The sequence below is a fragment of the Mytilus galloprovincialis genome, chromosome 10, assembly GCF_965363235.1.
Source record: "Mytilus galloprovincialis chromosome 10, xbMytGall1.hap1.1, whole genome shotgun sequence".
NCBI classification, from domain to species: Eukaryota; Metazoa; Mollusca; class Bivalvia; order Mytilida; family Mytilidae; genus Mytilus; species Mytilus galloprovincialis.
Window position 1 is genome coordinate 9,873,582 of NC_134847.1, and position 121,896 is coordinate 9,995,477.

At 31.8% G+C, this 121,896-nt stretch overlaps 3 protein-coding genes and 1 long non-coding RNA gene across 7 annotated transcripts; 1 reads left to right on the forward strand and 3 right to left on the reverse strand.

The window, feature by feature from the left end:
* Positions 1-19,084: 19,084 nt before the first annotated feature.
* Positions 19,085-34,804, reverse strand: LOC143049799 (WD and tetratricopeptide repeats protein 1-like). 2 transcript variants are annotated; one of them, XM_076223536.1, is made up of 11 exons: positions 34,693-34,804; positions 33,136-33,322; positions 32,326-32,550; positions 31,214-31,302; positions 30,717-30,917; positions 29,153-29,288; positions 27,529-27,711; positions 25,897-26,126; positions 24,987-25,158; positions 23,962-24,154; positions 19,085-22,299 (listed from the first exon to the last, which is right to left on the reverse strand). In XM_076223536.1, exons 2-11 carry the CDS (start codon positions 33,168-33,170, stop codon positions 22,111-22,113), a joined length of 1,653 nt encoding a protein of 550 aa, XP_076079651.1. In that variant the 5' UTR covers positions 33,171-33,322; positions 34,693-34,804; the 3' UTR covers positions 19,085-22,110. The 2 variants fall into 2 exon arrangements, with proteins under 2 accessions (XP_076079651.1, XP_076079652.1); XM_076223537.1 differs by lacking the exons at positions 33,136-33,322; positions 34,693-34,804 and adding an exon at positions 33,014-33,096.
* A 25,959-nt stretch (positions 34,805-60,763) lies between these two features.
* LOC143049793 (uncharacterized) lies at positions 60,764-77,481 on the reverse strand. Its single transcript, XR_012970316.1, has 4 exons — positions 77,341-77,481; positions 74,003-74,842; positions 68,495-68,562; positions 60,764-64,450 (listed from the first exon to the last, which is right to left on the reverse strand). It is a non-coding gene; the product is annotated as an uncharacterized LOC143049793 (long non-coding RNA).
* A 153-nt stretch (positions 77,482-77,634) lies between these two features.
* On the forward strand, positions 77,635-92,560 carry LOC143049794 (uncharacterized). Of its 3 annotated transcripts, none has more exons than XM_076223527.1 (8): positions 77,635-77,687; positions 79,567-79,615; positions 80,795-80,930; positions 86,667-86,737; positions 88,102-88,184; positions 90,133-90,353; positions 90,662-90,760; positions 91,182-92,560. In XM_076223527.1, exons 3-8 carry the CDS (start codon positions 80,826-80,828, stop codon positions 91,398-91,400), a joined length of 798 nt encoding a protein of 265 aa, XP_076079642.1. In that variant the 5' UTR covers positions 77,635-77,687; positions 79,567-79,615; positions 80,795-80,825; the 3' UTR covers positions 91,401-92,560. The 3 variants fall into 3 exon arrangements, with proteins under 3 accessions (XP_076079642.1, XP_076079643.1, XP_076079644.1); XM_076223528.1 differs by having other exon boundaries at positions 88,108-88,184; XM_076223529.1 differs by lacking the exon at positions 90,662-90,760.
* An 11,646-nt stretch (positions 92,561-104,206) lies between these two features.
* On the reverse strand, positions 104,207-121,666 carry LOC143049795 (WD and tetratricopeptide repeats protein 1-like). The gene is made up of 14 exons (XM_076223530.1): positions 121,408-121,666; positions 119,518-119,601; positions 119,192-119,238; positions 118,036-118,147; positions 115,974-116,161; positions 115,168-115,392; positions 113,379-113,467; positions 112,876-113,076; positions 111,444-111,579; positions 110,749-110,931; positions 109,881-110,110; positions 109,134-109,305; positions 108,420-108,612; positions 104,207-107,373 (listed from the first exon to the last, which is right to left on the reverse strand). Exons 1-14 carry the CDS (start codon positions 121,462-121,464, stop codon positions 107,185-107,187), a joined length of 2,106 nt encoding a protein of 701 aa, XP_076079645.1. The 5' UTR covers positions 121,465-121,666; the 3' UTR covers positions 104,207-107,184.
* Positions 121,667-121,896: the final 230 nt, after the last annotated feature.

Here is a 121,896-nt window from a genome sequence, read left to right on the forward strand (position 1 = left end):
AGTTTTTAACACCCTGGAGTTTTTCACCACATACTGGTGTTTGGCTGTGACTTTGACGTCAATATATTTGTAAGTATAGTTTTTAACACCCTGGAGTTGTTCACCACATACTGGTGTTTGACTGTGACTTTGACGTCAATATATTTGTAAGTATAGTTTTTAACACCCTGGCGTTTTTCACCACATACTGGTGTTTGGCTGTGACTTTGACGTCAATATATTTGTAAGTATAGTTTTTAACACCCTGGAGTTGTTCACCACATACTGGTGTTTGACTGTGACTTTGACGTCAATATATTTGTAAGTATAGTTTTTAACACCCTGGCGTTTTTCACCACATACTGGTGTTTGGCTGTGACTTTGACGTCAATATATTTGTAAGTATAGTTTTTAACACCCTGGAGTTGTTCACCACATACTCATGTTTGGCTGTGACTTTGACGTCAATATATTTGTAAGTATAGTTTTTAACACCCTGGAGTTCTTCACCACATACTGGTGTTTGGCTGTGACTTTGGTGTCAATATACATTTGTAAGTATAGTTTTTAACACCCTGGAGTTGTTTACCACAAACTGGTGTTTGGCTGTGATTTTGACGTCAATATATTTGTAGGATTAGTTTTTAACACTCTGGAGTTGTTCACCACATACTGGTGTTTGGCTGTGACTTTGACGTCAATATATTTGTAAGTATAGTTTAAACACTCTGTAGTTGTTCACCACATACTTGTGTTTGGCTGTGACTTTGACGTCAATTTATTTGTAAGTATAGTTGTTAACACCCTTGAGTTGTTCACCACATACTGGTGTTTGGCTGTGACTTTGACGTCAATATATTTGTAAGTATAGTTTTAAACACTCTAAAGTTGTTCACCACATACTGGTGTTTGACTGTGACTTTGACGTCAATATATGTGTAAGTTTAGTTTTTAACACCCTGGAGTTGTTCACCACATACTGGTGTTTGGCTGTGATTTTGACGTCAATATATTTGTAAGTATAGTTTTTAACACCCTGGAGTTGTTTACCACACACTGGTGTTTGGCTATGACTTTGACGTCCATTTATTTGTAAGTATAGTTTTTAACACCCTGGAGTTGTTCACCACATACTGGTGTTTGACTGTGACTTTGACGTCAATATATTTGTAAGTATAGTTTTTTACACCCTGGAGTTTTTCACCACATACTGGTGTTTGGCTGTGACTTTGACGTCAATATATTTGTAGGCTTAGTTTTTAACACCCTGGAGTTGTTCACCACATACTGGTATTTGGCTGTGATTTTGACGTCAATATATTTGTAAGTATAGTTTTAACACCCTGGAGTTGTTCACCACATACTAGTGTTTGTCTATGACTTTGACGTCAATTTATTTGTAAGTATAGTTTTTAACACCCTGGGGTTGTTCACCACATACTGGTAAAATTGAGAATGGAAATGGTGAATATGTCAAAGCGACAACCACCCGACCATAGAGCAAACAACAGCCGAAGGCAACCAATGGGTCTTCAATGTAGCGAGAATTCCCGCACCCGTAGGTGTCCTTCAGCTGGCCCCTAAAATATGCATAATAGTACAGTGATAATGGACGTCATACTTAACTCCGAATTATACACAAGAAACTAAAATGTTGGTGTTTGGCTGTGACTTAGACGTCAATATATTTGTAAGTATAGTTTTAACACCCTGGAGTTGTTCACCACATACTAGTGTTTGTCTATGACTTTGACGTCAATTTATTTGTAAGTATAGTTTTTAACACCCTGGGGTTGTTCACCACATACTGGTGTTTGGCTGTGACTTAGACGTCAATATATTTGTAAGTATAGTTTTAACACCCTGGAGTTTTTCACCACATACTCGTGTTTGGCTGTGACTTTGACGTCAATATATTTGTAAATATAGGTTTTAACACTCTGGAGTTGTTCGACACATACTGGTGTTTGGCTGTGACTTTGGTGTCAATATATATTTGTAAGTATAGTTTTTAACACCCTGGAGTTGTTCACCACATACTGGTGTTTGGCTTTGACTTTGACGTCAATATATTTGTAAGTATAGTTTTTAACACTCTGGAGTTGTTCACCACATACTGGTGTTTGGCTGTGACTTTTCTCCGAAGAAGTATTTACCGTTTCCTAAGTCCTAGACACCCAGCCTCCCACCTATCGTTTCAAGGATTTCAACGAAGAAGAGATTCAGGGATCCTTCTACGAGCCTGAACTTCAGCACACAGATCAAAAACTCTACCGCATTGGGAGGTCTTGCGACGGCGAACTCGAAATGGTGTGGAAGAGATGTATGTCAAATAGAAAGGATACCCCAAAACCTTTAACTCATGGATTAAGCAATTCGATACACAAGAAACAAGCAACAATTTTTCCGGTCTTGTTTTTTCAGGACCAGAAAAATTGTGATAGTTTACCCCAAACGGTTTTCAAGTGTTGTCTTAATTAAGTCCAACGTCTTATCCTCCTTCGCTATTGCATCAAGCTCACGCCGAGACCTTCCTCCCTTGATCTCCTTTTCAAGATCATTTACCCTGTCGGTGAGATTTTTGACCAAGTCTTGCCAGTTTTTTGCATACCATCCTTTGCTCACATGTTCGTTAGCCGTCGTTGACAATGGGAGATTAGTGATCGAATGCCCCTGCATGTCTATACCACCAACCATCTTACCTCCAGTCATCGGTAGACTCTTCGCCACAACTTTCTCGATAACATTCATCTGTTTCTTCAATGCTTGAATTTCATTCGAAGTTGCAGTGAGAGCTTCTTCTAGTTCATCGATGTCCTTGATACTATCTTTCAGTTGTTGGGTGACCCAGCGTTTGGTCACAGCGTCTGAACTATCCCGAGGCTCGTGGTACGATGATCATTCATATCGAGATCTTGAAGCATTCGCCAGAGTGGCATGTGCTTTCTTGAATGAGATCCAAACTTATCCATTTATTTATAGAGTGAAACGATTGTATCTTCCAGCGATTTTCCAGTCGCCAACACTTTCAACACGAATAGGCAAAAGTGGCCACACACCACCGAGCCTCGCTGCTGTAATTCATCGGTGCTATATCGAATTTCAGGCTTTAGGTAGTTCACCATCTCGTCAGGCGGTGGCAATCCATAGGAGTCAAAGTAATAATTTACCGGCCCACGTTTATACCAGCAGGTCCAATGCGTTCCAGGACCTTCCCAGTTATCGTGATTCAAGATTCCATATTCGATGCGGCGCGGGCTAAGTGGTAGGGTATCTTGCATGAACACCCATCTGAAACATGGGATTCCTAGATCCTTGGTGGCTTTCACGAGGTCTACATTCGAAAGAGGTTTATTGGGGAGGGTTATGTTGTGCACACGTATGCTGCTCACTTATTTGATTCTAGTTTGCTGAGGTGTTGTAAAATCCTGTGATAATTTTCGGTGAATTCCATCATCGCTAAGATCTTTTCAGCTTCTCGTTCTTTAATCTCTTCAGCCTTTTCTCTTCTCTAAACGGTCTCTGAGTTTATTTTGTTTTTCATAAAGTTCAATCTTCTGACGATCTCCATTAATACATTTTTGACCCGAACCAGCATACCTGGTGAATTTTGTATAATTGTTACGTTTACTTTTACCATTACTTTATTTATATGAATCAAAAGTGGCTTTTATATATCCTTTTCGATTTTGTAATGTCCATGGGCAAGAGTACTGATCCCATCCTCCAGAATATGTCGCTTGTCATCCTTGGCACCGAGTGCTATTTTGTTGATTTGCTCGGTGTAGATCTGGTGAAGGCGGCTGCGGATGATGTTCATCGGCTTAGATATTTCCAGCTTAGTGTCTAAGCATTGTTTGTACTCACCAAAGGTGATGTTTTGTTTGATGACAGACTCTGTTACTCCTTTTGCTCTCTTAGTAGTAGTGTGGTCGTTCATCTTGTAGGAGTATAACTTTGCCCGAAAACCTACCAACTCTGTCATCACTTTACTACCACACTCGTCCTTAAACATTCCAACCACCTTTTTGTTTACACCGGTGGGAATGGCTGAATGATGTTCGGTAGGGTAGCTGGAGGTATCGAATTGTTCATGGACGTGTGGTGTAATGTCCTTGTAAAAGTCCTTGGTCTTAATCTCATTGGCCAAGCTGTCAGTGTCGATAAAGAGCAGCTGGGCGTTGTCACCGTACATCTTTCTGATAAAACCTTAGTGAAAACATACATCAGGGTCTTTGTCCAGAATGCAGGCTTATCAAACTTAAGCTTGGTCTTTTTCATGTGGACGGCTGCTAAGTTGTTAGTAAAGACGACCCGACGATCGAAGTTGGGTTTGGCCACAAGCTTAAGTGCCTGCTTCTCACTATTGACCAGTTTGACGTCCATCCTCTTGCGTATGTTCTCCATGGTCTTCCCAAAAACTGAGACATTCATAAGTTTGAAAAAGTCTTTCTCAGAATCGGTCTTAGCTTTGGTGCGGAGAGCGGTGTTAAGATTGATGTAGTGAGCCATTGAGATTGTCTAAACCTGATAATTCGACATGTTTTGGTTATTTTCATGCCCATCGTCAGGTACATTTTGAGATTTCCGTAGTGGAGAGTATTATTTTCGCGCTTACCTAGGTGAGGCACTAGCTTTCGCACCTTATTTATCTTCACATTCTCTGGAGTTAGTAGATAGTCATTGTGAGCATCATGAAGCTTTTCAGGGTACTCCAGATCACACTCCACCATCGCACCATATTCATGGTCATCGGGATACTCTAGGATCTCCTCAATCTCCTCTGGCTCTACCCACTCAAAGTCTCCCGTGGGCAAAGATTGTACCATCGCCCATCCGTAGAGGTTGTTGGCGTCAAACCAAAACCATTAATCTATCATCTATAAATGCATATGTACTTCGGCTAAAGAACTCCAAAATCGTACCACTGGGTCTATTCCACAGGTCGCTAACGAGCAATGACTTGGCTGTGGTTGTTGAAATTTTATCTATGAGTCATCTCCCTTTAATACCCGTACAGTATTTGTAGTATTCCTCTCCCATGCATGAAAGAATATTCGTTAGATCCTGCTACTACATACTGACTATTGCTGCAAAATTTAACATGCCATTCTGTTAATTCAATAAGTTTTGTTTCTATTTGTATTTTTGCTTTTATCGTTGCAATTCTTGAACAATTGACAAAAATGTTCCTTAAATGTAATATTCATTTTCTCTACCAAAATTTTACATTTGCGAGTTTCATTTTTTTGCAAGTCCTTTCATGATACGAATCTTTGCAGTAATAAAACTTTGCGTAATGTCTGAATTAACATTCAATGTGCTTGATTTGAATCTACGAGTATAACAAATTTCCACCAAAAAGTTGTTTTTTGTACTATAAAGCTTAGGGTGGTTCTGATTTGTTGTAAGCTATAAATTCTTCAGCTCTTGACTGAAAGTCACAATTCTTACTACCAATATAGTTGGCCTTTTTAACATCTTTTGTTGTATTGCAATGCCCACATATCATGTTTTTCGCCATGACGTCACCTGTTCAGATATAGGGAAGAACTTGTTGTCCATAGCAGTTTTATGTAAGTCTTTCTCGTCAATGAATAAAAAAAAAGCAACATTTAGAATATAATATTTGTTTTTCTTTTCATCTAGTTCAAAATATCTTGAGCAGAATAACATTGAGATTTCTCTGATAAGCATTGAAGAAATTTTTTTTTTGAAGAGACATTTTGGCCGTCTTTACATTTATTCCTGTTATTAATTCGAAACTCTGAAAAGCGATAAACGCACTTTGGGTTTTGGTTATTAGTTACTTTAATCATTTCATTTAAATTGGCTTTTTTTTTTGCCTTTTACGTCTTTTTGTTCTTTTTTTTCTCGTTAGTGTGAACTTTCAATGTTTTAGATTGAAGAGAAAAGGAAATCTGATGAAGCAAAGAAATCTGAGGAATCCAAGGAATCTGGTGAAACGAGGAAATCTAAGGCAAAACAGAAAGCCGAGGAAATTGAGAAATCTGGGAAATTTGAGAAATTTGAAGAAATGGAGGAATCTGAGAAAATTGAGAAATCTGAGGAAATGACGAAATCTATGGCAATACAGCAGGCGATCAATTACACTAAATGACACTGAAAGAAAAGGAAGAAGCCGACCAACAATCAGAAGGAATGAGAAATGTAAATAGTTCTATAGAGAATACGGTTTGACCCGATATTTTTCTTTATGGTTTAGTGGTGTGAATGTATTCTTAGTTTTTATTTCAAAGTACAAGAGAACTCTCTTCTCTGTAATACGCACAACGCATTTCCATAAGTTTATTGGTCTTATAAACCAAAGATGATAATGTTTAGTCCATAGGCGGATTTAGGGGGGGCCAGGGGGCCCGGGCCCCCCCTTTTTGGGAAAAAAAATGGTTGCTTATATAGGGAATCACTGAAGCGTGACTGGAGTGGGCCCCCTCTTAGGTCAGTCAGTGGGCCCCCACTTATGAAAATTTCTGGATCCGCCACTGTAGTCTACAACCATATACACACATGTAACATATGTTATGCTATTTTCTTTACAAAGAATTTGTAGTTCTAATAAGCTACCTTGTCAGAGATGGTGGTACTGTATATTTTGTTTCAGGGTAAATTTGAAAAGAAATAGTCATGCACACAGTCTATGATCTTTAAAATTATGTTAAATTATATAATTAAAAACATTTATTTGCAAGGCAAAACCATATGATTAAAAGAATTTGACCAAATTTGAAAGTGAGAAAACATCTTGTGATTTAACACAGGAGTCGAAAATTAGAAATAAGTTTTCAAATGTATACAAAAGCATTAAAAGTTTAAAGTAGACCATGTTTAAGTTGCAAATTTAAAGTTCTTATACAATTTTTGAAATAACAAAAAATGGCCAAAAAATACGTGTATGTCAATGCTTTTTATAAGAAAATAGCACTCGGTAGATATCAGCCCAATTAAACAATTATTAATCTTGGAATTCATTAACTATGGAAAATACATTATCTTGTATCGTTTCTTTGTATATTCAAAATTACTTTTTTGTAAAGGATTGAATTGTTTATATCCTCTACACTTTTATAACCTTATCAATGATATTGTAACGAAAACCATGCGGTCGGGTCTTAGTATTAAACTCTAAATGTGTATCCCTTAGTGAGTTACTATAAGAATATGTTTTGATAGAATGTTCGAGTATATAGGAATTAAAAGGTACAACTTGTCACCCTTCTTTGGTAGCGTTGTTCTCTGGTTTTCGTGGTAATCTTGTTATCTGTCTACACCCTTGTAAGGTTGGTTACTCTGGTAAGGTCGATGACTCTGGTAAACTAAAGACTCGGATATAAATGGTAGATTGGAGTATAGGTTTTTGTATGGTAACTCACGATGTCTGTAAGAATGACAGACTGGTTAAATAAAAATCAATTTGTATTTACTTTAAGGCGCATTAAACATGTTAAATATCAACAAGTGAAACTGCGAGCTACTGCTCACTGATGATACCCCCGCCGCAAGTGGATAATATTAATAGTGTAAAAATATGCAAGTGTTCGGTAAACAGGAAGTTGTCGAGTGATGGTTCTGAAAACGCATCACACGCTATAGCTGACTTATTAAAATCCTGAAACTAAATTTCAGAAATCCTTGTATTGTAGTTCCTGAGAAAAATGTGACGAAAATTTTTAACTTGGTTATCATGTGTAAAATCATACAAGTGTTCGGTAAACAGGAAGTTGTCGAGTGATGAATCTGAAAACGCATCACACGGTATAGCTGACTTATATAAATCCTGAAACCAAATTTCAGAAATCCTTGTATTGTAGTTCCTGAGAAAAATGTGACGAAAATTTTCAACTTGGCTATCATGTGTAAAATCATACAAGTGTTCGGTAAACAGGAAGTTGTCGAGTGATGAATCTGAAAACGCATCACACGGTATAGCTGACTTATAAAAATCCTGAAACCAAATTTCAGAAATCCTTGTATTGTAGTTCCTGAGAAAAATGTGACGAAAATTTTCAACTTGGCTATCATGTGTAAATAAAGGCAACAGTAGTATACCGCTGTTCAAAACTCATAAATCCATGGACAAAAAACAAAATCGGGATAACAAACTAAAACCGAGGGAAACGCATTAAATACAAGAGGAGAACAACGACATAACACTAAAATGTAACACATATAGACAAAATCCCACGAGAATAACAAATATAACATATATATATAACATCAAAACCAAATACATGAATTTGGGATAGACAAGTACCGTGACACGTCTTATCGCAATGTGAATTTACACTCAAAAATAAGAGAAAACAAACGACACAACGTTATAATGTAATACACACAGAAACGAACTATAATATAACAATGACCATATTCCTGACTTGGTACAGGGCATTTTTAAAGGAAAAAATGGTGGGTTGAACCTGGTTTTGTGGCATGCCAAACCTCGCACTTTTATGGCCATGTGAAATATAACATCAAAATGACAACACAGGACTACAATATAAATAAATTGGAGAACACAATTGACAAAGAATCACACGAACAACAGCCAACAAAAGGCAACAAGTTCAAAATTTTAATACGCCAGAAGTGTATTTTGTCCACACAAGACCTATGTGTGACGCACAGATACAAAGGTTTGAAAGCCGAAACGAGTACAAAGTTGAACAGCATCGAGGACCAAAAGATCAAAAAGGTTATGCCAAAAACGGCAAGGGTTTTCCGTTAAGTTACCAGAAAATCCCTATAATTTAGAGTAATTTATACTTTTGCAAACAGTAAATTTAATAAAATGAATATTCAAAAGATGTACATGATAAAGCTGAAGTATTAACTAATTACAGGAAACAACTGAAATACATTTACATAACCAGACATTTAAAACACAAAAGTAGACACATCCGAATACGTTTAAACCTCTACGCCAAGTGACGTCCTATTTGAAACTGAAAAATGACGAAAAAATGACGTCATTAGAATTAGTAAAACAGAGCATCAAAAAATGAAAAATGACGAAAAAATGACGTCATTAGAATTAGGATTAATTTAAGATTATATATTTGAACTAAATACTGATATTGCATTTAATAACAAAGCACATTTTAATTCTTATTAATATAAAACTGAGGTAGCAATTAACTATATTATAAAACTATGTCAGGTTTGTTATGAATCTAACTTCAAACGTAAAATATCGTACTGATTACTTTGAACGAAATCAAATCTGATAAATGAAGGCGGTGATTAATTTTCTTTACCATAACACAGAAATATAATAGAAAAGACGTCAACACATTTGACAAAATCCGATGAGAATTACAAATATAACATTAAACATTTAAACTAAATACATGAATTTGGGATGTATAAGTACCGTACCACGTCTTATAGTAATGCGAGTTCACACTCGGCAAAACAGTCACAATCGGGAATAAGTCACGTTTGGTAATTAAAAGATTAGACGACATTATGACAAAACACAATCTACCATGTGGTAAAAATGTCCTTAGCTAGTTTGGTCAACGAAACATCGTATGGATCCACCAAATCGTGATGGTGTCCATAAAATTTACGGAGTGTCAATTTTAATCTGTCCTCCTCATAACTTTGTTGGAGCAGTTTCTGCGTAAGGAGCACACTCCTGTATATGAAGTCCGTATAGTGTGAACAAGCACGTGAATAACGTATCAATTGTGATATGTAAACACCATACGAAGGGGCAGAGGGTATGTTACTGCTGAGAAATGGGAAATTGATAATTGGGAAGTTGAAATCGTCCCGTTTATCATAGATTTTCGTGTGAAGTCGTCCATCTACGTCAATATTGAGGAAAAGATCAAGGTATGATCTTTTAGGGGAAACAAGTTCCATTTCAAACGACCCACATTTCGTAACAATATCTTTCAAACAGGTATAGCTGGATTTATGGTAGGCTCATGTTTAATTTCAAAATTAGACAAGTGTTCGGTAAACAGGAAGTTGTCAAGTGATGAATCTGAAAACGCATCACACGGTATGGCTGACATATATAAATGTTGATACCAAATTACAGAAAGGGTGGATTTGTAGTTCCTGAGAAAAATGTGACGAAAGTTTCATGGGACGGACTGACTGACAGACGGACTGATGGACAGACAGAGGTAAAACAGTATACCCCCCTTTTTTTAAAGCGGGGGTATAACAATACATACAAATATTATATATCTTAACAGTATTCTAGTCTAACAAATAACTACTTTAATTACCTTAGAATATGGAGAATTATAGAAAATGGATAGCGAAAAAATCTACCCAGAAAGTTTACTAACTGTAGTTTGGTAATCGGCAAATGGTAATTCAAATGCAATGCCAAAAGATAAAGTTTCCCTTCAGAAGTTATTCTTTAAATGCAACTTGTTAAGGAACTACCAAACCCACATTTTACGGAAGTAGTCTCAGACTTTACAATAGTTTTGGCTGTCTGGTTACTACTTAGTCTCTTACATGGTATCTGTACGTGTATATCAAAATCGCTTGGAATTTGAATGTGCTACTTGCCCAGGGTAAAGTCGTACTGAAGTCTTATCCGTATTCTCCGCCGTATTTATACTTAGGTAAACCAAATTACCAATGTGTTCCGATTGTAAACACATACACACGAATAATAAAAAGTGTAGGAGTTAACAATGTTTAAACATAGTTGAACAAGAAATACATAATTAGAACAGTCAATTATAATATTTTCCCGCGTTTCGATCAGTATAGCGGGAAAATGTTGTATTCTCGATATGGGAATCGTCAATTTTCGGTAGGCCGAAGAAAATCTATCCAATCAGAGGACTGAGTTGTGGTCATATATAAGGTGTTTTTTCTCTGTTAGCTTCACTTCTAGCCGTCGTATTTACCGTGTAAACTACATTTTTCTAAATGATGATATTTATCTGTTGTACATTATAACAACAATCTTGATTTTCGAAACTTGTTTTTTTTTTTAAATGACAAAGGTCCGACGTCATTATCCTGAGATAGGCTCGAGCATTGATTCGGGCACAGGTTTCCATAATACGGTTTTTCCTGGTCGGCCTTGGCTATCAATGAGGGGTAATTTTATTAAACGCTCAGTATAGAATATTTTGCTGTGGTTGCACATAATGAAATGATTGGTAAATGAAAATGCAATTTGATTACTGATTTATATGTCACGATTATATATGTATTATACAATTATATCCGGCGTCCATCACGTACGACGGGCTGTCGGCAAATTTGAATTTGTGTTTGAGTTTTTTTTTTTTTACTGCCATGTGTACAAAGAAGGTGTTGTTGGTGTGCTGTCAATGGCAGAAAAGGGTGTCATTTGTGTGTCTATCGTCTGTAGTATAGAGAATACTCGGTAAGATTTAAACATGTCATCGCACACTTTTAGGGGAAACAAGTTCCATTTCAAACGACCCACATTTCGTAACAATATCTTTCAAACAGATATAGCTGGATTTATGGTAGGCTCATGTTTAATTTCAAAATTATTAGAAACACCTATCATTATATGAAATATATACATTAAAATCTTTATTTTGGTGACCTTAATCATTTTTGATTATAAACCCTGGTCTGTTAAGGGGTCGTATGTATTAAACCAGATCTGTTAATTGGTCTATTGAGAGTTATGTCTGGCTATCAAAATATGATTTAATTGCTATATGGGTTGTTATCGAAACAAATGGTTCAAGACGAGTAGACAAAATATACAAAAACAACCCATGAACATTGAAAGATAAATTTATAGACAATGGAAACTGAAAACTTATAAAAATTGTTTCAAAAAGTGTAATATTAAAGTAACATTATTTTCATCAAAGAATGGTCGCAAATATCATACTATCAACTTGATACAGACATTTTCTCAGGCAGAAAAAGACAATTATTACCAGGTTAAAAATAAATTGCGTCTCGGAAAACTCATGGAATTTAACCAACTGCATTGGCTTTGCAACACATGACAGATTCATAGATGTTGCAGAAGTTGAACAGACAAAGAAAATAAGGCTGATTGAAAACGTAAATAATAAATGCACGTATATTCCAGCAACCAATCCATATATATTACGCTATATTGAAGTGACACGCCATTCAATATAAAGCAAAGAAAGTCAAAATAAAAATGCCCTTACTAGAAAGATATTGTTGCACCGCATTGTCATTTTTTTCTTATCAAGTACATCTCAATCTTAACTGTTTCATTGTCAAAATATAAAGGTAGCAAAACTACTGTGGTGGGTAAATAACTCTTAACTAACATAATTCAAATTGATTAACCCGTTAACAGACTTTATTCCCCGAATATTCACTAAAATGTCGTATTACTCACGTTTTATTACAATTATGAAATATTTACTAATGTCAATTGATTTTTTAGAACCACAGTACTATTGTGTGTCCTTTAAAAAAATTGAAAACAACACGTTAAATAATTGTATGCGTCCGAAGCGCTTTTCTGCATTTACCTTCATCAGGAACGCTCTAAGACAAACATTTGAAATCCGAGGGATGTATAAGTAGCGACACAGTTAAAGAGCTATATGACAAAAACACCTAAAATAAATAGAAAAATTCATCTAAGGTCAACTTTGCATGAGGTAGTTGAAACCTTAGTTTCTTTATAATTTCAAAATTTTTTAGAAAGGTTTGTTATAAATAATGTCAGTACCGAAGTATTGACTACTCAGCAGATGATACCATCGGGAACTGATAGTCAACCAGCAGAGGTATCGACCGAGTGATGCAAAAAATTGAAAACAACACGTTAGATAATTTCATGCGCACGAAGCGCTTTTCTGGATTTACCTTTAAAAGATATCTAAAATGTTTGTTTCGCCTTTTATCCAAATAACTGCTATGAGTTTAAGCATAAAGAGCAAATACTTGCGCGACGTCTTTAAGTTTTACTAAAAACTGCGCAGACTATGAAATGTTTTAAAAGTGAAAATGTTCTATGATAGACATCATGTTATAGACACTTTTTTTTTTATTTGGTTTTTATAATATGCCAAATATCTGTATATATAAAAGATTTTAACATTAAATTGTGTGTTTTTCTCTTAACAGACGTATAACCGACCCGATTAACAGAATAACCGCCCATATAACCTACTAAGGTAGATTAACTGACCAATCTTTCGGTTAACCGAGTGTCGACCGTGATTTAGGACATCAGTTTTTAAAAATGTTCCTCGAATATGTCCAATCAGGCGGAAACCCAGTTAAAATTAAATAAAACAAATGAACTTTATGTTTAAGAAGGTAAAAAAGGCACAGTAACTTAAGTTGAATTGCTAACATATCTTTCAATGGGCTAAATAGAATGTCCCCAAGGATTTTCTGCATGATGTATGTGTTTTTACCTAAATTAATCAATTGAGCTTCGAGATATTTGTTAAATTTTAAATTATAGACAAATTTTTTACACACAGTTTTGGTTAATATGTTTGAATTGTATTCGGATGCAATCACGATAATAGAGAGAAATGCATTAAATATACCAAGTTTATATGGTTTTCATGATTTATCGTGACGTATGTTACGATATCATGTAGTTGTTTACTATTGTTGAACGCATGATGAAATGTACATCACGCACGGGAGTATTCGAGTGCACCGACAACTTTTAATACTATACTCATACAGATATGAATGCATACTTTAGATACACGTAGATGCGTCTCTAATCTCTGTCCTTTTTATTTTTCACTCTATTCGGTCCTGCCTTTTTATATAAGTTTGTCCTAACTTTTTTTTACATAAATTGTCATCCGCCTTTTTTTACTCAACACTCTTATCCTGCAATGCAATCGGCTGTAATTCTGTTAAATTATCACAAAATAACAATTAATACAAAAAATAATCAAAATGGTCCCTTGAAATTGCAAGCCTGATTGTGATTTCCTGACATATTCTCCTTTCACCATTAGGCAAAAACCTGGACCGCTGTTACAAAATAAAATCAGCAAAACATTATTTCTAAATAAAATTCAGAATGGAAATGGGGAATATGTCAAAAAGAAAACAACCCGAACAAAGAGCAGATAACAGCCGAAGGCCACCAAAGGTCTTCAACTCAGCGAGAAATCCCGCATTCGGAGGTGGGCCTCAACTTGCGCCTCAATAAAATTATGCACAATTCGGTAAAAATGGACGTTATACTAAGACTGCCAACACATATAAATGAACTAAAATTAAAAAATACATACACGACTAACAAAAGCCAGAGAGTTGGGACAGGCGCAAACATTCGGCTTGGTTAAACATGTTTTGTGTTGATCTCTACCCCATCTTTACCTACTTCTTGTCAATGTAGTTGTGTTGAAATAGTCCTCGCGTTGAAGGAAATTTCGTTTAAGAATTTTAGTTATGATTCTGGACACCAATGGCAGAACTAAGGGAAATACAATAAACGATTAAAAATCGGAAAGTGCGTGTATGTGTATGTCATTCGTAAATTGTAAATCCCTACCTCCATGCAAATGAAGTTTTGTGTATATAGGGTAGGAATCGCCCCGCCCCGTATGTTTGTCGGTTTGTGTATCTATTTGTCCCTTCCAACTGCCTGTGTATTTTGTCAAAACTTTATGCAGCTCCTGACAATGATGTGAAACTTATATGTAGGATGCATTGGTTCAATGAGATCTCTTAGAGTCCCTTTGGAATTAAAAGAATTGACTGTATATATTATGCACCTTATCACAGATACTCCAAAGTTCCAAAGACCAGTAACTTTGGGAAAATATTTTATGAGTGTTAGTGCACTTTGGAATTTAACACTTTCCAATATAAACCTTACCATCACAACTCCTTCAAATTGATTTCAGATACACGTGAAAGTTGGTGGGTCGGTATATCCTCGTTTACACTTACATGAAGGAATTCTATTGAAGTCCATCAATTTTCCCAAAGTAACTGGTCTTCGCTTTGAAGTTTTGGCGAGAAAACAATGTATTTCGGTTCTTTCTAAAAATAAGCCTTTTAAGTCAATATGTCATTATTTTTTACTTTTGAAATGTGGAAGGATTTCGTTAAGTAATATACCCATTGATTTAGTGTAGAAAAATAGGTACAAAATAACTTAATTTCCGGTAATTACATGTTAACTATAATAAAAAAAAAATGAGCTTTGTCCTAAATTGTCGATTTTCACATGAAGCCATAGCAGTTGGACAAATGTCACAAAATGCAATTGTCTCAAAAATGTCTAAACCAACATTTCAAAATGATATTTTATCTATATTGTCTGATTTTTATGATTTTTTTATGCCATAATGTGATACTAAGCCAATTGAAAAATTCTTTAGGTCCATCTGTGTGCGTGGGTTGGATGATCTGGTCCAATTTTTCAAGGGTTATCCTTAGTACTCAAAGATTGCTCCTCCTATGATGTGGTATATTTGATAATAGCAGTCTGTAAACTCCTTTATATTCATATAAATTTGCAATTATAATGAATAAATTAATTAAATGAGCGGAAAATGTAATAACCATAAGAGATGCACCTGCAATTTGATTATAAAAAGTATCAATACACTAGTAATAAACTTCAATATCTATTTTTGTAGCATCCCCTTTTAACAACATGCAAAATATTAAAAAAAAAAATTAGGAACTTATTTCTTTAATTTGAGGGTTCCTTGTAATTTAGCCCTATCTGGCTTGTCTGGGGGTAAACTTTGATATCTATATATGCTTTCACACTTTTATACCCCCCCGCAAAAAAAAAATAATTTTGGGACCTCAAATTTAGCAAACATTACATTATTAATGCTTGAAGTAAGCTTATAATTAAACAGGTAATATTTCTTTAATATAACATTAACGGTACCAATTTTTCTGCACCAGATGCGCATTTCGACAAATAATGTCTCTTCAGTGATGCTCGTGGCCAAAATATGTAAAATCCAAAGCTTATATAAAAGATGTAGAGCTATAATTCAAAAGTTCCAAAAAGTATAGCCAAATCTGTGACTACATGCAGAACAATGAAATTTCTTTCACTTCGACGATTTTTATGTTGAATTAATTCATTAATATGTATAAACTGCCGCTCCTGCTTCTTACGATTCGTGAAGTTACACTTTCGTACGTTCATTCGTCAATATCCTGGTCATCTCTGTTTAGGCTGACTATTCTGTATTGAAAATGTATAAAAGAAAAATATTTCTTGATACATTATCTCGTTTTAGATTCTTTAATTTGTATATATTTAGGATGTAGGTTGATACAAAAACATTAAAAATTTAAAGTACTAAAAGATAAAATATATGGGTGAAGTAAAATACCATTCTAATCAGGGTTGGCAAAAACCCGGGTTTTATGAGTATTGCCCAGCCCAGTGGGAAATACTGGGAAAACCCGGGTTTTACTGAGTTTAAGCGGGTAATACTGGGCAATACTTGGTAATATAAAATATTGGTCTGAATTTTATAAAGGAGTCAGTGATCAAATGTAATGCATTTAAGATATTTATAACCTTTTTTGTTTGTCTAGATTGGTCAAACTATAAATATAGTATATAGTGTATAATAATTTTTTTCAAATAAGTATAAAACTCCTATTAAGAATTAACAATTGCATGAAAGAAAAATTACATTTGAATAATGTATATGTATTGTCACTAATTAATAAGTAATCATTCAGATTAGAACACAGATTTGTTTATGTAACAATAATCAACAGTTTCAATTCTATAAGTGGTAATGAAATGACCCCCTTTAGGGAGTTTATTTGGCAAATTTATTAATGTATTACAATTAAAATTAACAATTCACTTAAACACTCCAATAAAATGCATTTGTTTCAAAGTTTGGATTATTGAAACAATTCTTGGTAATTAACAAGGTATATCCTTAAATGTGCAAATCTTGTATTCTGCCTACATATACAGAATTAACGGAGAAAAGAATGAAATTGAATTTTTCATTCGTCTAGTAAAGACTGAAAATGTTTATCTGTAGAAAAAGTATATTAAAGTAAATTAAATACTATGAAACTACACCATTTTTACTAATTTGTGTTAAAATCATTTTGCCCAGTAATGCCCGTTTCAGGGAGTATTGGCCAGTCCAGGAAAACCCGGTGGGAATTCCCGGGCGGGAAATACTTTGCCAACTCTGATTCTAATGAGTTATAACATCAGAGTACACGTGTTGATATTACATATTTTTTTAATGTAAGATTTCCTCTTATACATATTATAGTAGAAGTGTTTTCTTGATTTTGGTTTGTGATCGGGATTTGTTTTCGCTTACTCGATTTATGACTATTGAACAGCGGTTTGTTACTTTTGTCTTTATTTATCAGTATGAATTCGCAACTTTCTACATAAAATGAGTACAATATATACCATGGTTTGTTTTCGAGTAAACCTATTCAAATTACTGTTGCCTTTATCTAATAACATGTCAATAACAATTGATATACAACTGTCTTAAATATATAAGGCAACTAAACTGGGTCTGCAATTGACCCCTTGGTCACCCCTGTGTTCTTCTTCTTCATCTTCATCAAGAACACCAGTAATCCGGTATTTCTATGTTCATTAGCATGACATCTAAGGGTACAGCATTCATTCGCTTTTGATTGCATTGGTTAATGCTGAGTTATCAATTTCTCTTTCATTCTTTGAACTATCATGAAAGATAAGTTCATCATTCTGAATTTATAAGTTTTGCAGACTTCCTTTCCAAGTAATTAAAATAAAGATTTTAAACTAATTTATAAAGAAATGTGCAAAACCCTTAATAACAAAGTCCATAGGTAGCTGCAAAACTTCTTCATAGGCTCGAGTAAATTTCCAACTTATTGCTAATTCTAGTAAGTTTTCTCATCCTCTAAATTCAAAAATTTCATAGGTATCTAAATAAAAATCTGTAAATAAGGCAGACGATTGTGTCTTAAAGGGCCACTAGCTACAAATTACTTTAAAAAAAAAGTGTGTGTCTGTTGAAAATTTACCTTTAATACCCGTACAGTATTTGTAGTATTCCTCTTCCATGTATGAAAGAACAGTCGTCAGATCCTGCTACTACATACTATTAGAAATCGTTGTAGTGAGTGGTCAATAGTTGATTCAAAACATTAATTTACTGAATTGTTCGAAAAACTACCGAACTGTAATGGATAAAATGCAACCCAAATCTCAAACACTACTGAATTCAAAACTATAAAAATACCTGAACAAAATAGACATAGAAGATAACACATACAAACAGATAATAATTCCTTTAGATGAACATAGCACTTCATAAATATATTGCGTCCCAAAATATGGATTTGATGCTAGCAGTACACTTCAAACCAACAACTTTAAAGTTAAATGGAATGATTAAATGGTTTCATATGTACGTAAGCAGCTAAATGAAATGGGAATAGCCAAATCTACTAAAGGGCAATTTGCAGATAAAAATAGGAACCTTATTTTTCTTTAAAATTTCTAAATTAATTTTTTTTTTCTATCTTGTCAGTATACAGATGTTATTACAACAGAGAAAATCGTCTGGCGAATGCAGTAATTAAAGAAAATAATACTGCATATGTTATAAACACATCTTGCTGATACAAACACAATATTTGCAACTGATCATTAAACACAAATCCATTACAAATCTTCATCTTCAAAAAAATTACATATTCAAACTGTAAGGTTGATTGATTTGTTTGGATGTTTTGTGTTTTAAAGCAATTTTCAAGCATCATTATGGGGCTATTTTGTGGCGGCCGTGTTTATTGGTATAAAATTGGAGTCGGGTGCACCAACAGGAGCAGGGTTTGAATTCATAACCTCAGAGTTGACTGGCTAGTGATTACAGAAGTACCAACTTAGACCAGTCAGCAAACCTAGGACCACTCAAACTGTAAGACATAAAGTTTTTAAATTTAAGCATTGGCATCTTGTTTGCATTCATTTACAATCTGAAAACTATGACTTAATGATGTCAGCTTTGTATATTGTGGGAGGATGTATAGTTAATAACCTGTAGTTTTAATATCCATAGGTTTATTTTTTGTCTCTGGTTAAAAGCCGAAGCTTTGGAAATAGTATATTAAATTGGAAATCAAAACAGCAGAACATGATAATTTTTTAATTTGTAGCTTTTCATTAAAGCTTTTTGTTACAAATAATCTGCAAGCATGGCAATTAAAACAATATGTTGAAATAAGTACCTTCCTGGTACAAAATAAAATAACTGAATAAAACATGATCACATGCATAATACTATTTATAATTTATCTATGACATTGTAATTGCCATAGATGTCTATCACTCAATCAAACACATTATATAGAGGTTTATAGAAGTATACAATAGGGAGTATTTGCTTTTAACAAGCTTAATCTTGCTTTAGTGTTTTGCCAAGTCAATCATTTTTAATACATTAATAATCATTATATATTGAAACATTACTGGTATATGCTTTAACAAACCCTTGCTATATAAATACAGAATATACAAAAGGAAGTTAAGGGTATTAGCATAAGTCATATTTTGTGTTGTCCTTTTGTGACTATTGTCTCAAATAATCAGAGTCAAAATTGCAATTTTCATTCAAAACAATTCATTAGAGGCAACAATTGTTTTGATAAAATTTCAGTTTAATTGGTTAACCAGAACAGAAGTAATTGCAAAGTTACAAATAAGAAAAGTGTAATGAATACAATGCATTAACTGAGAAAAATGTGATTACAGACTTTCCGAATTGATTTTCCTCTGAGTTCAGTTTTTTTGTGATTTTACTTTTTATGTAATACAATAATGACTTAATGGTCTAATTAGAATAAGCTAAAAGGTGAAAAAGTGAAAAAAAAGTTAAATGATTTCTTCCATTCTTTTTTGATTTTTTGTATAATAAAAAATCTGTTTATTTTTCCAAACTTCAAGATATGTGGTATAATTACTAAAACACTTCACATAAATTTATTTATTTACAAGTTATGGTTAATAATGCATTCTCCTTGTTTTTATACCCTTTTTCTTAAAAACTAGAAGCTCAAACAAATTGAAAAAAATAATGACTTCATTATGAAATAAAATAACTAATGCACAATCCTCAATAATATTTGATACCATTTTCGGATTTAAAAAAATATAACAGAAATTTTAGTACATTATTTCAACTTCACATTTTAAAATTTTATGAAGCATTAACTGAGAAAAATTTGATTTGCCTCCAGTAATTATTGTAATAATGAATATAAGCAATATGGTCTGAATTTACAATCACTGTACTTTATACACAATTTATAAACACACTTCTTGTCATGCTTAGAAGCAATGATTTTTTTTATTAATAAAATGGATGAAGAACCGCCATTGCATATGCTCAAAACGTGCATCAGGTTTTTGATGACATCTAAATAGCCAAAACAAGAGAATTGTAAGACAATTTGATATCATAATTGAAAACTGACAAATGACAAAATCGAGAAAAATTTATCAAATTATTAGTTATCAAATATATATTAATCAACTGGTTGTGTAAAGGATATGAAATAAGTAATGATATTATATGTTATTCAGGTCTTAAGACAGGGTATATACTGTGACATTCCCGGCTTAGAGTTTATATCCCCTGAGCCGAAGGCGAAGGGGATATAAGCCCTAAGCCGGGAATGTCACAGTATATACCCTTTCTGAGACCTGAATTACACATATATTACGGATTACCCCTGACTTAATGTTATTTTCCAGTGCAGGTATTTGTTGACAACACATATATATTGAAAAACCCAACCTGATATGTTCGGCATACGTGAAGGATTTTCTGATTTGCTGTGAACATAATTTTATCGTGTATGTAATAATTTATAATAACACTTTTGACATTAAATTTAAGTATTAAAAGTGTAAATTGCATGATTTTGTATCAAAAATGAATTATTGACTGAAGCACGTCATTATTTTCCCTCTGTGAACCTCTGACAGTCTGATAGCTTTTGACTACGTCACATAGTAACCGGTGTTATGATGACGTTTTTGAGGTTCCAATTGGGGATTAAAACGTCGTATTTACCCCGGCAGTTTCCTGAATATATACTGACATCTCTGGGTTGTTATCCAATCACAAACCTCGACATATTTGTAATCCGTAATATATATATATATCTTTAAACATATAAATTGATATTCGAATTGATTTTTTCATTTCTTAACATTGAGCATCTTTTAATACAGGATACCTTAAAAAAATGCTTCAAGCAAATACATCAAACTTGAGCATACTGTTAAAATTAATTAGAGGTTACAATAGGAATTTTGGGATAAAAGGAGAAAATCCGAAATTGAAAATCTATGAAATTTATGAAATATTTTACATTGATATAAGGGATAAATTTTTTAGGAAAGGGTTTCAGATCATTAGCGTTAACTGTTAAAAAAATTCATGATTATAAACAGTTATATTTTCTTTTGAGCTTTTGTCTAGATCATTTAATGTTTTTTTTTATGTAAGCTTGAAAGCAGAAACAAATGATTTTATTACTTCCCTCCGACAAAAATATCTTATATCTAACACATATCATTCCAAGCGAGTATATCATTTTACAAAGATACACAAAACAGAGAGATTTTGAGCAAATTTTAGTAAGAATTATTTAAATTGATATATAGAAGAATATTTTAAGAATACAAATATTACATGAAAATACAAATTGTTTACATTTTCACAAATTTGTTTTCAAAAAGAATTAAAATAACAGTGTTTATTTCCTTCACATATTTTTGAATTCATTATGATTTATAATCAAAAATACAAAATCCATTAAGAATTAAAACAATACCTAACTATGTATACATTTTGATTTTCTTTCTTCTATTCAAATCAAAAGAAAGCATGGATCAATGACCTCTTCAATTTTTACTTCAAAACATATGTATGATCCAGACTTGTCATACATTAAAATAAGCAAAGGGAGATAACAAAAATCTATCAAGCAATGAGGCCCTTACACAGGGGACAAATACTGTTATACAGCCATTTAAATAATTATGTATCATAATCTGGTTTAACAACATCACAATAACAATTCATATACAAAAACAAGTTTTAAACTTAATAAACTGTCTTAAATTATTAATCTATAAATCAAGGCAACTCAACTGGGTCGACAATTAACCCCTTGGTCACCCCTCTGCTCTTCTTCTTCATCTACATCAAACACTCCAGTGATCCGGTATCCCATGTTCATTAGCATGACCTCTAAGGGGTCAGCATTCATTCTCTTTTGATTGGCTAATGCTGCGTCATCTGAGTTATCTATTTCTCTTTCATTCTTTGAACCATCCTGAAAGATAAGAATTTCATCAGTTTTCAATTTAGAATTTTCACAGAGTAGTCGTTTCAATTATTATAGAATTATTTAAATAAAAAAAGTTATTCACTATTCCTTCTATTTTGATACCCCTTTATCATGGTCATTCTCTATTCTCTATCTTTTTTGTCTATTTTTTTCTGTTCTTAAATTTTATCCCATTCTATCATTTATATTTTGCAATTTATTCTCTATTCTGTAAACCCAATCCTGGCCCATCAAATAGAAAAATAGAGAAGGAGATCTAAATTAGCATAATTTAAAAAAACAAAATTATTCTTTTATTTTTTGCATCAAAACTGAACCAAGTGCAGTCTGAAGTAGAATCCAGAAATATTTCTTATTTTCTTATCCTGAAAATTCAGAAGTTTTATCGAAGCTAGTATATTAAAAAAAATCTGGATAAATTTGAGGGAAGATAATTATATTTATCATATATTTAGTACAAAATACAGCTATTTTGTATATCTAATAAAGGTTGTTTTTCCAGTCTGTATCACCTACCCTGTATCGCATACCCCGTATCGCATAGCTAAACCCGTATCGCATACCCCGTATCGCATGGTAAAACCCGTATCGCATACCTTTTTTTTTTTTTTTTTTTTTTTTACATAAAGTTTTTTGTATTTTTTTTTGCTTAAGAAAAAATTTCCTCAAAATAGGTCATTTTTTTTTAATGACGTCATTGTTTGGTATGTAACGTCACGAACGTCAAATTTTGATATTGTATGTGACGTCACGAACATCAAGTTTGCATATTTTTTGGCACACTAAATGCAACTATAAAAAATACAAAACACTCAAATAAATACAATAATAAACAAAATATTTTTAAAACAGCAGCAGGCAAATGGTAAGGTAACCCAGGTGCTTTGTATAAGCAGTTATTTTAAGGCTTTGAACCAAGACAAAAGCAGAACTGAAGGTAACCCAGTGCTAATCTATCGGGATCAGAAAACAGTTCATATAATATAATACTCTTCTGTTGAAATATATGATAAAGCGTATAATACATGGCAAAATCCGTATCACATGCCGTATCACCCTCGACCAATATCATCCCTCGGGCCTAAAGGCCCTTGGGCTGATATTGATGTCTCGGGATGATACGACATATGATACGGATTTTGCCATGTATTATTCTCTATATATAATGCCTTAATATAACATCGAAAAAGCTAACTTTACAGAAACAAATACAATCAAAGTCTACTATGAATTTGTTATCATTCTGAGATATCAATTTGGATTTTGTGGGTAAAGCTAAAAGTGAACTACGTAATTCAATAATAAAATAAATGAAATACTGATTTTCTATATGTAGATTTTGGCAAATACCATGAATCAAATATTGAAGAAAATATAACTTTTCCCTCAATCCACATAAAATGATACCCACAAAAAATAAAGGAATCAATAGTAAAACCCATGGTCCTGACAGTCAGACTTTTTTACATGGACAATTTAATCACGATCCTTTCAGAAGCAAGCAAGATCTATGGAAATGTATCTAACAAGTCATCTTTCTTTTAATATAAAAAAGAAGATGTGGTAAGATTGCCAATGAGACAACTCTCAACAAGACATTGAACACTAGCCAATCAATCTGTCAATCATCCCCAAATGAATACATACCTCTGCTAAAGGACTCCACAATCGTACCACTGGATCTATTCCACTGGTGGCTAACAAACAATGACTTGGATGTGGCTGTAGACAATTTACTATAGAGTCGTCTCCCTTTAATACCCGTACAATATTTGTAGTATTCTTCTCCCATATAAAGAAAGAACCATCATCAGATCCTGCCACTATATACTGACCATTGCTACAAAAATTAACATAATATACATGTATTGTAAATTTAGAAAATTTCAATTTCTTTTTTTATTTTTTCATTTATTATTTCAACTGTGGAACAAGTGACAAACATATGAGATTATCTATTACAACTTTGGGAGATACTGAATTAAATTTTGCTACCTTTGCCAATTTTGATTTTGCAAAACCTTTCATGACGTAATTCTTCGCAATAATAAAATGTGCAAGTTTCTGCATTTACAGTAACTGTGTTTAATTTGTATTTAACAGGCAAAAAGTTAGTTATATAAAATACATATGTGACAATATTTGAAATATATTTCTACAATATAAAGAGCGATCTAGAGGAGCTTTTGCTTTTGGCTGAAGGACACAAGATTAAGATCACCAACAAAGCCATGAGATTATCATTTTCTATATTTATATACCGTGTTCAATATATTTTACCATAATATCAAAAGTACACTCGTCCATATATTTCTTAGTTATCATCTTTACCTCAATTCCTTTAACAATTGAACAGTTGGCTCATTATGATTTTAATCATGATCCAATAAATAGTTAGCAAATGTTAAGTTTAAATTCAAAGACTTACAGGACATCTTCCTTCATGATAAACTTAGCAGTCCACAAGTCGAAACTCAATTTCTTTTAAATTTTAGTTGGTTTCTATTGGCTTGTAGAGAAGAGTTTTACAAGCCTGAAAGCCTTTTTACAAGCCAATGACTTGTGGTTTAAGTGTGAAGACTGGGACATGTGAAATTACCAGACTTGACAGTATCTACTCTATTGACTGCAAGCATGTCGCTCTTACTAAAGTAAATTCAACTAAATATTACCTTCCAAAATAGTTGGCTTCTTTTATATCTGTAGTTGTATTGCAATGCCCACAGAACCTGGACTCATGGTCAAAGGCTGCTTCCCGCCATAACTTCTCCTGGTCAGATATTGGGAAGGACTTCTTTCTCATAGCAGCTTGTGGATCTACAGCATTATCTGGGTCTTTCTCATCTTTTGTTACAAAAAAAATTCTTTTTATAATAGGAATATGCCAAGAACATCATGAAGGAACAATACTTCAAATATTTAATTTAATGTATTATTTTATAATGTTAATTGCATTTACATGATCATCTTAACAAACAAAAAAGTTTAACATTTTAATACAGGAAAACAAATAAAAAATATGGAGATGTGCTATAAATGGTTCACATTGCAGAAATTAATTATCCACCCAGAGTCAAAGAATGTGTAGGATGTATGTAAGCAACTATCGGTTACTATACACTCTTCAACCATCGTTTAGGAAAGCCCATGACATGACAAAATGTGAAACAATTTAATAAATAATTTTAGTTGTTGGCGCAGTGTTTTGTCCAATGTTGTTCCTCTTTTTCTTTTTGCCATCCTGCCTTTCTTCTTCTTTTTTTTATTTTTTAATTTTTATTAAGGTATCTTGTCAAATTTTTTACAATATGAAAATGTTTCTGCCTCTATCATTTTTTCTTTGCAAGACAAAAAGGCATTTCTCTAAAAAGTCTATAGTTAGAGAACTAAAATAATTGAATTATAAAGTTTTCATTCCTTTATTGTTTAATTTCAAAGCCATTTTTCTCTATTATCTATTTTGTTTTATCCATTATTCTTTATTCTTTATATTTAACCATCTCATTATTAACTTTTCTTCTTTTTTCCCCATTTTTCTCCATTTGAATCCCATCCAAACCCACTTGGAACTCTATTACTTACCTGCATTGGAGCTAATGGCTGCTTTAATGTCTTTGTCTAAAGCTTCACAAGCATTACTTTTTGCATAATCTGGAAACTTATTTTTAAATTGCTGTAAACAATCATAAGCTTCCTGTGGCCATGACAACTCATACAAACATCTAGACAATCGAAAATGAGCTTTTAAACGGTTTGGATCTAATTGTAAAGCACTATGACAATCTTTTAATGCTGCATATAAATCACCATCCCTGAAATATTAAAGGTTAAACGGTTAAAATTTCAACTATTCAGAAGTGAGTTTTATGAGAGTATTAATCTGCAAATGAGGCTATTTACCACTCTTCAACAAAAAATACCAATGAAACTGAAGGTTTTGAGAATTCCCTATACCAGTTGACATTCTAGACCTCATACATGTAATAAAGATGTGAAAAGGAAAACTGGAATTTTAAACTGTGTGGTCTTTCAAATATATTAAGTATTTATTAAGGTGTCAGACACTATTTACTCCTTCCAATTTAGAATGTATGTAATAGTAGAACTACTCCGACATATAATGGTGCTTTTGATGTCCTTGTTTACTTAAACTAAACAATAAATTTGCAGAAATGAAACTTTTGGTGAAAGAGAAATATATTTAGACCATTTTGAGCCCAAATTAACTAGTCTATTTCACTTTTGCACTTGTTTATCAGTCAGGGGACTTACTTAAATAAGTGATTTTTAAATCACTTATTTAAGTAGCATATTCAAAGTTTTGTCACAATTTGTGATTTTGTAGTTTTACCAAAATTTTAAACACATAGGTTTAAATAATATCTTTTCATTAGAAAAATTGAAAAAAAATTACCTTTTGCTTCTTTTAAGTAGCAAGGTTTATGCCTTTAATGCTATTATTTAGCTGCAAATTCTATTTTAGTTGAAAAAATGCTATAATAATGGCTTTACATAATGAACTGATACTTTTTTAACAGATTTTTCCCAGCAGTAGGAGTATTTTTCCTGTGAAGATCAAGGTTTCATCCTTCAGATTATGTAATAAAATTCTACTGTTCGCGATATAAATTTCAATGTTGGGGGGTGTTGAAATTAGTGGGGGTTATTAAAATAATGATACTTAAAGAAGTGATTTTTGGGAAGGAAATTGAGGTATGATACGTTAACAAGTGATTTTTATGTCATTATCCTATATTCAGTACAAGGTCATCACCTGAAATGACCTGGTCATCCTATCAACACAGATGTTGGTTCTGATAATTTTAGAAACATAATTAGTCCCTGGATCATTAGTATTCTATATGTATAGCTACAATAAAATTAAATCACTTCTTCTTGTGATTAATTTGTACTACTTAGATAGGTGATTATTAAAGAAAGACAACTCTAACTTCCAACCTTTGTGGAAATAATGTTACTTGAATAAGTGATTTAGAAAATCACTCTTTTTAAAAGTCGTCCCCTGACTGTTTATAACTAAACATGTACAACTTTTAATCTTGAAATAATGAAGCTTAATAATGGAGACCATAAACAGCTCCTACTGAATATATACTGCTTTTGCTAACTTCAAATATATAAAACATTAGCCCCAAATGGCCCTTCACTTTCAAAATGTTCCATTGAAGTCAAGTCATTACAAAAGCAACCTACCATTTTCTTTTCATGTAAGCTGCTGCCCTATTCCCAAACAACACAGATGAATTAGAAGATCTAGCTATGGCTTGGTTATATAAATAAATAGCCTTAGAATAATGTTCTTTTTCAAAATAACTGTTTGCCTTCTTCTTTAGTAACTCCACACCCTGTGGTAAGCCTTTATTATCCAGTTTGTGCCTAAAATCAATAAAACATTTCTTCAAATCTATAACACTGATTAAAAAAAATATTAAAAAAAATATTATAAGCAACCAACCATGATTCTTACACTTTAAAATCTACAATTTTTTATACCACACAGCGCCAACCCCATGGCCATCTCTACACCGAGCAAGAAGGAAGAATTCAAAGCCAACAAACAACTGATACCATCAATTACTGCCAAGAAACCACCAAACAAAAGGAAAATTATATGAAGAACAAACAGAGGATTGCATTCCTACAACAGGACGGCCAATATATCAAAATTTATATGTACCATCATTCCGTGCCATCAGAAAACTAAATGTAAAATTATTTAAGTGTGAAACCTTAAAAAGGATCTTTCAAAAGTAAATAAAGATGACACAAAACAGCCAAGATAGACTTCCAGTACTATTTAGAACCTGCAGGAAATTAAAGTTAAAAGAAGTAAGATACAAAGAACATAAATCCTTCCCACCACCATTTCCAGTTCAACCAACATTGCCAAGACATTTTGCGACAGTAAACCACTTTATGGCATTCCTGACGCGATCGAAAGTTAATAAATTACCTGCGGCCAAAGGGAACCCAGTCAAAGTAGTAGGGGTGTGCCCTAAAAGTGTTGTCCAAATTAGGAAGAAACTTTATAAAACTGTACACTAACATTGAAATTACACTCATGTTACACAAATTTCTATTTCTATTTAAAAAAACATTTTATTTATACACTTACCATTATAATAGTTTACAACCATTTTAAAGTTAAAGACAATTCGAACAATTATAGATTAACTCTAAATTTAGTCACTTTTGCAATGTACTATGTTTGATTCATTTTCTGTTCAACATTACATAATGATATAGAGTATCCCATAGCAACGTCAACAATGGATAATTATGACGTCACATACATGATGCCACTTTTTTGTACTTCAGGGGTTCTAATTTTGTATACTTTGTCCTGATGAAGCCCATCTAATCGGCGAAACATGTCGACAATAAAAGATTGTCAATGTAGCGGTATTTGAATTTTTTATACTGTAAACAAACTTATTTCCCAGGATACTTTATTTTTCTTTTAGCTCTTTCAAGCTCACTTCCCGGTCATCAAAGTTCCCTGATTTCCACATTTTCATGATGTATTTGAATAAGGAAAAGTTTTACATATTTGTAACGATTTTTATTAGAGTTATTTTCAAACTTGCAAAACTCATGAAAATAAATCACTTGTGAAAATTAATTGGTTTACAGTAATCATAATAATTACACAGTTATAAAACTCATATAAAAGTTTTTTTATTTTTTTTTATTTTTTTAAAAGAAAAATCAACGTTTAACTGCAAAATAATTTAAGCTGACATTTCAATATCAAAAAGACTTTTGTAAAAACTTAATCTATATTTTTTTAATGTTTTCCTGGAAATTGAATTGTTACCTTTTAACAGATCTATATTTTGCATCCACTTCTAATTCTGCCTTCATCACAGCCGCGGCAGCAGCCTGTACCCCATTGGCAACCCCATTCGTTGTACCATTTTTATGTAGACTAAATCCATTCATACAAGCTGCTTCTGTTGACAGATACATAAAAAATGTGAAAAATCAAAATAAGACAAAAAGTTACCATGTGACATATCTCACAGAATATAACATGTAGTTGATCATTGATTGGTCTTTTCAGAATCTAATGCATTCTCAGTAATATTTTCAAAATCGTACACCAAAACCTTGTGATTGGTTTAAAATGTTCTAAACAATGGAAATTAAACCAATGAAATGACGTTATTTTAATTTTGGTGTACAAACAATAAGATTACACATAGTCCTTTTGATTCTGAAAGGCAAACAAGTGAAACTGCGAGCTACTGCTCACTGATGATACCCCCGCCGCAAGTGGATAATATTAATAGTGTAAAAATATGCAAGTGTTCGGTAAACAGGAAGTTGTCGAGTGATGAATCTGGAAACGCATCACACGGTATAGCTGACTTATATAAATCCTGAAACCAAATTTCAGAAATCCTTGTATTGTAGTTCCTGAGAAAAATGTGACGAAAATTTTCAACTTGGCTATCATGTGTAAAATCAGACAAGTGTTCGGTAAACAGGAAGTTGTCAAGTGATGAATCTGAAAACGCATCACACGGTATGGCTGACATATATAAATGTTGATACCAAATTACAGAAAGGGTGGATGTGTAGTTCCTGAGAAAAATGTGACGAAAGTTTCATGGGACGGCCTGACTGACGGACGGACTGATGGACGGACGGACTGATGGACGGACTGACGGACGGACTGACAGACAGAGGTAAAACAGTATACCCGCCCTTTTTTAAAGCGGGGGTAGGATGGACTGACAGACAGAGGTAAAACAGTATACCCCCCTTTTTTAAAGCGGGGGTAGGACGGACTGACAGACAGAGGTAAAACAGTATACCCCTATTTTTTAAAGCGGGGGTATAATTAGTGACTAAAGCAAAACTAAAGCAAAGTCCTTTATGTATCTGATGTATGTCAGGATGAGCAAATAACTGGCAAATATTTATAAAGAGTTAAACTACTATCCATGATAGATATACAGTGAAATATTCATTCCTATATATCTTTTAAAATCAAATGCAACCAGTGCAAAACAGACATTATTGAAATATTACACATGTACTAGTTTTGGAGGTTTTCTATTATAGAGGTATATAATCAGTAAAGTACAGGTACAATTAAATCTGCCTGGTGATTATTGTTTGTATTTCACAGCCTGTAAAACATTTGTGTAGGTAAATTCTGTAGTATTTGTCAACATTGATCATGGCGAGAAATGAGGCACATATGAAGTTTGCCTGAAATATGGTAAAATTATAAGAAAATTAAACAAACAATCATAATAAATGTTTATCATTTCATCTTTTTAACAAACCGATAAATCTTTTTTTTTCAAAGTGTTAATATTTCTTTTATAATAATGATTCTGGCATCCAAATATCTATTAAAAAATACAAACCTTTAGCAACTCCATTTTGAGCTTGAATCATTGATATGTCAAACTTCTCAGCTTTTCTCTGTGAGTTGACATCAAATAAATAGATCTGTTCTCCGCCCAGATTGACCAATAACTCCGTTCCATCAGGACTAAATGTCAGATAGGTGGACGCTAAGGTTCTGTATCGTTTCTTATAGTCTTTCTGTTTTTGCGGAAGGTGGCCTTGTAAAACAAAAAATGTAATTGTTACATTTTGGACAGGTATTTATATCCATGTGTTACTGTAAATTCAGAAATGTTTGCTTGCATTTATTATTGCGATTTTGGAAAAATTGGCAAAATCATAAGCTTAATTATTGTGATTTAATGAAATGCTACATAAAATTTTTTCTATCAAAAATTCTGATTCTAATAAAAAAAAATTATACATTTGTTTAATGTCATTACTGTAGTGCTCAGGGGAGACTACAAAGCTAGAGATAAATAACACATTCTCCACCATATACTATAACACTTACCTGCTATAAAATAATGGACAGAATCTTGCTGCATTGCAAAATCATCTGGATGATACTGTATCGAATTTGATGAACTGTCCCATAAAGTTCTGGAATATAAAAATACAATCATTAATTACCATTGGTAAATATACTCTAATTACCTTTGGCAAAGGTTTATTTCTTGTTTGTATAAAAGAGCATGTCTCAATCTGTAGAGTAATTTCAAAGTTATCAACAATTCATATACAGTACTTCACACAAGGTAATTCAATTAAAAACTTCTCATGCTGGTATTGGGTAATTCACTGTGAAACCGGGTGGATGTTGGCCATGGTGTTTGGTGGTACATTGTAACAACTCCAAATCAAAACCTGATCACAAATTTTTCATTTAAGAATTGAATGCTCTTTTTTGTAAATTTATTGGGGTGTAAAAGCGTTGACCGAAGTACATTTTGTATGAAGTGCGGAAGCGCTTCATACTAAAAATGTGCGCACGGTCAACGCTTTTACCACCCTATAAAGTTACAAAAAAAGCATTCAATACTTATAATTACATGTTTACCTATAAGATCATGCAAACACGCCTTTTATCAAGTTTTTATTTCATTTACCTGTGCACTTTATTGTGGGACCTCGTGTCATCATGAATGAAAAGTTTTATTGTGTGATACAACTGCTTAAGGAATAACATGTGATGTGCAATTAGCCAATCTGAATAAAGTATTAGGATGAAACATGCATCTAATGTAATTATTTGGACTATAAAAAGAGATAGTTTAAAGTGCATTTTACACAATCATCAGTATTCACTGTGAACATTCTGATCCAAGGATCAACTGTGCTGATCTAGTGCAATATTTTGGAAATTCTAATAACAAGTCTTGTTGTAGAATTGTTTTTTTTACATGTAAGTATGTTCTGATCCAATCCAACATTTGTCCAAACCCACATTGTAAAACAGGCAATTTTATCCTGTCGTCATCTAGGAGGCCTCAAGACTACACAATCCTTTCTGTATCAATCTCATATCAATTTCTATTTAGGGCATGTTCTTAGACACTGCATTTAGAAAACAGATTTTAATTTAGAAATTCTTACAGAAAAATAAGAATAAAATAACTCACATACCTTCCATTAGTTTCTTCTGGCATTTTCATGGCTTTACAAGTTAATTTTCTACGATCGTACAGCCTTACATATGGATCGTTAGCTCCTACAGCTATCTGTTCAGGTCTGACAGGGTTTATAGCTATACATTTGGCTTCAGCATTACCACCCATGTGGGCGTTCAGATTAATCAGGACATTTTTAGGGTTAGTTTTACTGGTTTCTGGTGTTCGTAAGTCATGTTGCCTACAAAAGATAAATGTACTTTGACATATTAAATCATATAGAATGTATTCATTTGTACAAAACATATTTACATTAGGCATCAATATGTAGTACTTTTTCAATTCTAAACAACTAATTATGACTTTTATTCTGTCTTAATTACAACTAATATCATGAGATGTATCCCCTGTTTAACTTAAAGGTTAGCATAAATGTCAAAATCTCAAAGATCATTAAGAGTCTTGGCAATACACTTAAGCTTTTCTGAATGGAATGAAAACCAAATCATGTCTTATCATACATATTATAATGGCATAATGGAATACAACTACAGTCATATATAAAATGATTTAATTGTTATCAAAATCATGAGTTGTCTCCCTTTAATAGATTACATGAAAACACCATCTTCAGCTACAGATAGACAATTGAATCATCCCCTTTGACAACCAATGTAATAAATTATCTCCCCTTAATAACTTACATAATAGCGCCATCTTCAGCAGCCCTTCAAAACATAAATGGCACATTAGGAGCTACAGCCAGATGTTTTACTCTGTTGCTATGACAACCAATGTAATGAATTATCTCCCCTTAATAACTTACATGATAGCACCATCTTCAGCAGCACTCCAGAACATAAATGGCACATTAGGAGCTACAGCCAGACGTTTTACTCTGCCGCTATGACAACCAAAGTCGTGAGTCGTCTCCTCTTGATTGAGATCATGTACGTGGATTTTACAATCAGCTGCACGGATACAAGTATGGAATCATTAGAATTTGGCAGAAACTGAAAAAATAGATTTACATTCAAGATTCTGATTTTAAGATGTTTTCTTAAATTGTGACCTACAGCTGTTAACTTTTTGTGTCATTTTGGTCTCTTGTGGAGAGTTGTCTCATTGGCAATCATACCACATCTTCTTTTTTTTTTATTTCAAAACTGAAAATATCAAATGCAACAAAAAATTAATAGGGTTAAACAGTTATAATCTTAACAAATCATTTGAAATTTAAAATTTTTCTCCAAAATTCCTAGCTCTGATTCCTTGCAATTGTCTCCATTTGGCTATACTTTTTGTCTTTTTCAATTATACTAGAACACACCCGTGATATCACGGGTCCGTGACTGAATTAAACATGTTAAAGTATATAACTATGCGCAAGCCTTATTTTAGTATTAGTATTGTCATCTGATAAAGTCATACCGATTATAAGATACACAGTTTTCTCTGCTTTCAAATCTTTCTGTTTATACCCGTCCAACTGGAACTTATTAATTATTGGTAATATTAATTATTTGGAAAACAAAAGGTCCTGGGATGGAGTATTTTTTAATCAACAGCATTGTCCTATATTAGTTATAAATAAAGTTGAATTATTTGATTCGCTGTTTTACGTCGTGGCTGCTAACAAATTGAAAACTGTACCTATACGCCTTATTTTTAGTCCAGATTTTTAGTATTCGTATTGTAATCTTAGAAAGTCTTACTGATTAAAATACTACAATCGGTAACAATTTGACAATTTAGCAGTGTCAACCCTGTGATTATGACCCGTGTATATAGCATATTAATTAATCCTGAATACACCGTTTGGTGGTGCGCCTGTCAGATGCGGAACGTACAGATAAGGTAGAGAGTCTTACTGATTAAAATACCACAATAGTTACCAATTTGACTATTTAGTATTGTCAACCCAGTGATTATGACCCGTGTATATAGCATATTAATTAATCCTGAATACAACGTTTGGTGGTGCGCCTGTCAGATGCGGAACGTACAGATAAGCTAAAGGAAAGGTAACAGGTGAATATACTATTGGTATCGGTATCGGACTCGACCCGGAACTTCTTAATTTTTGGCAATATTAATTACGTGGAAAACAAAAGGGCCTGAAGTGGTGTAATTTTTAATCTACACCTTTGTACTATATTAGTTATATATAAAGTTGAATTCTGTGATTCGTCGTTTTTACGTGATGACGGCTGACAAATTGGACCTCGTCATTTTAGTATTATAGATATCAGCTCTTTACATTTCTAAAAGATTTTAAATTTCTCAATACTTTTTTTTAAGAATCACAGAAGAGACTTTATTTGTCAAAATGTGCATCTGGTCTAGAATTTGTCCCGTTTAATGTTATCAAAAAAAGGTTTACCTTAACAGAGAAGATATTTCCTTCATGTCTAGTTCGTAATGTTGTCAAAGTTTTATGATAAAATGGATCCCATATAATAATTTGGACATCATCTGAACTACTGGCTAATAACCTGAAGTACAAAAATACTATTTCAATAATGGCAGATTCCTCTTATAATAACTTAGTGGCAATACATGTACATCATATAAGTCCCCTACCGGTTAAAACTTTTTTAAATTGGAAAAATTCTCACTTCATCTATAACTTGTCATGGTGTCAAATTAAATATATAACAAATATCAAGTCAATATCTTCAATCATTGATCTTTAGTGGATAGTTGTCTAATAGTCCATTTGCCAATTACAGATTTGATTCTATTATAACACACTTTTTAAACAAATTACTTCCCTTTGTCAACGTAGACTGGTTCCGTACTGGACAAAATTGGGTTTTACAAAATGCAAAGCATGATGATTTGAAATTGATTTATCATCGGTTTAACTAATTTTTCATGAAAAATATTTTCTGATGTCAAAAATATTTAGTTTAACAACAAATTAATGTAATTAAAAGATTTGAAAACCTAACCGATTATTCACATTACGCACAGGTAAATTTGTTCTTTCTGCTATCTCTCAATTGTAAATAAAAATCAATGTCCCTCAAAAAATGAGACAACTAAAAAAGTGATCTCTAAATACAAGGTCAATTACGGGAATTGGCGGATAGCCTATTGGCAAACATACCAGTACATCTGTGTATTTTCATATGTGTTCCAGCACCATGCAATATATGTTAAAGCCAGTACAAAACTTAGCTAACCAGATTATAAAATACTGATCTACTGTAAATATTGAAGGTATTACTAAAGATTTGGAGTATAACTCTATAAGACAATTTCTTTTTTAATTCTTAACATATAATTTGGGGTATAAGACAGGGACATTGTTACACGTATGGATTGTTGTCTGATTGATCAAATAAAGTTGAAAGTTGTTACAACTTTCGCTTCTTGACATATAAATATACTGCAAGGTATTACCGCATTATAATAATACTTACCCAATACATATGTAAATATATTTTTAATTTTAAAATCAAAGTTAATTTTTCATGAAACAATGCAATTTGTTACATGACGAAGCATATTTATAAAAAGATAATGCACTTACGTTCATTTCTCGTTCCATTGCAAACAATTAACACAACCATGGTGGCCCTGGAAATATAAATAAATGAATAAGAACATATCTGAGATCATTGTCTTTTTAAAGATCCTTCAGAAATCTGAGATCTTTTTAATATATTTAGCAACGTAACAAAACCCTAACTAATCATTTACAAATGTACTGTGTATATATGCATTTCAGGTATCAGTCATCCTTATTATCAAAGATATAAACCTAGGAAGATGTTGACTCTCATTTATGACTGATATTCAACTAACAGCTTACCCACAATGATTTACGATGTCAGTTCTACAGTGCCCTATAGACGGCTGTAATTGGAAATCTCAGGACCTGGATGAAGCATTTGCCGCTGCTGTAACCACTGCTCTACAGATTCATGACAGAACTGTCCACCCACCTCTGGCTAAACCGTCAACACACACAAGTTAAAATTAGACCCAACTTCTATAGCCACAGGATGTGATCCAGATCAATGGTCTGCATTCACCAGACAGTGGAAGATGTACAAAACAGGGATGGCGATCACAAACAATGTCTTGCCTACAGCTCTTTTCTACTGCTGTGAGACTAATCTTCGTACAGATATTATGCGTGACCTTCAAGGTGATGTTGCCAGTATGCTACAGACAGACCTTTTAAAGGCAATCAAAAGGCTGGCCGTCAAAGAAGAAAGCACACTGGTCCAACGCATAAAATTGAACAGAATGACTCAATCACTTAGTTCAAATATCAGAACTTTTATGGCCAGCCTCAGAGGCCAAGCGTCACTGTGTCAGTATAAAGCAACGTGTATAGAATTAGGTTTCAACCATAATTTGACTATAGTGATGAGATAATCAAGGACAATTTAGTAAGAGGTATTGCAGACCCAGAAATTATGTCTGACCTGCTAGGTAACTCCAAGACAGATAGAACACTAGAAGAGACTGTATCATTTATTGCTCAGAAAGAACAGGGTAAAGTCACAAGGAGTGCAGTAGGAGATTCAGCTAGTGCCATGAGTGCCACATGTAATACTCAGAAAAAGCCACAAGCAGCTGGAGCCAAATGTTGGGCTTGTGGTGGTCCTGCTCACGGACAGAGGAATGATCACAAGGCCAGGTCTAGGTACATGTACTGTGAAGCTTGGACATTCACATGTGCTAAATGTACAGTCAAAGGTCATTACACCAAATCATCAAGCAAGTGCATTACCTGTTGATCATGGGGCCACCGTGATGCATCTTCTAGAATCTGCGCTCAAGGTAAGGGCCACAGGAACCCAAGATCCAGAACAAGAAAAAGTTGGTTATATCTATGAGCAGCTGTGCACTACATCTGAACAGACAAACCAAGTATCACGTCTTGAACATCACATATTTGATGGACACTGGGTGGCTAGACCTTCAAAACCACACCCAACGTTCCTGGTGAACATGACACCCCTATCTAAGGACCATGCATTGTTTGGACATCCCATTCAAGACACCTCTCAGATTAAGACAATCACTATGTCCATGGTGGCTGATACAGGATGCCAGAGTTCAATCATACTTTTACAATCTGCAAACAATCTTGGAACAACAGAAAAGGATCTCCTTCCAGTCAAACGTGTAATGCGTGGACCTATGAAGGAAGACCTTGGTGTAATTGGAGCAGTCGCAGTAAGCGTCACAACAAAAGACACTACTAGCAGTGCCATGTCAACATGTTTATTGTATTATGTCTCTGATACCATGGAAAAAGCTTTCATTTGCAGAGAAGCACTCATATCTCTGGGAATTATTCACACTAACTTGCCTACTGTCCACATCTCCAAACATTGCTGCATCTATGGAAAACTCTGAAGATTTACTAATGTACTGTGTATATATACATTTCAGGTATCAGTCATCCTTATTATCAAAGATATAAACCTAGGAAGATGTTGACTCTCATTTAAAAACCATGTAAATGTACTTACCTATATTAAATATAAAGGATAAAATCTTTCAAACCTTCTGGAACACAATCTTGAGTTTGTCCATAGATTTTCTGTATCATTTAAAGTAAAATACAGAAAAAAAGTCTTACCCATAAGAACATATGGTCATATTTACCTCAAGTTCTTTCTCTAACCCCAGTCTATCTATTAACTCTGGAGTTACTTGTAAACTTCTCTCAAATGTTTGTCTACTGACATTCTGAAATTAAAAAGAATACCAACTACACATTAACACAACCTATGTACATGGTATAGGTCAGTATATACATTATGTACATGTAGTCTTCCACGGTTATAAAAGGGCCTATACAAAGGGCTTTCAATATACATGTTCTCGTTGACTTTCTGATCCAACTTGTTTTTATCAAATGCAAATTAAATAATTTAAGTTTCATTGAACTAAACTCTGGTTTTGAAATAAAATTAAGAAGTCTTCTAGATCTTAATTTTACATTTTTAACAGTCAGGGGACTTACTTAAATGAGTTAATCACTGATTCAAGTAACATTTTTTCCATAAAGGTTGGAAGTAAGAGTTGTCTTTCTTTGATAATCACCTATTTAAGCAGTACAAATTAATCACTAGAAGAAGTGATTTAATTTTATTGTAGCTTTAAATATAGAATACTAATGATCCAGGGACTAATTATGTTTCTAAAATTATCAGAACCAACATCTGCGTTGATAGGATGACCAGGTTATTTCAGGTGATGACCTTGTACTGAATCTAGGATAATGAAATAAAAACTACTTGCTTAAGTATCATACCCATACCTGTCAACCTGTGACATTGAAAATTCAGGTCATGACTTGCATTGAAGAATCAAATCTCAGGTCATAACGCGTACAAACGTTTTTGAGCTGAATTTCAGTATTTAGGGTACACTTTTCTTATAATTTAAATTAAAGTTGCCAAAACATCAATGCATGTTCACTTGGTTAAGTAATTTTAAATCTTATTAATTATTATTTCATTGCACTTTTAAAAGATTTTAATAAAATTTGTGAAACACAGTCTTATGTTCTTTACCTATTGTGATGATGTAGTTCAACCTCAAACATCAAATACTAGGATATATTTTTCAAAAGTAATTTTAAAATGTTTGAGACCGGCTATTCAGAATATAAAGTACTAAATGGTGGCCCCATTGCCGGCAATGCTATTTTTAGCAATTATCTCCTTAAAGGGCGCTTTTAATAAACTAATTATTGAAAAACTGCTGTTGTCTAATTGAAGCTCGATATCTTTTTGTGATTTTACCGCACTCAAATATATATAGTCCTATGGCTTTTCTTGGTGAATTTTGAGGGTTTCACCATACCTTACGATTTCGCAGAAAATTTTCTCTAATGTTGAACAACATAAAACAAATATTTCCGGCCCTTCATTATATACATTTAAGCACAAATTCGTGCTTGCATGAAGCTACATTCATAATGCTTTCCAGAAGAAAATTATCTAAATGATATAACAACCAATCACAGAGAGCCATCTATTTTTATCTCTATGTCATGTTCCCTTCATTAAATGGCTGCGCCCATGTTACTTTATTTAGTACATTGTAACCTATAGCCTTAAAACACATCATCATAATCTTTGATTGAAATTAGACTATAATAAAATATAGTAAATAAAGGCAACAGTAGTATACCGCTGTTCAAAACTCATAAATCCATGGACAAAAAAGAAATCGGGGTAACAAACTAAAACTGAGGGAAACGCATTAAATATAAGAGGAGAACAACGAAACAACATTAAAATGTAACACACACAGAAACGGACTAAGCATTAGACAAAATCCTATGAGAAGAACAAATATAACATCAAAACCAAATACATGAATTTGGGATAGATAAGTACCATGACACGTCTTATAGTAATGTGAATTCACACTCAAAAATAAGTTAAAACAAACGACACAACGGAAACACAACGTTAACATGTAACACACACAGAAACGAACTATATATATATATATATGGAAGTGTTTAATGACCTTGACGCACGGTCGGCTCGGTGCCCGCAGGTGATTGGTGAGCATTTAAATAATTTTGTGCCATCGGTCAGGAATAAGTGGTGGTCGCCATCTTGGTTTTGTGAGCTGTTTTGATTTGGTTTGTTTACTAATTTGATGTTATATTATTCACAGCGGCTGCTTTCAGGGCCAGTTTGGTCAGCTTTGCAGGCTGCTAACCTCGATGAAGGAGTACTGGTAGATGAGTCTCGGACGTAGTATTATAGGTGACAGGAAGCGTTATCAGGATCAAAGCCGCAAGGCAGTGAAATGAAGGTCAATCACCCAACACCTAGGATACAGCCCTCGGACGTTAATCGGCATAACCCTCCCCCTTGATACAATATTTTTATTACATGCACATTTGTAGTGGCAAAATTTAAACTTCATATTTATCATAAACACCAATATTATGAATATACGCTATACATGCTTTATGAATTCCAACTACATGTATAAGCATACAATTTATCTTGTTACTATGACTTCCAAACTACCTGTATAAATAAAAATTTTACAAAAAATTCACAACAAAAAATTAAACAAACATTGTTTATACTTTTTATACTGTTCCACCACTGTCCAAGTTAGGGGACGTTGGCGCACCGCACCTTCAAATTTGTTTAATTCCAACACATTCTGTATATGCCTATCCCGATGATTATCCGTATGTTGGGTTCATTAATCAGGCCGTAAGTTTTTCTTGTTTAAATTGTGTTACAAATGTACAATTATCATTTTGGGGCTTTTTATAGCTGACTATGAAGTATGGGTTTCACTCATTGTTAAAGACCTTACAGTGAGATATAGTTGTTAATATCTGTATCATTTGATCTCTTATGTAGAGTTGTCTCATTCATGTCATGGCAATTTATAAACTACAATTTAACGATCGATTTATATATAAAATATAACAAATAACTTGCATTTCGATTGAAATCTTCTTTGCATTTGTATCGTAGTTTCTAAATTTTATAGTCGACAGGATATGTAGGTACAGTCAGTGGACAAAAGTGGGTCTCACTCAAAGAATGTCCTATCATCACTAAAATCAATATTTTTCAAAAAAATATCTTCAAATAACTGCACGACTGATTTATATGAAATAAATACCATGATGTATGTAAAAATGTTTAAAGTTTATTTGTTTAGATGGCCTTGATATTATAAGGCTCATTTTCAATTTCTGACGAGGTGCACACAGAGAAAAATATTTCCGGAAAAGTTTGCTTAGTATTCTAACGTGATGGTACCAAGATTAAAATTGTAACAATTTGAATTTGTGTTTAACCCATCAAATAATGAAAACATCCCTCACAAAAGTCATGACCAAATAAACAATAAAACTTCCAAGACATTCCTTCATATTATGGTATCTATACAAAATCACTCAAAAAGTCACTTTGTAATATTTGGTTTGAAAACTATCAATTTTAGTTGAAATATATGACATTTTTTGACAAAAAATGACTGTACATCTTCTGATATATATACTCGCATAGATGTAACACCCATAGATATGAGTATAACGTCTATGAAACACGTAACAATCGTTTCCAACAATGGCAGCTAATGTTTGAATATCATCTTCTTTTTAGATGAAACAGATGTTGTTAAAAACCCGGCCGATCTGTATGTGCATGTCCCAAGTTAGGAGCATGCAATACAGTAGTTTTCGTATGGACGGTGTTGTGATTGTTTTACATTTGTTATTTCGATGTCTTTTATAGCTGACTATGTGGTATGGGCTTTACTCATTGTTAAAAGCCATACGGTGACCTATAGTTGTTAATTTCTGTTTCCTTACATTGGGTCTTTTGCTGATAGTTGGTTCATTTGTGCTCATACCACAGCTTCTTTTTTATATATACAATCAAATTTATCAAGGTGAATTTCCTCTTAATAACGTTGAAGGTACTCGTTCTCTTTTCTGTAACCTCAGACCCCTTTTGAACAGAATATATGACCCTGTAGTAGTTATCAAAAGTACCAGGCTTCTATAATTTGATACACCAGACGCGTGTTTCGTCTACATAATGCCGGCGTCACACATTGGCGTATAGACCGACGTGCACTAAATGTACAGAGAAAATTGATGAGACATTAGGTGCACGCTAAGTTGGTCCCCTCCGTAGAATATCCAGTATGCTTTCGGAATATACAAACATTAATATCCTCTTGCGGCACCTAGTCTGTTTCCCGGTCATTATTGAAATTCTAGACAAGAGGAACGCTAAGCAATCGTTAGACGCGCGTTGCATAACTTTTAAGTACGCCGAAATGCAGAGGTGAACGCTAGTTATAAAATCAAGATATATGCAACTTAAAATTTGTCATCTAGCTCTGCCGTTAGTCAAGCGAATAATTGTTCGCTACACGCACGTACTACATACGTTTCAAGTGCGATGCAAAATGCTACAGATACGTTTGAGACACGTTTATGACACGTTGTATACTTTTACTTGGACTTTTAATAGGAGGTAGGCGGGGCGTGTTTGCTCCGTGAACGTATGAAACGCATCAGTGTCGTATAAAAAATGAAGTCTGACTTTCCACGAAACTTACTTTTACATTTATAGTGGCATATGTTTGTGATCATACAAGACCAAGCGTATCAAGAAGTGTTCACTCGCCCAAGAACTACACGTCCAAGCATGAAAGCACAGATAATCGTCCCATGTACACTCAGGACGAATCTGAAATACGTTCAATGGACGCCATACGCCAACTTCAACGCCCGTAAAACGCTTATATGTACGCTTCTTGTACGCCCGAAACACGTGTTAAGTTCGTTGTACACACGATAAAGATATATGATTTACAAGTTGACTGCGTTTAAAATAACTAGCGTATTGACAGCGTACATGGTGTTTGACCACGCCCAACAAACGTCTGTGATTAACGCTGATGGTGGACGTCGGTATTAGACTCACCAGTGACGCTCAGGTAAAATAAATAGAAAGCCAAACAAGTATAAAGTTGAAGAGCATTGAAGACCCAACATACGGATAAGGTTATCTAAATGTCAGGGATAAGAAAATCCTTAGTATTTCGAAATTCATACTTTTCCAAATACAAAATGAAATAGTAAATTTATAAAAATGAACAAATGATTGATATTCTTGTCAACAAAAAAGTGCTGACTACTGGGATGGTGATACATAGGGACGAAACCTCCACCAGTAGTAACATCGACCCAGACTGGTTATTTTCGTGCAGCGTGTTTTGCCATTTTTATATTTTTATTTCACGAGCAGCCGTGAAAATGGTTAGTTATTCACTGTGTTTTGTGAAATCGGTAAAAAGATCAACGTGTAAATTTTTTTAAATTGTTCGTTCATCGTGAAATGGCAATAAATTTTTCGCGTTCTCCGTGCAGTTACCCCCTTTCTCTTTACGCCCCTCTATAAAGCATCATTATATGTAAGATTTAATACCATCAAATGATTTAAAAACGAGCTGTGGTCTCAGTTTATTCATACTTGACGCGCGTCTGGTTTTATCTAAAGCACCATCGATGAAGAGTTCGACTTAACACTTCAAGTCTTTGCATATCAACTTAAAATTAGGGATATCAGTATATTCAACTATCAAAAGTCTCAACTTATTGAGTAATAAATAGTTCAGCGGCAACTATTTCACGAATATACAACAATATATCGTTTCTACTGATAATGCATACCCTGAAATAAGTTTGCTTTAACATTACAATCGTGTGACTTATCCTTCATTTTGATATGCCGATTTGGTTTTGAGGAAAGTCACTTTTCTGACTAGACCAGTACATGTAGTAGTAAACATTTAGCATCTGTTTTGCCTTTTTTTATATAGCCTTAACTGATTTTTTTGGGTATTCCAGTCAATTAATATTTTACATGTCAACGGCATGCCAATTTGCATAATTTACTAAATATTTATCTTTTTATGCAACACTTGATGTCCAAATTCAATGTATGTCTGTGGTTCAAACTAACGACCTTTTTATGGAGTAGGCCGATTGTTTACAGATACTATTTCTAAAAAGTGTTGTGAACTTAAGTTCAGTAAAGGTTACAATTATGTACAGGTTTAAGAAATACTTTGCTGTGCTAAATACATTTCCAACTTAACCTAAGTTTTGTCATGTTTCTTGGTGCGATCGTTGATAACGAAAATTTGATATATATCCCTTTTTCAATGGTGTGATTTCGGCAGAAAATGAGGAGAAACTTTCTCATCGTATACACATTCTTTTGGCAAGAGTTTAATAAGGTATTTCGTTAAAATCGATAAAGCCCAAAATGTTTGAACTATTTTCTTTCATTGATTCGTACATTATGATGTAGTGTCTATTTTGTTCAAACTAGTACATGTACACGGTTAGTTTGAAGTTTGATATAAAAGAGGTTGAAATGTTGGTACCAATAGTTTACTCCAATCATAAAATTAATTCGGACAACGTACTTTTCTTTTGAATGTGGTTGATTATTCAAGTTTTGAATTTGATTTGATACATGCACAAATATAATCACAAACTGGTCGACTTATATCAAAAACCCTTCTCTCAATTTTAAAAAGAGATCCAAGCTCGGTTGAAAATTAGACTATAACTCCTGCCACAAACAAATAAACAAAGATATATACAGGTCAACTAACAGTCGGACATATGCATTATACAATATTTCAAACACTAAAAGCAAAAGTATAAATTGGCTGTGAATAAATTATTGGAGACTACCAATAATCGCTATACCATACATTTCCTAAATCAAAATTTAGCAGTCTGATATCAACGAACACAACCACTTTGACCATTAACCCCCCCCCCCCCCCTAAAATACTATCGAAAAGAACGGCTGGGACAATAAAACAACTCCCACAAGCTTTTTATAAACTATTGTAATTAAATATATAAACCATTTTTAGAGTGTAAACAATTATTTGGGTGTTTTAAATGATTACGTGCTTTTGGTGGTCCATTTGATTCTGTTGACAGTTTTGATTTTTCTACCCTTCACACTACACTTCCACACTATCTTATTCAACAAAAGTTTTCCTATTTAATTAAATGGTCGCTTGGTAAAGCTGAAGGCAAATATATTTGCTGCAACTTTTTTAAAGCCTTCTTCTCTTAAAAGGAAGGTAAATATGCCAGATATACTTACTGGAGGTGTGATGTGATGATTAAGGCTGTTAATTTTCTCCTTAATAATATTTATGTACGTTTCGGCAACAAAGTTTATCGACAGGTTGTCGGTATCCCCATGGGCACTAATTTGCCCCTTTTATAAACTTTAAATTGTTTTTGTACTGTTACGAATCACAGTTAATGACTAAACTCAGTAAAGACCCGTCGAAATTGCATTTAATTGATAAATTGAACAACACTTACCGTTATCTTGATGATATTTTTTCGTTAAATAATCAAGACTTTTCTCAATAAACTGCTGAAATTTACCCCAAGGAACTTACTTTAGATAAATAAAATTTAAAAGGTAATAACTGTCCTTTCCTGGATTTAGATATTTCGGTTTTAAACGGGAAACTCCACACTAAAATTTACGACAAGAGGGACGATTTTACGTTCCCTATTGTTAATTATCAATTTGTGGATTCTTCGTTCCCTATTGTGAATTTTCCATTTTTAGATGGTGATGTTCCTTTGGCACCATCTTACGGTGTTTATATTTCACAGCTCATTCACTATGCCCGTGTCTGTTGTGACGTTTTTTATTTTAACGAACGCAATCTATGTATTACTGGTAAATTATTAAACCAGGGATATCTTTACCATAAATTAAAATTTAGTCCTGGTATTTATGATGAGTTTATTTACTACCACTGGGTCGATGCCACTGCTGGTTGAGATTTATTTCCCCGAGGGTATCACCAGCCCAGTAGTCAGCAAGATTTGGTTTTGAAGTTTGGTTGTACCTGTAGAAAACTTATTTCAATATAGCACATCCTCATTTTTACAGAAATGTTGTTTACCGTGCCCGGAAATTTAGAAATGATCCATGTAAACTTATCACTCCTTTAAATAAACTTATTTAAAAAGGTTACCAATTCAACACTGTCAGGTCATTGAATATTGTTTTTATTGGTATGAATATTGATTTTGTTATCAGTAAATTAAAAGCAAGTGGACACTTGTCTTTTGATCAGTTTTAATGTTTTGCCATGTCATTGTTAGTTTGTTTTCGACTTGTGAGTTTAACTATCTCTTTCGGTATCTTTTACCTCTCTTTTTGTATGCACGATTGGTCACTATGCAATTCAATGTGAAACATTTAAAACGAGATAATCACGACATGTTTAAGCTTTACGCATTGTAGAATCGAAAAAAAACCATGAAAAACAAAGGGTATGTTATACGACAGCCACTTTACTAAAGGCTTTGAAATAACTCAGTAAATTTTTATAGACGTTAATTCATTTCTCTAATCTAGACATTAGAACAAATAGCGAAAAACTTTTAAAAGAGCTTGACTTGTCAAAATTGAACCAAGCACATAAAAAAAAAGGCAGCAGTCCTTTTGCGCCAATTACTGTTTTTAGGGGTATATAAACAAAGGCAACAGTAGTATACCGCTGTTCGAAACTCATAAAGCGATAGAAAAAAACAAATCCGGGTTACAAACATCATCGGGTAATCATTTGCGCCAAATTTTGTTTTCAAAATGCATCAATTGCACAAATTGTCGAAACTCATTTGCGCCAATTTACCCGTACACATATCTATCATAAATATTAATGATGAATATGTATATTCATTCTTAATTTTGGCTCAAAAAGTGTCATATATTCGGAGATATTTCATCATGAAGTTAAAATGCATAAGACAGTCAATGTACAGAGAGAGAATAAAATTGAATGGTTTGCTGAATATTGAATACAATTAAACTCATCATAGATACCAGGAATACAATTTAATATTTACGCCAGATGCGCGTTTCGTCTACAAAAGACCCATCAGTGACGCTCGAATCAAAAATATTATAAAAGGCCAAATAAAGTACGAAGTTGAAGAGCATTGAGGACCAAAAATTCCTAAAAGTTTTGCCAAATACAGCAAAGGTAATCTATTCCTGAGGTAGAAAAGCCTTAGTTTTGGAAAAATTCCAAGTTTTGGTTAATGGTTTATTTATAATTATGAACATATCAATGATAACTCAAGTCAACACAAAAGTGCTGACTACTGGGCTGGTGATACCCTCGGGGATATAAATCTCCGTCAGCAGTGGCATCGACCCAGTGTTTGCAAATAAACAAATCATAGATACCAGGAATAAAATTTAATATTTACGCCGGACGCGCGTTTCGTCTACAAAAGACTCATCAGTGACGCTCAAATCAAAAATGTTATAAAAGGCCAAATAAAGTACGAAGTTGAAGAGCGTTGAGGACCAAAAATTCCTAAAAGTTTTGCCAAATACAGCAAAGGTAATCAATTCCTGAGGTAGAAAAGCCTTAGTTTTAAAAAAAAATCAAAGTTTTATTAACATTAATTTATAATTATGAACATATCAATGATAACTCAAGTCAACACAGAAGTGCTGACTACTGGGCTGGTGATACCCTCGGGGAAAGAAATCTCCACCAGCAGTGGCATCGACCCAGTGGTTGCAAATTAACTCATCATAGATACCAGGAATAAAATTTAATATTTACGCCAGATGCGCGTTTCGTCTACAAAAGACTCATCAGTGACGCTCGAATCAAAAATATTATAAAAAGCCAAATAAAGTACGAAGTTGAAGAGCATTGAGGACCAAAAATTCCTAAAAGTTTTGTCAAAATACAGCAAAGGTAATCTATTCCTGAGGTAGAAAAGCCTTAGTTTTGGAAAAATTCAAAGTTTTGTTTAATAGTTTATTTATAATTATGAACATATCAATGATAACTCAAGTCAACACAGAAGTGCTGACTACTGGGCTGGTGATATCTTCCGCAAAATAAATCTCAACCAGCAGTGGCATCGACCCTGTGGTTGCAAATAAACAAGATATGCCAAAAGAGTAAAAAATAAAAGCTTTAGCTGATTATGGTTTAGCAATATATGTTGATGACACAGTGCTTTGTTCCCACCATGCGCATGACTATGTATTCTGACATTAAATTGACAACAAAGTGAGACGCATGAACAAAATAGGCAGAGTATGCAGATTGTACGCCATAAATAAGTATCAGAATGATAAATACAAAATTCTGGGTTTGATGTGGTTTTCGTAGAAATTGTTTTAGAAGAGCGGCATTGTCAAAATTATACATTATAATTTATAACTTTAATATTTGTTGTGTTAATACTAGTGAAGTCAACCCATGTTAAAGCCAACCCCAAATGGGTAAATTTCTCAAGAAAAATGTTCGGTAAAATAGTGTATTCAAAAAGAGATAACCTTCTAAATTTGAACAAACAATTTTATTGAATATATATTTACAAACAGCAAACTGTGTTACCAATTATCGAATGATTTTCGATCGGTAACACTTCACATTGTAAAAATCAGTTAAAACACAATGGTTTTACTGCAAAACGTTTCAAGTAAATTCAAGTACCTGCAACTTTTATACGCATAAACGTCACACACAGCACCAGTTTTGATGACGTCATTTAGAGAAACGTTACAATTTAAAAATAAAATAACAACTGCATACTTTTTTACAGTCAACCATGTGAACTAATTTCATTTATTTAATTTAAGAAATAAAGGCATACAAAGTTTATCATTGGAGTATAGATTGTGTTAAAATTTGCACATTATCTCAGAAAAAGAATATAGTTTTCAACATTCAATATATTTGACACTTTTATATTTATTCTTGAATAATTTAAATTTGGATGTAACGCGTCTTCTGATTGGCTGACGTCGTTTTGTTTATCATATTAAAGACACAATTTTGTCATGCGACCATGACGTCATCAACGTTTTTTCCATGATTTACGCCGGTTTAAAATGTAATTTAGATTTCAATTATACGAAATAACTGTAACATCTTGTCAGTCTATTCGAAATAACATACAAAAATATTACAGTCATTCCTTAAATAAATCTTTTATGTTTTGCATATTAGCGAAAACGTTGATATGATTCGTCGAGAGGTCTTCCGGTAGTTGATCTTGACATTAGTTATTTTTCGATAGACGACGTTGATCGAACTTCTTTTCGTTACCAATCATGGTAAACAAGATGGCGGCGATAACAACAACGACGTTAACAAAATGTGTTTTCACTGCACATTAATCGTTTAATTAAATAACACACAAAAAAAAATTGTTAAAATGATTAAAAGAGTTTTTGCAGTTCATTTTTTATCAGATTGCAAGTTTTATTGAGTTCATATTTTTGCGTTAACCAAGAAATATATTCATGCGCCAGGCCTATTCAATGACATATATATATACAAATACGTGTGATAGAGGTAACGAGTGTGGAAAAATAATCCCTTATCTCCAATTATATGTATATATATAGATTCTTACATTGATACCAGTGGATTATCGGATTTATCCAATCGAGATAGTTAAATTATCAATTTTAAAGTCCAAGTCGCCTCGGCGAGGACTTTAAAATTTATAATTTAACTATCGAGATTGGATAAATCCGAGAATCCACGAGTAACTATGTAAGAATCTATTTCTGTAATGATTAAAAAATACATTTTCTTTTTCTGTTAACCGAAAATCCCCTTGTAGTGCCTTTCACATTGCACGAAGTTGTCAATTTCATTTACACCTGTTAGCATATTTTGATTCATCCAGTTGGCTAAAAAGGTCACGACCCTGAAAATCATCCAATGATTTTTTGAGATCACCAGCAACCACACGTTGATGAAATTTTGTTATACAATGGGTTCGGAAAGGGATAAATTTCCATAGAATTAGAGAAATATAATTATAAGCGCATCCTTTCATAATTTTCTTTTCATTAATTTCATTCAAAAAAGCACCCCTAGCTTTCATATCTTTTAATCTGGTAAAACACGCACAAAAGTTTCAAAACGGAGGAATTATATTTATCACAAAAACGGCGACGTTATAGTACACTACGTAGTTCATAACATCACTTCAATCGGCCAATGAATCGGCCCTTTGGTACTGAAAAAAGAATGACTCTGGGCCGATAATCGACCCTGTCACGGGCACAGAACTCGTTAAAGAATTATAAGGATTGAACGCCTTTTTAAAGGAATTTATTGGTGTATTAACAGGACCATGTCACTCACAAACATTATAAAAATCCTATAATATCAGAACAAAGTCAATTCTTTTTCTTTAAACCTAAAATGGTTTCGGCTGTCAAACGATTTTTTTACTTCAAATATTTATTGCCATATAAACTTTAAACATTAAGTTTGCTACCTACAAAATAAGTAAACAATATTATTGCTTAGTGGGTTCTACTTATATAAAAACGACAAAAATGTCGTTTTGGTGAGCTAGCTATAAATGACAAAAATGTCGTTTTGGCGCCGAAAGAGTTATTTACCATTAATAAACCTTTGTGCAACAGAAATTACGGTTACTTAATTTTAATTAAGGTTTAACGTATATTTAACTTACGTTTGTGCAACCCAGTCCAACTGCATGTATAACCAATAATTAAGAATAAATTGCAATTTTTAACCCTCTTGCTGCCAGAGGGAACATGGACTCCGTTTACACTGATAAAAAATATCGACCTTTACTGAGATCGATCTTTTGTCCAGTGTAAATAGGTAAGATCGATCTGCAATCGGACTTAAAATGTTTAGCTCTAGAGGTGGGTTTAAAAAGCTAGATGATCGATATTATTTCAGCTGTATTTTATATTTAGATATAAAGATAAATCTGCGCATGTTCGGCGGCAAAAACACACGTGTTTCAAAACGATGGATGGAATAAGAAAGTTAACATAGATCCCGCTGTTTTGGGATTATCTTCTAAATCGATAAGTTCTATATTTCCTTGCTGCAAATCCTCATCTTCAAACGCATTGACCGTTCTACTTTTACCGATAGTCTACACACATATCTTTGTTTATATACCTATATGGAGTTATTTTCTTTCAGAACGACAGGTCATTCTTTTTCAGAATCAACCCGGACGATACCATGTTTCATTGAAATATGCGCAAAGGCATTAAATAATGACCTGTGTGAGGTCATTATTTTCCTTGATAAACATGCAATCTATGATTTACTTCAAAACTTAATTCGTCTAACAGTTTTTTGTTGCCGATTTGGAAATTATTTTTCAAAGTTCAATCGATGATAGGTGTAAAAGAAATCGTCATTGTAGTCCCGCATTTTAATTTTAGAAACAAATAACGTGAAGTACGTGAAGTTTTGTTAATTTATCGCTACAATAAAGAAACGTTATCATATATGTCAGATAAATTCTAATGTAGACTTTCAAAAAAAAATCCAGATTTAACATATTCGTGTGTAAGATTTTGAAAATCTTATTAAGTCAAACTGAATAGGTTGATTGATTTTTGGTTGCTTGCTTAACGTCCAGTAACAAATATTTCATGCATGTTCAGAACGATACACACTGAATAGGAAATCATACTGTGACCTACATGTATTTATATTCGTCTTCGTGTCAGTTCTTAACTTTTGAAAATTTATGTATACCTTTTACTCTATCAAATGATCAAGTAATAAGATAATCTTATATTCTATTGAATAACATTAACGTAACTCACGAAAGGGTCGGGTGCGGACTGGAGGGTATATAATTATATCCTGATTATCTTTTAATAAAATTGTATTGCTATTCAAAATACAATCTTTCTGAATTTTTCATTCGATTCAAGTAAAATTGTTAAAAAAAATAACCACTTTTCCGAGAGAGAAAAAACATAACAAATAGAAACAAAACATACCCATCTCCCTTTTCTATAAGCTAAGTGGTACAATAAATTACTTACAATGTGTCTTGTATTTGTCATACACCGTTATCGGATGGTAACAATACATTTGTGTCTTACTTCATGCAGTTACAGTAATATTTTTATTGTGTATTGATAATAATTTTTAAAAGGTTTATATCTAAATTATTTAGTGAGTTTTATTTCACATTCTAAATGAGCCGCAGGGCGTATTAAAACCTGAACGCATTAGAAAGGAATATCCCACTTAAGTGTTGTCGGTAAAATAGGATACTAAATTTTACAAATCTTAATAAAATTAATATTTTTTTGACGGTATATAAGTCAGATAATGCATATTTTAAGGTTTTTATTGTCTCCGGTCGGTCTTTCATTTGATCAATCCTGACACCCCTCGGTGTGTTCTACGACAAGAAAAACCTTAAAATATGCATTATCTATAACTTAATGACTTGTGATGTATGAACCAAAATAATGATTAATAAATTGTAACGTTTTTCATTTATTACATGCATAAGTTGGTTTAGTGATCATGATATAATTAGATTACTTATTCGCATTAATAACTGTTATACGGTAATTCTTTACAATCTGTGTTTATCGCCTTCAATCAGGTTGTACTTGTAAAAATGTAAAATCACTCATGTTAATCAGCTGGTGCCTCGTTGCTACGTTTATGCAAGTGTCTCGGTTGACCTTAGCTCCGGGCTCTGGGCTCCTGTAATATAGCTCCTGTAGAATATTTCTTTTTCAGAGTTATTTAACCATAGTGTAATCAGCTAGGTTACTAGAGTAGCATAAAATAGAAATAGACAGTGAGAGGAGATACGATATACGAAAGACGATTTTGTAAACGAGAGGTGCGTACGTAGGAGATTAACGATTATACCACCGTATTGTTGATCCCGCAGTTTAGATGTTGTGAACTTATATTACTGTTACATGTACTTTGGATTTTGAATAATACAGTATCGAGGACTTTGTATACTTGACATTTGTCGTCCGTGTACGAGTGAAACTTATACACCCATGCAACAACACAGCATAAACACAAGAATACACACTCGAGTTCAAGTTGCATCACGGCAAACTAACGAACTCAACTTTTTCGTCACAAAATCTATACGAAATCCCAATGAGCAAACTATTTTCTACATCATTTTGCAGTGTGTGCGAGATGCAAAATTTCCTTTAATATTCTATTTTTGGGATTATTTGTTTAATAGAAGATTGTAAGGTCAGACCGGTTCTTATTATTTTGCAGTTGATAACATGTATAACGCACTTGCTAGTGCAATGAAAACGCGAGCTAGTCTTTTTAAGATCGATTCAAATAAAGATCGATTCAATTTCGTTGCCAGTGTAAACGGGGTCATATGTCCAAAACGTCAGTGCCGGAGGGACATATATGTCCATGGCTGAATTTATTCAAGCTTCTCATCAATGATGTATATCTTTCAATTAAAAGACCGAAGATTAAATAAACGTAAAAAATAAAAAAAATATGTTTTTCTCCAATCAATGTAGGTGATGATGCCATTTACCGTCTGTCATCAATCGGTCATTTTCGGCTACATTTATCGTCAAATTTGTTAAAAATTTACCGTGATTCGTCAAAATATCCTTATCGTGATTCGTCAGATGTTCAAATAATTATTGTTACCGTTATTTTTGGAGAAAAAAAGCGTAATTCGTCAACTGCAGGTAATTTTTTTTATCGTATAAAAGAAAGTGTATCATCATGCACTTAAAATTACCGTTAACGTCATTTAGCAAGAATTTTTACCGTTATACGTCATGAAGGTATCCCCGTTACTACCCTCATCAATAGGTCCCAAATTTAACGGTCATTATGTCGTGACGTCATATATCGAATGACGTTGTTGTTTGACATGTTACACCACAGACGTTGAGCTGTTGTATTTTCTGGCATATGAAATGCAACCTTAAAAAACGGTCGTCAGCAAGAGGGTTAAATGCATTTTTTCCCTTTTAATGATTGAAGAAGGGTTTTTGAATTATAAATGAAGGGGTAATGAACAAGATTTCTGCTCATGATTCAGTCCAAATTAAGGAGCTGATTATTTTTAATTGAAAAATTTAACATAAAATTTCTTTACATGTAAATGCACTTTGCAGACTATTCTGTATGCCAGATATAATCTAGTTACTTGAATTTATTTCATTAGGATTCTTTTAAAGGGATTCAAGATTAAGATTATTAATATATCTTTTTCAAATTATTTTTTACTAGTTAAACTTTCCGAAAAAAATATATTCTGGATATTGTAAGAACAGTATGGACAAAAAATATATTTCTGTGGTTTCAATTTTAGTTAAAATAAATGATTATTAAAACAAAGTTTCTTTCATTGACAATATTCTAAACCATTATTTAACCTGCGATAATTATGTGGTTTAACATGTCTCTGAGTAATTCAATTTTGAGAATCACGACGAAGAATTTTTCTTGAGAAAAAAAGGATGACATTTTTATGGGAAGAATAACAGAAATAAAAACCATGATTCCATGAAATATTTTAATTCCATTCTTACAAATATCAGGAGTGTATCACCAAAAATCTGATGGAATTGTTAAATACAAACAGTCAGCTTCTAGAGACCACCATTTACTTAAATTAAATACGTTAATGTGTAACAATTAAGGGACATCACAGATTATATCCTGATGGGACTAACCTCCTTCCAATTACAATTAACACTGACAGGCAGACACGATATTCAACAAATATTCGCTTTTCAAAGAAATTTTTGGATAAAAGGGAAGTGGTCATTGTTAGTATTAGCTTTATTTAAAGTTAGTTCAACAGGATAAGTTTCTTTAGTATACATACTGAAGTCGTCATTATTTAGAGCCAATATACATGTATAATCCAAATATCTAAAAGTATCGTTAAATTTTTGTATCAAATGTTGTTACGATGGGTCTTTCCTGATTTTAGTCATATATTGTAACAATTCAATAACAGGTCCGCAATTAGTGGTGCACAATTAGTCCCCATTGGAATACCGATAACTTGACGATAAACGGAATCTCCAAAGCAAACAAAAATGTTATCTATTAAAAATTCAAGAGTAGATATAGTATCAAAGCATTTCTAATTGACATAGTTCTTGAAACTAACATTTTTATTAAACTTTCTATTTTGTGAGGGAACACAATTGTTTAATCAGTCATTTACGGTCACCGTCATGTTGTTGTTGTTTTGGAATCGAGACATTCCCCTTTAAACGTCCTATTTTTCGACATGTTGAATCGTCACTGAGCCGGATTACCTGTCGAATTTTTCTATCAATGGGCTTTTCTTCAACAAAATATCAATAGTTATCATCTCATCTATAGGCATAGACGTTACTATTTCGTGTGTCATTTCAATTTACATTTATTTATTTTCAGGCCCGTATTTTCATCTTTTACCATAAAATTGCAATGAAATATTGTATTTTCAGCCTTTTAATAATACCGTAGTGAAAGTTTGGAACCTATCACATCAAAGGGTATATATATACTTGGTTTAGAATGGGAAACATTTTTAGTGTCTTTACACAGTCGTCTTCGTGACGTCAATGCTGTTTCTAAAAAATGCCATTTATTTAACAGAAAAGCACGTGAGCTTTGTCGCATTTTCGACGCCATTATGATAATTGTGTTACGGCTGCTATACTTGTGTTGTTTAAAAATATACCAGGGTCAAAATTTACAATTATTGATAACGTGGACTCGAGAAATCTATATTTACGTTTACGTCATCAAATACAAATAGATTGTTGAAATCTTACTATTAATCAAGATAAAAAACCGAAATCTATTTTGAAATATGGATATTCCCCTCAGAAAAAAACCAGTTGCTTTTTTTAGACAACAGTAGGCCTTTTAACAGTGGAGCACTTTATTATCTATTTCTGTCAAACTGCTGATTAGCTTAATCTTGTTCATGTGATTTGTGAGGATTCGGTCATATTCATTATCATTGCAATCTTTATTGATCATTTAAAATTTAACCTATTAATGGCACAATTGTTGAAAGGGTCTTTATTGCTTCTAAACTGGATTCAATTTCTTCAGGTTTAATCAACAATTTACTTCTTTTTGTCAAACCTTTTCCGAACTAGTAAGAAACCGAAACTAGGTGTCATATGTTTTAAAATAAATCTCGATTTAAACATTATCAAACCTCCTCGTGTGGTTTTCACATTTCGAAAAACCAACTTCAGAACTATTGAATTTTTCATTACTTGTAAACCTATAAAACTCAACCATGAACCATTCAAAACCATACACCAAAATGAATTCATTTGAATGCAGTTAAATAACGGCGGGATGTATAAAAGTACAGAGCCTCGTCATATGCATCAAAGAAACTAAAACAGTCACACGGACAAAGCACACGTCTAGCAAAAATAATAGATAATACAAACAACACATTAACGGGATATATAAGTACCAAGCCACGTCAAATAGATATCATCAAAAAGTGACCAAACAGCAAAAGTAATATTACTAAGACAAATAAAAGAACAAGATAATACGTTATTTAGATGACAAACAATGTCAGTACTCAGAATCTATAAACCAAAACCACCATGTATTACTTGTAAAGTAAAACAATATTATTGAGATTAATGGCATGTGTTGTAATACTAGAAACATATTTCTATTCTCATATTTTGTACAAGTTTAAACCATTTTAATGCAATTGTTGTAGATGTTATAAAATTTACGATGAACCTATGTACATGTTATAACCTGTACAAAATCGCAACTTTTACACGGCGTATATATATATATATATATATAATATCATTATTTCTGTGACTGCATCTTCAATAATTTGTAGGATCCTTTACAATAGATAATTCAGCTCATGTACTGTGTTACGACGCTTGATAAAAAATGACGAAGAAAGGTAATACCCGGCCACTGAAAGCTATATATTGTGTGAAGACTAGGTGATTGAATGGTCTAACACGTCAGGCATAGTGCAAGGCGATTAAGTGTCACGATATCTCAGTAGCATGAGTTCGAATCCCGGCGAGGGAATAACAAAACATTTCAGAAATTTAAAGCAAATTTACAGATCTAACATTGTTATGTCGATGGATAGACGAATTATATATACAGATTTATTTTCAGCCTTGTATCATTGCTGGTTATCCGATGGATAAATAAAGGCAACAGTAGTATACCGATGTTCAAAAATCTGTTGTAGAGTCATCACTGTTTCAGACGTACTTATATCATAAATATTTCGCTAACTATCGAATCTTATCGAAGCTTATCTATCCTAAATTGAGGTAAATTAAATGACCTTCCAAAAACATTTAAATCCCTCACATCACTGACGATACATTAATTGTCAAAATCCGGATATGGTATAAAAAAATAGCACCTCATGTTGTGCTTTACCATCTTTGCCGCAAGTTTATTATTTTCTACTTGGTATTACGTTAATAATAAGATCCATTTTGTTACACCTTGTGATCAATTTATTTGGCAATCGCCAATGCCTGCAGCAGGGTTTAAGAACATCAATTGTTCGACCTGCTAGTCTAATGCGTTTTGATAAATTTAGTTTTTTCACTCTTTTTGGTCTTTTGGAAAATGTTGTTTGTGCTGTATTTAGACCCTTCTACAACGAAATTTGTAACATGAACATTCATAAATATTGCGGTTTTTATCCAACGCAATCATAGGTTTGAACATTGTTTTCAATTTAGACTTGTTTATAATTATTTCGTTTAGGCTTGTATTAGTACTATATATTCCCTCCGGTTTATATAATTCGTTCATCCTATTTTAACTCTTTAAAATACATGAGTTTCTTCTAAATTGAAGTAAATTAAATGGCCTTCCAAATACATTTCGATCCCTCACATCACTGACGATACATTAATTGTCGTAATCCAGATATAGTGTAAAAAAAAATAGCACCTCATGTTGTGCTTTACCATCTTTGCCGCAAGTTTATTATTTCCTACTTGGTATAAAGGTTATATTAAGATCCATTTTGTTCCACCTTGTGATCAATTTATTTGGCAATCGTCAATGGCAGTCAGCAGGGTTTAATATAATAACTCACAACAACACGCACAGTCAACTCAAGAGCCCGATGTCTAAATAGATTTAAAAAAGACGCTTAGCAAAATGACAATGATACATAGAATCATATTCAAAACAGTGTAGCTGTGGCCATTGATTGACAACCTTAAATTATCCCATTGACTGGGGCAGATTAGGTGAACGTGTGTCTGTAACGACAACTGCTCACTACTTACTTCTTATAGAATTTAAACTGTGGGGTCACCAAAGGTTCTTAACGCCTTTAATATTAAAATAGTTCGAAAAATTAATCAGGAATAACTTTATGTTTTGATTTATATTATTGATATAAATCAAAACATCGTGTTATTCCTGATTAGTTTTTCTAATTTCTTTATTTAGGTGTTGATAACCTTTTGTGACCCCACAGTTTAAGTGCCTTTAACAAGTACATAGTGAGCAGCGGTTGTTACAGCGAACGTTCACATAATCTGCCCCAGTCAATGGGATAATTTAAGGTTGTCAATCAATGGCCGCAGCTACACTGTTTTGCATATGATTCTAAATCAACAACGAACTACTAGCAGTTCTTGGCATGCCCACTCCCGGCCTTCATGAATCTGATTGAAAGGTATATAAAATGTCTTCATCATATGAAAATCATGCACAATCCCTCCGATTAAGCGTTAAAAATATATCTTTATAAAATATATAAGGAGAACATAACGCGTTTCATGCCAACATCTTGTTTAGAATAAATTTGTTTATTTCCAATGCACAGATTTTATGAGAGAATACATGTTTATACCAAAAGATGCCATATTTAATGATCTGACAACAGTATCATATCTCTATCCGTGCTAAATAAGTCTTTTTAAATATTTTCTTAACTTTTGAGGTGATTTCCGAAATTTATGCTTTGTATAGAATTTCACCGTATAAGATGTGAAATACCTGACTTAAAAGATGTTTGCGTGCTGATTTATATTTACGGATGATATTCTAGTACCATGTCTATTGATGATAAAATTAAGTAAATGTTATCAAAAGTTTGTGGCACAGAAAACCCTTTGTGTTATAACTTTCCCGTAATACAGAGATTGCGTCTGTTAAAATGAAATACACGGGCAAGTGTTAACATTTTTTTAGATTAAGCTACCCGACTGTCTTCCTTGTTCCCATCTCGAGATCATCGTGCTATAAAACAAACTGTGAAAAATAAAATATCATTCTCATAGTTCACTTGGATTTCAAATTTTGGATTTGAATTTGGAAGTTACTCGAATCAGTAAACTTTGAGTGATATCAAAAAGTGGATGTGTAGAAATACATATTTGCATTTAAAGTGGTATTTTACACTACAAGGAGATAACGCTGTAAAAATCAGCTCAACGTTAAAATCACGTTGTATTGTTTAAGAAATACTAAGCTTCTCAATGATCAAAATAAGAGTTTTTTCAAACTACTGTATAATCAGTGTCATTTTTTGATAAAGTGATTGGTTCAATTTTTTTTTTTTTTTGTCAAATAGTCAAAGTAAACATTTTGTCCAAAATTTATGAAAATTAAGGTGTTGGGTACCACCTTTCCTAAAAAAATTGAAACAAACTTGTTTTTGTAATACATATTTATTAACAGGTTTACTTCGAACTATCCAACTGCCTGTCGATACTGTTTATTTGACCTGTTGATACAATTTGTATTGTATTTTTGGTATTTATTGTTTACTTATTTAGTGTTTTATCTAGTCCCACTATTTTAATATGTACCATCTTTGATAAGTGTTTAGTATGACGATAATTTTTTACCTTTCTTATCGTACTAGAACAACAAAAATTTTTATTTGGTGGCATTCTGTGCAAGGTTATGAATGTCTTTTTTTTTTTTTTTATCTAACTCCCTTGTTTTATTATTTTTGTATTTACAGTAATCCACTTCAATTGATATTATATAGAAGGTCTTTCTATGTGGTGTTGTTAAACTGTTGTTTGAGGTAGGATGCAGTTTGGTGCCTATTTTACATGTGTGAACCCGCTGCATTTGTTTGCGCCTGTCCTAAGTCAGGAACCTGATGATCAGTGGTTGTCGTTTGTTAATGTGATTCATAGGTGTTTCTCGTTTCTCGTTTTTTATAAAGATGATACTGTTGAATTTCCTGTTTATAATTGGCTGATCGGTGTGAGCCGAGGCTCTGTGTTCAGGACCGTACTTTGACTTTAATGGTTTACTTTTAATTTGTGATTTGGGTAGAGTGTTGTCTCATTAGCACTCATGTCACATCTTCTGATATCTATTGGTAACGTTAAAACTTTCGTTTCGCTGTTTGTAGCACCCTAGAAATTGAGTCGAAAAAAAATTGCCATAGTTTTAACTATACTTTGAAATTCCTTGAATACCGCCAGAATCTATGAATTCTGTAACGTTTATAATTTCACATTTATGTGTACAGAAAGTCCCATGCAGCAAAACTACATCATCTTCATGTTGTATCTATATTTTATAGAAATTTTGCAGATTCGATTCATTATTAAACATGGTGCTACCAGGAAGACAAATACCCATACTATTTGCATATGAAACTTGTGGTGGTGGACGATCCTACCGCTATGAACAAATGGTAGATAGATGTTACTGCACATGAAAAGTATGACAGTGAAAATCCAGCGACGTTGATTCCTTGTAAATTTATCGTTCAATCACAAGCGCGTAGTTAAAACACGTACCCCAGCAAATTATCTTGGCAGAGGAAAGCAATTACGCCTTAAAGTGTTTCTGCTTCAACATGATCTCATTGCTTTTGCTTATAGCAATTAATGAAACACCGGTTCATATTTAAAACATTCTGAACGGAATTCACGAGAACTCGTTCTCAACAACCGCCCTTCACTGATCGATTATTGAAAAAAAATAGAATTTTGTGTTTGAGTTGCTGGCTCCTATAAATTATCAATATCTAATACTATTGGTATATATGTAGTTACCAAGGGATATCAATTACAACAGACTCATTAGTTAACATTTATTGATACAACAAAATACAATTATATTTTGAACCATTCATGAATTAATAAAACAAAAAAGCCAGCATATACAGAAATTAAAACAAAACACAATAACTAAAAGTGATAATATTAAACGCCCAAACGAAATGAAAATAAATTTTTTCGAATCGATATATTGTGAAAATTTGCGTGTCTTTGGTGTATTACTCGATTTATTTCACTTGACTGGATTGAGTTTAACCGATTCGCTCACAACAAACCAGCCCATCTATAGATGGTGTTTTAGGATCAACTCATCAATGAAGTGTCCAGTCATTGTTTTTGTAAATTCCTTTGATGACACTGATAGGTGAATAGAAATCAGTAATAATTAAACGGCAATCATCCTTATCACACACATCTTCAAATAGACTGTCCTTATGCAAATTAAAACGAAAGCTCCGCCCGATCAGTTGAAATAACATTGGTAATACACATGATTGTTCTTTCGTGTATAAATCACCGCTAGGTTCAAAACTTTTTGGACAACATTCTCATTCTGATTAACAATGCCGTCCATGTTATATTATTACATCAACTGGTTATTAAAGCAATTGATCCTAAAGTAATTAGTTGTTGCAAAGTGTTGAAGAATAGATACATGTGAAAGTCAAAAGATGCAATTCCCGATGTCCTAATTCAATCGTCTAATCAAACGAATGTTGAAGAACTATTTTGGCATCTTGTAAATAAGATGTACTGTATGGTTATTTCATTTCGATTCTTTTATGGTATGTCTCAAAGCTATTTTTAAACCAAAATCCATATTATAAATTATTGTACAAGTTATAAGTGAATTTTCGTCAAATAACAATAAATTATAAAATGATAGTCAGTACCTCACAGAAACTAATATAGAAAATTGACAACAGACTCGATCCGGAATATATAGCCAATCAATGCAGCAGTCCCTTTAACAGCAGCACATGTTTATTATTTATTGAACAAATTTAAAAGTCATTTTTTACTACGAATCTTGTTTTCAGGGTCCATTCTATATTTCACATAATGAATTTAGTAGTTAAAAATCGTTTTTGATTTTGTTCTTGTCTTCTTTTTCTCAAGACTAGGTGGTACATAATCAATGGAGGAAAATGATATGAAATAATATAAGTTCAAATGCGTGTGTTAATATTTCATTTATGGAAGTTTTGTCCAGACAGCCCAACTCACTAAAAAATGCTGCTGAAGGTAAAGGCTGCAAGCTAAATCAGCAGATGAAAGTGGCTGCCTGTTTGATTCATATAACAGATAACGGTGTTATTTCATTATAGATTAAAAACTCACTGGATTTTCCTAAATTTGTCTATCTAATAAAGTCGTCATACAGATAGATATAGGAATATGTGGTATGAGTGCCAATGAGACAACTCTCCATCCATGTAACAATTTATAAAAGTAAACCATTATAGGTCAAGGTACGGCCTTCAACACGGAGCTTTGGCTTACACCGAACAGCAGGCGATAACGGCCTCCAAAATGATTTGTGTAAAATCATAAAAACGGGAAAACAAACGGTCTATTCTATATAAAAACGAGAGCTTGCATTTTTTGGTATTAACAAAGATTTAATTCGTTAATAAGCTTACATTGTTTATGAAATATACATATTATAGGTCAAGGTAAGACCTTTTACAGGGAGCCTTGGCTCACACCGAACAGCACGCGATAAAGGGCCCTGACAATTACTAGTGTCAAACCATTCAAACGGGAAAACCAACTGTCTAATCTATATAAAAAAAAGGAGTATGTATTTATAATTATTTACAAAGATTTAATTCGTTGATAGGCTTACTTTGTTTAAAAAAAAAACATAGTATAGGTCACAGTACGGCCTTCAACAGGTATCCTTGGCTCACACCGAACAGTAAGCGATAATGGGCCCAAAAAAGACTAGTATAAAACCATTCTAACGGGAAAACCAACGGTCTATTCCATATAAAAACAAGAGTCTGCATTTATACATTATTAAGAAAGATTTGATTCCTTAATAAGCTTACATTCTTACAAAAAATATATATACACATATATACTCGAACAACAAGTGCTTTAGAGCCCCAAATATTACTAGTGTAAAACCATTCAAACGGGAAAAACAACGTTCTAATATATATAAAAACGAGAGTATGCATTTATATATTATAAACAAAGATTTAATTCGTTAATAAGCTTACATTGTTAAACAAATATTCCTCGACAAAAGGTCTAAGCGATTTAGTAGAATATATATTACATAAAACTATTTAGGCGACTATATGACAGTGCTTTCTATGCTTAAAAAGTTAAAACGTTTAATTAAGTTCCTAATTTCAAGATTTTAGTATACAAATATTATTAAGACAGTTGAATGGTACTTTTCTTTACATTGGTAGGGTTAAAGCAATTTACATATAACATGTGCTTCAGTCAGAGCTTTTTCATCCCAATTAGAAAGGGAGAATTTAGATAACATTCAATTGATAATTCAACGAGATACTTCATATACTTTGATAATATATCAATAACCGACTCGGCTATCCACTGTGATAACGTTTCTACGTAATACATTTAATAGTATTGCATTTTAGTTTTAAGTATAGGACATTCTCAAAGGCACAGCCAAGACTTCAAAAGTCTTTTGCTGTTCTATTTACTATTTTAGAGTTTTATAGATCTCAAATGTTTTATAACGTTTGTTACCTACTATTTATAGTATCGAACAGAAAAAGACGAAAGTTCATCATATGCATGGGTGATAAAAATAACATGAGTAAAAAATACAGCCACAATAGGAATCATATGACTATCTCCTTTTGAAGATTGAAAATGTAAAATGTACAATACCCATAATAAGTTCACAGTAAGAATAGGTATATTTCTAAGCTCCGAGTTTCTGAAATTATGATAAATTAAGATATGGGATATAAGTCACTGGTAGCTATAAAAAAAAATTCTGCCTAGGTCTACAAAACAAGTAAAAACATAAAGAAAACAAGTATGTGTCCGTAGTACACGGATGCCCCACTCGCTCTATCATTTTCCATGTTCAGTGGACCGTGACATTGGGATCAAAACTTTAATTTGGCATTTAAATTAGAAAGATTAGATCATGGGGAACAGGTGTACAAAGTTAAAACTTGATTGGACTTCAACTTCATCAAACACTACCTTGACCAAAAACTTTCACATGAAGCGGGACGAACAGACGAACTGACGAACGAACGAACGAACGTACGGACAGACCACAAAACATAATGCCCCTCTACTATTGTAGTAGGGGCATAATATGCCATGGATTTGACAGATAGATTTAGTGACGCAATTGTCAATTTAAAGGATACAAAATATTAACAAATGTCTACAAGCTAGCTTTGACCCACCCTTTAACTAGAAAAATTACATGAACCGAGTCAGGATAACGAATTTTTTTTTCCATTCGTAATGTAACTATTGTTAAGAATGATTACAGTTCAGCTAATTTTCTAATTTTAGATGTTACTAAGATATTCTACAATGTGTTAGATAAAATTTTAACTCTGTATACTGTTTTTAAAACTTCTTAATCTACAGTGGATGTAAGTCTTCAAAGCTATTTGGATTGATCTGGTTTTGTACTGGTAAAACACTACCATCTGCTGGGTTTTCATCTTGGTTGTCATCAACGTTCTCATTCTAGAAAGGAGGAAAACAAATGTGTTTGAATAGTTTATATTGTAACGAATAAGTGTTTTGTGAAATAGTAATTCACATCTTTTATGTTTGATAATCTTAAAGGTAAAACAATATTAAAAATGATGAACTAAACTAAAAATATTAATTCTAAAGGATGATAAATGTTTCAATCTGTACACGGGTCTTCGTTTTTGACACAACCTCATCTGAATTATTACCGAATTACTCGAAAGAGTTTTGGATAAATACCGCTGTAGATGGGCTGGTTATCCTCTTGATATTATTAGTTTGGTAGTCAGTACTAAAACAAGATTTATAACATATCTTTTTTAAATTCTCCGTTGATAAATTAAAAAAAAAATGAGAACAAATTTACAAACAAACTCGATTTGTAGAACATCTGCCATGGACCAAGGACCTGAAGTTGAAGGCCCTAGGTCTCTTTCACCAGTGGTTTCGCCAGTTACGTATACATTTCACTTATATAAAATACAAAAGTGGAATAACTCTCTTATTGAATCTCTTTACGGATTTGTTCGATATAAAACAAAACGTCCTGAGGATACAATGAGCAATTTGGAAAAATAAATTTGTCGATTTCTAATACAGTTGCGAATATTAGAAATAACAAACAAAAAGTGTTCGTGGAGATAACTCTTACATGGGAAAGTATTTGGTTAAGCAATGTCAGTTTCTAAAGCGTATAAACTGTTCAATATCATATTCCAAATATCTAACCGATATTTTTGGAATCACCTAAACAGTGAAGGAAAAAAATTAGGCGGAAGGAAAATGAAAATAAATATAATAATCAGAAGAAGAAAAACAATAGGTATTTCAACAGACAAATTTGTCTCTTCCGATATTAATTGAAAGTTTATTTGACACTGCTCTCAAAAATATATATGGTTTTATATACTTTTACATGAAATAAGTACAAAAACAGCTACTTCCAGTTTACACAAGGTAATCTCAGGTTTGTTTATTTCGAGGTCATATGGGTTGCAAACGTATGCATAAAATCCTTTACCTTTATAATGTGTATTTATGAATTTAAACCAAAGGTCAAAATCTAGAAAGTCTAATTTACCAATGACCTTGATCTTTACTTCAATGTCACAGAGTAAGGACCTCTAATCAAAACCCATTAGGTCTCTATCACTTATGGTTTAAAACGTCAAAATACATATCACTTATTCTAAATTAAAACATGAGAGGGAATAACTCTCATATGCAGATTTGGTCAAAATTAAACGTAAAAATTGAAAAATAAAATCAATAAATACTGAACTTCAAGGAAAATTCAAAAAGTCCCCAATCATAACATATTACGAGCAATTAAAAAAAAATGATACGGTTGCGAAGTATAAGATATAACAAGAAAAAACAGTGTGCGAATATATAACTCTTACAGAAAAAAGTTTTTGGTTACGCTGTGTCAGTTTTAAAACCCCTTAAATTACTAGTAATCAATATCATATACCAAATAGCTAAGCAACATCATACGAATTAACCAAACAGATCAGGAAAAAATAAGGCGGAAGGGGAAAAAAATAATAATCAGAACAAAATAGGAACGGTTGAAAGACTAAATAATTAAATTAATTCCACCCGGAAGGATATCTTTTCCCCGTGTGAAATTATAATTGTTTTGAATATACATTGAACGACAAAATGTGACTTTTACATTTTATGACGCGAAACAGTGAATGTGTTTTTTAGTGTGATAAATGATTTTTGTGCTTTGTAAATGTTCGTTTATTTTGAGATTGTAACACAGTGATGACTGCTGTAGCTATATTTTGACTATTTTACCGATAATGTCTGTTTTTTTCACGCATTGTTGTAAAAATAACGAAATTTGATGCATCTGTCATACATATGAATGGTTTAGCGTATAAAACCAGGTTCAATCCATCATTTTCTACATTTGAAAATGCCTGTACCAAGTAAGGAATATGACAGTTGTTGTCCATTCGTTTGAAGTGTTTTGTCATTTGATTTTACCATTAAATTAGGGACTTTCCGTTTTGAATTTTCCTCGGAGTTCAGTTTTATTGTAATTTACTTTTTGATACGAAAATATCAAAATTTAGTTTAATAGTCGTTTTAGTTATTAAAGGTACCAGGATTATAATTTAGTACGCCAGACGCGCGTTTCGTCTACATAAGACTCATCAGTGACGCTCATATCAAAATAGTTATAAAGCCAAACAGGTACAAAGCTGAAGAGCATTGAGTATCCAAAATTCCAAAAAGTTGTGCCAAATACGGCTAAGGTAATCTATTCTTGGGATAAGAAAATCCTTAGTTTTACAATAAATTCAAAGTTTTGTATACAGGAAATTTATAAAAATGACCACATAATTGATATTCATGTCAACACCGAAGTGCTGACTACTGGGCTGGTGATACCCTCGGGGACGAAACGTCCACCAGCAGTGGCATCGACCCAGTGGTGTAAATAGTTATCAAAGGTACCAGGATTATAATTTAGTACGCCAGACGCGCGTTTCGTCTACATAAGGCTCATCAGTGACGCTCATATCAAAATAGTTATAAAGCCAAACAGGTACAAAGTTGAAGAGCATTGAGGATCCAAAATTCCAAAAAGTTGTGCCAAATACGGCTAAGGTAATCTATTCCTGGGATAAGAAAATCCTTAGTTTTACGATAAATTCAAAGTTTTGTATACAGGAAATTTATAAAAATGACCACATAATTGATATTTATGTCAACACCGAAGTGCTGACTACTGGGATGGTGATACCTTCCGGGACGAAACGTTCACCAGCAGTGGCATCGACCATAACAATTGCCACATAGTACCTTTTTGAAAAAAAAAGTGATAACAAGCCAAACTCCAAATGTTTATTATGACTTTGACCTTTCACTTTGGCCTTATTTTCATTTTTTATGGACCAAGGACCTCAAATCAAACGACTCTAGGACTTTATCACTAATGGTATCCCAGTTACAAATCATTTCATTTATATCAAATACAGAAGAGAGAGAATAACTCTAATATGAAGGTTTTTTTCATATACGGTTGCAATGTTTTAGAAATAACACGAACAAAAACGGTGTTTGGGGAGATAACTCTTACACGGAAAAATATTCGGTAAAGCGGTGTCAGTTTCAAAAGCATATAAACTGTTTGATATCATATTCCAAATATCAAAGCGACATCTTGCGAAGTAACAACACAACGAAAGTAAACAAAATAATACTCAGAATAAAAGCAATAGGTCTTTCCACAGAAACTGGAAAGACATAATTAAGGGCTAAATCTTACTTTGTAAAATCAACTTTGGTTCACTAAAATTTATCAAAATGCAATATTTATGATACATGTCATGTATGTAACGCTTGGACGAAGTGTTTTCAGCAAACAATAGGATAGCCTTTAAAACATTTTGTTCGCATTCTCGTCTTTCCTCGCAAACAAAATCCATGTGACATCAGAGAAGGAGACTCATCACCGACTGTGTACTCATATTAGTACAACGACGACTGGCACATGTGGATCAAAATATACAAAGATCATTCCCGAGCACATGTGTTATGATTGTAAAGTTTGTTCGTGTTAGCCATGTCATTATCAGAATAACTAAATAGTTCGGTAGTATTTTATTAACAAATGATTTCCCCGGGGTTTTTTTTCTCTAGGGATTAATTGAATATACTATCACCGAATTATGTTATACTAGTATTTGATTGTTCCTAACCAACCGACATTATTTTATTTTTTTGTTATGGTGAAAAAAAACACGTAAGGAAGCGAACATTCATCGAGTAATGAAGCATTATAATCATTGTATGTCGCGTCTTGTGTGTTTGCGGAAAGATCAATGTGCCCGTATTTTGTTTCTTTATTTCTTCTTATGGCCATTGTATTTCCATTTAGTCTATGTGCATACCCTCTACGAAATTCTAAGACTTTACAAATAAGAACAGATGCCAATGATGGATAAGGATCACATTAAGCAAAGTGTTTAGGATGAATGTTTTGTTATGGTTTGAACGATTTCAAATAACGCTTACATGTTGACTACTTTGTGAAAGGTCTCTTGTAGGACGACGATGAATCATTGACTGTTGTTCATTCAAAGCTGAAATATAACAGACATTTTAGAGAAGTAACACAGAAACATACAGTTTCTTTCAAATTGGTTTAAACATTTTATTTTTAAAATAGGTAGTTCAATGGAACCAGCACTAACGTCTCAAAATTTTGAGTTATATGAAATAGTCTTATTAAGTAATGCACTTAACCAAATCAAAGATTTAAATATATATACGTTTGAACGACTCAAACATATCCAAAAAAATAATGTGTTTAAGAAAAATATGTTTACTTAAGCTAAAGTTCCAAATAGATAGATCAAATAGATAATTGTAGAGTTATATTTAACATGATGACACGTATTTTACATTGCTTGATTATTCTATGTTTAAGTCGTCGAATACATACAAATCACTTTCCATTTTGCATTTTGGGTGACAAGAACACCATCGCTTTGGTTGTGTTTTATAAATACATGAACTGTTTGTTTTGTATTTTTATCAAATGATATATGCAGCAGCTTTTGTGTTGGTTATTTTTTAGTAATTGAATTCTTCAATTCTAAAAAGCTACTTTTTATCAATGAAAAATACATAAACTGGGCAAGATACTTTATTAAACATCATCGATCATTAAATTTCGCACTTCTTATTAGACGTGTTGAGAAAAGGTATAACGTAACGGTACCTAAATTGCACTGAGTACTCAAATTGAACCTATTTAGCAAAAATAGCAGCGAAAATCTGACAAGATTTCCTAGAGACTAAACAATTTGTATTTTTTTGATTTGATACTATGCACGTCTTTCAACATAGGTAAAAGTATTTACATATACACAAAACGTTCACAGTATTTATCAACAGATGAAGTGTTTACGGAAAAAAGCAAAGTGTATGTAAACGTCGCCAAATTGGGTACCCTAACGTTATACTCGAAGCTGAGGCTGACAAATAAGATTATAAATGTGAGGACTATGTTAAAACCTTGCTATCGATTAATACAGGTAAAATTCAATGTTAACAAGGTATAATACCACTTCTTGATTCATTTAAAATTAAATCAATTTAGTATATTAATTTACTGATATCATTGCTTGTGAATGTAGGAGGGGAGAGGTGATCACGTGTGCAGGGGAAAGGGTTGATGGTTTTTGAAGTATGCAATTCTGTATTTGAAGGAAATCACATAATAAGCCAGTTAGATTTTGTTAATTAATTACTGTTTTTCGAACAGATCAATCTGACAGTGTCTTGCAAATGCATGAACTATTTGTCACTGGACACAAAAACAAACAACCAGTTAATCTCTACAAAGCACGCACGAAAACTCTACAGTTTGATTTTTTCCGGATAATTACATAATCCTCCACTGATTTAGAAAGTTTTTAATTGCATGATAATGGAATCCAAATTTAACCCTTTGAGTGCCAAGCTTTTTATCTGGTGAGTGCCAGATGATAGTCAGAAGATTTGTTTATCAGAGTGGTATAGTGACGTCATACGTAACAACCATTGTTCGACGTAAGAGTAATGAAGGACTCTTGATGCGCAGTGCCTGCAACGTCGACATTTATGGTTTTCATATATATCATTCGAATATTTTTCAAATCCAAAACATTCATGCATTATTTCAATGTTGTTGTTTTTTAATATATGTTTTTAAGTGTCCTCGCTCATTTAAATAAAAAAGAAAAACGGGAAAAGATTGCATAAAAGAATGCATCGTAAGTTTCAAAAAACGTGTCATTGCACTCTTGAGAAATATAGCAGGAAGTTGTATTTGCGTATTTTATTAGACAAATCGAATTTCTATATTTAATTATCGGTTAAGTCTTTGTCAGGTCCAGTTATTCAAGTTCAAAACACCACCTTGAAAAAAGAACTCTGCTTTTTATAGTTTACATGTCATAAAAACCCACACAAAAAAGTTTTATTTTTTTAATTTTTTTTTTTTTGGGGTATGGTGGTTTTCCATTCAAGTTGTGTCATCCATGTAAAGATTTAATATCTTTAATATCTTTATATAATATAGTGACCAGTCTCTCGATACAAGGTATACGGAAGCAGGAGTTCATGTATCAATGCTTAAAATAAAATTAAATATCTTGAAAATGTATTTACAAGTAGGCTTATATTATAAGTATTTATAATTTTTTTTTGCCAGTACGATGTCTTCTATTTTCTTCTCACACTTTATTGTTTTTAGCTGTTAATGTTCAAATAATTTGTATTGCAAAAACAAAGCACTGTTAATTTAAAAATAAATGTATATAGATATAACTTTATTTCCTCTATTATAGCTGACTCCTTCAATTCCTGTTACTGAAAACTTCCGACTTTTTCATTTAAAAATGTGTTTGAATGTAGTGAATTTCGAGTTGACCTCAGTGTCTATACACATAGTCCGTGTCTTATATTTCAGCACTCTGCAAAACGACTCTATATCTGAGCTTTATCAACCAGTGTATGGCCTTTTACGGTGGTGATACACTTTGTTCCTGGGCGTTAAACGGGAAAAGTCCATAAATAAATTGACACCTTGCGTTTTCAATTTGACTATACATTATTTACTCCATCGAGGTGAAGCCTATTATTATTTGCATGATACTTTTAAGATTTATAATAAATGCGACCCCATCGATAACCGTAACAATCAGACGATGTATATCATTAAGAAGAACAGAATATAAGATTCGAAAAGATTACACAGGTCGTGCTTGAGATTTCGAAATTAATAATTTATGGATAGAGCGAGGAGACATCCGTGTACTTTGTACACATTCTTGCTTTTAATTAAATAAACAAGAATAAATTGTCACGCACGTGAAGAAATACGAAAACTTTTCAAAGAAAGTTAGAAACTTTAGTATCATACCTGTTTATTTCTATAATTTTAAAAAGATTTTTATGAAATATAAAAGATCAAAGTATTTAACAATAAATATTTTATTTCATAATGGCACAATTTTCACTAATTCAACATCGGCGTATTTATTACGATATGTCGTTGGACTTTTTCTATAATGAAAAACGCCGATCAACGGAGCGTGGCCGGCCTTCTTGATTACGCTGTCAGAACATTGTGACGTCATCGCCTTTGCCTCGGTTGAAAACAAAACTTTACGACAAAAGAGATGATTTCAGCTTTCCAATTGTGAACTTTCCATTTCTAAGTAGCAACATTCCAGCAGTACCTGCATACGGGGTATATATATCCCAATTGATACGATATTCCCGTGCTTGCATTTCCTATCATGATTTTCTTGATAGAGGGTTACTGCTCACAAGGAAGCTATTAAACCAAGAGTTCCAAATGGTGAAGTTGAAATCATCCCTTCGTAAATTTTACGGACGCCATCACGAGTTGGTTGACCGTTATGGAATAACCGTATCACAAATGATATCGGATATGTTCCTTACGTCGTAACTACAATCCCCTTCCCTTTCATGAATGTGACCTACCGAATTAGACAATTTACCGGATTTGTAATCACATAAGCAACACGACGGGTGCCACATGTGGAGCAGGATCTGCTTACCCTTCCGGAGCACCTGATATCACCCCTAGTTTTTGGTGGGGTTCGTGTTGTTTATTCTTTAGTTTTCTATGTTGTGTCATGTGTACTATTGTTTTTCTGTTTGTCTTTTTCATTTATAGCCATGGCGTTGTCAGTTTGTTTTAGATTTATGAGTTTGACTGTCCCTTTGGTATCTTTCGTCCCTCTTTTGTGGTGCCGTTAACGATATTGAGAAAAAACAAAGCCGTTATATCGGCTCTCGGCACTTACGGAGGAAACTCTAAAAGCCGATATATCGGCTTCTGGCATAGTAAGGGTTAACCATCACCCGAACGATCAGTTCAAATTTTATTTTGTATTGTTTCTGCTCTTGGTCTGTACGTAGCTCTTACGTAAGAAGGCCCGTAGAAGAAAACGAGCGAAGAAAAGCATGCGGTATATTTCTTTACTTTAAATGCCAAAGTTTGGGGGAATAAAATTCCGTATCTGGCCAATTGAAGGCATAAATTTAACTATTGATCATCGTGGTGTTGTCATAGAAAACTTCTGTGTGTGAATATTGTATGATTCCGATTGTCAACAAATTTCTATATAGGTATGCAATGCCGGTATCTGGGGTAAAATACGTGTGTAATTTGTAAATGACAGTCCTTTAAATTGCCGCCTTGTGGACATGTCATACCTGCTGCCATGTACTTATCGCCTTTAAAACAAATATCGGATAAGAAGTATTTAGTGCATTGATTTCACAAAGAATGTGTATCTACGCGTGTATTTGTGTTCTCTGCAGCATAAAAAGAAACCTCAACGAGAAATATGCAGAAATATGTATCTAGGGTGTCAAACCGGTGGAGAACGAGACACTACATGCAATGAGGGGTGTATACTAGGAGGTACTTTTCGGTCTGTTTAAAACGCGAGTCAAACAGGGAAGAGATTTTCAACCACAGAAATTACAATGTGATTATTTTTAAACTTTGCACGAATATGTACGGGATTTTGTTTTCAAATGATCACCCTTCGTTGGGTCGTACCAGTGAAATTTTACATGAAAATAATATAAGGAATAAAGATTTTCCTGATTTGGTATTAACATGTTAGTTATTATATATACAATCGTTCCCAAGGTCTTACGATGTATAGAGATAACACATAGGTGTTATATTGGTCATTTGTACACTTGCCAAAAAAACACGAAATTTCAACCTCCGGAGAAAAAAAAGGCAAAATATATAAAAAATGAATCATAAAAAAGAGTTTCACAAGACGCATATGTGAGAAGTTTATAACTCAAAACGGGTACCCTCTGTCCGCTCCCCCATCCACTTACCAGCTGGATTTCATCATGGTATGTAATAAGTCATTTTTGCATTCCTCGTGTAAACATCAATTTAAGTTAAACAGTCCGTCGCTATTAATTTTGAAAACGCATAGATTTAAAATCGCAAGTACCCATTGCTTACATTTTTAAAGGTTAGTAGGGGGTTGCGATTCTCTTATCCATTACTCTTTTTTCTCGGCTTTGTGGCTTAGAATAAAAGTGTTTATTTCCAATGCAAAGACCCTATAAGTGAATCAATACTTATACTTGTACAACATGAAATATTTAAAAAAAAAAACGAATCTGCCAGTAATAAAGACATCAAATGGACGTCTTTAATAGGACACAAAATTTACTAAAGTATTATGCAGTTTAAACAGATGATTCAATTGATACACAGGTAATTTAAATCTTTATATCTTTAAAATACTTTAGTGTTTTGATACTATACCCACATTTAAAGTCCAATTTGTCAACTGCATCATCGAGTATATACCACTTCGTATATACCACTTAGTTACACGCCTATTATACAACAGATAAAATCAACAATACGCATATTCGTCTGTTATCTAAGTTATGTTCCTAGTGAAAGTGATAATGAGTACTGAATTAAATGTGATGCCATATGCTTTACTATAGTCTTACCTCTTCTTTCGGACATGAATTCCACGCGCATATCTCTCTGCATGGCTACAATTTTGGCATGGACATCGCTGCACTTAATGAAAACCTGATTTGGGGATACACATTCGTTGTCTAATAGTCTTTGTATATCTGGTGATAAGGGTACTTCAGTGAAATGTTCGTAATCTGGAATAAGTCCAATGGCAACATCGATCCATGTTAACATTGTTGTCAACTCTGAATGCTCTGGTAAATACTGATGGGTAATAAGTATTTCCTCTATTAGTCGTTTTGTGTCGTACATCGCGTCTTGTAATGAGAAAAAGTCTTCTATAACGTCCACGTTAAAGTCTTCATTTTCAATACATTCATCGCACAATAAAATACCAAAGTGTGAGCAATAATGATTGAGTGGCTTATTACCGTGACGTTGGCATATCTTTCTCGGAGTAAAAACAGACATTTGTAAATCAGGACCGCCCGGTCTTAAATCGACGGTTGAGTGCAGTCGATATGGGCCGATCTTTTGATGAAAGACTTCGCATTGCAGATCAATAAGTTTACCACAATCTTTACAAAATCTTATTGCTGGACCTTTATCAATGCACCATTGACATCTAATGTTTTGGAATGTTTTTACGTCTACCCATATTTTAAGGGCATTCTTAATGATTATTCCTGGTTTTTGATGTTTCAAAAAATCCAGTACATGATAAAGAAATACAATTCTTATCATATCGCCAAATCGGAATGAATAAACTTTTTCAGGATCAGCGTTGAACTGCTCAATATCTTAATGCAGAAAAATTTTTCTTTCTTTTATTTTGTTTTTGTGCTGTCCATAATTCATCTAGTTAATTTCTAAAAAAAAAAGTTTTATAAACATCACATATTTGTAGGCTTATTGTCTCTAGCTACCGTTAGTTCATATGTTTTGCAGAGAAATAATTTCTTTATATTTTAATACTTTTTCTTTTTTATATATAGTCAATAGATATTTTCACAAATTCTTTATGTCTATTTATACCGTTAAAGGTTTATATATGTTATTGTTTAGGCTTTAACGAATAAAGTTTTATGATTCTCTTTTATCTAATATTTGTGTTATTTTTACATTTCTTGAGCGATGTGAGAAAAATATTTATCATCACCAATGAAGTTTCTGTTCTCACTTAGTGATTGTTCGAAATTTAATTATGAAGTTAAATTTTCTTTACTTTTTTTAAAATTTCATATTGGGACATGACAAAAAAAGGCGACCATGCCTGATGACGTCACATACAAAGAACACAACTTTCTGCAAATGTTTAAAAAAAAAAGGATAAAAATCTTTAGATAAACTTATTCCACCACTATATGTCTTCGCTCTCAACAGTTACCTTTTTAAAAATCTAAAAAGCCTCGCGCTTTGGAAATTAAAATTAAACTTTCTCGAGCGGAGAAATATCTCACTCCAATATAACACTCCGATTTTTCATATAACATTTTATTGACACATCTTATTCTATATCGAAGCATACAAACATTAGGGTCGGACTAATGACGTCATACTCTCCTTACTCAATTTCAAAAAAGAAAAAAATAAATTCGCAAAAGGTTCTTTTATAACTTTATTGTAATTAAACATATATGAGAAGAACATAACTCGTATCCTGCCAACAACTGGTTTTAGAATAAATATGTTTATTTCTAATGTAAAGACCCTATAAGTTAATCAATATTGAAGCCAAAATATGCCATCTTTAATTACCTGACAACAGTATCGTAACTATATCCTTTTTTAATTAGTCTGTTTTAAGGTTTTGTTAGCTTTTGAAGTGAATGCCGTAATTTTTGTGCTTTGTAAATAATATTACAATAAAAGATTGAATGTGAAATACTTTAACTTATAAGAAGTCTGCATGTTGATTTGTATTTACGATTGATGTCATTGTACCAAAGATAAAATTAAGTAAATGTTTTAACTAGTTTGTGATATCAAAAACCCTGGCGTAATATTTTTTCATTACAACATAGATTTCTTTCGCTAAAATTTAATGCGTTGTCATATACACGAGCGAATAGTGCAAGTTGATATATATAAATCAACTCATCATAGATACCGGAATTGACATTTTACGAAGTTGAGGAGCATTGAGGACCAAAAATGTCTAAATATTTTGCCATATACAGCTCATGTTATTTATTTCTGATGTAGAAAAGTCTTAGTATTTCATAAGATAGTACCAAGGGAACGTCACCATCTAAACATAGATTATTTACAATAGAAAATGAAAAATAATATCTTTTATCATAAAGTTTGGTATTAAGCTTCCCGTTAATGATATAGATATCAAGATCCAAGAAAAGCAATGATCATTGTTAGTATTAGCTTTATTTAAAGTCAGATCACCTGGATACATCTCATTCGTGTACACACTGAAGTCGTCATTATTGAGAGCCACTATATTATCCAAATATCTTAAAATATTATCAAATTTTTGTATCAGATGTTGTTTTGATGGGTTGCAAATCAAATCGAATATATTTTATTGTCAATTAAAGACGCCCATTACAGGCAGAATAATCACAAGTTAAATTTGGTACCAATGATAACAAAATTATTACAATTAATTGAATACAATTAAATCAATGATTAAAACGAAGAGAAAAGAAGACACACTCAGTGGCGGATCCAGAACTTTTCCTAAAGAGGGAGGGGGCTCTGACTGACCTAAGGGGGGGCCGCTCATGTCATGCTGTAGTGATTCCCTATATAATCAACCAATTTTTTCTCACAAAGGGGGGCCAGGTCCCCAAGGGCCCCCTGTATCAGCCTATGACACGTATGTTTATTTATAAAACAATGTACCATGTTTCAACTTTGACAAATAGAGTGATCCTAAAAAATATAGGAAACTGAATTTAAATATACTGGTTTTTCCCCTAGTGCTTTTATGATTCTACAATAAGAAGCTTTACAAATATCTAAATTATGCCTCTGTCTTTTTACAGTAAAAAATATAAATTCACTAAGTTTCTAATAATTGTTTTCGAACAACATTTAAATTATTAATTAAATTGCTCATTTGATTAAAAATGTGACTATCTTCATTGGACATTAGCCAAATAAATTGTGATTGATAATCTAAATTGTGAAAGTTTTTGTAACTTTTAACTATGTTCATATGTTTAACGATGGCGAAACTTTTTGGTGTATTTCGACGACATGTTTTGTTTAACAGAGGACAACACGATGGATATTGTTGAGTTCAAAACTATCTTTCAACAATAAAAACTGAATTAAATGAATAGTATGTCTACTTAATTTACACATTCGAGAAGAATTGTTATAAACAAATGTGTATACATGAACATACCTGTGATATATTCGAAAACCTAGTTGTATACCATTATATCCGAAATAATTATACAAAGCTTGTAAATATCATTTTAGCATTATAAGTTGAAGCCTCATTTAATACCAGCCAAAGGTACATACCCAAACCTCGTTTATTGGTTCTAATATTAGGGTAGCTTTACTGTCTTATTACAGAGGATTTAAAGATAGAGAAGGTATTCTTTGAAATAATCAATACTTTAATTTTAACACATCGGATTTAAAGGATACTATATTTAGCTAGATATTTCTCTATGTCTATTTTTAAAGTAAAATAAGTTCAGTGCAAGATTCAAGACTTGATGAATTATCTTAATAACGTATCAAGTAAGTTAGTAAGTTTGTTAAAACTGTTTAATAATGATATTGTTCATTTCAGATTCTCTGTATTTCATTTATAAGTACAAATATTGAATATAAAAAAGTGTACTTCAAACATTGTTTTATTGTTTTAATGTTTGAATTTTTGTGTTTTATTTGTATTGTTTGATTTTGTGTCTGTGTTGTTTATAATACCATAATATAAAGTTAAACATGTTTTTCTTTAATTCTTTCAAGAACATTTTCTATTCGATGTAAAGACAGAAAGAAGAGGGTTGTGAATGTCAAAAAAAATTTTAAAAAAACTTATCTCCGCTTTCTTATTCATTTTATGTTTGTAGTAGTTGTTTAATATCAACTTAGGTTATTTTGAGTGCTAGACACATGTTTCTGAAATCTGTATATTATGAAAGGATTTATATTGAGATTTACTCCATTTTAGGTTACAGGTATTCGTTTTATTTGTTGTTGTCATATTAATATATGCCCAACACCTTGTATAACCTTTTTTAAAACTATTTTTAGAAAGATTTTTTGTATCACTTACATTTTTAAACTGTAAGATGAATTGATAGATCAAAATGTTGTCTTCTTCATTTTGTGACTCAAAATGAATATTGAATTCATTGGGTTGTGAATAAACAAAGATTTCAAGCGCTATCTAATTTTCACTATACTAGTTTATGAAACCTACTACATAAAAGATGGTTACACTTTTTCGAGTACTATTTTCTTAAAATAAAACATATCCGGATTTGTATATTGATATTACCTTTCTTCAATATGTATAATGTCTGCCAATGAACAGTGAAATATTCTTTAAAGACTGCGAAAGTTCGCGGTATATCACGACTATGATTTGGTTAATAGGAATAGATATGTTGATTTCAAATGGATTTTCGACAGTGTGAAGTTAATCAGATGAACTTTTTATCTTCTGAACTGACAAATTGTTGGAAAATGATTTTAAAACAGATTTGTTAACATACCTGGAGATATTTGGAAATCAAGAAAAACAGCTTTTGAATAGCATAACATATATTCTAGTATTAAACTGCACTTCTTGTATTTGAGCAGTCAAAATGCGTTGACTATATTTCTATGTCATATACAGTCACTGACCTGATATCACTTTTCCTCATGAACATGATGAAAATCTAAATAGTAGAGCCACAACTATATTTAGATATTCATGACTAAATTTTAACCTGTCCATGTTTACAATGCATACAACGACGCGTGGAACGACTCAAACTTATTTCTTTTACAATTGTTGAAAAAACATACTTCACTTGTTAATATATTTTGTTTAAAACCTATATAAATCATTATGTTTTATGCTTATTGATAATATTTTAATTAGTTCATACACAAACGCATTCGTTCACCATGGCATCGATTGGTTTTAACAGGTAATGTACATTTCATCATGTTCATTGTGATGTATATTTCTCCGCCATATATTAGGCCTTTTTAAAAAAATCCAAATAAAATAAATAACAATTACACAATAAACAAGAATGATTTTTTTTTCTAGATTGCAGTATAAAGACAATAATAATGCATTGATTTGACATATCAACGATATAAGGATTCGGCCCGAAACGGGTTACTAGCTCGACAGAGCCTCGCATTTTCCCGTTTTTAAGCCTAATCCTTACATCGCCAATGCACTATTATTGTCTATTTATCAGTTTACAACTCATTTAATACCAGCGAAATGTGCATACCGAAACCTCGTTAATCGTTCTTTATATACAGTACTTTTGCAAGTATGTTTCACAGTTCAAAAATACAGCTAATATCGTTTAATGTTAGAATAATTCCCACCCTAAATTTTATGTTTTGGATATATTATTAACTCTTTTTGTTATATATTTTTCAGAAACGACAGAAAAGCCAAGACTTAAAGCATTATCTTAATAACGTTTTAAGTAAGTTTGTTATAATATCTGATCATAATGTTGTATGATGCAATTACTTATATTTGATTCCTTATTACAAATATTAACTATGTACAATTTAATACATTTTGCTTCAATTACTTCAAGTGCCTTCACTATTCCATATCTAGATAAAAAGTTTTGGTTGTGATTTCAAAAAAAAATAATGAAAGTTTATCTACGCTTACTAATAAATGTGTCTGTAATGTTATGTTGTCATTTTAATGTTAAATTTACATTGCCATTAAAGCGGGAGGATTTGGCATGCCACAAAACCAGATTCAACCCACCATTTTTTTACTTTTAAGAAAATGTCCTGTACCAAGTCAGAAAAATAGCCTATGTTATATTATAGTTCGTTTCTGTGTGTGTGTTACATTTTAACGTTGTGTTTCTGTTGTGTCGTTTGGTTCCTCTTATATTTGAGTGTAAATTCGCATTTCTATAAGACGTGTCACGGTACTTATCTATCCCAAATTCATTTATTTAGTTTTGATGATATATTTGTTATTCTCATCAGATTTTGTCTAATGCTTAGTTCGTTTCTGTGTGTATTACATTTAAATGTTGTGTTTCTGTTGTGTCGTTGTTGTCCTCTTATATTTGATGCGTTTCCCCCAGTTTTAGTTCGTAATCATGATTTTTTTTATCGATTTATGAGTTTCGAACAGCGGTATACTACTGTTGCCTTTCTTTATCAAGTCAGTAAATCCAGCAGTGACGGTTTAATATTAAATAAGATCATCTTTTTTTTTCTTTTTTTTTTTTTGGACTACTAGAAAAATAGTTTTACAACTTTTGTATTATTTAATAATGTATGTTGGCATTTAGTATTTTTTGTGTTATGGTTATTTTTGTCATCGATAGTTGTTTTTTAAAAGCATGAGCAACATCTCCAATCAAACCTTTTTGAAATTGTTTCGATTTTATGCTATATGAATAATGACAGCAGTAGTACAGTGCTGTTCAAAGAGATAAATCGATAGAGTGAAAACAAATCCGAGTACAAACTAAAGCCGCGAGAAACACATCAACAATAAAAGGAAAATAACGGAACAGAAACCCTGAACTATTATTGTAATTGGCTTTCGAATTTTAAGTTTGAATATAACTCGGATATTATATGTACTTTGTCGTGTTTTCACGAGTATTATGTATTTTTAATTAAAGATCAAAAACCGAGCCGAAATAAAATAGGAAGATGACAGACTACATGATAATTACTGAATTAGATTTCTTCAACATGAAGGTGAAATTATTCAATGAATGCATTCCCCTTTCACCATTAGAATGTGATAAACAATCGGTAAGTTTCAAACAGATAATACAAATATTTGATAAATTGGAGCTTAGTAACATTTAGAATAACATTGAATTCCATAGACACATATAACAATATAGCATTTTATTTTCGAGAAGGTGTTTTATATGAGCTTATTTCAGTGGATGAATAGAAATAGCGGAAAATAGCTTTTTCGTGCACATGGTTAGTTGTATAGCTATCTACTAGTTTCGGTATGTTCCTTTGGCTCCATCATACGGTGTTAATATATCCCAACTTCGTTATGCCCGAGTGTGTACTGATGACATAGATTGTAACGAACGCAACCAATACATCACTGGTAATTTATTAAGTCAGAGATTTCGATACATTTAATTACTTCAAACGTGAACTCAATTTAATGATTTGATAAGTAAATTTTAGCTGTACCAGTGTAAAATGCTTAATAAAAACGATATTTTACATCAAGACTTTTACGGCAATATTGCATTAAAAGCGCGGAAATCACTATGTGACCGTGAAGACTCATCAAACATTGAAACATACTAGATAAGTAAAGGTTATACTACCAATGTTTCAATTAAATCTCTCAATTTAGTTTACATTGACACAAATATCGATTTTTGTTATCAGCAATTTAAAACATAACTAAATTTATATTCTTTTCAAGCGGGATTTATGGATACACATAGATATATACATTTATGTTCATTTTTTTCTACAAAGAAAAAAACCCTTGTCTTTCCTATTGCCTGACGATTTATTGTTGACATTGCACGAGTCATAGATATAGGAAGATGTGGGAACCAAAACTGCTAGTGTAAAACCATTCAAACGGGAAAACCAACGTTTCCTTGGCGTTAAAATATTTAATTCCTGGGATGTGTTTTAGTTGATTCTAGTTTCTGTTACATGATTTTTTTATTAGATCTTTCCACTTTTTCGCGAAAAGACCTATTGCTTGTGTTCTGTCTTCTGATGATTTTTTTTCTTCCGTCTTATCTCTTTCCTTTGGTGTATTGATGTTTCTCAAGATGTCGCTTATATATTTGAAATATGATATCGTACAGTTTATACGCTTTTGTAAATAAAAAAAGAGTCATCCCCCGAACACTGTTTTTCTTGTTATTTTCTTGTTATTTCTAAAACTTCGCAGCCGTATAAGAAACCGACAAATTTATTCTTCTGAATTGCTTATTATATTATAAGGATGTTTCGTTTAATTTTGACCAAAGCCGTGTACAGATTCCATATGTGAGTTATTTCCGCTTTTGTATCAGGTATAAATTAAATGTATTTGTTACTGGAAACCCATAAGTGATAGAGACCAAGGGTCTTTTGATTTGAGGTCCTAGGTCCAAAAAAATTAAAATAAGGTCAAGGTTGAAAGTCAAGGTCATTCTCATTTCCCTAATATATATTCAAAATTACACGTATGGTGATATAACTCATTTATCATATATAATTGAGACCTACGGTATTTTGATTTGAACTCCTTGTTTCATGACCTTGAACAGTTGGTCAAGGTCAAAGGCCGAGGTTTGGTTTTCATGTAAATTTTCACTTAATCGCACTTTTAACAACACAATTATTCATATTGTAAAAATATTTCAATTCTCCATTTAAACTGTATATATTACTACAACATTATTTTCATTTACCTGTGTATATGACGGCTTTTCGTTCAAGGTTATTGTTGTTTCTTAAAATGTTAAAAATCTCGCAGCGCTATAGGGCTGTTGCCTTTATTTATTCACCCCTTATTTTATTGATTTTGTATTCTTTTGTATCATGTATCAAATTTATTCGTTCAGTGTATGTTCATTAGTTTTGATCTGTATTCTGATTGAGTTTAATGTTGAGTCTAGCCATTTCAATTAATATTTTCTATTGTGTCTTTCTATGTTGTGAATTTACACTATTGTTTTAGATAATGGTGGATGTTGGTACATTTTAAACTTTTAAACCCGCTGCATTTGTTTGCACCTGTCCTAGGTAAGGATCTGATGATCAGTAGTTTGTTGATGTGGTTTATAAGTGTTTCTTGTTTCTCGTTTTTCATATAAATTAAACCGTTGGTTATCACGATGAAATGGTTTCAAACTAGTCATTTTTGGGGCACTTTATACCTTGCTGTTCGGTGTGAGCAAGCAAAGACTTTGTGTTGAAGACCGTACTTTGACCCGTAATGGTTTACTTTTACTATTGTGACTTGTATTGAATTTTCTCATTGTCACTCATACCACATCTTCTTATATCTAATTACCGAACCTATTCCTTTGCTAAGCCTTCAGGTGTCGACAGCCTTGCAGTTTCGGCAAAAAGGTACGGATTTTGTTTTTGTTGACATTTGCTGTCAATAAAACTACGGGTCCAGGATAATTTTTAATTACCAAAAATAAAACCAAATTTATATTTCTGATTTGTAAGAATAATTTGCCATGACCTCAGTACTTTTTTTTACGAATCCGGTCTTCAACTTCAAATCACGATAATGATTTCAAATAATTCAGCCGTAAGCATTACTGAAAAGACATGAATTGTCGAAATAAACAGCAAGTCAGTAAAATAGAAACCTGTATGACGTACACGAAACAAATGATAAATAGAAGTAGGATTTTTCGAAACGAAATATCTTAGGCGTGATCGGCTTCATGTTTTGATATTTCCTGTATTAATAGTACAGTTGGACCTTGTTAAACTAGGATATAGGACACACATCAGGATTTCAATTTCCCAATTGTCAACTTTAAATTTTCACCAACAACATTTCAATGGTGTGTCCTTATGTAATAATATATTAAAATACGTGGCGTATTAGATCCGCACGTATATACCATTATACCTACTGCATTTAACAGGAATGTCCTTCTGACACATGTGACCCAAAAACTGGATTCAACGCTACATTCGTTTTGTGACCTTTTTCAGATTTTTAAATTGTGACCTAGTGTTCCTTTTTTTTGCATTATCCATGAATATTGCATACAATGTTATACGTGCCCTGAAAAAACAGTTTATATGTTGTTTTATGTTGGCAAAATATTAGATTGCTGACTTACTTCTTCTTAAAGTCAGTTAAATGTTGCTTGCATCTATTATTGACACTTCAAGAACTTAGTTACACAAAAAGGAGCCACACGTTTATTATAAATATACACCCGTTTTGCGTGTTTATCGGTCTAAAGAAGCTACCATGTTGTTAAGATTGAAACATTTTCTAAGCAATTTGACGGCCTATTTGAAAACTGGTGACTGAGAACAAATACTTATTGTATGCATGAAAGAAATAATATTGGCGAAGCTATTGTGTATTTGCCGAGTGGCATACTAGTAGTCAGAATCTAGCAAATTTACCTGACGATATCGGATATAGGTATTTAGTCGAATCTTAACACGTACTTGTCATTTGTTTAAAACAGGTTTTGATAAAACATGTAAAAAAAAAAATAAACGAAGAAATGTCGAAATGTTCAGAACTTAACTAAATCTGTATTTAGGTAAAATGGTGCAAGCATACGATTTTTATTGCGTCTTACACTTTGCGAAGCGAATAATCTTTAGCTACTTTATTTAAATATTGTGTAAAAACGTTAATTATGAGCTATGAAAGTCAAGTGGCTCGAGCATTTTTCTGAGGAAGTTTTAAAAAATTGCAAGGAAATATTTTAACAGTTGGTTAGCTTTCATTAGTCTTCACTATCTATAGATTAACAACTTTTGGTTATATTTATAATCTAGAATCATCATTGAAGGTGGAGCACGATTGCACAGTTAATTAATTATATTGATGTGACATTTGTATGCAAGAGTGACATTCCGTTGTATTATGTGCCAATTCGAAAAAGTTATGCGAGTATTGTCTCCCTTTAACAGGCTCATTATTTTATAATTAAGTTAAGGTTTCTGATATAATTTTGAATAATTACAAAATGTATCAATTCAATATATTTCAGTTTTTGTTATTGGTGTATCAAAAACATTGATGAACGAATATAGTTTCATAAATTTGAAACGTTTAAAATAATAACATAGCAATATAAAGAACCGTTCATCATTTTTGAAAAAGACTATAAATGAAAATCGAATTATTTATCTTCCCTTCATGATAGATTGATTGGGAAATGAACCAGAGCTATCTAATGGTAATCAAAGAGAGGGATTAGCAAGCAAATTTTAATTGTAGCTTATTTAACATTAAAACAATTTTCAACTATAATCAAATGTTACTTTATACAAATATAAGGACTTTGTTAGCTCAATCTACAAATATTATTTTTATAACAATAGATTAATATGATACATAATCATGATATTAAGACTAAAGACTACTACAGTAGTTCATTTATTAGTGTAAATATCAATTTTCATGCTTTAGATGTATATAGTGCATAGTAATAACGGAATTTTCATACCGAAGGAAACATTATATAAAAAGAAGATTTGGTATGATTGCCAATGAAACAACTGTCCACAAGAGACCAAAATAATATTTTGCACTTTTTCTATACAGATGATTTAATAACCACGAAACGTTTGTGGGGATATTAAATATTCTTAGACATTTTGATAAACATTTTCTCCAGAAATGATATCCATGCTTCATATTATAGAGACTCAACTTAGAAATATAACCGTAGGAATAATATTGGACACCATAGAAATTAATTTCCGAGAAAGATAGTAAAGGGTAGTACAGAATTGTTGTACAGATTTAAACTCGTAGAAGTTAAACGCATATGAATATTAAAAAAATTGTCATATGTCAAAAAATAAACAAAATAATAAAATCTTTTGTCATATTTCAAACTTATTTATTCAGTGTATGTATATTTGTTTTTGTTTAAATATCTTTTTGATGGAGTTAAGCCATTTCGATTTATCTATTATACACAGCTACTTTTGCATAGGTACTATTTCTGTACTAAAAAAATGTAGTACTGGAAAGCTACTTTAAATATTCAGTACTATTTTGTTACTCTAAAATTATTGTAATATTTAGATATTTTACAGTACTTTATTTGTACTTGAAATTTAGGTACTACATATTTTTGGTTACTACCGTTACATTTTCAGCATTTTGAAAGTTTTTCTATTTCAAATCTCTTAAAGTTGTGATTTTCAAACATGGAATATTGTATTATATCTGTACCAAAATATTTAGTACAGATCAAGTACTGTAAAATACAAGTACCTAATTATTACAACAGTTTTAAAGTAAAGAAATAGTACTAAATATTAAAAGTAAATTTCCAGTACTGCATTTTTTAGTACAGAAATAGTACCTATGCAAAAGTAGCTGTGATAGTGTGTCTTTTCATGTTGTATTGTCACACTACTGTTTTAGGCTGGAGGGAATGTTGGCGCCTGTAAAACGTTTTAACCTGCTGCATGTTTTTACACCTGTCCTCATGTCTGTCATAAGTCTAATTTCAAGTGGTTGTCGTTTGTTGATTTATATCTTATTTCACGTTTTGCTTTTAAAGATTAGACTATTAGTTTTCCTGATTGGAATTATTTTACACTAACCAATATGGGACCCTTTATAGCCTATAGTTCGATGTTAGCCAAGACACTGTGTTGAAAGCCGTACTTTGGCCTATAATAATTATCTTTTGATACATTGTGACTTGGATGACGATCTGTTTTATGTGCACCCATACTTTATTCTTTTCACAAACTTTTTATCATTATCGATTTCAAAAGAGAATTTGAACAGCAAATTATGCAATTACTTATATTTTTTTAATATTACAATAGGAAAATATACAAGGTCGGTTCAGTAAAGAGCACATTGAATGGAGAATACAGTATATACTTCCTGCACACAGGTATATTATTAAAAAATTTCAACATCAAATGTTTTTTAAATAATTTAATTATTGTGTAAAAGAGTTGACCACATCATATTTTGTATTCCACTCTTCATCTTAAATAGGAACGCACGATAGTCGCTTATTCTGGTACCTTTGATAACTATATAAAACCATTCAGAAATATTTTTAAAAAATCAATCTGGTGATTACATATATATGCTACAATCCTTAAAAAGGTAATATAAATATTTGTCTTTCAAAAAAATTATGTGAACTAATGAAACATTCACATTTTCAAGGATTTCCCAGGAATAGACTATCCACCTATACACACATATAACAAACCGTGCAGTATGATTCATGATACAAAAACTCATTAATACCAAAAGCAATACAAAATTAGTTTTTTTGGCGATTCTTTATATAACGAAATAATCGATTAAATTTTCAAATCTGTTTCGTTATATATATATATATATATATATATATATATATATAAAGCATACAAACAATGATATACAATAGGTAAGTGGTGGTTGAATTGTTTCTATTTGTCGAACCTTTCACTTTTGTCGAAAAAGCGAGACATAGCGATCCTACATTCCGTCGATGGCGTCGTTGTCGTTTGCGGCGTCAACAATTATTCATTCTGTGGTTAAAATTTTTGAAATTCTAAAAACTTTCTCAAACTATCCTGGATTTCTACCAAACTTAGACAGAAGCTTGTTTATGATCATAAGATAGTATCAAGAAGGAAATTTTTAGGTTTTTTGCCAGGAAACACAACAGTCACTCTGTGGTAAAAGTTTTGAAAATTTCAAAAACTTTCTTAAACTATCCTGGATTTGTACCAAACTGGGAAAAAAGCTTGCGTATCTAGTATCTAGAAGGAAAATTTGTTATAATTTTGTACCTGTTTATCCGAATTTTACTTATAAATGGACTTAGATTCTAATTCAGTTAACATTACAAACAGTCTGCAAGTTTAAAATCATTTGTTAGATTCATAAACTATCCTGGATTTTTACCAAACTGGGACAGAAGCTTCTTATAATCAAAATATAGTATCCGAGGAATATTTTGTTCATTTTTTTCTCATTTTTATTGAGCCTGCGATTAACAGCAAAAGTAGGCGAGACACTTGGTTCCGAAGAACCCTTACATATTTTTTTACAGTTCAGATTTATCCATTGTGTCCCATATTTAAACGTTTGTTGTGAACCCACAATAATGGAAAAGGCTGGCAATACGGCAAATGTTAAACCCAACATAACAGATTATGTTTTTGCCTTTCATTTGTTTAGTTTTTTTAAATTTCATTTTAAATGTATTTTCGACGCCTTCACTTTACCATTGAATGATTCATGAAAATATTTAAGTTACAGATATGAGGATAACGTGAGAAAACCCAAATCTATCTGTCTTCCTCATGCAATAAAGACATCTTGTATAGAGAAAGAATGTAAGTTGACCTAATTAAAATATTAAAACAAAATCAATATCATTTATATACACCAATGAAGATTCATGGTCTTGCATTCTGTCCATACCTATCTTTTCACATCACTACGTTTTTGTCTGACGTTATATGACTTCTTTACCCTAAATCCATTGGAAAATTAATCTGTAATGCTTTATATCTTAGTCTTAGATATTTGGTTTTGTGTTTCAGTTCTTAATGCACTAGCTTGCAATAACTACGAGAACTCGCAGATCTGAATTTTATATCTTTAATTTTTTTTGCTGCTAATTACGGGGCGCCGAATGGGACTCTTGTGGTTTTATACAAAATTCAATTATGTCAAAACAAAATCATTTTTGTCTTACAAAACTATGTGATACAAACTTTTTTTATGAGAACTTCAATTTTGTGATGACAAAATTCATTTTTGTGAAGGCAAAATTCATTTTTGTGAAGGCAAAATTCATTTTTGTGATGACAAAATTCATTTTTGTAGACAAAATTCATTTTTATGGAAATTAAAACACAAAAGTCAATTGTGTGAGACAAGATTCAATTTTGTGAGACAAAATTGCTTTTTGTGAGACTATTTTGTAAGAAAAAAATCAATTAGGTCAATTTTGTCTCACAAAATTGAATTTTGTCTCACAAAAGTTAATTTTGTCATAAAAGTCAATTTTGTCTCACAAAAGTCAATTTTGTCTCACAAAAGTCAATTTTGTCTCACAAAGTCGTTTTTGTATGCAAATTAGTTTACAGAATCTAAACTAAACTAATTTGCATACAAATTTTATTTTTGGTTTTATACAAAATTCAATTCTGTCATAACAAAATCATTTTTGTCTTACAAAACTATGTAATACAGACTTTTTTTATGAGAACTTCAATTTTGTGATGACAAAATTCATTTTTGTCAAGACAAAATTCATTTTTGTCATGACAAAAGTCAATTTTGTCAAAAAGGTATGCAAATATATACTTATTTGCATACAAAATTGTCTTTTCTTACCTGATATGGAAATTAAAACACAAAAGTCAATTGTGTGTCACAAAAGTCGATTTTGTATGCAAATTAGTTCACAGAATCTAAACTAAACTAATTTGCATACAAAATTGACTTTGTCGCCCAATTTTCAAATTAGGTAACAAAAGTCAAGTCTGTGATACAAAAATGAATTTTGTCATGACAAAAGTAACTTTTGTCCACTGAAAGACAATTTTGTATTACAAAATTTAAATTTGTAGTATACTACAAATTTTGTTAAACTAAACTCATTTTTGTTGAACAAAACTCACTTTTGTCCGTACAAAATTGAATTTCGAGTACAAAACCACAAGAGTCCCGTTCGGCGCCCCGTACTAATTGTTTATATCAAGTTTATATTGTTATATTGAAGTACGTCCATTTAAAAACATTTTTAAATAGTTTGACATGAGGTTGTGCTGTTGCACCACTGTCCAAAGTACCATTTCACATTCTTTATGTGTATTTTCCAAGTCAGGAGACGTTAATTTAGTGATTGTCGTTTGTTGCTGTATATCATATTTGTTTTTACGTTTATAGTTTGGTATATCGTTTAGGCCATTCGATTTTTTAATTTTCTTACATTTATCTCTTAATTGCAATTTTTAGCTTGCTTTACGAATTGTTGTAGGCCAAATAGGGATCTATAGTTGGAAACCACTACGTCTTCTAGTCTTCGGTGAAAAGGTGTTCCGAATTAACCATGCACATTTTTTTTGTGTTTGTATTTGTGAACCAAAATCTTACTTTCCTAAAAATAAATAATGGTTCTAACCGAAATGAAATGTTATTAAACATTTCAATTTTACAAAAAGAAATAAATTATTAGTAGCGGCTAGCAAATGGAAATAACCATACTTTGACATTTTATGCAACACACTTTTCCCTTTCAATTGATATTCTAATGAATCATACATTTTACAGATATGTTGATGAACAGAATATCAACAACAGAAGGGGATGGAGTAAATGAAATGAAATTTAAGAAAATGGACAGAAAAATGAAAAACAATTCTTACAGAACTGGAACGTCAAAACCTCACACGAATGCAACTATGATGTATTACCTGTTGAACATACTTATGAGTTACCAAAACTCCAGAATACCAAACAAAGAAAGTTTTGTATTTCAAAGATCGGCACAGGTTAATTCTAGTTGTTATATTTTTGCTTATTATAAATAATTGATCTGCTTTCTTACTATCATTTTTTTCATTTGTTAGTATATGCAGTAGTGAACCGAGAAAGAAATCTGCATATAAAGCAACGAACAACAACAACAAATAATTAATTAATTTATCTCCCTCATGCATAGCCCTGATTTCATGTCCGATTTGGGGCTTTTTGATTAATCTTTTTTCTTTTTTGTCGGCTTCTCAACGACTGTTTCAAGTTGGTTGCATTGATCATTACTAAAGGGAAATTCATTGGGTTTTTTTTCTTCATATTTTAGGAGTTGACACATCATATCTATCAACGTAAAAATATCAACGTTGTGTCTGAGAATGATGACGAAGATGAAATATCAGTTGAAATGAATCGTCAAGATACGGTGAGACAAACATTTGTATATCTTGCCTTTTTTGTGAACAACATTGAAAAAACGTGCACGAATTACATATCAATCGAAATCACAAAAACGTATTAGTATATCATAATTTCATTCATTCCTTCATATAATATTGATTGAATGTTTTGCTAATCATTATCCCTAATTTTCATGTTTAAGAAACTCCTTGTCAAATACGATATTCGAAAGCTTTTTACTAGATGTTTTAACCACTTCAAAGACTTTCAAGCGACCTTGATTAATACATATTTTGAACAATGACTAAATTGATCTTTAACATATCAAAATTAAAACAATTTGATGTGGTATAAACCATGAAACATATTCAAAATGACATTTATACTTTTGTCGATTATTTTTGTGCGTTCAGGTGGTATATTGATATATATTTTATGCTTTTTAGTCCAGAACAGATGTAATGAAAGTACAAAGTGGATTCATGCACAAGAAATATCACAATCTCACCAATTCAATGAAATGTCAGCTGTGTGTTGACAAAAATAAAGCAGTGAATTGGTGTAATACCTGTGAAAAGAATATTTGTAGCTTTTGCAAGTTGTTCCACCAAAAGGTTTGGGATGTTATGGAACATGACATCCTTCCATTGCGTACAGTTTTCTGATTTCTGCAAACTCAGATGATCATCCATGCATGTGTGGATAATTTGGAGAAAAAAACATGTTTTATATTTGGCTCATTATGTAAATATATATTTTTGTCCATGATATATCAACTTTTTTTATAATCTCATTTCAAGCTATATTCATGTTAATAGCAGAGTCAACTTTCCGGTGTCAGAAGCATTAAACTTAACTCTCATTAGAATATGAAACCAGACGAAATATAGACTGCATTGCAGTTGATATTTAAAAAAAAATGTAGTGTCGAATGGTTTAAATAGATACATGTAACAAATTAAATTTTCAAGATTAATAACTTAACAATGTTACATTTATCTAAAATTCGGTTGCCACTTTGTCTAATGAACTATTTGAAGATATATTTGAAGGTTTATGAAAATCTAAATTATTAACATAATATCTTATATATATTATATAATTTGTTGAATGATTCAGGTAAATATTTGATGACTATGTGTTTTAAGAAAAATTTCCTTTACAACAATCAACATAAACATGTGAAATGAAAAAAAGTTAGTTTACATTCAATAAACAAAAAAGTGATTTTATACCACTAAAATTCAAATATTTTAATTGATATCACCAGCCCTGTAGGTATTGACTTGAATATCAATTATATAGTTAATTTTAATTTTATAAATTAACTGTTTGCAAAAGTTTGAATTATTCGAAATGCTAAAAAAAAATTATTCCAGGCAAAAATTACCTAAGCCATATATGGCAAAACTTTTTGAAAAATTGGGTCTTCAATGCTCTTCAACTTTATTCTCGTTTGGTTTTCAAACTATTTTGATCCGAGCGTCACCAATGAGTCTGTTGAAGACAAATCGTACGTCTAGCGTATCAAATTATAAGCCTGGTACATTTGACAACTAATTATTCTGTTTTTAAACATTTTAATTGATTATAGCTCTTTGAATTTATCTTAGCTCTTATATGTTATAATGCGGTTTTTATCGAACGCAATCATAGGTTTGTACGTAGTTTTCAATTTAGACTTGTTCATATTTTTTTCGTTTGGGCTTGTATCATATTTTCCCTCCGGTTTATATGATCTGTTCATCCTATATTGACTCTTTAAATTCAATAGTCTATCGTAAAATTGAGGTTCATTATTTGGCCTTCCAAATACCGTTTCGATCCCTAACATCACTGAAGAGACATTTATTGTCGAAATCCGGATCTGGTGTACAAAAATATATTGACACCTCATGTTTGTGGTTTAACATCTTGTCCACAAGTTTATTGTTTTCTGTTTAGTACTAAATTTATATTAAGATCCATTTTGTTACATCTTGTGATCAATGTATTTAGCAACTGCCAATGGCAGTCAGTAGGGTTCAAGAAGATCAGTTGTTCGACCTTTTAGTCAAATGCGTTTTGTTAAAATATGTTTTTTCACTTTTTTGGTCTTTTGGAAAATATTGTTTGTGCTGTATTTTAACCCTTCTTCAACGAAATTTGTTTTACACGCACACATATAAAAATTGCGGTTTTTATCCAACACAATCATAGGTTTGAACGTAGTTTTTTATTTAGACTTGTTTATATATATATATATATATATATGAAGGCATCTTTTCAATATTATATACTATTTGTTCTTTATTGTATATGTTGTAATAATTTGTCAGCTTTTTTTACTCTTGTAAAATTTAATAATGATGGTTATTTTGCAGCACCAACTAGATACAGAAACTGGTATCAGAGATTTAATTACAATATGTATCATAAAGGGAAAACTGATTACTTTTACCTTCATAATACATTTCATTCCTCTTGTTTAAGTTTCGTCAATTCATCAATTGATTATTTAAATCAAGAAGATTAATTTCATTGTCGAATAATTATATTAATTCTCACATACACACAAACATCACACATAAGCACAAACACAGACTTGTTTTTAATTGTCCAATTCAACTTCTTTTTTGTGTTTTTTTTTGCACTAATAATATATATATAAATGGTAACATATCATGAATTGGTATACTTCTTATGTCTGAATTTATTCAATAAACTAGGTTAGTTATACTATATAGTACTTTCTTCCGACCTCAGTCAACACAACCGAGACAACGTTCATAAACCATTTCAGTGGTTGTTATCTGAAAAAAAGATGAACATGAAGTAGGATGATGACACAGTGGTTGCTATTTTGAACTTTCCAAATTGGAGCAATGAGCGTTACAAAAGAAAAATATTTTACGAATGAAATGAGATACTGCTTATTCATTAGTGGGACAGCAGAAAATCAAAAGAACTGTATCATTCGATAAATAAGAGGAAAACATTTTTTTATAGATTACACCGTTTCTTTTCCTGTTTGAATAGTTTTACACTAGCTATTGTTTGGCCCTTTATAGCTTGCTGTTCGATGTGAGCCAAGCCTCCGTTTTAAAGGTCACTCTTTGACCTATCATCGTTCACTTTTACTAGGGATGTCAAAAGATCTGAAATTTAATACTTGGAAACTCGGTCATGATACTCGAGTACTCGCGAGTACTCGGATGAATCTTAAACGTCTATTGAAAAGTTAAGATTTTAGGTGGAATGCAGTGTTTTTGTTATTACCTTTCATAAACATAAGACAAATTTATTACAAACATAGCTTGCTCTTATGTTTTTTATATGTCAGTTAAACAATGAATTATCGACCGCCGGTTCTACAAATAACCTATCATAATAATAATTATTGTTTGTTTACGTGTTCATGAACCCAGACACATATAATACAATTATATGAATGAACAAAATTCCAATAAAATTTAAAATATTTGCATACACAGACGGACAAAGAAGACTTCATTTGTATCATCTGATGAGTCGGTTTTTCTTTTATATTACGACTTGTCCATTAATTTGTCAACAACATTATTGGACTTCAAATTATTTGTGCTTTTTCGTGTCGCTCAGTCTTACTTTTTTTTGTGTTATGTTTTTTTGCACTATCGTTTGTCTTATTTTCCTTTTTTTAGCCATGACATTGTCAGTTTATTTTTGACTTTTGGGTTTGAAAGTTGATTTCGTACTTTCGCCTATCTTTAGTTCAGTTTCAAACACAGAGTAATTAAATTAATTTAGATATACATCTCATACCAATCACGTTTATATAGAATTCTAAGTTTTACACTTGTGATGAGTTAATTATTAATCCATGAAAGTGTTGATCCGTGTATAAACACCGTTCAAATGTCTCTAATCAGTTGCGTAGGGTTCACCGCAGGTCACTTTGTTCTTATTAAGAAATATGTAGTTTCAGACGAAAGACTGTTTGACTTTTTATTTTTTGTTTCAAGTAGTGCACATGAAAACATTCCCTCGGAAGAAAAGAACGTTGATGGTACTAATTTTACAAATAGTAACCTAAGGAAAACATATGTATGCTGTTAATGATGTACTTAAAGGTGAGGTTTTGGAATAAGTATCAAATGTTCGGACTCCTCGGTGTATTTCATACGATACAAGGTAAAATATTTTGCCCTATAACACATATTTATCTTTTAACATAAGACTTTATAATTCATAAAAGGTCATTTAACAAAATTTAAGCAGATTCTTGATTTTCTTTCTTTTTATTTGAGACCCAAATAATACCAATGCAAAATTAAAGTAAAAGTCAGAATCAGCCTTTTCCCACCATATTATCAAATATTTCGAAAAAGGAGCATGCCCTATAAATATGTTTAGCTTAGTTTGATCCTTTTCTAATACTCTTCCAGGTCAAAGTATCAATTTTGAATTCTTGATTTATTTAATTTAACCGTAGATCATTAAAGTACATCCTTAATTAATTGTTTTTTTTTTAGTATAACGAAGGGGATATTTCGTTGGAACTAAAGTGAGTGGAAATGTGAAGAGAATAATCTCGAGATGTATAACAGCAAACGAGTAAGACAGTACTCGAGTACGCGGCCTTTCGAGCGAGTACCCGAGTACTTGAGTATTCGTTGCCATCCCTACTTTTTACACATTGTGACTTGGATGGAGAGTTGTCTCTTTGGTAGTCACATCTTCTTAGTTTTTAGCAATAAATGACAACTGAGGAAATCGCCTGAACTCTTCACGGATATACTACAGTTGTTGAAAGAAAAAGCGTTCAGCTCCTGCTAACAATGCATCCCTTCAATAAATAATTGTTAAGAAGAACATAAAAAATCAAACATGTTAAAAAAATCTGATACCTTGATAAAATATTTCAAAACAGTAAAATTACAAAAATAACAAACTCCGAGGAACATGCAAACGTCAAGTTCGTAATCAAATGGCAATTGAAAGCCTCAAACACATTAAACGAACGAATAACAACTGTCATATTCTTTGACTTGGTACAGGCATTTTCTTTTGACGATGCGCACAATGTTGGTGACGTTTTCTGATTTCATGACTAACAATCGGCTTTAAATAAGAGAAATACCAGAAAGAGCAACAGTTGTAATGTATTAAAATGTTCAAAGCACATAAAACATTATTTTTACGAAGATTTTTTTTTATGTTCGCTAATTATTTTTTAATTACTTGTGTCAATCAGCTTTCCAAAAACTAACGAGAAAAAAAAATCACATGTTGTGCAATCATGTAGACTTGTAACATATAAATTTTGTTTTTTAGGGTTCCTCCTATTTTCAGATACCCACAAGTAAATTAATGTAAAAATTGTATACCAATAAAGACACCGTGTAGCTTTATCAATATTCAATGTATATTTCTTAACATTTGAAATTCCTGCTCCCAAATAATTTTCGCATGGATTTTTTCCTATTCATAAAACAACTAACAAGAACAATTAACTTGTACATGCGCAAATAGTTGTGAATGTCAACACCAACTTTCAATTTCGATACAGTTGTTGAGACATTTACATGTTTTATCATGTTTATCTGAAAGAAACCTAATACAGGGCAAAAGTAATAGTTAAAAATCACAAACCCAGCTGTGATTACTCATTCCTTGACACTTTTTGGGTAATAAACGAGTATGAAAATAAAGTGTTTGTGTACGGTGTATAACAACTTAACTATGCACCGTACATAAGGATTGTATATGTGGTCAGCTAAACACCGTACACAACGCTTCTTTGGGGATAAAATTTCAAAAAAATAATATATGTATGAAAGATTTCAATGCCAATTATTGAAACAGCTATACATATTACACACACACATTGACCTTTTATTAGAGTTGCAATGAATATAGAATTATATCGGATGAGACGAGGGCCATCTTCTTTGACAAGTATTTGCACATGCTTTTACAATGTTTTAGTAATCCATCTTGTTTTGGGAAAATAATAAGACATCTCTAATCATTGGTCGTAAATCATTTCTTAAAACAGCAATTATGTTTAGATTGAAGTACACATTGATATTATGTGAACAAAACTAAGATTTTGGTTACCGTGTAAGATCAAAATCGCTCACGCCCGCTTCGTTGGTACCTATATCCGCTGTACGATGATACACGGTGAAAGAGGAACGTGTGGGCTTTGTGACGTCATACTTGTATGACGTAATCGACGTCATTTTCTGATCGAGTATCTTTTTCAACTTTTAGACAATGAAATGAAAAATATAAGCCCTTTTCGGCATAACAGGTGAGAATCTATCGATAGCGAGATTATTTGTCATCAAAGTCTTAATATCAAATATAATTATGTATCCTATCAGTGAAGATGATCAAACAAAAACACTATCGAAATCTTTTTCAACAATCCGAAAAAGGAGACAACGGGAAATGGAAAGAAATAAACAAAACAGAAGATATAGATAAAAGAGTAGCAACAACAAAAAGAAAACACAAAAGTATAACTTAATGAAAAAATGAAATATCAGAAAAAGAAATATTTGAACAGACCTTAAGGAATCGAAAGACAAACAGTGGAATAACATGGAGGGAAAAACAAAATAAAAACCGGCCGCAATCGCCAATACCATTACATTTTAGGACAGAAAACAGAAACGACCTATTTAAAAAACAAAATGAGCCGACGTCGCGCGGTAAGAAAATTGAAAAGAGCCTTACCTGTAACGCCAAACAAAGAGTAGCTACTGTAAAAGCATATAAATCACCAGCAGCAATTGCACTGCAATTCTACACCAGAGTGATGTTAACCTAGCCATTCAGACACAGGCCTTCAAATCTTTCAATCCTTTATGGGTTGATTAAGACTACAAAAACAAGTAAGCTATGAACGTGGTTGTTTAATTTGATATATGCTTTTTTGTGCTTCTTTCTTAAATATTCTTTTTCTGATTGAGATTGTGATACATTGATGACTGTTGTACCCCTATTTTAATAATTTTAACTATTATGTCTGTTTTGTTCACGCATCGTTGTAAATTTAATGGATTTTGGTGCGACTGTCATACAAGTGAGAGGTTTAGCGCTATAAAACCAGGTTCAATCCACCATTTTCTACATTTGAAAATGCCTGTACCAAAGTCAGGAATATGACAGTTGTTGTCCATTCGTTTGATGTGTTTTTTTCATTTGAATTTTCCATTTGATCAGGGGCTTTCCGTTTTGATTTTCCTCGGAGTTCAGTATTTTTGTGATTTAACTTCATCTGAAGAAATAGAAGAATCAAAACTTAACACTTCAGTGGTTGAAGATATTAAAACTTTCTTAAGTAATGAAAAATTAAAACGCAACGACCAATCTCGTTCATCTGTAGGTATATAACATAAGGCCACACCAATTTAATTACATGTTCTACGGAATTTTGGACATCAAAATTTGGGGCGAGCGAGCGATTTGAAAATTTTAATAAAAAAATATTTAATTTGCAAATTTTTGAGGCGAAGCTTCAACAGTAAAGGCGAGCGATTATAATTTTTTTTTGTAAACATAAAATAGTAGGTTTTGACAATATTAAAACTTGATTTATCACTTGTACTTTGACATTTCTTTAATTTCTGAAGTATTTTTTCCCTGTTCACCAAGGAATAATTAAATCTGGCCTGACAATGAGACAATTCTCCATCCAAGTCATAATCAGTTTGGGGGTAACCCCTCAATGTTATAAATATCCCTTTTACATGTTTTATGAGGGATCAATATAAGTTATAATATATTTGTTTGTACAAAATGGCTCCTATTTTCTCAAAGAACTATATATATCTATCTGGTATTAATTGGTCAAAACATGTCCAAGAATTTTGTAATATTCCTGGACTTTAACCATGTTAAATTAACACATTTACTTTAACAGTTTGATGTTATTCAAAATAAGTCATGTAAGTGGACCCCTCTTTTAGAAAAAGTTGTTTAAAATATGATGTAACTCTCCTCTTTTTGAGAACAAAATTCTACGTTTTCAAAGGTTTTGTATAAGAAAGAACTATACAAATCCTTGGTATTTCTATTTTTTTCTACATTGATCAGTAAAATGACCCCTTGTCTGAGGGAGGGTTGTTCTCAACCTGATAATAACAAACACGGGTCAAAGTACGGCCTTTTACACAGGGCTTTGAAACAAACAAAACAGCAAGCTATAAAGGACCACAAAATTATTAGCGTACACAATTCGAACAGGAAAACCAACGATCTAATTTATATATACAAACGGGAAAATACCAATGAACAACATCAACAAACGATAACTGCTGAACGAGAGGCCCCTGAATCAATCAGGACAGGTGCATCAACATGCATCGGCTATGGATAGTTTTGTTTCGCCAGCATACAATATAATTGCAGTTGAAGGCAAATCCTTCAGAAGTTCTTTGTACTTTATTCTAACAACGAACATTTTTTGATAGGGAATATAAGTAAGGGGGAAAGAAACCAATTTTTTGTTCTTTACAGGTATTTCCGCTGTTAAAAATTTATATTGGAGCACTCCCGCTTTGGATAAATAGGTTTCATGCTGAAACAAATATTCTCAAAGATATTTACACAGTGTGGTGGGGTGCTATTATGTTTAAAATCGTTATATACAGGTTAGACTGTGATTTTAAATAAAAATGTTGATATCTTTTGTTAATATTTACAAAAAAAACGGTGCGGGAAATGAACATGATTACATTTCCGGATGCGGGAAGCGGGAATATAAAAAATAATAAAAAAAATCTGTTTTGAAAAAAATAGGTGCGGGCGGGTCCGTCGAACAAGGAATCAAATTGGTGTGGCCTTATAGTCATTCTATCTAACTTTGATACAATTGATATGAAGACTTAAAATATATATAACAAAGAACTGGTCATGATTGAGGTTTAAGTTTTTCCGTACTAAAATATGAATTGACAACAAAAAAATTCTTGCATGAGCATTCGCATTGCAAATGTTTTAAATCTGTCTTTCAAGCACAACAAAATCTACGCCTTTTTCGAAAAATTTATGTATATATTTAGGAACTCTGACAGATACTTCAAACAATTGTTTAACAATTTCATTACAAAAAAAGTGAAAAGATTGCACAACCTTATCAAAAAATGAAAGAAGATGAAGGTAAGCTCATGGGCAATCATTCCACATCTGGTCTCATTATGTTTTTAAAACACTCTGAGAAAAGAAGACATATTAATTATATATAGATGTTAATAGAAGAAAATTCCTTTTATTCATGTAATGCCATGCTCTTGTCGTACATGACCTCTAAACCCAGCAATTGACTTGTACGTCTTGTAACATTCTGGACACTGATAACAGGGTGTGTTGAGTTGGCAAGACTGATATGGTGTTGTTGCTGCAGTCTTAGACTTTTTGGCAGGCGAAGACTCCAAATCTTTATCTGAAAACTCGGCAGTTTCAGACTCTGTAGCATTCGAGTAGAGCATCAAGGTCGATATCATCAGACCAAGATAAGAAGTTCTTTGTGTCGTACATGGTTAGCAAATGAATGATTTGGATTTACAAAGTTCATTCTCGATGTTCTGGGCTTGTGTGTATTTTGTCACGAATGTTGAGGAATCATGATCAAAGCGGCCGGTGGTTTTTCATAATATGTTCATCATTTTTAATTAGGATAAATAATTGTTTTAATTGGGTTAATCAAATATTTTGATCCGCAATCAATTTCGAAGTTACATTTTAATCAGCTAAAAAAGCAGTTTAATGAAAACAATTATTTATATTGGAACCTAAAATTTAATGAGGACTTGTATAAACAAGATACGTTTTTTTATTCAAACACTAGAATTATGCTTTCCTCAAGCTTTATTTGTAATTATTCACAATGCTTCTTTATTTAAAAGAATTATCCATGGCTTTTTAATTTAATAATAGCATAGGATCAGATTCCCCTATGTTATACGTCATCTAATGAGATGCAGACTTTATAGATATTCTTATCTCTGAAAACGCGGATGTTGCGGACAAACACTCAGCATGATTGTATTACTTTAACTTATAACATGTACAGCAGTAATGCATATCATTGTGTAAAACTGGAAAGTAAACATTCACACAGTGTTAAGATATATTATTATATAATAATAAATAAATTAACAAAAAATCTAAGAAAATGTTAAGTTAAATAGATTTTCAGTGGTTTTTTTATTAATATTAAGCGTACTTATATTATCAATCTTTACAATGTTTTCCTTATTCTAATTTTCCCCTTTAGAGAACAGATTTTACTTTATTTTTTGTTGTTGTATTTTTACCTGCTGGAAATGTAAACAATCATACAGTCAATGACCATACTACATGTATAATGAATAAGTTTCACAATAATCCTGATAAAAAGGATTCCCTGATCAATAATCACTGGCAGATTCAATTTTGAAGTAAATTATCTGACTCAATAGAAAATACTTTTGGCATTGTATTTTTGTGTAGATTTTGGCATGGAAAGACAAATTTAACTAAAAATGAAATAATCTTAATCTGAAACACAATAGAAGAATTAATATTCCAAATAAATGATTTTTTGTTCTTGGTTAAGACTGTCTTTGAAATATATATATTTTGATTGAATAAATCTCCTGCAATTGATTGACTTGCAGGTCAAACATTAAAGTTGTCAAAGCCCACTTGAATTCTAATATTATAGAGTCTATATTATATACTTGAAACATTTGTCAACAATTTTTGTATTTTGGTATGTTGAAAATGTTATGTAGCGCCAATAGGTGCTGTTGAAGCCATTTTGATATGATATTGCGAATTTTACATGTTTTTGTACAATATTTCATCAATAGATATCTCAATCCAAAATCTAAATTAATTTTTATCTGGAAAAAAAATTAGAAACTTTTTTAAAACTTCCAACACATTGTTGTTTCGGTTAAAAAGGTCCTTCTTATACATTTTTGGCATGAATTTTTCAAAATTGCGATTTTCTATTGTCCTTAGTCTTTTATTCATTTTTATTGAAAATGTCATTTTATTGTTATTATCTTAAAGTACATAAATGTAAAACTGTGAATTTGAGTATAAAGAATAAAAAAACCATTTGAGGAGGACTTTTGTGTGAATAAGATTCAGAGTAAATTAATTCTGCGTTAATACAGTGCAAGATGCATATTTTCTTAATGAGTCTTATTGATATAATTGTATACATATATGTCATTTTCTATAAGATGCTGTCCTTTTTTGGCTCTAAAACTATAAATATTCATCTATAATATTCTTCAATGGTAAGTTAAAACAGACGTCTTATAGAAAATTTTAAAAAGAGAGTTTGTAGAAGATTTTTGTACCTTTATTCTTTTTTTTTATAGGGAGTTTGGTAAGAGGACTCTGTATGGGTTTCTTTTCAAAGAATAATTTTCATTACTATTTTAAACTAATATTAACTAAAAAAGAATATTCTTCTATACTTTTCTCTTTTCTTTAGACAACAATTCTGCAAGGGATGGCCTTTAACTGTATATTCATTTTATAAACATTCTAATCATAAAAGACTGTTGCATCAGTCTTTACTAAATCCAAGGATTTGTATAAATCCTTGCTAAATCATATATAAATGAAGTTATAAAAGACCAAAAGTTACTATTTCATAATTCCTAGTAATTGTTTGTTTAATACACTACTGTATGGGAACAAGTTTGTCCGCAAGTGAGACTGATTAATCAGTGAGTAGATAAGGTTAACTATAAATAGAACAATCAGATAATCTGAACCTATGCTATTGGAAACTAAAATAAATCATTTAAGAACAAGAAAGTTATTTTTCAAGATAAAACGATTTCCTAGAAGAGGTTTGTTTTTATTTTATAAAAAAAAAAACGTGTCAAAAAACTTTATTTATTTAATTGTTGAAAAGTTTTTAATTTGAATAGGGTTTATAACAATAATTTGCCAAAGTTTTTCATATAAATTCTTCAATGTTTTACTCTTACCTGTAGTATTTACATCAAAGCAACAATCATGATTTTCAAACACACAACAATACCAAGTCTGGCCTGATTAGAGTTTTCATGACAGCTTTGTTCTAAATGCTTTAGTTTCAGGGATGAAATCCAAAAACTACCTTTTACCACTAATATCCCTTTTAAGTCATGTTGGCCATCTTGGTTGGCATGCTATGTACTTGGACACATTTTTTAAAACTAGATATCTTCATGATGATTGTGGCCGAGTTTGGTAATATTTGTCTCAGTAGTTTCAGAGGAGAATATTTTGTAAAAGTTAACAACCACGGATGACAATGACAACAGATAACTGACGACAGACAACAAGTGATGAAAAGGCTAAAAATTTATAACTTTAATGATGTAGTGCCACCCAATTTTGACCTTGATTTCTGTTTTGTGGTAATAAGTATTGTGTATATTTAGTTTTAGAACATTTGGTTGAGGAAAACTAAAATAAGTGAAGGAAACGAAAATTTCAGCAATTTTCATGTTTATAAAGGGGCATTACTCATGAACTGTAGAAGTGACGTCACCCAATTTCGATCTGGATCTGTGTTTCATGATAATTGGCACAGATTATCATTATGTATAAGTTTATAACATTTGGTAGAGGATAACTAAAGTTAGACAAAGGAAACCAATTGTGGGACGTGCTTGATGGATGCACCAGGGTAACACTTAATGAAAATGATTAAAAATTATATGAAATTCTAATATGATGTTCTTCTTTCCCTTTGTAAACAACAACATGATAAAATGCTTGATATATCTATATGAAGCGCAGACTCAGAGATATACATAATAATGGATGTTACAAAATACCTCCCACGTAAATCCACATGTATCGTAACCTATTTGCAAACCCTATGCTGATTTATTGTATAAAAAATTTCAATTGAAAAAATGAATACAAAAAGAATAAATGTACAAGAGTTCTGAGAAATCTACAAAATAAAAATAAATAAAAATTCCGCGAAGGTTCATTAATGCTTTTGGCACATATCAGTCAATTCAAAACATGACGTCATACAAATGAAAACACTAAAGCTGAAGTTTTATCCATTACGTCAGCCATAGAAGTTAGTATAATATTGCACTAAAATGGATTTTTTGAGGTAGGGTTAGTTTTACTTTCTATTCTATTGCATTATTTGCATATTTACTGATTTCAGAAAGTCAACATGGCCGCTCCTTAGTTACTAAACGTCACCTTAGGATTTACGGTAGCTTATGAGAAAAACATGTAAATTACAAATGGCAAATGTTGGTTTTGAGAGATAAAAAGAATTAAACATATTTTTCAAGCTGTTATTTGCGACAAATTTGCTGCAAGCTACATATTTTTTAGAATGTTTGAGGTTTATCTAACAGGCGGTAAAAAAGAATAGCCACACACACAGCATACCCACCCACTCTTCATTTTTTTCAATGACTGTATTTGTCCTTTTAGAATATTGTAAATTTACACATGGTCTGGGCAGTGTGTAAATATCAAACAAATCTATGGCTTCCATAAATTATTTCTTAAGCAACTACACATAATCATTTTTAATTTGTAGCTTTTAATCAAAGCTTTTTGTTACAAATAATATGCAAGCATGGCAATTAAAACAATATGTTGAAATTATACCTTCCTGGTACAAAATAAAACAACTGAATAAAACATGATCACATACCTAATACTATTCATAATTAATCCATGACATTGTAATTGCCAGAGATGTCTATCACTCAATCAAACACATTTCATAGAGGTTTATAGAAGTATACAATAGGGAGTATTTACTTCATACAAGTTTAATCTTGCTTTATAATTTTGCCAAGTCAATCATCATAAGTTCCCTTATATATTGAAAACATTATATAGTTATCAAACCCTTGATATATAACACACAGGATATACAGAAGGAAGTTAAGGGTATTAGCACAAGATATATTTTGTTTTGTCCCTTTGTGACTATAATTGTTTCTAAAAGTCCAAACCAAAATTGCAATTTTTCTTTCATAACATTTCATAAGAGGCAAAGATATTTTGATAAAGTTTCAGTTAAATTTCAAAGTAACAAATAAGAAATGTGTACTGAATACAATGCAATACAATAATGACTTAATGGTCCAATTAGAATTAGCCAAAAGGTGAAAAAGTTAATATTTTTTTAAAATGATTTCTTCCATTCTTTTCTTTATTTGTATACCGGTAATAAAAAAAAACAGACTGTCTACGACTTCAAGAGAAGTAGTATAATTACTAAAACTTCACATAAATTTATTTATTTACAAGTTATGGTTAATAATGCATTCTCCTTGTTTTTATACCCTTTTTCTTAAAAACTAGAAGCTCAAACAAATTGAAAAAAATAATATGACTTCATTATGAAATAAAATAACTAATGCACAATCCTCAATAATATTTGATACCATTTTCGGATTTAAAAAAATATAACAGAAATATTAGTACATTATTTCAATTTCACATTTTCAAATTTTATGAAGCATTAACTGAGAAAAATTTGATTTGCCTCCAGTTTTGTCCATTGGTAAGTAATTATTGTAATAATGAATATAATCAATATGTTCTGAATTTACAATCACTGTACTTTATAAACAATTTATAAACACACTTCCTGTCATGCTTAAAAGCAATGATTTTTTTTATTAATAAAATGGATGAAGAACTGCCATTGCATATGCTCAAAACGTGCATCAGGTTTTTGATGACATCTAAATAGCCAAAACAAGAGAATTGTAAGACAATTTGATATCATAATTGAAAACTGACAAATGACAAAATCGAGAAAAATTTATCAAATTATTAGTTATCAAATATATATTAATCAACTGGTTGTGTAAAGGATATGAAATAAGTAATGATATTATATGTTATTCAGGTCTTAAGACAGGGTATATACTGTGACATTCCCGGCTTAGAGTTTATATCCCCTGAGCCGAAGGCGAAGGGGATATAAGCCCTAAGCCGGGAATGTCACAGTATATACCCTTTCTGAGACCTGAATTACACATATATTACGGATTACCCCTGACTTAATGTTATTTTCCAGTGCAGGTATTTGTTGACAACACATATATATTGAAAAACCCAACCTGATATGTTCGGCATACGTGAAGGATTTTCTAATTTGATGTGAACATAATTTTATCGTGTATGTAATAATTTATAATAACACTTTTGACATTAAATTTAAGTATTAAAAGTGTAAATTGCATGATTTTGTATCAAAAATGAATTATTGACTGAAGCACGTCATTATTTTCCCTCTGTGAGCCTCTGACAGTCTGATAGCTTTTGACTATGTCACATAGTAACCGGTGTTATGATGATGTTTTTGAGGTTCCAATTGGGGATTAAAACGTCGTATTTACCCCGGCAGTTTCCTGAATATATACTGACATCTCTGGGTTGTTATCCAATCACAAACCTCGACATATTTGTAATCCGTAATATATATATATATCTTTAAACATATAAATTGATATTCGAATTGATTTTTTCATTTCTTAACATTGAGCATCTTTTAATACAGGATACCTTAAAAAAAATGCTTCAAGCAAATACATCAAACTTGAGCATACTGTTAAAATTAATTAGAGGTTACAATAGGAATTTTGGGATAAAAGGAGAAAATCCGAAATTGAAAATCTATGAAATTTATGAAATATTTTACATTGATATAAGGGATAAATTTTTTAGGAAAGGGTTTCAGGTCATTAGCGTTAACTGTTAAAAAAATTCATGATTATAAACAGTTATATTTTCTTTTGAGCTTTTGTCTAGATCATTTAATTTTTTTTTTTATGTAAGCTTGAAAGCAGAAACAAATGATTTTATTACTTCCCTCCGACAAAAATATCTTATATCTAACACATATCATTCCAAGCGAGTATATCATTTTACAAAGATACACAAAACAGAGAGATTTTGAGCAAATTTTAGTAAGAATTATTTAAATTGATATATAGAAGAATATTTTAAGAATACAAATATTACATGAAAATACAAATTGTTTACATTTTCACAAATTTGTTTTCAAAAAGAATTAAAATAACAGTGTTTATTTCCTTCACATATTTTTGAATTCATTATGATTTATAATCAAAAATACAAAATCCATTAAGAATTAAAACAATACCTAACTATGTATACATTTTGATTTTCTTTCTTCTATTCAAATCAAAAGAAAGCATGGATCAATGACCTCTTCAATTTTTACTTCAAAACATATGTATGATCCAGACTTGTCATACATTAAAATAAGCAAAGGGAGATAACAAAAATCTATCAAGCAATGAGGCCCTTACACAGGGGAACAAAATACTGTTATACAGCCATTCAAATAATTATGTATCATAATCTGGTTTAACAACATCACAATAACAATTCATATACAAAAACAAGTTTTAAACTTAATAAACTGTCTTAAATTATTAATCTATAAATCAAGGCAACTCAACTGGGTCGACAATTAACCCCTTGGTCACCCCTCTGTTCTTCTTCTTCATCTACATCAAACACTCCAGTGATCCGGTATCCCATGTTCATAAGCATGACCTCTAAGGGGTCAGCATTCATTCTCTTTTGATTGGCTAATGCTGCATCATCTGAGTTATCTATTTCTCTTTCATTCTTTGAACCATCCTGAAAGATAAAAATTTCATCAGTTTTCAATTTAGAATTTTCACAGAGTAGTCTTTTCAAGTATTATAGAATTAAAATTAAATAAAAAAAAGTTATTCACTATTCCTTCTATTTTGATACCCCTTTATCATGGTCATTCTCTATTCTCTATCTTTTTTGTCTATTTTTTTCTGTTCTTTAATTTTATCCCATTCTATCATTTATATTTTGCCATTTATTCTCTATTCTGTAAACCCAATCCTGGCCCATCAAATAGAAAAATAGAGAAGGAGATCTAAATTAGCATAATAAAAAAAAATTATCCTTTTATTTTTTGCATCAAAACTGAACCAAGTGCAGTCTAAAGTAGAATCCAGAAATATTACTTATTTTCTTATCCTGAAAATTCAGAAGTTTTATGGATACTAGTATATTAAAAAAATCTGGATAAATTTGAAGGAAGATAATTATATATATAATGCCTTAATATAACATTGAAAAAGCTAACTTTACAGAAACAAATACAATCAAAGTCTACTATGAATTTGTTATCATTCTGAGATATCAATTTGGATTTTGTGGGTAAAGCTAAAAGTGAACTACGTAATTCAATAATAAAATAAATGAAATACTGATTTTCTGTATGTAGATTTTGGCAAATACCATGAATCAAATATTGAAGAAAATATAACTTTACCCTCAATCCACATAAAATGATACCCACAAAAAATAAAGGAATCAATAGTAAAACTCATGGTCCTGACAGTCAGACTTTTTTACATGGACAATTTAATCACGATCCTTTCAGAAGCAAGCAAGATCTATGGAAATGTATCTAACAAGTCATTTTTCTATATAATATAAAAAAGAAGATGTGGTAAGATTGCCAATGAGACAACTTTCAACAAGAGTCCAAAATGACACAGAAATTAACAACTATAGGTACGGCCTTCAAAAATGAGCAAAGCCAATACTGCATTATCAGCTGTATAATGCATGAAATATATGCAACAAGACATTGAACACTAGCCAATCAATCTGTCAATCATCCCCAAATGAATACATACCTCTGCTAAAGGACTCCACAATCGTACCACTGGGTCTATTCCACTGGTGGCTAACAAACAATGACTTGGATGTGGCTGTAGACAATTTACTATAGAGTCGTCTCCCTTTAATACCCTTACAATATTTGTAGTATTCTTCTCCCATATAAAGAAAGAACCATCGTCAGATCCTGCTACTATATACTGACCATTGCTGCAAAAAAAAAAAATAACACAATGTGCTGTAAATTTTGAAAATTATCATTCTATTTGTGTTTGGTTTTTTTTTTTTTTTAATTGCAATTTTATAACAACTGACAAAAAAGTGACATCTTTTATTACAATTTCAAAAAATGCTGAGGCAAAAACTTTCATTACCAAAAATTTCACAATAATAAGAAATTTCTAAATCTAAATTTGCAGTAACTGTGTTTAATTTGTATCTAACAGGTATACAGAACTTCCATAAAATATATACATGTATATATTTATAACAACGTTTGAATGTTTTCTTCTGCAGTATAAAGAGATAACTAAGAGTGGTTTTGTTTTCTCTAGAAGTTATAAGTTCTTTGCTCAATTCCTTTAATAATAACAATGCTGGCTAATAATTCCAATCTTGATCTAATAAGTCCTTCATTTTACAACAAAATGTTAAGACTTACTAGACTTGACAGTATCTACTTAAATTACTGCAAGCATGTCGCTCTTAAAGTAAATTTAACAAAACTTTACCTTCCAAAATAGTTGGCCTCTTTTATATCTGTAGTTGTATTGCAATGCCCACAGAACCTGGACTCATGGTCAAAGGCTGCTTCCCGCCATAACTTCTCCTGGTCAGATATTGGGAAGGACTTCTTTCTCATAGCAGCTTGTGGATCTACAGCATTATCTGGGTCTTTCTCATCTATTGTTACAAATAAAAAATATGCAGAATGATGTGCTATAAATGATTTGGCATAAATTAATTATCCACCCAGAGTCAAAGAATGTGTAAGATGTATGTATTAAGCAACTATCGGTTACTGTAAACTCTTTAACCATATGGAATTCAATAAATAATTTTAGTTGTCTGTGCAGTATTTTGTCGAATGTTGTTCCTCTTTTTCTTTTTGCAATGGAGTTTTCTGCCTTTCTTCTACTTATAGTTTTTTTTATAATTTTTATTAAGGTATCTTCTTAACCTTTTTTATAACAAAAAAATGTTTCTGCTTCTTTCCTTTTTTTCTCTTACAAGACAAAAAAGCATTTCTCTAAGTCTATATTCAGAGAACAAAAATAATTGAGTTATATAAAGTTTTCATTCCTTAATTGTTTAATTTCTACCGTAAGCCATTTTTCTCTATTATTCAAATTGTTTTTATCCATTATTCTTTATTCTTTATATTTAACCATCTCATTATCCACTTTTCTTATTTTTTTGTCCATTTTTGTCCATTTTATAAACCCTATCCAAACCTTCCAAAAATCTTTATTACTGACCTGCGTTAGAGCTAATGGCTGCTTTGATATCTTTGTCTAATGCTTCACAAGCGTTACTTTTTGCATAGTCTGGAAACTTATTTTTAAATTGTTGTAAACAATCATAAGCTTCCTGTGGCCATGACAACTCATACAAACATCTAGCCAATCGAAAATGAGCTTTTAAATGGTTTGGGTCTAATTGTAAAGCACTATGGCAATCTCTTAATGCTGCATATAAATCACCATCCCTGAAATATTAAAGGTTAAAAGGGTTAAAAGGTTAAAATTTCAACTAGTCAGAAGTGAGTTTTATGAGAGTATTAATCTGCAAATGAGGCTATTTACCACTCTTAAACAAAAAATACCAATGAAATTGAAAGATTTGAGAATTCCCTATACCAGTTGACATTCTAAACCTCATACATGTAATAAAGATGTGACAAAGAAAACTGGAATTTTAAACTGTGTGGTCCTTCAAATATATTAAGTATTTATTAAGGTGTCATACACTATTTACTCCTTCCAATTTAGAATGTATGTAATAGAAGACCTACTCTGACACAAAATAGAGCTTTTGATGTCCTTGTTTACTTAAACTAACCAAAAAATTTGCAGATATGAAACTTTTGGTGAAAGATAAATATATTTAGACCATTTTTAGCCCAAATTTACTTGTCTATTTCACTTTCCCACTTGTTTATACCTAAACATTTACCACTTTTAATTTTAAAATAATGAAATTAATAATGGAGACCAAACACAACTCGTACCTCATGAATACTGATTTTGCTAATAAAAAACATCAAATGGATAAAACAATAAATGCAAATGGCCCTTCAATACCATTATGTGTCATTGAAATCAAGTAATTACAGAAGCAACCTACCATTTTCTTTTCATGTAAGCTGCTGCCCTATTCCCAAACAACACAGATGAATTAGAAGATCTAGCTATGGCTTGGTTATATAAATAAATAGCCTTAGAATAATGTTCTTTTTCAAAATAACTGTTTGCCTTCTTCTTTAGTAACTCCACACCCTGTGGTAAGCCTTTATTATCCAGTTTGTGCCTAAAATCAATAAAACATTTCTTCAAGTCTATAACACTGATTAAAAAAAATATTTAAAAAAATATTATAAGCAACCAACCGTGATTCTTACACTTTAAAATATACAATTTTTTATACTGTAAACAAACTTATTTCCCAGGATACTTTATCTTTCTTTTAGCTCTTTCAACCTCACTTCCCTTCCCTGCCATCAAAGTTCCCCGATTTCCACATTTTCATAATGTATTTGAATAAGGAAAAGTTTTACATATTTGTAACGATTTTTGTTAACGTTATTTTCAAACTTGCAAAGCTCATGAAAATAAATCACTTGTGAAAATAAGTTGGTTTAGAGTAATCATTACACAGTAATTAAACTCATATAAAAGTTTTAAATTTTTTTTATTTTTTAAAAAGAAATATCAACATTTCACTTCAAAATAATTTAATCTGACATTTCAATATCAAAAAGACTTTTGTAAAAACTGAATCTATATTTTTTTTTAATGTTTTCCTGTAAATTGAATTGTTACCTTTTAACAGATCTATATTTTGCATCCACTTCTAATTCTGCTTTCATCACAGCAGCGGCAGCAGCCTGTACACCATTAGCAACCCCATTCGTTGTACCATTTTTATGTAGACTAAATCCATTTGTACAAGCTGCTTCTAAAGACAGATACAAACAAAATGTGAAAAATCAAAATCTGACAAAAAGATGACTACATATTATATATAAGCAGGGTTTAAGAACATCAGTTATTTGGCTGTTATTGAAATGCATTTTTGCTATAAAATATATTTTATCACCTTTTGGAGAAAAAACAATTGTGCTGTATTTAGACCCTTCTACAACAAAATTTGTTTTACATGCACATGTATAAAAATTGTGTTTTTTTCACCAATGCAATCATAGGTTTTAGCGTTGTTTTAAATTTAGACTTGTATATATGTAATATACAGATATATAAAAATTGTTGAGTTAGATTGCTGACAAATAAAAATGTGTAAACTAATGGTTCCACAGAACCCAGTGTCTCGCCTACTTTATGAAGCTAATAAATGTTTTAGGAACTTTAACTGCAGATTGTATGTAATGTTAACTGAAAGAAAAACTACGTCCATATATAGGTAACATACGTAAAAACAGGAAATATAGTTTTTTTCAAATTTCCTTCTAGATACTAGCTTTTGATAATAAAACTTCTGTTCAAGTTTGGAAGAAATCCAGGCTAGTTTAAGAAAGTTTTTAAAATTTTAAAAACTTTAACCCCAGAGTGAATATCATCTTAACTGGCAGAAAAACTACCGGTAAGTTCATTTTAGAAAAAAAGCAGATTTTATTTTTACAAAATTTACTTCTGGATACCATCTTTTGATCATAAACAATCTTTTGTCCAAGTTTGGTAGAAATACAGGATAGTTTTAAAAGAAATTTATTAAATTTTGAAAACTTTACCATAGAGTGAGTCAACTGGCAGAAACCATTTATAAGTAAAATACAAAAAAACGGGATTTTTTTTCAAAATTTATTCTGGATATAATCTTGTGATCATAAACAAACTTCTGTCCAAGTAGTAGAAATTCTGGGTGGTTTAAGAAAGATATTAAAATTTCAAAAAATTTAACCACAGAGTGAATATTTGTGGACGCCACTAACGGAATATCTGCTTGCTATGTCTCACTATTTCGACAAAAGTTAAAGGCTAGACAAAAATACATTGTGTATAAAATAATCATTTACATCTTCACAAGATTAAAACACATGTCTTATGTTGATCTTAAGATTGGCCTTCCATGACAAGGTAACACTACGACTATTGAAGTTATATTTTTATATAGTGGATGTGGTAGTATGGTTTAAGGCTAAGTGATTGGTGCTGTATTGTATCAAAGGTATGAGTTTAAATCCCATTGAGGGACAAAAAAGATTCTGACATCCAAATTCCTACTAAATATACAAACCTTTAGCAACTCCATTTTGAGCTAAAATCATTGATATATCAAACTTCTCAGCTTTTCTCTGTGAGTTGACATCAAACAAATAGATCTGTTCTCCGCCAAGATTGACCAACAGCTCAGTTCCGTCAGGACTAAATGTCAAATAGGTAGACGCTAAGGTTCTGTATCTTTTCTTGTAGTCTTTCTGTTTTTGAGGAAGGTGGCCTGATTTAGAAATATAATAATTACAAATACAGAAAGTCTGAAATCTGTGTGTTAATGTAAATGTTTTAATTTTCTAATGCATATACCATTGATTGTTGAACATAAGACAAAAATGTTAGATTATTGTGATTTTCAGGAAAGAATGCATACAAATAAATTAATGCTATCAAAATTTAAAATTCCAAAGGCAAATTTTCACTTTAAGGAAACCTTTCCTGTTGCTATAATAAAAACTTTGTAAATATTCACTAATTCACATATCCTCCACCATATACACTTTGTACTACAGTTTAGTTAATTACCTGCTATAAAATAATGGACAGAGTCTTGCTGCATTGCAAAATCATCTGGATGATACTGTATTGAATTTGATGGACTGTCCCATAAAGTTCTTAAATACAAAAATACAAGTGTTAACTGCCGAATAACTGGTCTTATTTTAAATATAATCTTCTTAACTTTCTTCTAATCGGTCAGCATGTACTTCTTACAAATTTATAATCATTATTAGGCAGTTAGATTTCTAAATTGAAATGTCATCTACCTTTAATCGTTGGGCCTTTAATAGCTGATTATACTGTATGTACAAAGAGATACTGTAAAAGCAGAAGTTTTCGTGGAGGATCTAATTTCGTTTAAATCGTGGAAAGAATATATCCACGAAATTAAAGACCCCACGAAAGTCTTACCTTCATATAATATCACTTCTATTTACTGGAAACCACGAAATTAAATCCCCATGAAATCTTACAAAGAGACAAAACAAAGAAATTTTAACCCCATGAAAATTAGTGTTTCTATAAAGTGAATCATCCACAACATTCACTGTGAAAATTCCTAGAATATCGTGTTTGTACTGTACTGATCATAACAAAGTGCAATATATTTCTGCAAATGATAATAGCAAGTTAAGAAACAACTTACTTGTGGAAAATTGGATTCATTTACACGTCAGTATGAACTGACAGCCAATTAAAACAGGCATTGTATCCTGTCATCATTTATGAAGCATCATGAGTCATGACTATACAATCAGCACTGTGTATCATCGTATAGCGGATATAGGTACTAACCAAGCGGGCGTGAGCGATTATGATCTTACACGGTAACGAAAATCTTTGTTTTGTACACATAATATCAATGTGTACTTCAATCTAAACATAATTGCTATTTTAAGAAATGACTTGGTCTTAGGTTGATGGTTAGAGATGTCTCATTATTTACCCAAAACAAGAGGGATTACTAAAACATTGTAAAAGCATGTGCAAATACTTGTCAAAGAAGTTGGCCCTCGTCTCATCCGATATAATTCTATATTCACAGCAGCTCTTTTCTGACAGAAGGTCAATGTGTGTGTGAAATAAGTATAGCTGTTACAATAATTGGCATTGAAATCTTTCATACATATGTTATTTTTCAATATTTTATCCCTAAAATAGTGTTGTGTACGGTGTTTAGCTGACCACATAAATCCTTATGTACGGTGCATAGTTATTTTGTTGTACACCGTACACAAAAACATTATTTTTATACTCGTTTATTACCCAAAATATTTCAAGGAATGAGTAATCACAGGTAGGTTTATGATTGGTGACTTATTACTTTTGCCCTGTATTAGGTTTCTTTCAGATAAAACATGTAAATGTCTCAACAACTGTATCGAAATTGAAAGTTGGTGTTGACATTCACAACTATTTACGCTTGTACAAGTTAATTGTTCTTATTAGAATATCAAATTTGTTTTAAGAATAGGAAAAAATCGATGCAAAAATTATTTGGGAGCAGGAATTTCAAATGTTGAGAAATGTACATTGAATATTGATCAAGCAAAACAAAGATTTTCGTTACCGTGTAAGGTCAAAATAGATCATGCCCGCTTGCTTAGTACCGATATCCGGTGTACTGATGATACACGGTGATCAATTCTGTATAAATTTTACTAGTACTCATCAATTTCTGTCATTTTTATTATATGTTATTATGTGCTTGTTCCTCCACTTTCTTTATGTATACTTCATTTACAGTAGGGTTTTATCTTCCTTTATTTAAAAAAAAAAAATAATCTAAAATAAAACAAAATGTCTGACATACCTTCCATTAGTTTCCTCTGGCATTTTCATGGCTTTACAAGTTAATTTTCTACGATCGTACAGTCGTACATATGGATCATTAGCTCCTACAGCTATCTGTTCTGGTCTGACAGGGTTTATGGCTATACATTTGGCTTCAGCATTACCACCCATGTGGGCATTCAGATTAATCAGGACATTTTTGGGGTTGGTTTTACTGGTTTCGGGTGTTCGCAAGTCATGTTGCCTACAAAAGATAAAGGTACTTTGACTTATTAAATCATATAGAATGTATACATTTGTACAAAACATATTTTCATAAGGCATCAATATGCAGTACTTTTTTCAATTCTAAACAACTAGTTATGACTTTTATTCTGTCTTAATTACAACCAATATCATGAGATGTATCCCCTGTTTAACTTAAAGGTTAGCATAAATGTCAAAATCTCAAAGATCATTAAGAGTCTTGGAAATCTACTTAAGCTTTTCTGAATGGAATGAAAACCAAATCATGTCTTATCATACATATTATAATGGCATAATGGAATAGAACTACAGTCATATATAAAATGATTTAATTGTTATCAAAATCATGAGTTGTCATTACATGATTACATGAAAACACCATCTTCAGCTACAGATAGACAATTGAATCATCCCCTTTGACAACCAATGTAATGATTTATCTCCCTTAATAACTTACATAATAGCTTCATCTTCAGCAGCACTTCAAAACATAAATGGCACATTAGGAGCTACAGCCAGATGTTTTACTCTGTTGCTATGACAACTAATGTAATGAATTATCTCCCCTTAATAACTTACATGATAGCGCCATCTTCAGCAGCACTCCAGAACATAAATGGCACATTAGGAGCTACAGCCAGACGTTTTACTCTGCCGCTATGACAACCAAAGTCGTGAGTCGTCTCCTCTTGATTGAGATCATGTACATGGATTTTACAATCAGCTGCACCGGATACAAGTATGGAATCATTAGAATTTGGCAGAAACTGAAAAAATAGATTTACATTCAAGAATTTAGATTTTAAGATGTTTTTGTAAATTGTGACCTATAGCTGTTAATTTTTTGTGTCATTTTGGTCTCTTGTGGAGAGTTGTCTCATTGGCAATCATACCACATCTTCTTTTTTTATATTTAAAAAATACTCTTGAATATATTTAGACATACAATATTATATCAAATGAAAAGAGATGCTTTATAAGTCCTCAGAAGTTTCACAAAACTGAAAATATCAAATGCAACAAAAAATTAATAGGTTTAACAGTATATTAATAAACTTTATAATCTTATCAAATCATTTAAAATTTTTAAAAAATTCTCCAAAATGCCTAGCTCTGATTCCTTGCAATTGTCTCCATTTGGCTATACTTTTTGTCTTTTTCAATATATCAGCTCTTTACATTTCTAAAAGATTTTAAATTTCTCAATACTTTTTCTTTAAGAATCACAAAAGAGACTTTATTTGTCAAAATGTGCATCTGGTCTAGCAGTGTTCTCCCCAGAAATTTTGGATAGCATCACATTTTGCGTAAAAAAAAATAACTATTTTTTTAATGTCATTTGTCGCGTCGCGTCGATGCTCTTTTTCCTTTATATGTTTTAGTTTATATTGTTATATATTCATAACTAAGAATACAATAAAACTATAACCACAAAAACAATTGTTTCAGTTTATGTTTTCTTTATTCATTTATAGTTACAGAATTATTTTTTTCCTCTTGTGCCAAATAAAAATAAATATGTGGTTTCAGTTACCCAACAATAAGTCAAATGAATGAATGGTTCATTATAGTGCAAGCTGTATATATACAAAACTAAATATCTAGTACACAAAATTAACTATTTATATTATATTAAGTAAAGATAAAGTAGCAAAAGTAGCAAAAAAAAATCAATTTTAATAAAAAAAAAAAAATTTTGTTTATGAAATTCATTGTTTCATGGCACTCAATCAATTAGTCCCAGTTGATTCTTATCTTTACATCAAAATGATATGTAAAGTTATCTAACAAATACTAAGTCTGATAATGCGTAGTTTTTTCTCTTGGTATATTTTTTTCGATCTGTTGTCATTATCGTGAAAATGCGGATTTTTGTCATATCTGGTCCGGTTCCGATCCGTAGATTTCCCAAAAATGTGCAATGGCGGCCGTGGAAAAATTTACGAAAATGAGTCCGAGAATAAACATTGTTTGACAAGAGATTGTGAATGAATAAGACGCTTTTAATGCATTAAATAGATTAAACATAAACTTAAGCCAATTATGATAACTTTTGAAAGAAGTATTAAACTTATTTTAGCTCTAAACCAAAATTCTCGCTCTCGGAAGAGAAAGAAAGTAATTTTTGGAGAGTTGCACAAATAAACGACCTTTTATTAAAAAAAAAAAAATCGTTCCAATCTTTGCAAATTTCGTAATACAAAACGTAGATTCCGAATTGTTTTGTGATTGCATTTTTCCATTTCGAAATTGGTGATTGCAGACACGTGCCGTGGTATTAGTCATGTCCTAAGTGTCAGCTTGGGATATTCGCATCCAAACAGTTATCACCCTGAAGGCAATTAACACTTAGCTATTTAATCTCTTAATTGCATGTAGTGTCCGAATTAAAGGGATTACAATTAAAGGTGATATAATGTTTATGATCATAATCGATAATAGATGAAATTTCAAAATTGAGGACAAGTAAAAAAGCATCTTCAAAATAATTATAGCGTCGCGGGAATAATTATAGCGTCGCGGTAATTATTATAGCATCACGGTAAAAACATATAGCGTCGCGGTACCGCGACGCTAAAACGGCCTGGGGAGAACACTGTCTAGAATTTGTCCCGTTTAATGTTATCAAAAAAAAGTTTACCTTAACAGAGAAGATATTTCCTTCATGTCTAGTTCGTAATGTTGTCAAACTTTTATGATGAAATGGATCCCATATAATAATTTGCACATCATCTGAACCACTGGCTAATAACCTGAAGTACAAAAATACTATTTCAATAATGGCAGATTCCTCTTATAATAACTAAGTGGCAATACATAGTCCCTACCGGTTAAAACTTTTTAAAATTTGAACAAAATTCTTACTTCATCTATAACTTGTCATGGTGTCAAATTAAATATATAATAAATATCAAGTCAATATCTTCAATCATTGATCTTTAGTGGATAGTTGTCTAATAGTCCATTTGCCAATTACAGATTTGATTCTATTATTACACACTTTTTAAACAAATTACTTCCCTTTGTCAACGTAGACTGGTTCCGTACTGGACAAAATTGGGTTTTACTAAATGCAAAGCATGATGATTTGAAATTGATTTATCATCGGTTTAACTAATTTTTCATGAAAAATATTTTCTGACGTCAAAAATATTTAGTTTAACAACAAATTTTAAAATGTAATTAAAAGATTTGAAAACCTAACAGATTATTCACATCACACACAGGTAAATTTGTTCTTTCTGCTTTCTCTCCATTGTAAATAAAAATCAATGTCCCTCAAAAAGGAGACAACTAAAAAAGGGATCTCTAAATACAAGGTCAATTACGGGAATTGGCAGATAGCCTATTGGCAAACATACCAGTACATCTGTTTATTTTCATATTTGTTCAAGCACCATGCAATATATGTTAAAGCCAGTACAAAACTTAGCTAACCAGATTATAAAATACTGATCTACTGTAAATATTGAAGGTATTACTAAAGATTTGGAGTATAACTCTATAAGACAATTTCTTTTTTAATTCTTAACATATAATTTGGGGTATAAGACAGGGACATTGTTACACGTATGGATAGTTGTCTGAGGGATCAAATAAAGTTGAAAGTTGTTACTACTTTCACTTCTTGACATATAAATAAAATGCAAGGTATTAACGCATTATAATGATACTTACCCAATACATTTATATAATTTGTAAATATTTTTTTAATTTTAAAATCACAGTTAATTTTTCATGAAACAATGCAATTTTTTACATGACGAAGCATATTTATAAAAAGATAATGCACTTACGTTCCTTTCTCGTTCCATTCCAAACAATTAACACAACCATGGTGGCCCTGGAAATATAAATAAATGAATAAGAAAATGTCTGAGATCATTGTCTTTTTAAAGATCCTTCAGCAAATATGTTCAGAAATCTTCTTATATATTCAGCAATGTAAAAAAAAAAAATGTACAAATGTAGATGTACTTACCTATATTGAATATAAAGGATAAAATCTTTCAAACCTTCTGAAACACAATCTTGAGTTTTTCCATAGATTTTCTGTATCATTTAAAGAAAATACAGAAAAAAAAGTCTGACCCTTAAGAAAATATGGTCATATAATATTTACCTCAAGTTCTTTCTCTAACCCCAGTCTATCTATTAACTCTGGAGTAACTTGTAAACTTCTCTCAAATGTTTGTCTACTGACATTCTGAAATTAAAAAGAATACCAACTACACATTAATACAACCTAAACATGTACATGCTATAGGTCAGTATATACAATGTAGTCTTCAACGGTTATAAAAGGGCCTATACAACATACCAATCTCTCAATATACATTTTTTAGTTGACTTATGTCTGATCCAACTTGTGTTTGTCAAATGCAAATTAAATAATTTATGTTTAATCAAACTAAACTCTGGTTTTAAAATAACTGAATAAGATTCAGAAGTCTTCTAGATCGTAATTTTTCATTTTCAACATACAAGTACATTGATGTACATACAATACAATACAATGTACGTGTATTATTAAATAATACAATTAAAACAGCCCTTAAACTACCAAAACGACATGTGTCATACTGGTGATGTCGTCCTGGTCATATAAATCATGTGATCTATTTTGCTTTTCAGCCTGGTCCAATATTTCCAATACGGACTGGCAATGAATCCAGAATTACATGTAAACATATACTGTGCATGTAATTCAGGATTCATTGCCAGCCCATATTGAATCTGTTGGCCCTACATTCACATTTGATGTATGTATTACAGCATTCAGAACAAGTCTATATTCATGATATTGAAAAAGTTTAAAAATAAAGGATCATTTATGAACTGGCTGTTTCTGTATTGGCACTGGTATAGATTCTCTAAGGGTCTCGGGGCCAATACAGCAAACCTTGAACCTTGTATCATGACTATAGAAATGCATCTTATTTCAATATTTATTTTAAACAGACAGAAAATCATAGAAGTTTAAAAGACAAAGAAAGAGCAAGAATAATAAGCTCAAATCAAATGATGATGTGTGTGGTGATGTATTTATATCTAAACATTAAGGAATCTTCGAGACCCTCTTGTAAACATCTAAACAATTATAACCATATTTTCATTTCACTTCTGAGTTATAAGAAGACAACAAACCAAGGTTAATTGTTAAATATTTAATGAACAGTCATTTCCTCAAGTATAGGATTGATAATTGTGGTGGATATATTAATTTGTGATTCTAAAAAACTTTATAAAATCTATTCAACTCCTCTCTCAAATTAAACAAAAATGCATTACACAATTCAACATACACGTTACCTCCTTATTACATGTACTATGTCTGATAAATTGTGTATTGCACTCCCAGAGGACAAGCGAGACAGATTGAAAAGAGAGATCATTTCATACAGCCAATGAGGCTTAAATAACCATTAATGTATACATGTAGCAAAATCTTTATAGACATGTTTCCAATTTCTGTTTTAAGAGTAGTTCAATCAATATTATGACATCTTGAAACATGTTGAGAGAAGCCATTTTATTTTTTGCTTTGAAGCCTTCGGTTACAGTGACTTCAAAGCAGAAAATAAAAGAGCCTTTCAAGACATCGTAATTATTTGGACTAGACGTTAAGCAGACATTCATCATCATCATCATGATCAGTCAGTTAAGAGACCTAATCAGAAAGTCACAGAATCCCAAAAGAGATTATCAATACTCATGAATGATGTTGTTTGCTTAACGTCCAGTGGCAAATATTTCATGCATATACACATTAACGCTAATCCCAGCTGACCCGGCCGCTTGAACTTTTGACACATACAACAATCACTTTTCTATTGTAGCGTCAGATATTTTGTTTTATGACGTCAAAATTTTACGGGAACCTGTGTGATATCCAGTTATGGCGGACAAATAGCGATAAGGTGTATTCAGGACGAATGAACATGAATGTGTATTTGCATATTTTGTGTAAATGTGTGCATGTAGAATATTCAAAATATATTAATGTAATTACATTTATTTCCCGGTCTACTTTTCTTTTAAGAAATCCATTTTGGAATGCCATGATCATCTAAAAATGAGAGTCAAAACAAAACCAGGATTTTGCTCCGTTCAAGTATCCATTATTTGTCGTTCACAAATAAACATTCATAGCTAGACTATATTAATGTCAACTTTTCGGATTTTACCAAATCGTTCAATATTATTATAAGCTACTGTTTATTTATATTGATCTCCACTTGTCACTCCACAAATCACACTTTGTTGATATTCTGAAAAGTGCAAGTAGTTATAAATTTCATGTTTGATTCTACAAAACGAATTTTGAAAATACAAATTTTATGGACACAATTTTGGCATGTTTGTTATGAGGAGAAAAATAAAATTTTAATTTGAACCATTCAAATATCCTTATTTCCAGTTTGATAATAAGAGGAGAAGCCCTAATCGTTGGGTTGCAGTTGAAGTATATAAATTTAAATTCAAGACATTATTAAAAATT

What these genes read in the sequence shown, in the direction of transcription:
- LOC143049795 (XM_076223530.1), bottom strand. Translation starts at nt 121,464, where the DNA reads ATGATCATGGCATTCCAAAATGGATTTCTTAAAAGAAAAGTAGACCGG. An exon ending in AAGTAGACCGGGAAATAAAT is followed by an intron (nt 119,602 to 121,407) that starts GTAATTACATTA and finishes TTTTAATTTCAG; the next exon opens with AATGTCAGTAGACAAACATT. An exon ending in GAGGCCAACTATTTTGGAAG is followed by an intron (nt 108,613 to 109,133) that starts GTAAAGTTTTGT and finishes TTTTTTTTGCAG; the next exon opens with CAATGGTCAGTATATAGTAG.
- LOC143049799 (XM_076223536.1), bottom strand. Translation starts at nt 33,170, where the DNA reads ATGTTCTGGAGTGCTGCTGAAGATGGTGCTATCAT. An exon ending in GCTGAAGATGGTGCTATCAT is followed by an intron (nt 32,551 to 33,135) that starts GTAAGTTATTAA and finishes TATCTTTTGTAG; the next exon opens with GCAACATGACTTACGAACAC. An exon ending in CCAGAAGAAACTAATGGAAG is followed by an intron (nt 31,303 to 32,325) that starts GTATGTGAGTTA and finishes TTTATATTCCAG; the next exon opens with AACTTTATGGGACAGTTCAT.
- LOC143049794 (XM_076223527.1), top strand. Translation starts at nt 80,826, where the DNA reads ATGACAGACTACATGATAATTACTGAATTAGATTTCTTCAACATGAAG. An exon ending in TAGAATGTGATAAACAATCG is followed by an intron (nt 80,931 to 86,666) that starts GTAAGTTTCAAA and finishes ATATTACAATAG; the next exon opens with GAAAATATACAAGGTCGGTT. An exon ending in TATATACTTCCTGCACACAG is followed by an intron (nt 86,738 to 88,101) that starts GTATATTATTAA and finishes AAAATATTTAAG; the next exon opens with TTACAGATATGAGGATAACG.